The sequence below is a fragment of the Carettochelys insculpta genome, chromosome 27, assembly GCF_033958435.1.
Source record: "Carettochelys insculpta isolate YL-2023 chromosome 27, ASM3395843v1, whole genome shotgun sequence".
Classification (NCBI taxonomy): domain Eukaryota; kingdom Metazoa; phylum Chordata; order Testudines; family Carettochelyidae; genus Carettochelys; species Carettochelys insculpta.
This window is the reverse complement of record NC_134163.1, coordinates 16,823,802-16,967,632: the sequence shown is the minus strand read 5'-3', so window position 1 is coordinate 16,967,632 and position 143,831 is coordinate 16,823,802. Positions and strand designations below refer to the sequence as shown.

Below are 143,831 nucleotides of genomic sequence, written 5' to 3'. Positions count from 1 at the left end.
TGTAAGAGGAGTGCTTCAGTGGCCACGCAAGGGAGATTCTGGTGCCACCCAGCTGATTAGCAGAGCACCCACTACTGGCACGGTATGTTTCAATTGGTGGCGCACATTCACACATGCCTTGATGCATGTAACAACATTTATTTTGCCCATGAATGTCAAAAATAAGAGGGAACACTTGTAAGGAAGTACAGTAACTTAACATCTTTCCAGACTACATGCATCTCATTTTATCAAAAAATGGTTGAACAATTGGTTGTTTCCTTAAAATGGAGTATCTGCTACAAGAATACAGGCAGCCACATTCTGCTCCTGGCCACCATACAACCTCCAGCCACAACTGAGGCTTCAACACCCAGAAAGAAAAATATGTGGCTGGAGCTGCCCCTGGCCCATGTAGCTACAGGAAGCCCCAAGGTGCGCAGCTGGAGCTGCCCCGGCACCATGTGGCTGGAGCTTCCAGAGCCCACCAGCAGGTAAAGGAGAAGGCAAAACAGGATTCTTAAGTAAGAGGCTGTCTGGGTGAGTGTTGTGTCTGGTGCTTCTGGCCGTGGCTGTGGTGTTTTTCTGCTCTGTGGTGTGTGGTTGTTAGTTTTTTTTTTTCCTGCCGCCCCCCACACCCCAACGGAGGGTGGACTGGGACTGGCAGTTGGAATCTGTTGGCTTCTAAATAAGCTTGTTATCTAGAAGCCTCTGCTGATCGGCTGAACCTCAGTAAGGGGAGGGACTTTGAGGCAGTTCAAGGCGTTATAAAGCAGTGTCCAGGCAGGTGAGCTTGTGAACAGGGAGTTAGAGAGGAAGTTCTCCAGGTAGGAAAAGGAGAAGGCAAAACAGGATTCTTAAGTAAGAGGCTGTCTGGGATGGCAGGCATGGATAGTGACAGATCTGCTGCTGTCACCTGCTCGGGATGCGCCATGTTTGTCTTCCTCCCTGAGGAAAGAAGGGATTTCATCTGCACTAAGTGCAAGCTGGTCTCCATTTTAGAAGAAAAAATTAGAGGACTGGAGGCTCAAGTGTTGACCCTACTCTCAGTGAGGGAAGATGAAGATTTCCTTAACAGAAGGGAGCATTTAATCTTGCAAGCACGGCAGGCGGAAGAACCGGGGAAGGCGGTAAGGGATGAAGCGGAGAACTGGCAGCATGTGACTTCTAGAAGAAAAAGAAGGCCGGTACATGAGTCCCCCATTGATATAGAGATAAGTAATCGCTTTCAGGCACTCTCCACTGGTTCTGCGGTGCTGAATGCTTTGGAAGGTGCCTCACAGGAAGAAAATCGCAAGAGAACTTCTTCTACTGCAGAACAGGGGATGTGTAGTCCTAGGGGTGGGGGTACAATGACCACCACCCCCAGAAGAAGAAGGTGGGTGGTGGTGGTAGGGGACTCCCTCCTAAGAGGGACTGAACCATCCATCTGCGGACCAGACCTTCAGTCTCGTATTCAGGATGTGACTGAGAGCCTTACAAAACTGCTCAAGCCTTTGGAATACTACCCCTTCCTACTTCTGCACGTGGGAACTATTGATACAGCCAAGAATGACCTTGAGTGGGTTACTGCAGATTATGTGGCGCTGGGAAGAAGGGTCAAAGAATTTGGAGCATAAGTGGTGTTCTCGTCCATCCTGCCTGTCGAAGGGAAAGGGCTAGCTAGGGACTGACGAATTGAGGAAGTAAATGCATGGTTACACAGATAGTGTTGGAGAGAGGGCTTTGGATTCTTTGATCATGGGACGCTGTTCCGGGCACAAGGATTTTTGGGAAGAGATGGGGTACACCTAACCAAGAGAGGAAGGAGCATTTTCGCAAGTAGGCCTGCAAACTTAGTGAGGAGAGCTTTAAACTAGGTTCGCTGGGGGACAGTGACCGAAACTCTGTGGGTAGAAAGGAACTTGGAGGCCGGGAAGAAATGCAAAGAGGAATGTACAACAAAAGTGGACCCTTGGTTCAAGTAGTGAGGGTGGGGAGATCGACTGGTTATCTAAGCTGTTTGTACACCAATGCCAGAAGCCTGAGTAACAAGCAGGAGGAATTAGAAGCCCTGGCTCAGTCCAAGAACTATGACTTGATTGGAATAACAGAGACTTGGTGGGATGACTCGCATGACTGGAGCATTACCATGAAAGGGTATAAACTGTTCAGGAAGAACAGGCAAGGGAGAAAAGGAGGAGGGGTTGCACTGTATGTAAGAGAGCACTATGATTGCTTGGAACTCCAGTACATAGAGGGAGAAAAACCTGATGAGAATCTATGGGTCAAGCTTAGTGGTGTAGGCAGCACTGGAGATGTGGTGGTTGGTGTCTGCTACAGGCCACCAAATCAGGATGATGAGGTAGATGAGGCTTTTTTTAGACAACTGAGAGAAGTTTCCAGATAGCAGGCTCTTGTTATCGTGGGGGACTTCAATCACCCTGACATCTGTTGGGAGACCAATATGGTGGTACACAAGCAGTCCAGGAAATTTCTGGAGAATGTTGGGGATCACTTCTTGGTACAAGTGCTGAAGGACCCGACCAGAGGTCGTGCGCAGCTCAATCTGCTGCTTACAAACAGGGAGGAACTAATAGGGAAGGTAGAGGTGGGGGACAACCTGGGAAGCAGCGATCATGAGACGGTAGACTTCAGGATTCTGACCAAAGTAAGGAAAGAGAGCAGCAAATTACACATCTTGGACTTCAGAAAAGCATACTTTGACTCCTTCAGGAACCTGACGGGCAGAACCCGCTGGGATGCTATCGTGAAGGGAAAAGGAGTCCACGAAAACTGGCAGTATTTTAAGGAAGCCCTATTGAAGGCACAGAAAGAAACTGTCCCGATGCGCAGCAAGGGAAGTAAATATGGTACGAGACCAGACTGGCTTAATGGGGAAATCCCTGGAAAACTTAGGCACAAAAAGGGAGCTTACAAAAAGTGGAAACTGGGACAGATGTCTAGGGAGGGGTATAAACATATAGCTCAAGAATGTAGGGCAGTTATCAGGAAGGCAAAAGCGCAACTGGAATTGCAACTCGCGAGGAATGTGAAGGATAACAAGAAAAGCTTCTACAGGCATGTTAACAAGAAGAAGGTGATCAGAGAGGGTGTGGGGCCCCTACTGGATGAGAAGGTAACAGATAATGTAGGGAAAGCTGAAGTACTTAATACTTTCTTTGCCTCTGTCTTCACGGACAAAGACAGCTCCTGGACTAATGCGATAAGCGATGCAATGTGGGATGAAGGTGGACAGCCTTTGGTGGGGAAAGAACAGGTTAGAAGCTATCTAAAAAGGCTAAATGTACATAAATCGATGGGCCCGGACATAATTCATCCTAGGGTTCTGAGGGAGTTGGTGTATGTCGTTAATGAGCCCTTGGCCGTTATCTTTGAAAAGTCGTGGAGATCGGGAGAGAGCCCGGATGATTGGAAAAAGGGAAATGTAGTGCCCATCTTTAAAAAAGGGAAGAAGGATGAGCCAGGGAACTATAGGCTGGTCAGTCTCACAACAGTCCCTGGAAAAATCATGGAGGGGCTCCTCAAGGAAGTCATTTTGAGGCACTTGGAGGAGGGGAGAGTGATCAGGAATAGTCAGCATGGATTCATGAAGGGCAAGTCATGCCTGACCAATCTGATTAGTTTCTACAATGAGATAACTGGCTCTGTGGATAGGGGAAAATCAATGGATGTGATTTATCTGGACTTTAGCAAAGCTTTTGATACAGTCTCCCACAATATTCTTGTTGGCAAGTTAAAGGAACGTGGATTGGATAAATGGACGGTAAGATGGATAGAAAGCTGGCTAGAAGGCCAGGCCCAGAGGGTAGTGATCAACGGCTCGATGTCAGGATGGCGGTCGGTTTCTAGTGGAGTGCCCCAAGGTTCAGTTCTGGATCCTATTCTGTTCAACATATTTATCAATGACCTGGATGAGGGATTGGATTGCACCCTCAGCAAGTTTGCAGATGACACTAAGCTAGGGGGAGAGGTAGATATGCTGGAGGGTAGGGACAGGGTCCAGAGTGACTTAGACAAATTGGAAGACTGGGCTGCAAGAAATCTGATGAGGTTCAATAAGGGCAAGTGCAGAGTCCTGCACTTGGGCCGGAAGAATCCCAGGCATTGTTACAGGCTGGGGTCCAACTGACTCGGTAGTAGTTTTGCAGAAAAGGAGCTGGGAGTTGTAGTGGACGAGAAGCTGGACATGAGTCAACAGTGTGCCGTTGTAGCCAAGAAAGCTAATGGCATATTAGGTTGCATCAAGAGGAGCGTTGCCAGTAGATCCAGAGAAGTGATTATTCCTCTTTATACGGCTTTGGTGAGGCCACATCTGGAGTACTGTGTCCATTTCTGGGCCCCCAGTTATAGGAAGGATGTGGATACACTGGAAAGGGTTCAGCGGAGGGCAACCAAAATAATTAGGGGGCTGGAGCATATGACTTATGAAGAAAGGTTGAGGGAATTGGGACTGTTTAGTCTGCAGAAGAGAAGACTGAGGAGGGACTTGATAACAGCCTTCAACTTACTCAATGGAGGCTGCAAAGAGACTGGAGAGAGGCTGTTCACAGTGGTGATGTATGGCAGAACACAGAACAATGGTCTCAAGTTGTGGTTGGAAAGGTCCAGGTTGAACATTAGGAAAAACTTTTTCACTAGGAGGGTGGTGAAGCATTGGAATGGTCTACCCAGGGAAGTAGTGGAGTCTCCATCCCTGAAGGTGTTTAAGTCTCACCTTGACAAAGCCCTGGCGGGGCTGATGTGATGGGTTTGGTCCTGCTTAGGGCAGGGGGGGCTGGACTCGATGGCTTTTTTAGGGCTCTTCCAGCTCTATTATTCTATGATTCACCGTGCAGCTGCAGGAACCACCGCTGACACGCTTCTCCCACCAGGTGTTGGGGGGGCGTATGTGAGTGCCCTCCGCCAGGTACTTATCCCACCTCCGGTGGGAGGAGCACTTGGCAGCTCTGGCAGCGGTGGCTCCAGTGGTTAGTAAGTCCTTTACAATTTTTTTTTTGTGATGGGGTGATAATTTAGGATTTTAGGAACCTCGATTAGGCACACTTCAGGAACAACAGGGGTCTGGCGGATGTCCACTGTTCCCGAAGTCCTCTTAATCGGGTTCCATAAAATCATTTACTTCTTATTGTACTTACTCCGTCATAGACTACATACCTGTCACTATTCCGGAACAAATACCAAAATAGGTTTTTTAGGGTTTTAAGTAGTCTCTTGACCCTGGACTGCTCCAAGGAGTGAAGAGGTTCCTAGCAACTACCTATTGGAAATACTTTATTGCTGAAGTGCTGTCTTGAATATCTGCAGCACTGTGTGCTCTGTGGCCCTGTCCCTATCATACTCACTTCATCCAGGCTTTCAATGAACACCTCACAAATACCTTTATGACTGTCTCCCACCATATCTGCAGCACTAGAATCATTGCCTTGACCAGATATAGAGATTTTAGGAATCTTTTGCATTATTCTAGCCCTTTTGACTTTCAAATAGGAGCCAGAATGGAAAAAGGAAGAACTTACTCATTACCTTTGTTTCACCCCAGGTTTCATCTCCAAAGTCTTCTGCAAATTCTTCATTATCTGTGATCAAGAAGTTATCAAAAATTGTTCCAGCTCTCACCTGCAATGGAAAACAGAAATCACATTTTATTTCATTTATGTTCCCATTTAGTAGTATTGATTTTTCTCTTAATTGGCTGTGAATTAACCAGGATGCTATTAATGATTTTTTTCCCCTCTACTGGAGGCCCCATGTATCCCAGAGAGTGGCTGCAGAATTTGCTGAGAAGCTCATACTTTTAGCAGAACTATACCCCTGAATCCAAGGCCTTGCCTTATTTTAACAAACTTTGTTGATACAAACAGCAATTCCATTACTTGACCATGCTGTCTTAAGTCATGTTGAAGCATAGTTAATACAGTAGACAGATTGTATTATGTGCATAGAAGAGGTCCTCCTTGTTCCTGACTTGTCGTTTTGTCTTTGGCTCTTAATCTTTTTATACGGATGTCTTAATTTTCAAATGTGCATTGTATAGAAAGCATCAACAGCTTCTGTTGTATTTAGTGGGAACTGGGGTTGCTTAACACCTCTGAAAATCAGAGAAATCATTTATATATCTCATTTTGTTTTCCTTCTGGCTACGTCCACACTACAGCAATGTTTCAAAAGAAGTTATTCTGGAAGATCTCTTCAGAAAAAACGTCTTTTGAGAGAGCGTGTCTATACTCAAAAAAGTGAATCAAAAGATCAATCCATTTTTTTCGATAGAGAGCAAACACACAGCCTCCACTCTTTCGAAAGAATGGGCCAGGGATCAAAAAATCCAGTGCCATGAGGACTTTTTCAAAAAAAGGGCCCGTTGAGTATCTACACGTGCTTTCTTTTTCTTTTTTTTTTTTTAAAAAGAAGCTTTTGAAAGGAGGTACTCTTCCTGGTCCAGGAGTGGAAGACAGCTTCTGGAAGAACAGCCATGTTCTTTCAATTTCAGATGAAAAGAGTGCATTTTGTGTGTGGCTGCACCACAAGTTCTTTAGAAAAAGGGTTGGATTTTCCAAAATAACTTGCTAGTGTAGACATTGCCTGTTTGTTTATCCTCAGGAGTAAAGGGACTTCGAAGTTGTCCCGGCACTTCCAAGTACCGGCAGGTGAGCCACAGCAAGATGCATGCCAGTACTTTGAAGTTTAAAACTTTGACGTTGCCGTGTGGGTGGGGCGGGAATTTCCTTAATGAAGTTCTGGTTATGCACTGCAGCACTTCATTAGTAAACTCTCCACACCCTAATTAACATCCTTCCTTCGAAGGAAGGTGGTAGTGTAGACGAGCCCTTGTGTAATGTTTACTTTGTTAAAAATTTACATATCACATAAATAAAAAATTGGGCAGGTAAGTGCAATTAATTCACAAGATTAATTAAAAAAAAGTAGTCTTGGGGTAGCTGTGTTAGTCTGCAGATCCACAAAAAAAAGCAGGCCTGTAGTACCTTAAAGACTAACAATTTTATTTACTAGGCAATGAGCTTTCTTTTTTAAGAAGTCTTTCTTTAAAAAAAATCTGATAAAGTGGGTCTTACCCATGAAAGCTCATAGTCTAATACGTAGAATTTTTAGTCTTTAAATGTGCTATAGGATTGCTTGGTTTTATGGTTAAAAATAAAGTAATCATGATTAATCGTAATGTTAAATAGACTAGCACCTGAAATTTATTAAATGTTTGTAGATTTTTTCTACATTTTCAATATTAATTTAAATAACAAAGCAGAATATATAGTGTACAGTACTCACTCAATATTTTTACATTTATATGTACTAAAATGATGAACAAAAGAAATAGTATTTTTCAATCCAACTCGTGCAAATATTGAAATGCAATCTTACTGTGAAAGTGTAACTATATAGCAAACTATATAACAAAGTGTAACTAGTAACAAATATAGACTTTTGTTTGTTATACAATGTCATTCCATAAGACATGCGTTTGTTTTTTATTTGTGGTGTCACCAAAAAGTTCCCATGGCACATTTGTTGCCAGCATTGCACGGAGTTCACTTCCAAATATGCTGAACATTCATATGTTCCTTCATGCTTTAGCCATGAACCCCCTCCTGCACACTCTCAGACCATGCACCCTAATCCTCTGCACCAGCCCATAGCTTTGTGTGTGATGCAGCTCTCAAAATATTTGTGGCAAAGTCAAAAACAATTAAAAAAACCCCTCTTGTTTGAAAGGTTGCTGACATCTGTCCTACACATTCTTTGTCTGTAGTGGTAATACTGACAATTATGATCTTGAGGAATTGCAAGAGCCTGAAGTTCCTTCTGAATCAAAGAAAGATTGAATTATGATCAGTACGGTTTTAGTGTTAAGTGCACTTATAATGAGCTGGGGGTACACTAGGCACTACATGACAGCAGTTTTCAAATACCTCAAGGAGGGAGAAAAATTGTTCTCCTTGGCCTCTGAGGGTAGTACAAGGAGCAATGGGCTTAAACTGCAGCAAGGGAGGTTTAGATTAGATATTAGGAAAAACTTCCTGTCAGGGTGGCTAAACATTGGAATGAGGGAGGTTGTGGAATCTTCATTGCTGGAGATATTTAAGAGCAGGTTAGACAGACACCTCTGTAGATGGCGTTTGATCCTGCCAAGAGGGCAGGAAACTGAACTCAATGACCTCTTGAGGTCCCTTCCAATTCTAGTGTTTTATGATTCTATAGCGATAGCGTCACAAGATATTTACTATCTGCTGTATAAAAAACTTTACCTGTATGTACCTAAGTGCTGCAAGAAAACAACCATTCTGCAGTGTGGTATTGCTACTGGCTTGGTGAGCTCAAGTGTACTATTTTATACGTGATTCATTTTATTATATTCTAATTCTTTGAAAACTGGTATTCTGTGGGTAATGTCCAACACTCAGTTAGCCAGAACATTAAATAAACCACCATCCCTGGTTCCCCTAATATGTCAGATAACAGAGCTTTTCCTATACATAAATACCTGGCAGGCTAACCACAGCATCAAGGAGGTCCATGTTGGGGGAGCTGCTGGGGATCCATTGGCCTCTGCAAGGGGCTTGTGGTCCATTCACCGGGTCTGTGCACCTCAGCAGTGTGTGTAGGGAAGGGGTGTTTGGTAGGGGCCCTTTAAGGGAGCAGCTGGCCATGACTCACAGAAGTGCTTGGAGGCCTTGAGACCCCCATCTGCAGCATTTTCTGCCCCATTCTTTTGAAAGAGTAGCTGGGACCATCTATGTGGCCACTCTCTTTCAAAAGAGCAGATCAATCCTTTGATCTGCTTTTTGTGTGTGGATGTGATCTTTCGAAAGGCAATCCTCCAGAGGATAGCTTCCAGAAGATCTTCTTTTGGAAGAGCACTGTAGTGTAGATGTAGCCAGTGACACCAACACCTTCAGGGCTTTTTGCTCTTGCTATGGGGTGGAGTGGTTAAGATTTTCTGCCCATTGGGAGATACGTGCCAGGGCTCAAGATTTCATCAGGAACAGAGCAGAAGCCCCAGGTCATGGCAGGTGCCTACTGCAGGGCTGAAGCCCCAAAGTGCCCACTCCCCACAGGTCTGGACCCCTAGACAAGGAGTGGGCAAAATCAGGCCTGGGGGCCAGATCTAGCCCACCAAGCATTTCTGTCCCAGCTGATTAGCAGAGGACGCATCCTTAATAGCCAACAGCATGTTTTCGACTGTGCCACTCCCAACCTCGTTCTGCAGCCAGCTGCTCCTAGGATTCTCCTGCTAGCTGTGCAGAGGGGAGAGTGCTGACGTCAGGATGTTCCCCTGCCCGTTCGCCATCTCTATGGAGCAGGGATTGCAAGGGGGACGGACGGACACACACACACACACACACCCTCTCTCTCCCATCTGAAGCATGCATGTTAAGTGTGCATGAGCAGGATAGGGGGCAGAAAACCAAGCAGGACAAATTTCCCTGAAAGAGACAGAGGGTGGCTTGTCTCAGAAACTTAACCAGGATTGAGGACGTAAGGACTCAAACAATGCCAGGTAAATTTACTAATCTATAATAATTAGAATCTACTGACCTGCCAAAGTTCTAGTCCAATTATGCTAATATTCTCATAGCTATAGATACTGAAGTCTGGTGAGTAGTTTGGGTTTTCAATCTGTGGACAGGGCCAAACACCTTTATAATTTGGGTTATCAATCTTCCTTGGTTTCCATTCACCCTGTAACAAACCACATAGTCTGAATACCATTACCAAAAGTCAGCCTGAACAAGTGATACATAAATAGAATTATTTATACTCTGTATAATGGATTCTTGATCAGAGGATATTGCCATTCTCCATTCGTTGTACTATCCCAGTCTTGAGGTTTCTTGGTACTAGTGTCCATAATGTATTCAGGTTCATCCCAATCCTTTAAAAATAACCGAAAGATAATGGAAGTATAATGAGCTGGGCTTTATATACATTGATTTATACTATGAGGCAAGTTACCACATTCTTTCCTCAACCGGTTCATTTGTGAAAGATTATTTTTTAATCTTATAAATAGAGTAAACAGATGATCTCCTTTTTGGGAAGAGGAAACTCTTTGACATACTGAACAATTTGGTAGATCTCAAGGAGCTCTTCATGTATTCTGGACAAAAAGAGAAAACTGGAAAATGAATATTAAATTTACATTTAGAATCTTGATTTATCAAAACTTGGTGGTCTAGTGTAGTGTTAGGCACAGTTAAATCAGAGTACTGGGTTCAGGACAGGGTTCTTGTCCTGGACATTTGTGTACTGCACTTCCAGATGATGGATTTGCTGGAAGGGTCTTCTGATTAAATCCTAATCTTATTACACATTTACTTAATCTGAAACTAATAGAAAGATCATAGTTTTGGTCTGTAATTAACATGGTAGGGCAGCTCACTGTAGGTCTACTCCAAAACACATTAAAGACAGACAATTTGAGCATTTAAGCAACCATCATTACCTTTCCATTTTTAAAATTACATGACAAGAAAATTTCAGTTACTAACAGTATTTATATAAAATGAGGAATGGATGGGGATATTTTTGTTAGTTTTGGTACTAGGCCCTCTTTGGTACAGCAGTGTGAAGCAGGGGAGCTTCATATTGCCCAGTATCGGTTTCCTGAAATGGACTTGTAGCTGCTATGCACAGAGAATGCTCTGGTGGAGAGAAGTTTCTTCAGGTTCAATTTCACTGTGTACTTGAAGTAGCTCTACCTGATAATATGAACAGTAGTAACAAATCTGAGTTAAATTCTAGTAATCAGATGCTTCTGACAGGTATGTACATCCTCAAAAATACACAACAGAGGAATATGAAGGAAAAAGAAATCACCTCGGGCTTGACATCATTTGGATCATCAATCTGAGGTACATCAACCCAATCTGTGGGTTTTTCTGCTGAAGGATGATTTATTTTCTTTGGTGGCAAGAAATCCCAATCATCTTCTAAGTTGCCTGATTCAACTCTTTCATTATCAATTTTCACTTCGTAAGTCTGATCTGGTCTTAAAATCAGTGTGTATAAATGAGTGAATCCATCAACCTATCAATTTTAAAGAAAGGAAGTTAAACTTTTTTTGCTGCCCAAGAATTTTTATATTGGCTCAAACAGAAGAGATATTTACACAAAAAGCAATGTACTTTGGCAGTAATTTTGTTTGCTTCCCCTGCTATTTTTTGAATAACAGCTTTCTCCCTTTATAGCTATTTTTCCCTGCTTAGACCTGCAGCAAAGACATAACACTTTGTGAATGGCATCTTAAATCTTGCCTTTAAAATGATTTGCCATAAAATTTGGCATTAGGATTCTTTGCTGGATTATGCAAGCTCAAAAATATATCTGCATCATTTGAAAAAACAGCAAGAGGAAAGTAACAGTCTACATTTTAAATGTAAAATAGACATGTAGACAGGGTTCCTTTGAAAGGAAACCCTGATTTTGAAAGCACCCCTCTTCTCAAGTCTTTTTTGGGTAGAAGGGTGCTTTTGAAATCGGGTTTTCCTTTGAAAGAAACTACATCAACACTGCTATTTTACATTTCGAAAGCAGCATTTCTAAATCTCCGGGTGGCTGCCATTATGCAAATGAGGCTCTGAATATTCATATCATTAGCATTTTCAAACTGTTGAATTTACATATCCCTTCCAAAAGGGAGGGGTAGTGTAGATGTGGCCATAATCATGAAAGGGTATATCAGACAAACAAAAACCCCTCTCCAACCCAAAAATACCTTCCTAATTTATCTCACAGACAAAAACTGAGATGCATTAAGGATGAAAGTAGATCAGTAACTTATGGGTGAAAACCATTACAGGGATGTTGTAATTACACTAAAACATTACAAATCCAGGAAAAATTGTGGTTAAGGTCAAACTTAGAAACGCAAACACATTTATTTGTCCTTGGAGTACAAAGTTTCACTTCACTTAAAAACTACAGCGGGTCCCACAAAGTTAAGATACATGCTTCAGCACATAATGGAGCTTGGGCTGAAGGATGTCATTTAGCTTCACAGGGGTACCTGTGGCATTACACTGCTTGCCAAACCCTAAAGCCAGCCCTGTATTTGTAATTTCACCTCCCCCCCACAACCTGTCCCATGAACTCCCCTTGGGGATGACATCCTCAGGTTGAGAAACAATCATCTGGAAAGATGAGTTAATGTACCCCCTGTAAGACCTCTGCATACCCCCAGGGGTGCTACATAAGTGATGTAAGTGACCTAAGCTCAGAGGCAGATATGTTATATTTAGCTCAGTGGTCTGAGCACTGGTCTTGTAAACCCAGGGTTGTGAATTCAATCCTTGAGGAGGCCATTTAGGGGTCTGGGACAACAAGATTAAAACAAATCTGTCTGGGAGGGTGCTTGGTCCAGCCAAGAGGGGACAGGACTAAATGATAACCTCTCAAGGTCCCTTCCAGCTCTATGAGATATGTGTATCTCTATTTTTCAAACAAATGAATCCCTGCTTTGAAAGCAAAATAGTATTCAAGCTTAATTCTTGAGTTGCAACTAGTGCCTCGATAATGTTTTAGTATGACAAATTATTAAACTTTTTAGTGAGTGTCTATTTAAAGTTATCTAAATGAAGCTCTTAGGTGAATTTTAACATAACTAATTTCAATGATCTTTAAAAACCTTATATTCCAGCATTTACCTTGCATCTGATTTGTTTCTTGATTGGATGAGGTTTATTCTTATAATTTAAAATAACATGGACTTTCTTTGTTTCAGATCCACAAATATCTGGCCCTACAAAAAATTCATAGTCTTAATTTTTCTACACAGTTTATACTTTTAAACAAAATAGTAAATTCCATTTTAACATCAGGCATTTTTTAAGTGGTGGCAGCCTCCAGAACCATAAGTGGGGTCAGAGGTGGCAGCACTTGGAGTTGCAAGTGGCTCCTTAAAGAAATGCATACGGCTCTGGAGCTGCAGGTTACCGACCCCTGGTTTAGGTGGTGGTTGGTAGCATTAAATGATCTTTTGTTAATCCACAAGCCTCATGATTTTGAGCAACCACCTGACTTCATGGGGGAGAGGGGCAGGGCTGAGCCCCATCTTGCATGCCAATGAATATTGGCTCACGTGCCACTCTTGGCACCCATGCCAGGGGTTGCTGACCCCTAGTTGAGATCACCCTGAAGGCATTTCTCTAAAGCGCGTGCAACCTCTTTCAGCTTGGTATCATCTGCAGACTTTTATAAGTGTACTTTCTATGCCACTTACCGAAATTGTTGAAGACGACATGGAACAGAAAAATTCCCAAAAATCATGTGACAGACATAATTCTATAAACATCTATGTGCCACACTGGTTATTCAACTGAGAAGTCTTTGAACCAAAGGTTACTTTACAAGTGCAATTCCCAGTGACTTGGAAGTTACATGTGAATGTCTGAGGGTAAATTTTGGACCATCACTGAGATTATCAAAAGCCTTACACAGAAATAAATGTTTTATAAATAAACAAAATTGTAAAATGTACTTTGACAATTCATGCTTAAACATATTTGAACCACAGAGACGCTGAATTGCTGACAATATTTTAGCAATGCATGTGCACCTAAACTCACCAAACATAATGTAATACTGTGAATCTCCACTCATGTTTTTCTGATCCAAGTGTGAGGAAAAGATCTTAATATATCCACCACCACAATCTATCTTCTGCTCATGTTTTACGGTGTACTGGATGACCAGCGATCGTCCTTTATTGTTAAATGGTTTAAATTGTGATGAAATGGCATAAAATTTAGAATTTTCTGTAGTTTGTAGACCTACAAAAACATTATTATTTCCATATCGTAACTATACTCATATTTAGTATTCATCTGCTCTTGATAAAATCATAAAATTTTAATTACATTATAATAAAAATCCAGGATCCATCTGTAAAGAGAAAAATTAATATTCGTTCAAAACTGATCAACTGGAGGGTTGTAAAATTTGCTTTGTGAACTCATGGATTCAGCTCTCTTCATTTGAATCCAAAGTAGAGGATAAATACTCCTGTCATTTACACTTATAAATTCAAAACAAAAAAGCAGTCATGTAGCACTTTAAAGACTAACAGAATAATTTATTAGCTGATGAGCTTTCATGGGACAGATCCACCATGAAAGCTCATCATCTAATAAATTATTTTGTTAGTCTTTAAAGTGCTACATGACTGCTTATTGTTTTGATAGAATACGGACTAACATGGCTCTCTCTCCATCGCTGTTTTAAATTCAGTGTAACTCTGTGACACTAAACTTGCTCTGGCTTTATTACATAAGCATACTGAAAATTAGAGTTTAGCCTTATGATTTTCCTCACCGAACTACTGCTAGATGAATTAAAGTCAGACAGTTTTAAACACTGACAAAATATAATGTGAAAGAATGACTTAAGACACAGTTTTAAACTAAATCTTAATACATGATAAAATCTGTATAAAGAAGAAACATCAACACATTTAATGTGTATAATCAGTGATTCATAAACATGGGTATCATCTATTAACGTTGGAGTGGGGTCAGCAGAGAGGGGTTAAGGGTGATCAGGGGATATAGTGTACTCGAACTTTCAGAAAGCCTTTGACAAGATCCTTCACCAAAAGTTTTTAAGCAAACTAAGTAGTCATGAGCTAAGGAGGTTTGGTTCTCTCATAGCTCAGTAATTGGTTAAAATAAAAGGAGGGCAGGAAAGAGAGCCTGTTTCACAGTGAAATGAGGTTAGTAGCAATGTTCCCCAAGAACCCATACTGGGATTCGTGTTGTTCAATGTATTCATAAATGATCTGAGGAAATAGGCAAAGAGTGAGACTGCAAAATTTGCAGAGGAAACAAAATTGTTCAAGAGAGTTAGGTCCAGACCTGACTGAAGAATCACACAGAACACTCACAAAACTGAGTAACTGGGTCATAAAAATGGCAGATAAAATTCAATGTTGAAAAAGGCCAAGTAATGCACATGGGGAAAAAGAATCCTAACAATAAATGCAAATAATTATAATTGTACTGTATATCTCTAAATTAGCTGTGACTACTTAAGAAAGAGAGATCATGGAGTGATTGTTAGTGAACAATCCCTATCTGCTCAATGCACAGCAGCAAAAAACAAAACAACCCTAATAGGATGTTAGAAACCTTTAGAGAAAAGAAAGATATATTATTTGTTATTATTGTTATTTACCCCTTCACATAACACAAGAACCATGGGTCACTGTATTAAATTAACAGGCGGCAAGTTTAAAACAAACGTAAGGAAGTACTGCTTCACACAACACACAACCTGTGGAACTTATTATCAGTAGATATTGTGAAAGCCAAAATTATAACTGGATTCAAAAAGAATTCTATGTATTTATGAAAGATAGGTTCATTAATGGCAATTTGCCGAAATGGTCAGGGATATAATCCCATACTTGCATATTCTTAAACCTGCAACTGCCGGAAGCGTAGCCTGGATGACCAGGAATGGGCTATTCAGTAAAATGTCCTGTTCATTCCCTCTGAAGCATCTGGAATTGGCCACTGACAGAAAACAGGATACTGAGATAGGTGGACCATTGTTCTGAATCCTTATGGCCACTCTGTCTATGGTACCTATCTTAGATGTTTCTGTCATTTCAGCATGGAAGCACTTTATGGATTTCACATAGGACTTACAATGCCGGATATGAACCTCTTCCATTTTATTTATAAGCTCTCTAAATGAGCTGAGAATGTACATGGGTTTATACTAACAATTACTTTCATTTGATATCACCAGAGGACATACAAACCCTAGTCATAGAGTAGGGCCCATTATACTAGGTGCTGTACAAATACAGGGCAAACAAGATGGTCCATGTCCCCAAAAAGCTTACAATATAAATACAAGAGGAGATACAGATGGATTCAAATAGGGAAATATGAGGAAACAAGGAGACAATACCGATCAGTACGATAGGCAGTGGTAGCAGCACACCAACAAGCTACCTATTACCAAGTTATTTTGTATGCATCACAGCAAAGGAGAGTTTTTAGGGGAGTTTTTAAAGTGGATAATGAGATGGCTATGCAGATGTTTATACAAGTACCTCCCAAGTGAGGGAGAGCATGGGAAAAAAGACAAAAACACTTATTTAAAAATTTAACAAGAATGTGTTGGAAGCTGGAATCATTAGCCAATCAGTACTGAGTGTCAACAGCTTGACAGTAAATGAGATGATCTGTGGAGCCAATACAGAATTTGTAGGGCCTGCATAAAAGAATTAAATGAAAACAAGCAACTTATATTTGATGTGACTGAGATGAGGAGCCAGCGGAGGGAAGTGAAGAGATACATGACACGGTCAAAACAATGGGGTAGTAACATTCTCTTGATTGCATCTTTCTGAATGAATACAAGCAGGGCAAGAATGCATTTGTTAATAAAGTTGTAGTAATCAAGATGAGAGTTTAGATGAGTTTTAACTGTGTGGCTGTATCTTAGTTATATTTTGCAGGAAAAAAAAAATCAGTGAGATGTAAGTTAGATGTGAGAACCTACATAGAGATCGATCCCGAAGATGACATTGAGGTTAGGGGCCTGTGCGAGCTACGGGCAGGATGCTGTCACAGTTCACAAGTAATCAAGAAAGGAGGTAAAAACAACAGCCTGGGTGAAAGATTAGGAACTTTGCTATAGCCATATTGAGCTTAAAAGTTGAAATTTTAGTTTGGACAGAAGGAGATAAAGATGAAGCAGAAAGGTAAATCAGTAAGTTACCAGATATAGACGAATGTATGTTTGCAGATAAGATTACTTAAAGGTATGATGACGATGAGTCATTGCCAAGTATGAGCTTGTAATGGTGGAGAGTGCTGATCCCCAGGGTGATGCTGCCTGGAGTCATATATTCATTTAGGGCCATCAGTGGCAGAATGGTCAACATCAAGATTCTGGACAAAGTTTAATCCAAGAAGTCCTCAACAGCAAAGCAGACAGAGGATAACTGCACAATGGAGGTGAAACTGTTGCATACTATGTATCAGAGAAGTAGCCATGATAGTCTGTAGCTTTGAGGACAACAAGAAGTCTTGTGGTACTTTATAGACTAACAGATACTTTGGAGCATAAGCCTGTCGTGGGCAAAGACCCACTTCATCAGATGCATGAGTGGGGGGTGGTTTCAGAGAGGTATTTAAAGAGTGGGGTCCCAATAAGAGAGAGGGCCAGAGCTGACAAGGTCTATTCAGCAAGGTGGAAATGGCCCAGTATCAACAGTACTTAGCAAAAGGGGAAAAAACAAGTCAGATCAGACAGGGGGATGTGAGCCTTTGTCAGAGTCTATTGGGGAGATATTAGCACCCAGAGCAGAGAAACTGCCTTTGTAAGCTGCGAGCCACTCCCAGTCTCTGTTTAATCCATGATTAATGGAGTCAAATTTGCAACTAAATTGCAGCTCAGAGATTTCTCTCTACCTTTGATTTTTGAAATTTTTTTGTTTCAGGACTGTTACCCTTAAATCTGCCACTGAGTGTCCAGGGAGATTGACGTGTTCCCCCACAGGCTTCTGTACATTACCGTTCCTGATGTCAAACTCTTAAGTCATTAACAGAATGGCCCACTCCATTAAAATGTAGACTAACTGGTTTGTGGATCAGGAGTGTTTTGATGTCTGTTTTGTGCCCACTAACTCTGTCTGAGAGAGTATGAAGTCTGTCCAATATACAAAGCATCTGGGCATTGTTGGCACATGATGGCATATATGATGTTAGTTGAGGAACATGAGAATGTGCCCGTGATTCTGTGACTAACCTGGTTAGGTCCAGTAATGGTATCTCCAAAATAAATATGCAGACGAAGCTGGCAGTGGGCTTTGTTGCAAGGAAAAGTCCCAGGACTGATGTTCCTGCAGTACAGACTGTGGCTGTTGGTAAGAATCCTCATACCGTTGGGAGGTTGTCCATAGGAGAGAACAGGCCTGTCACCTAGGGCCTTCCACAAACCAGTTAGTCTACATTTTAATGGAGTGGGTCATTCTGTTAATGGCTTAAGAGTTTGTGTCTTATTGAAGAAGAATTTTCACACTGCTTTGGAAAGAGAGACTGCTAAACTCTCTTTTATATTCAAATTCGACACATTAACAGGTGGTTTGAACTGGGATGCAAATTTTCTGGGACACTCTAGGGGCTCTTTTGCGTACTTGGCTTAATCTAATTCTTGATTCCCCCCCCACCCACATGCTCTCTGATTTGCTCGCCTTGATAATTTTTTTTCTGATTTGTCAACCTTGATTACTATTTTTGGTTCTCTATGCCTTAAATATAGAGTCTGTTCTGGTATGGCTATGGTCTGAAGAAGTAGGTCTGTCCCACGAAAGCTCACCTAATAAAAGTTATTTTGTTAGTCTTTAAAGTGCTACTTTACTGTTTTTTTGTTTTGATAGTATATAGACTAGCACGGCTTTCTCTCTGTTTTTACTTGTGTGTCCCTTTAGTAATACCGGTATGAAAAAACACACAGGCAGAAATTAGAGGAATATGGCAACTATGTGTGTGTGTAGTGGTAAACAAAATGTCTTGTGGGCCACATATAGTACCCCAAAGGGCTTCATGCAGCCTACAGGCTGCAGATTGCCCACCACTGATACAGACAGAGAAGTGAAGAGATAAAGAGCGGAAAGCTGAAGAACTGAATGAGGAGGCTCATCTGAAGGATACAACTAAGAAAGAAATTAGAGAGGTAGGAAAAGAACAAGACGACAGTCATGGAAGCCAAGGGAGGACAAGATTTCAAGAACAGCATATAAATTATTAACAATGCATGCAGTCCTATTAACATTTTAAGTGAAATGCACAAACCTTTATCTCTGACTGCATTTCCATAAAACTTTCCAGCTGTTAATCTAAATTTTCCATAATCAGATTTATATTGAGAATTTATCCATCTATCTTTCCATTTAGCTGTTAAACAATGTTAGATATTATTATGATGTCAGTAGAAACATTTGGGCACTCAATATTAAAGTTAAACAGACAAGATCTTTTTTCAAATTTTAGAAGTATTTTGAAGCATATTCTTATATACTAGAATACCTCAGAAGCTTATAAATTAAATTTATTCCCTTACTTGTTATTATCTTTTTCCATTATAGAGGTAATGGAGAGCAGCACACTACTTAAATTGAATATTTTTTCCAAGGGAAAAAGAGAAAAACTACTCATAAAGAACTGAATAAAATTTTGACAGAAAAAAAAAGTGAGGTAAATGACTTCAGCAACTTCTCAAAAGGCCAGAGATGACAGATCTGGTCTCCCAGTGAAGTGGATCACAACCGTATGCTGCAGACCACCATGAGATAGATTAATCTCAGGAGGCTGCTTAATAGGGTAGTATGGGATAAATAGCCACAGCCAGTACAGATATCCCGTGCAATGACCCCCTCAGTAAGAATGTCCTGAGTTACCTACCTATACAGCATCTCTCAAAGCATCCCACATTTCTCCCACAGCCCTAGTGTTGGCACGGGAAACGTTATTATATTCTGATCTCATAGAGACATTGTTTTGTAAATGAATGCTTATTGATGTTCTCATAAGGTTCAATATTGAATTTAGCATTGTTAGTGAATCCTCCTTAATTTTCAGTATTGTTTTGTTAATGAGATCCTGTTCATGTTCTATATGACCAAATAACTCTACCTTCCTGTAATTTACTTTTTGTTAATAATCTATTGGTACTTGACCTCCTGCTCAATAGGGAATTACCAGAGCGGAATGGCATAAGACCAGTAAGAATTCATTTTGAGCTGGGGGAGTGGATAAGGGAATTATGAGAAACTCTCCCCTGGTTTGTTGGGAGGGGGTGAACAAAGGAGAAGAGAGGTATAAGTATTGCACACTGCTTGTTGCAAGGTGTGCAGGCTTTGAGGAGAGATCCCCCTGCACCTTACTTGGCATGCCAAATAAAGATTCTTCTTCCACTCTCGGTGTGTTATTGGGCCAGCGTTGCATACCGGGCACGAACTGCCACTGTGCCACCTTAAGAAGGAGGCAACACTAGGAATCACCTTTTTCTAAAGCCATCTCCCAATCCCAGGCTTTCCATTGCAAGCAGGAACTGCACCCTACTCTTAAAGCTTTAGATATTCTCCACCCACAGACACAAATGTTCCCTCTACTCTTTCCCCATCCGGATGCAGAATAAACGTTATGTGCACTGAGACCTGTGCAAACATGCACCACCAGAAGAAACGCTTACTACTGGCTGTGGGCATACTTCCGGCTGACTAGCAGAATTTGAAAGTCTCCTGGAAGGCCGACCAAGAGCTCATTTTACAGGGATTACTACCGGACACCCCCTTAATCTTTCTCACGCCGTCTTCCAGAAGGACTCAGATCCACGCTGAAGTGGGAACTTTTCCAGATCCTGTGCAGCTCCCGTTTTGTCTCCCTAGGCCCTTGAACAATCTCCGCTCCTTAGAGACTTCCCTCCATACTCTCTCCTTGCCCGCTCCTAGTCACCTCCATCCACAAACTGCTCCCGGAAATACACGGTGGCACGAGCGGCGCTGAGCGCAGCCCAGAGGAGCAGGACAACGACTAGAGACCCCATTTTTAGGCCGAAACCGCGAGGTTCCAGCAGGGGAGCTGACTTCCCTCGAGCAGCCTGGCGACAGCCCTCACGGAACCAAACGTCGTTGCCAACTTATTGGCCACCTGCCCTAGCGTCTCACGACGGAATCGCCGTTGACTGGTCCATATGTAAGCGCTTCAGTCGAATGTCGACGCTCGTTAGTCCAAAGCCTCATACCACATCGGGCGCTGTTTGGTTCATAATCTCCCGCCTCGTGATGGAGCGAGCTCTGATTGGTTTAGACCCGGCGCGGTCCGGCCCACCTACTCCAGGCGTCTTGCGCAGTGGCTCCTCACGCCTTGGAAGCGAGTAGAAGACTTTGTGATTGGTTCTAGCAGGACGATGACAAGAAGTTGTTAAGGGAGAGGCGCCTGTGGGCGGGCTGGCCGCGCAGAGCCAATCAGTGGGCGGTATGTTGGTGGGTCTGTGTTGCTGTGATGCTTGAGGCTGGAGCTCGTCCATTACCTGTGCTGCTGTGGCGAGAGACCTGGAGCCTAATCTGTTCGATCCAGGGCAGGGTGTATTCTGTTCGCCGCCGCCCAGGAGGAAGGTCTCGGCCTGAGCAGTGTTGCAGAGGGAAGTGCTGCGCTTCGTGGACATCAGCTGTGGGTTAACAGATAGTGAGATCTGCGTTCCAGTCACAGGCTTTGCTGTGGTGTCAGCCCCAGCGCTGGATGACCTGTGTAGGGGAGGGAGCGAGCGAGGGATTAAGCGCGGTGTCATTCTCAGTTCAGTCTTGCTGGTGCTCATTTTTGTACAACGGAAGAAGAGCCTGCATGTCCCACCGACGACAGGGAGGGACCCAGGACACCAGGTAGAGTTAGAGGCCCACATAGTAAGGGACAGGAGCTGCCTTGAAAAGCTGTCAGTTGAAATAGGGAAGACGGGCAACTGGCAGAGGAAGAAAACATAGCTGTCCTCATTTTTCTATTCGAGAAAGATTAAACACCTTGTCTAAGTCATGCAGGGACTCAGCAGTAGATCAATAGTCTAGTCTAATACCAACGGGGGATCATCATCCTTTTTGTAATTCTTCCACAGGGTCACGTGGATTCTCCCCATAAAAATCTCACCATGTCCAAACATAGTAGCACCCCTACTGGGTCTTCCAGTGATCTATCTATAGGCAACACAGATATGGGGGAAACTGAAAAAAACAAAGGCCTTAGAACAGAGACCCTCATGGAAACTCAGTTGCACCACAGCAGATTCCTAAAGAAAAAGCAGTGTGCACAAAGAAACCAGCTGAACCAGATGGCTACTGCTGCCATGCAGAAGGGAACTAAGCATGTTACAAAAATCCCTGTGGATACAGCCTCAAAGGTGAGGTCAAATGCCATTCTGAGAAAACTGGCACAGATAGAAAGCAAGATCATGACTAGAAAGGTGCAGATGGATTTGGCTGATACTGCATTAGCTCTGAAAACTTCTGACGAAAACTCAGTCAGTTCCAGCCTAGAACACACAACAAGAAGTAGCCGGTATCTGAAGAGAAATCACACAGTCAATGAAAATGTGACATCAAGTAAAGTCCATTTCAAGAAAAAAAACAGCCACCAGACAACAAAAAACAAAGTGCCAGTTAGACAACAACTTGGTCTAAATAGAGATGAAGAGGAAATGAGACAATTACTAGAGAGCTCTTTGGAGTTTTCCAGTGAAAATGTGAACTGGAAGGCTAACACCAATTATTCTAAACCTGATGAAAAGGTAACAAATTAACTTTATTGGGTTAGACATTGTTATTTATATTTTATGAACTTACACTTTAAATGGCAAATCACTTGACAGAAAATTTACACATTTTAACTTAATTCTGGTATTTGTAATGGCTTCTTACTCTGTAGCATTCTGAATGGTTGATTATTTGTTATCAGTATATTGCATTTTAACTTTTAGTGAAAGTAAAAGATAGTAAACCTTTCTGTGAATATTGAAAAAAGGTGACGTAAAGACATCTCTCTTTTTCAAGTCCTCCATAACTCCAAGATGAAGAGTCCACCATGAACGTCTTTTCCACACAGTAAACAGTCTTTGACAAACCTATTTAGTGCTCTTTCACTACTTAGCAATAGTTCTCAGAAAAGAATTTCCAGTAGAATCAATTCACAGACTCCTTCTTCACCAAGTAGAGACTTGCCAAAAATAATTAGTATATCTTGTCAGTCCCCAGGTTCAATAAAAGACAGTATTATAGAGACCACTTCACCCAGAACAAATCAGAGCAAACAAAGTCAGAAGTCCTTGTCTGAAAGAAGTGAAATCAAATCTTTGGATGAGTTGTTTTTGAAAGGAGCAAATACGGAGGAGGCAACCAGTGAAAGTTCCAATTGTGAGTTTTGCCAAGTTCATTTTATATTTCTGTTTATGTTCTAAACATACAATGTGACTTGTAGACACTAAAACTACTCCATTATCTACTTTTTCTAAACAAGTTATGATTTTATAGTTCTCTATAATATCCCCAGTCACCTCTTTTCCAATTCCTAGGCTTATTAATTTTTCATATGGCAGTCTTCCTATCTCCTTGTTGCCCTTTTCTGAACCTTTTCCAATTCTAACATCCTTTTTGAGAATAGGCAACCGCATCTACACTCAGTAGTGAAGATATGGGTGTACAATGAATTTATATAGAGGCAATGAGATTTTTGAGCCTATTCTATATCCCTTTCTTAATGATTCCCAACATTTTGTTTGCTTTTTAACTGCCACTGCACACTGTGTGGATGTTTTCAGAGAACTATCCACAATGACTCCAAGATCTTTCTCAGCTAAGATCTGGTAACAGGTCATTTTTTCCAATCATTTTATACATATATTTGGGATTGTTTTCCAATATGCATTACTTTGCATGTATCAGTATTCAAACTCATCTGCCCAGTCACCAAGTTTTGTGAGATCCTTTTGAAATTCATCACAGTCTGCTGTGGACGTACCTGTCTTGAGCAGTTTTGTGTCATCTGCAAATTTTGCCACCTTACTCTTTACCCCTTTCCCCAGATCATTAAGGAATATATTAAATCAGTTTGATCCCAGTATCCACCCCTTGGGAGACACCACTAGCTACCTCTCTCCATTTGAAAAACTGACCATTGATTCTTACCTTTTGTTTCCTATTTTAACCAGCTATTAGTCCATGAGAGGACCTTCCCTCTTAGCCCACGAGAGCTTATTTACTTAAGAGCATTTAAGGGACCTTGTCAAAGGCTTTCTGGAAGTCTATATCCAGTGGATTCCACTTGTCCACATGCTTGTTTACACCCTTAAAGATTTTGAGGAGATTGGTTTAAACTATAATAAAGAAGAGAATTGTCAGATACATAAATGAACATAAGTTGCTGAGGAAGAATGAACATCCTTTTTGTAAAGGGAAATCATGCTTCACGCGTTCACGTCTTATTGAAGTTAGACTTACCAGCTTCTAATGTCAGGATCATCTTTGGAGTCCTCTAGTCATTTGGTAGAGGAGCTGATTTAAAGGATATGTTACAAACAACAGTTCTGCGGTTTCACATAAGTGTTCTTTCAGAACTCTTAGGGCAAATACCATGTGTTCCTGGTGATTTATTACTGTTTAATTTATCAGTTTGTTCCAAAGCCACCTCTCATGACACCTCAGTCTGGGACAGTTCCTCAGATTTGTCACGTGAGGGTGAATCTATACTTACCGGAAGATGGATGTGAGAAGATCAATCTTTCGGAGTTCAATTTTGCATGTCTGGTATTGACGCATCTGGGGACCTCTATACTCCACACTGTTGTGTAGAGTAAGGGGCATTGACATGAGCCTAAAGAGGCTTGCTAATGGCATGGCTAGAATTGCATATCGGAAATTGACTTTCCACCCTAGTGTAGATCCAGTCTAAAAAGCAGGGTTCAGTTTGGGAATCTCCCTCATATCCTCAGCCATGAAGACTGATGCAAAGAATTCATTTAGTTTTTCCCCACTGGTTGTTTAGTGAGTTTTTTGCTTCTGATGTTTTTTTTTCCCTGGCTGTTAGTTTTTGTTTTTTCTTTTTTGGCCTTCCTAATTATTTTTACTCTTCATTTGCCAGAGTTTATGCTCCTTTCTGCTTTTGTCACTGGGATTTAACTTCTACTTTTTAAATTATGCCTTTTTATCTCCTTAATTTTTTTAGTTGGTTGTTAAGCCACAGTCCTCCCAGTACTCTTTTAAAATTTGACATCCTGAATGACTTATTTCCCAGCAGGGGGAACAAAAAAATAGAATGATAAGGAACAATAGGGTTGCAACCAAAGCCCCTGGCATAGACAGGGGGAATGAGAGACCAGGGCACTAGGAGGAATGGGGATGCACACAGAGACCTTGACAGGAGGGAAAATGGGGGATAATGGTATGGGGAGGTGGATCTGAGAGGCACACCGAATACCTGGCATGTAGCTGGGTGGAGTAGGGGGTTTGTGTAGAAGGGAGAAATGAGGGGCACACAGAGATTTGAAGAGGAAAGAATTCAAGACAGGAATGAGGGGACACAGCCTCTGGAATGGTAGGAAAGAGCACAAAGCATGAGAGAGAGGATTGCGGAATGTCCTTGAAACAAACGGCAATGAGGGAGAGAGGCATAGGAAGCTTTCAGGGGAGTGGAGGAATGCAAGAAGGCGTTGATGCATGGAATGACTTATGCCTACAGAAGAAATACAGTGTACAATTCACTAGCTTATTGATATGAACAGTGAGGAATGCTGGGTTATAACCACGGCAAAAAGCTAACAGCTCACAGACTCAGTGGAAGCCAATAGCATCCAGCTTAGGCCTTGTCTGCACTGCAGAATTAAATTGTTACAGGGAACAGTTGTCAGTGATTGGTGAAGATACAAGTCTAGACAAATATAAACACAGTTTGTCCATGTCTACATTTGCATCTTCACACTTAGCTCCAGTGCAGCTCAAATAATTGCTGACAATTACATTTAAGAAATTAGAATTATAGTTAAGCTTTTAATTCAAGCTACACCAACGCTATTGGCTGAAGTCCTAAAAGTGACTTACCTTGAACTTTGTTTCAGTGATATATTACTGATGGCAATACAGTAAAATATATATTCCCTTTCATTTGAAACTACACAGAAATCCTACAAGCATAAGTTAAGTCCTGTAAATTCATTGCCCCATCCAGCAAAAGGGTAAAATTATCTCATTGTTAAATGGACATAATTAGGGCACAATGTCTATGTCTACATGAGATGCCTCTGTAAACAAAAGTCACTGTTGGAAGGGATTTCCTGGACAAACTTCTGTCGACATGTTGTGTCTACACATAAAAGCAGATCGAAAGAGCAAACAGTTCTGTCGACAGAGAGCAGCCAGACTGCCCAGCCTTCTCTCAACGGAATGGCTGACCGGAAGCTCTGCAAACCGAGCTACCCAGTGATCTGGAACCCCTGTCTGTCAATAAAAGGACCTCAAAGCGTCTCCATATCTGTTTTATCAACACCACTGTTGAGAGATGCGTTATGCCTGAACATGGAGCAGTATAACACTGCTGATGGATGTGCTAGGTTTTGTCAAACTGTCAACAAAGTGCATTTTGCGTGGAGATGCTCCACGATTTTTCCCAGGAAAAGCCTCTCATGGAGACATACCCAATGGGGTCAACTGACTTGTCTGAACATTTACAAAGATTACAAGATTAGAGCCATGTAACTTTTAAAACAACTTTCACATACTGTCACTAGACAATATTAGACAAGAGAACCTGGATGCATTGAGAGTCCATCTGATTTAATTTACATCAATATTTGGATTTCTTCTTTAAAAAAATTCTCCAATTCAAGAAAATTGTATAATTACAAAAGATCTTAGTGGATAGGGCATGGAGGGTCTGAAGTAAACTGCATATAAAACTTTCTTTCTCTGTATGATTGAATAGTTAAATCAGGAAAACAGTACTGAACATGTGGCCTTTGCTCCTTTAAAGGCATATGTAAAGTAACTTTCTTGCTCTTATACCAGATGACCATTTATCATTCAATTGCAGACTTTAGATTAAATATTTTGAACATAGATGACTTGGATTCAAATGTCTCCAGTGATACAGAAGAATTAAAACAAGTGGTAAGTAGTAAATGGTTATGTTACTTAGCAGAGCTTGTATTCATGTGTTGAATGAAGATGAATGTTTTGAAGGGAACAGCTTCTGTTTTATTTTCTAATAATCTGTGCAGACATATTGGCTGCATATACACTAGCAAGAAGCGGGCTGTTTTGAAAGATCCCATGCTGCGTCTACATACAAAGTGTTCTTCCAAAAGTAAATGGAAAGAATGCGGTGCTTCTTTTGAAAGTGCCCTTCCACTCCTGTTTCAGGGAGAATGGCTTCTTTCGAAAGCTATTTTTGAAAGAAAAAATGTGTGGATGCTCCTCAGGCCCGTCTTTCAAAAGAGCAGCCCTCATGGCACCTGATTTTTCAATTCTTGGCCCATTATTTCAAATTGTGTGTGGACGCTCTTTCAAAAGAACAGATCTCTCTTTTGATCCGCTTTTTTGTATGTGGACACACACTTTCGAAAGAAGCTCTTTTGGAAGAGATATTCTGGAAGGGCTTCTTGTGAAAGATCTCTGTAGTGTAGATGTAGCCATTATGAAGAAAGCAAATTGACCAGATTTACACTGTCTGGCCATTTCTACACATGGCAGTTTTTCCGGAAGAAGATCTTCCAGAAGATCTTCTTCCGGAGGAGTGCTTCTACACATCAAATAGGACCCCGAAAGAGCCACCCCTTCTTCTAGAAGAGTGCATCTACACATGCGGTGGCACTCTTCCAGAAGAACACGGCAGGAAACAGCACGGATGGGGTCACGCTGCCAGGGAGTCCTTCTGAGGCCGCCAGCCACACGGCCCCTTAAAGGGCCCCACACAAACAGCCCATCTCTGCAAACGCTGCTGAAGCCAGCCAACTCTATGCCCGTCCAGCCAGCCAGACCCAGGTCCCTGCCCAGCACCTGCAGACCAGCAGGCATGGACCCCCCACCAGCAGCCACAGGACAGCAGGCTTGCCCTCATCCGCATGCTAGCCATCCTCTTGGCCATCCTCCTCAGCCTCCTGTGGAGGCAGAGGCCCAGGCCCATGGGTCCTGCACCCCACCACCCCTGCCGGGCCCCTCCAACTGCTCCAGTGTGTCTGGACCCACACCACCAGCATGGACATGTGGGACAGGGTCGTCATGGGGGAGTGGGACAACTAACCGCTGGCTGCAGAACCTGTGGATGAAGAAAGAGACCTTCCTCGAGATCTGCAGCTGGCTCTCCCCCATGCTACAATGCCAGGATACCTGGATGAGGCCTGCCATCTCCCCGGAGAAGCACATGGCTATCGCCATCTGGAAATTGGCTACCCCGGACAGCTACCAATCCATTGGGCAGCAGTTCAGGGTGGGCACATCCACAGTCAGGGCCATTGTCCTCCAGGTAAGCCCTGCCCCAGACTGTGCCCCACCAGTGGGAGGGAGGGCGGGGGCCAGTGGGCTCAGGGGACCCCAGGCACCAATTGGGAGGGAGCAGGGCTGGGGGGGGGTGGGCAGGCCTAGCCCAGAAGAGATACCACATGGCTGCTGCCGGAGGGGTCCTTCAGCGGGGGGGCCCGGTAGGGAGTGGAAGGGAGTGGGGCAGGGATCCTTCTGCATATGCCCACGAGCGTGCCCATTCCCCTGCAGATCATGAGGGCAGTCAACCTCACGCTAGTGCGGCAGCTGGTGAGCATGGGCGACCTGGACACAATTGTTGAGGGCTTCGCCGCACTCGGGTTCCCCCAGTGCTTCAGGGGGATCGATGGGACACATATCCCCATCAGGGCCCCAAGCCACAGTGGCAGCCGATACGTCAGCCGCAAGGGGTACCACTCCATCGTGCTTCAGGCTGTGGTGGATGCCTGTGGGAAGTTCACAGATATTTCTGTTGGCTGGCCAGGCAGGGCACATGATGCGTGGATCATGCAGAATTCTGCTCTGTTCCGCAGGATGGAGGCCGGGACATTTGTGCCCCGGCGGGAGTGCATCATCAGGGACATCATGATGCCTCTTTGCCTCATGAGCGACCCGGCCTACCCACTCCAGCCCTGGTTGATGCACCCATACACGGGCCACCCCACACCCTCCCAGGAGCTGTTTAACACCCAGTTTGCACGGGCCCGGTAGCCCGTTGAGTGTGCTTTCAGCCATCTGAAGGCGCCGTTCAGGTGTCTCCTCATGTGCCGCAATGTGGGGGTGGAGAACGTCCCACAGGTCGTGGGTGCCTGCTGCGTGCTCCACAACCTCATTGAGGCACATGAGGGGATCCTGCCCCAGGGCTGGATGGCGGAGCTGGCCCCCCGCTACAAGCAGCCCACTGCGGCCCCCAGCTGGCAGCTTGACCATGATGGGCTCCGGATTGGGGAGGTGCTTCGGGAGGCATTCAGCCAAGGGGACTATTAATCCCTGCACCCCTCCCCCACAGGCACCCCTACACACACACCCATGTGCACACCCCACACCTTCCCCCACAGTAATCGGGGACAGGGAGTGCTGAGTGCTACCATGTATTTAACCGTGAATCATTACCAATGTGAAAAATTTAAATAGTAAATAGTGAATAATAAAAGTAACAACCAAAACCTGATAGGGAGTGAACTATATACATGGGGGTAAGGGGGAAGGGCACCTACACCTGGATGGGGACTGGGGCAGGAATGTTGGGGGGCCCTAATCAAGGGATGGGGTGGAAGGCCACGGGTGCCCCCCCCCCGGGTGCACAGTCCCCTGCAGGGCACTGATAAGGCCAGAAGCACCAGCAGGTAGGGCCGGTCAGCATCCTGCTGGGCCTCAGCGGAGGGACCGGGGGCGGGTGGGTTGTGGCTTGGGCGACCCTCCACAGGGCCCACTGTGGCCACAAGCCATGCTGCGAGGTCCCTCAGCGCAGCATTGGGCCAGCCTGGGCGCCAAAGGGCGGCCAGGACCTCAGGGTCATGGGCTGGGGGCACAGGAGCATCTGAGGGGCCAGTGGGGGGGGCAGTAGCGGGGGCTTTGGGGGGGGGACTGCGGGGGCGGGGGGCGCTAGGGTGCTGCAGCTTTAAAGGCTGCAAGGACCTGAGGACCATAAAGACTCACTGGGGGTGTCTAGAGCAGCCCTGCTCTCCAGCAGGCTGCCACCATGGAGGACTGCTTCTTTTGGAAGAAGCAGTCCGGGAACATCTACACATGCCTTCTTCTGGAAGATTCTTCCAGAAGAAGGTCTTCTTCCTGATTCTGGAACAGAATACAGAATCCGGAAGAGGGGGCCACCTTCTTCTGGAAGAAATCCAAAAGAGTGTGTTACATGTGTAGAAGCTCCACAGATCTTCTGGAAGAAGGAACCGTTCTTTGGGAAGATCTTGCCTGTGTAGAAACGGCCTCTGAGATTATATTCACTTTGTTTTAAAAAATTTTTTATCAGATTACATATCTGTTAGTTACACTTACCTTTCTTGGTATTATTTCAAGGGAACGTCACGCATTCCCTATTGAAAAAACATAGGTTCAGTCAAAGGATGCAGCAGCCAATAAGACTAATATTTTATAAATGATTTACACTGTAGTACAACATTGTACAAATATATTTGAAACACTTTCAACATGTATTGCTGAGACTCCCCCATGGAATTTTTTTTTAACAGGAGACAGACATGCAAATGACTAAAAAATCAAGCAAAGACTTGGAACCAAATGTGTTTCATATGAGTAATAACCAAACCCCCCTTAAAGTGGCGAGTGCCTTAACTAGTACTAGTACTGCTTCTCACAATGATATGGAAGGGGCGAGCATAACTGAAGAAGAAATCTCTGAGGTTTTAAGTGGAATTGCTACAGACTATCTTAAGGTTAGACAAGTGTTTCCTGGACCTGAGGAGAGCACTGTTAATTCAGACTATTCTGAAGATTTTGAAAAATCTTTGTCTTTACCAGAACCTGAGACTACAGACCGAAGGTCCCTGTCTGAAATGTCAGTGGGGCACTCTAACAGCTCTGTGTGTTCTAGCAAGGACCTTTCTCCCTCAGTCTCATCATTTCAGCCTAAGGAAAAGGGAGACAAGACAGTAAACAGAGTAACTGTGAAGGAGATTGCTGTGCAAACAACTGAGTCACCATTCACCTATTACTGGTCAAATAGTAAGTTCACACTGATTTAAAATTTGTCATTTCTAGATTTTACATGATACTCATAAATAATTGTCTAAAATCTATTCATAGATTCCAAAGCCAGAAGGCATAATTGTGATCTGACGTGGTATAATACAAGGTATAGAACTTCCTGAGATAATTCCTAGAGCAGACCACTTACAAAAATAGCCCATCTTGATTTAAAGGTTTATACAGATGGAAAAAAATACAACCACCTCTGGTAGATTGTTCCAACAGTCACATACTTGCACTATTAAAAATGTGTCTTATTTTGCATTTACATTTGTTTGCTATAGCTCTTTTAGTTTAATCAAAAAGAGTAGGGGGTAGCCAACCAGTTAGGGACTAAGAGCCACAAAGAGAATGCAGAGAGCCATGTGGATAGAGTGAAAGAGCCACATAGTATATAGTTACTTTTATATACAGTAAACTGGGACTTGGAGGTTGCAGCCATTCAAATAGTGTGGATAATAGAGAGTTATACCTAGCAATGCATAACACTAAAGAAAAAGAAGATTGGCTATTAACAAACAAAACTATATGCAGAGCACTGTATTCACCAACAACAGTACTATTGTATGCCATAAACTTATACTGCAGGGTTTCCCCGAACTTTATATAGTTGGGAACCTGTTTTTTCAGTACCTTTTTTTTTTTTTTGCAGCCCAAAAATGTAAATGCATCTAAAAAAATGAAAAATGAATAAATTTTCACTGTTCATTATTTATTCAAACTAATAATAGTACATAGCAATACTTTGTATATTTTCTAAGGACCGGTATTTTTTTTCCCCCCAAGGACCAGTACTTGGCCTTGGACCACACTTTGGGCACCACTGTTATACTGTCTTGGTTTTATTTGTATTTACTTTCACTATACTGGAAACCATAACTAATATTTACTTATAGTTAAAATATCAGTTATTTGAGCAGTCTGGATAATAGACTGCTACCTATGAAAGAGTTTACTGTATTTATCTAGATATATACAAATAAATATATAATACATGGCTCAGTGCCCTCCCCTAGAAGCAGACACCCCCATCTCCCTGCTATAACCCACTCCTCTCCTAGAGCCAGACAACCCCAGGCTCCCTGCTCTAATCCAGTGCCTTCCCCAAAAGCAGGCACCCCCAGCCTCCCTTCCCCCCCACTCACCCCCCATTTGAACTCAGTGCCCTCTCCCTCCCCCAGAGCCAAGCAGCCCCCACCAGTCTTCTGTTTAAATTTGATGCTGGCAACTCATCTTAAGCTGCCGCAACAAGCTTCTTCCAGCAAACGCTGGGGCAGATGCACAGAGCAGCAGGTGGCACTCCCACTGCACAGCTCTAAGCAGGAGCCACATTTAATAGCCCAAAGAGCCACATGTGGCTTGAGAGCCAAGGGTTGGCTGCCACTGAAAAAGCACCTTACGCAATCTGTCACACTATTCATTCTGCTGGCTGTACAAAATACACTATCATTACTAGGCAGAACACGTTGTAACCGGCAACTGTGTCTGCTAAAAGGCAGGAGAGGTGGGTGGGACTGTGTCCTTGAGGGGCATTTGGACCAACACAAGTATTAGTAAGACAGTCGGATGGGACTACCCACATGACCTCAAATAGGATTTTTGCCAACTGAGGTATGAAACATAACTAAAGCGACTGTTCCAAAGTAGAATCCTTTATTTCTGCATTTATCTACTAATGAAACACCAGGCTCCAATTTACAAAGGTCAAGCAACTGAGTTTTTTTTCCTAAACTGCAGCTACAGGTACCTTTTTTTCAACCCATCACTGGCCTTTTCTTCAGCTGTAAAAGAGCACTAGTGGCTTTTGCCATTCAGGCAATGAACTGAAGGAGTCTGAGTCGCCGTATAATCATTGTCTAGCTCTGAAGTTATTCATAAATTAGACTGTCTGGGTCAGAGAATGTGTTGGTAACTTTTTTTTAAAAAAACTATATTTTTCTGTTTATATAGTTAGTGTTTGTGTCACCACTGATTGCTTTGCCCTCCAGTTCATACATTTTGTTGTGGAGCTCTTCAGAAAGCTTCTCAGCATATGGCGCTATTTTAAAGACTCAAGCAAATAAACCCTTACTCCAGCTTGAAGAAAGAGTCTAGGCCAGTTTTGCAAATGGCAGCTACAGTTTTAGCTAACAAAAATGGATTGGTTTGGATCACCATTAAGAGGTGTGTTAGGTGCATGGAAAAGCATGTACTGAAGTGCTGCAGTGGGCCAAGATCTCTGTCAGTTGCCACTTGTTGCCCCTTACTACATATTTATGATGCCCACTTTAACAGGTGGTCCCGATTGGATCAGGGTGGAACCTGCCTGTGAATGGTCAGAGTTAGCTAGGGTCCATAAGAAAAGCCTAGCTTTTGCTCTCATGTACAATTGAAAACAACTATGAAGTGCTTGAGCACTTCCCTATGCTGTTCATAGGATGTTTCCTATAAAATACTAGTTTCCACCACTGTGGCAAATAATGGGGGGGACCTTATGATCTCAAGTAAGACAAGCCTCACCACATGAGCAGTGGGCTTCAGCTTTTGTGTTAACTAGATGTCCCTAGTTAAACCTATGTAGTAACTCTACAGTCTTACAAAAATGGACTGCTGCATACTTCTAGTTCTGACATACTTCATCAGAGGAGTAATTCTAAGATTCTATCTTATGCATAGGTAATGGTACAGCAATCTTTGGCCCAGATGTAGGCTGTAGCTACATTGATCCAGTACCAATTGCCAGTCATGTTGTCACTGTGGATGCCATAGAAGGTACTGTAAAAACAATAAATTAATACTCATTTTGTGCTTGTACTTGTTCAAGATTCATTGTTTACAGTTCACATTACAATACTAAGGGCACATATTCTCTTCCCTCCTGCTTTTAGCATTGACCACATACAGTCCTGCAGCGTTTGCTTTGAATGACATGTTACAACAGCACTTGATACTGACCCAGCAGCTCGTGGAGACCATCCACCATCTTCATTTATCACTTGTGGAGTCGTTGGAGAGAGAGACATTTCAGTATCACACACTGGCAGAAGCTAAGGAGGTAACTAGGGCAGAGTACGAACTGTGTCATCTTCAGTGGCAGTTCTCAATAGGGGAGGAGATGGGAGTTGGTTTAATGGCCCAAAAGAAAATCAGAGCAGGGCTGGCTGTAGTTTCCAGTGCCCAAGGCAGAAAGCTAGAGTCTCTACCATGAGTGGCTGAAGCCCAAGTAATTTAGCTTTAGGGGGCCTGGGCAGTTGCTCTGTTTGATTCCCTAACACCAGCCTTGGCTTTCACGCTACTAGATATGCAGGAGGAACACCTTGAAAGAAGAGGTTGAGAACAACAGTGTAGACCTGATGTCATCTTACATGTTTTATAAACTGAGTCCAAACAAGACCATAACATGTATGGAAGAGATTTTCCCTCATCCCCTGCTCAAGAAATAGCAGTTTCCAACACCATTTATTCCCATTAGATTAAAAAGTAGAATTTACATAGCTGCTATACTATCTAGTTTATAAGAAGCTTACAGGAACTTCTAGTTGTAATATGCACGTATGAGAGCCTGCTCAGATTCTGGTAAAAGTAGCCAGGCAATTCTCTGCAGTATTCCAAGGGTCAAGGCTGCTTGCTATTTGAGAATTAGTACCATGCCTAAATTAGTGCAGGCAGGGTGGGGGGGCAGGGGGAGAGGAATTGGTTCTTCAAGAACACGTTATGTATACTCTAGGACTTTATAGTAAAGAGTGGGTTCTGAGTTGCTAGATAAACCATATGGCACTCAAATGTGTTTTAGCTTTCAATAACCAGTGTTACCATCACAGAGGTAGCCCTGTTAATCTGCATTTTCTTGTTGTTCTCAATGTTACTATGTAATCTGGTAAGAGCCTTATTCTTGCAAAGTGAAGCATGAAGGTTAGGAGTGCATAATTAAAGGTTATTGGTGTAACTTTGGTTTAGAACATTTATTCATATGCATTATGCTTTACTCCCTCCCCCCCCCATGAGACTTTTGGCTTCTGCAGTGCCCAGAATAGATAGTCCCCGCCAAAGTTTTTTTTAAATAATTATCAACTTTGCAGTTCTAGGATTTTCTTTACTACTTGCACTCCAAATGTTATGCTACAGTCAGAATAACTTTGGGATAAAGATGGTATTTATGTCCATTTTACACAGGGGGACTGGAGGAGATCAAAAATTTGAACTACCCACTAATTTTGGCTGTCAAAGTTACAAAACCAATACTCTTTCTTGTTTTGAGTACTTTGCATGTAATGTTCAGTACACACCTTCCACAGATGTAACTTGTTGCTTTGAATGCTCAGCACTCTGCATTCAGTAGTTTCCTGCCTCACTCAATGTACAGGCCAGGCAGCGCTCTGGGAATGAGCTAGATAGAGAACATTGTTGAAAAAAAGTGTATAATTACAATTCTTAAAGCATATGCATAAAGTGCTGTATGAACATTGCACAAACACCCCTGATTTAAGCTCTTCCAAGCATTTTGTAGTGTGCTTAGTTTAATAGGCTAGATTGTTTTTAAGTAAGTTCTTTGAAGCAGGAACTGTCATTTCCCACCCTCCAAAAATGCCACCTACACCCTCCTTTACCACAGCCCCCACTCTGCCCTGCCCCATCCTGGATAGAGGCCACAGCTTCTGTTGCTAGTATAGAAAGGAATGTGTTGTGAGGCAAACTACTCTTGTTTTCTATATTGATATAGCATTTGAGTATTAACCAACTTTGTTACTTTACAGTACATCAAGAGCCACAAATCCCCACCTCTGACAATTGAGCAAGCATTGAAGAAGATCAAAAAAAAATGAAAGAAGAGGAGCTGGTACTGCTTCTTACCATGAGTAACTAGATTTATTTTCACAAGAGGGATTTTCAAAGTGAAATAAAATTTTTCAAATTTTTGTAAAAAAGGGAGATACTGATACTGGAGTTAATTTTGTAGATGGTAAGAGTTCATGCCATCTGTATACCTGATCCTCATGTATAGGCTCCTTCGGAAACAGAAAAGTAGCTTATCACTACAGCAAAAGTATATAGTTAAAACTAAGACATGTCTTCAATGGTAAACTAGATTTTAATGTGCTAAGTAAAAAACAGCACACTAAACCTAGCAAGCAAAACACAAATATGCAGTATTGCATTATAAATCAGAACTTGATGTGCATATTTAACATCTTCCTGATATGGTTAAACCCCCGCCCCCCAACTCTCCAGTACTGTTCAAGTGCAGAGTCTGAAAGTTGAAGAATACTAAGTGTTTTAGTACACTGCTTAATTTTAAAAACGGTGTGTAAGTGTACACACACACACACACACACACACACACACACACTCCTGCTTAAGTTGTTTACATAAAGAACATTTTCTGAACACCTGTTCCATTAAAAGACATACTACATATTGAAAAATAAGCTAAAACCAGATTTATAAAAGTGTTTATTTGAAGGCAAAACAGTAAAATTCACAAGTTGATAACATATATATCTTTGCTGATTTACAGACTGTTACAGTTTCACAGCTACGGCAAATCTAAAACAAGCTGTTTACCTTATTGGACTGGATGATTTCGAAAAGGGTTTTTACTGTAAAAATGGCTCTGGATGAGGCTGCTGTCCAGCAGACCTCTGCAGTATAAGGACATACAACAGCTGTAGCTGGTGGTCTCTGGAAACAGAATTCAGTTACAAAAAAAGGGCATTTTGTAGGTAAAGTGGTTTCCAGGAATGCTTCATATGTAGAAATGTGGGATGGGAAAAATGGAGTCTTGTCTACTGAACTAGTTTTAGCTTTTATTCAAGGGTATATACAAAAATATAAAAAAGCTTAAAGAATGTCTCATTACAAAGCATTGAACATTTCTTAGAGCACTTGAGTAGCTAAAACAGTTAACACTCCACATTCTGAATAGAGCTGTGACTGCAACAGGTGGTGCTTAGGGGCCTTAAGTTGTGTAGTAGGTTCTAATAAGCTCATACAGTGCTCATAGGTCACCTGTATTGGAATTAGGTGCTTCATCCCCCATTTAGACATTAGGATACACTGCTCAGCATCAGTCTGACTTGCTCCCAAGGCAGCACCCTTCCACTTCAAATAGAATTAACCTTTGAGAGAAAAACATACATTATGGAACAAGAGACAAAGAACCATAACAAACAACATTTGTATGCCACAGAAACAAGTGGATCACAATCCTGGAGCAGGGACAAAGAGCTTGGCGGGGGTTTAATTCTAATATAAAATGGGCAACTAATTTTTAAAACTTTGCAAAATAAACGGGCATTTTTAAACTTGCTAGACATGTAACACAAATGACTGGCCTTTTTAAAGTACTAAACAAATGTTGGAGTACATGTCATAGCCTTCCATTTTCCATCATAGATTTAAATGTAATTCATTTAATGTCACTTCCTCCAGACATTAATCCTGATTTATACAAGATTAAGTTTAATCTTTTGTAGAAGATGCAAGACATCTTTCTTCTGATTTCAGGGAGTCTTATTCAGGTGGTGGAGGGTCTTGGGTTTCACGCTTCACTGAAACAATAGGGAGAAAAGTTCTTACACACTCTGTAGTTAGTCTCAGTTCTGTCTGAAGAGTAGTTCACCTTAGAATGTGGGCCTCATTCACAAGTTTTTTTTTGTGTGCACTGTTTTTTGGGCAGAGATTTTGCAGGCAGCCTTAAGAGCTATGGGCAGAAGTGACTGTGTATGCCCAAAGCTCCTCCCTTGTTTACCATTTTCCCCAGCACTATTTGTTAAGTACCCTTGCTGGGTAAAGATTATCATCGAGAATTCCATAAAGCTAATTCCTCATTTTCAAAATGAAGCTCTCCATTTCACAAGGTGCCACACATTGGCCAAGAACTGTAAGTTACACCTATATCATCTTTTTCCAAGTCTCTACTGCAGTCCTTTGTTGTGCATACCCACTGCTGATTCCAGTGCTTAGAAAAGGAGCACAGCTCAACAGCAAGGGTTAACAGCTCCTAGCTGGATCCAGCCAGACAGAAAAGCTGGCCTGCCTTCTAGTACCCACAAATCGATCTTTTCCTCCTGCTCACTAGCTATACACATCCCTTGGACATTAGTCATCCTCCACCAGTAGTGTACAGATTAAATCTGGTCGTCTGAAGATTAAAAATAAACTGGATGGCAACCACCTCAGAACAAAAACCTGGCTTGCAGAAGAGGGGAATAAATGGGGTTGACTTGGAAGAGAGAGTGTTAAATGCACTTGACTTTCTAAATTGCAAATAAAGTTCAACTTGGATTAAATTTAGAAAATGCATTCTTTCCTGATGCAATAGCCTTTGCAGTTCAAACCAAGTATTCTGGAATAGAGCAGCTGTAGTCTTCCTGGGGGAATTCTGTGCCACTGCACAATGCAGAATTTTTAGAAATTAATTTTGTACACAGAATTACCACTTCCCCCAAAGTGGGCTGTAGTGCTGCTGGGTGCCACTAGGGGTTGCTACACCTGGAAGAACACAGCTTTCACATATACTGGGAGGATGTGGGGGAGCTAAAGGGTCTCTAGCAGCAATAGTTCCCAGCATGCCCTGAGAAAACAGCTGGATGCAGGAAACTTCATGCACACCTGGGACCAAGTATCTGTGTTTCTCCCTCTGGATCTCTTGGATCTGGGAGGAGGCGTGCAGGTGTCTGGACTTGGGGAAGAGGTATAGCTTTTTGGGTGGTAGGGACATGACTGGATCTGGAGGGGAGATGGTAGTGGGTCTCTGTCCTCCAACTGGTCTGTGAGGGAAGGCAGAGAAATAGGAACTAGTTTGTCATAGGGACTGCTCTAACGGTCTACTCCTGGAGAAAATTTTGTATATATTGTTACATACTTGGACAGGTATTTTGAAATACATTACCAAAAATAATTTAAACTGATGTGATTATGCAGTGTTTGCCAAATAATTTGCAAAATACTGCAGTTTTAAAATAATGTGCAGCATTTAATTTGACAGAGAAGGCCGCAAGAGTAATATAGTGTGACAAAAGCACTTACCAAGGAAAAGTGTCGGGATATTCAGAGAGCAGCATTTACTTTTCCAGACATTTAAAAAGCAAATAATACAACAGTTTTAAGCTAATTTGTGTTCCTAATCTTTTGATTCCCTGTGCAACCTCTGTTGAATATTATAGTCTAAGGCAGGGGTTGACAACCTCCAACATGTATGCCAATCTCGGCATGCAAGCCAATTTAGAGTAGCATATGGGAGAGCTCGGGCCCTGTCTCTCCACCCCTATGCATCATGGGAGGGAGTGAGAGCAAAGGGCCGAAGCCCCACTGGAGCCCCAGACATGGGGCCAGGAGGCAGGGCACCACTGCAGAGTCCTGGCTCCCTCACTGCCTGGCCTGGGTCCCCATGGGGGCTGGAGGTGGGCTTGGAGCACATGGCCGGGGAGTCCCAGGCCCGCGCTGGCAGCCCTGCTTTGCGACCGCACAGGGCTGAAGCCCAGCATGCAGGGCTGGGGCCTCCACCAGAGGGCAGGGCTCCAGCTGGACTTCAAAAAGTATTAGTGGCCGTTGGACCATACATAGGTCAAAAGGTCAAATTTCAGCACTCCACCTTGGAAAGGTTGGTGACCCTGGTCTAGGAAAACCTTTGCCAAGTGGGCTAAAGAAGCTATTATGTTAACTACAGAGGACTCATAGGACCTTTTTAAAATGTCCATCATTCACTTACATTCATCTCTAGCCTTCATGCGTGCAATAAATGAGTAACTTTTATTTCTGCGATAGTTTTCATATGGGTCATCTAGTGCAACTCCTACTCCTTTATACTGATCCCATTTATCGCGGATGTCCCCTCCTTTAATCGGGTCTTGGATTCCTTGTTCCTTGGCTCCCAGTCCACCAGATCCACTCCATCCTATAAAAACAACATGGACCAGCATCTTATTTGCTATTAAAATTCTTATTAGTGTGAACTGTACAGGAGCACATTTTGGAAATAAAGCGAGGAAGTAGTGCACATAATGTTTGATAGAGCCTTGAAACAACAACACTGAAAAGGGTGAACTCTCTCAAGTATTAATTTCAAGACTTGCTGGTCTGTAGAGAATGAGCAGCATCAACACCACCCGAGAGAAGACACTTTGTGTGAGAGGAAGAATGCAGTATGCTCCACCTTCTCACTCCAAGCAGATGTATTTTGTCTATTAGAAAAAGGTACCTCATGTAGGGAGGAGTCCCTTTGCTGCTACTCATGGAAACCTCCCTGCTTCTCTGGAGTGGAATGAGCCCCGCTTCCACTACTACTACTACTCATATTAGTAGGACCGGGGTAAGGGATAAGACAAGGTGCCTATGGCCCTCTATTGCCTTAGGCTAGACCCATCATGAAAGTCTGCATAAAAACTAAACTTGGAACCTGTATGAGTGACTGATGAACAACTATCAAAGAGGTAGCCATGTTAGTTTGTAGCTTAGAGAACAAAAAGTCTTGTGGCACCTTATAGACTAACAGATATTTTGGAGCATAAGCTTTGGTGGGCAAAGACCTGCTTCATCAGATGCATTAGTCGGGGGGGGGGGGCGTGGTTTCAGAGGGGTATTTGAAGAATGGGGTCCCAGGAAAAGGGAGGGCCAGAGTTGACAAGGGCTCTGTTAGTCTGGGATGAAGGAAAGTAGATTATTAGGAGTGGTCTGTTTTGCCAGCTAAAAAGTGTTACTACATGCAGACAAGAGCAGGACTGCAAGATCTGGCATTTTAAATATTAAAAGGAAGAAGGATAGTCCCAACAGAGCATCAGCCTGGAATTCCAGCTTCAATTGTGTTCTCTGCCAGGCATCCTCTGATCTTCAACAAATCAGCCTCTCTGCCTCACTTTTCCAGCTGTAAAATGAGGATTAACAGTATATCTCTACGGCTACTTCTACGCTAGCCCAAAACTTCAAAATGGCCATGCAAATGGCCATTTCAAAGTTTACTAATGAAGCACTGAAATACATATTCAGCACCTCATTAGCCTGCTGGCAGCCGCAGCACTTCAAAATTGACGCGGCTCGCCACCACGCAGCTCATCCAGAGGGGGCTCCTTTTCAAAAGGACCCTGGCAACTTCGAAATCCCCTTATTCCTAACAGCAGATAGGAAAAGGAGCCCTGTCTGGACAAGCCGCGGCAATTTCGAAGTGCCGCAGCTGTCGGCAGGCTAAGGAGGCGCTCAACATGTATTTCAGCACTCCATTAGTAAACTTTGAAATTTCATGGCCATTTCGAAGTTTTGGGCTAGTGTAGACACAGCCTATAAGGTGTAAAGAAGACTAAACATTAGCATGAGTGCCTGTATCAATTACAATAGGGGCTATATAAATGCATGAAGTGATACAATAAAACAGTGATATTAATTACTATTTGAGACAAAACTGTGAAGTGAAACAGTTTACAATAGAAACCCAAGAACCATCTGCACACATCTAGGCTCTTTTTCCACCTAAAGCCACAAATAAGGTGAACAATTAAATGAATGGCTGGTTTCATTTACTATCATCAGAGGCAGAGGGAAACAACATGACTTCTCAGTTTCTTCCCTCAAGCACGCATGATTGCATGGGGTGCCAGTGATTTCCAGCATTCCTTGAGGACTAAGTCTACGCTCACACAATTCACATACACATTAACAGTTTTCATTTGAAATATGTTATGGGATGTCATAAAGAGGACAGTAATAATCTCAGTGAACACTTAAGGCAGGACAAGTAGTGATTTTGGAGAAAGAGATTTAAGTTATACATTAGGAAAAACTTCTGAACCATAAGGGTAGTTAAGCACTGAAAGAGGTTACTAAAGCAAGACGAAAAGTCCCCACCACTGAAGATTTTTAAGAAAAGGTTAAACAAAACACACACCTGTCGAGCTTGGTCTACATACACTGAGTCTTGCCCCAGCATGGTGAGAAGGGACTAAATGACCTCTTGAGTCCCTACATGATTCTATAAACATATTTGGTCATGGGTGCTTTTATATATGGCAGCCAGCCCACTCAGAAGAATGGATTAATCACAAGAGTAGCTCAGTTACTGTACTTCATGCTACAGAATTGTGTCTTAAATCTCTTCCACAAACAATGCAGACCTAAGACATGGGGCCAGAAAATTAAACCAGCACATCAGATCCGCTTGTCTTTCCTGTTCACTCTTTGCTTTCCCTCCGATGCTTCTTTTAAGTCTCCAACTTACAGGTGTACCACAGCCGTCCAAACGTAGCTGCTAGCTAATAGCTTCTTCAGCCTAGGCTGACTTCAGGGCCTTGGAGCATCCACTGTTCATACATTACAAATGATTAAGACAATGGAAAGGTCTGTATTTGAAACAAGTGATTAGACTAGGTAATTTTGATTTTTAAAAGTACTTTAGGGTCAGGAACTTTGGATTCCCACTGGATATTTAGAATCCAGTAAGGCTGTGATAGGTATTAGCCTTTTCTGATGCCTGCTGTCAGTGATCCAGGGCTCATTATCACGCGGCAGTCTGCTCAGACCACACATCTAGTAGACTGCATACCGGTGTTCAATAGTGTTTCCTTATCTCAAGTTATCTGTTCGCTGAATGTGGTAGCTGCCTTTTCTATACCGCTATTTTCATCTAGATAGGTTATTCAATACAGTTGACCTTAGACAGCAGAATGTATGCACAACTTTAACAAGATATCAGAACATGTTTGGCCTACATATATTTACGTGGCATGGCTTTATTTTTGAAGTCTACAGTCTGACCATGACTTCATTTATGTTTACATAGAAGAGTCCAAGCCAAGGGTCAAAATAAAATTTACAGCAGCCTCTCTCGCATACAGTATGTAAAACCCTGGAGAGCAAGGCCCTACTCAACTAAGAGGTAAATACACTGGGTTTTAAAAGTCAGAAGGCACCTTCCTCCCACCTACATTCCTTCTTTGTTAAAGGTTCTACTGGGGAGGAACCAGAATGATTGGTTTCAAAGACAATAAAACTTACCCATTTTCACTAACATTTGATGCCCCTTATTTTCTTCTCCAAGTCTTGAATCAGGTATAGGAGGTCCAGAGCTAGAGCCCAAACCAGCAGCAGAACTGAGACACAAATATACAAATTTATAATTAGAATTTTAACATTACATTGAATATGTAAGTTATTTTTATGCATATGTATTGTTTAAACTTCTATAACCAACATAACTCTCACGCATCTGATGAAGCAGGTCTTTTCCCACAAAAGCTTGTGCTCCAAAATATCTGTTAGGCTATAAAGGTAACACAGGATGACTTCTTGTTTTTGAAGATACAGACTAACACAGCTACCTCTCCGATACTTGTCAGCATAACTAGCAAGTTATAAACCTTTGGAAAGGCAGGACACAAAGGCTACGTCTACACGTGAAGCCAACATCGAAATAGGCTATTTCGATGAATAACGTCTACACATCCTCCAGGGCTGGCAACGTCGATGTTCAACTTCGACGTTGCGCGGCACCACATCGAAATAGGCGCTGCGAGGGTACGTCTACACGCCAAAGTAGCACACATCGAAATAAGGGTGCCAGGCACAGCTGCAGGCAGGGTCACAGGGCGGACTCAACAGCAAGCCGCTCCCTTAAAGGGCCCCTCCCAGACACAGTTGCACTAAACAACACAAGATACACAGAGCCGACAACTGGTTGCAGACCCTGTGCATGCAGCATGGATCCCCAGCTGCTGCAGCAGCAGCCAGAAACCCTGGGCTAAGGGCTGCTGCCCACGGTGACCATAGAGCCCCGCAGGGGCTGGAGAGACAGCATCTCTCAACCCCCCAGCTGATGGCCACCATGGAGGACCCGGCAATTTCGACGTTGCGGGACGCGGATCGTCTACACGGTCCCTACTTCGACGTTGAACGTCGAAGTAGGGCGCTATTCCGATCCCCTCATGAGGTTAGCGACTTCGACGTCTTGCCGCCTAACGTCGAAGTTAACTTCGAAATAGCGCCCGACGCGTGTAGCCGCGACGGGCGCTATGTCGAAGTTAGTGCCGCTACTTCAAAGTAGCATGCACGTGCAGACACAGCTAAAGAGTCCTGTTGCAGCACACTCTGTATCACCATTACCACCCCTGAAATTAGCACACATCAAGGATATCAGCTACTATGGTTTTCTCAATAGTAAACTGCAAATGTGCCTAGAGGACTCTTTTTCCTCTCCATGTTATTCATCTAAGGGTTTTTAATACACACAATTTAGTTATCACCAAGAACTATGAAGTAATTGTATAGTCTCTCTCCACGTATATACATGATTGTGCAGTTGTTCAAATTATGTTTTGATCAGCTTCAAATTCTGCCCTTTTCTACATAGTTCATTAAGCGTTTATTTATATAGAAGACTCGTAGGCTAGTTTCAGCACACATCACCACCTCAATCCAAAAACCACCAGCAACATACACAGCACCACCCAAAAGAAGTAATTTAAAGTACCACAGCAGTGAAGTAACATTGTATCTGGTTTAATAAGAGACAAGAGTCCATCTGTGTGTTTGTCCCAACACTGGCACACACCTGCGACTTGTTCACAGTACACAGTTTAAGAAACCCTGGAGCAGGTGGGCGGAATGGATTTGACATAGGGCATTAGTGAGACCATGGCTGCACACTGGACACTTGGGTTCTCACTTTGGATTAAGAAACACTGTTTCACCAGGAGGGTGCTGAAGGACTGGAATGTGTTACCAAGAGAGGTGGTGGAATCTCCATTCCTAGAGGTTTGTAAGTCCCGGCTTGACAAGGTCCTAGCTGGGATGATTTAGTTGGGGTTGATCCTACTTTGGGCAGGGGGCTGAACTAGATGACCTCCTAAGGTCCCTTCCAGCCCTAGAATTCTATGAAAAGCCTTACGGAGGAGTGGTACTGCGCGATCTGGACCGGTGCCGCCTTCCTGGGGAGTAAGATTTAGATCTTGATCTTGACCTTGACCGTGATCGACTACGAGAAGAATGGGATCTGCTCCTGCTTCTGTAAAGTAAGTGTATGTGAAGTCAGTTTTCTTTATATGATGCATTGGATTATAGCAATACATAGCTTTTTCCATGTGGTTCTCTAGGTTTTGTAATTCACCTGAGGTTACTAAAATAGTTTTTAAAAAGTAATTAAGATCTAGAGAGTTTATGAACAAAAATATTCAGAAACACTGATATACCATTTCATGTACCCAGCCTCCATTGTGACACATTCTATATATCTGAGAAACAGAATGGATGCACTGGATTTAACACATCTGGGTCTCCACCTTCATCTTACTGAACAAAACCTTGTGACCTATGGTACCTTAAAATAGGTAAGTAAGGTTTCCTGAAGAAAGTAAAAAAACGTAGCTTTAAGTTGCAGAATCTTCCATTTTCTGGGGAAAAACCCTGTATTCTTGACCAATGAGAGACGTGTTGAATGTGCAAAGGGAGCATGGTCTAAAGTAACAGGGTCAGAGTTAGAAACTCAAGTTCAAGTGACAGCTCTGCCATTAACTCACTGCACTGCATTGTACAACTCGCTTCACCTTTCATTTTCCTCATTGGTAATATTGGGAATATTCATGGCCATACCTTCAAAGAGCTGTTGTGAAGGTTCACGCTGGCACAAATCCAGCATCTAAGGAGGCAATTTAGCAAAGCATAGTTCCTAATGAGCTTTTGCGTCACCCTACCTGGACTGCGATCGTGAGTAGGATCGTGATCGGGAACAGGATCGTGATCGGGACCTTGAATAGGAGCCAGATGACTTTGAAGATCTTGAATTGGATCGTGAGGAGGAGCGACCTCTGCTTTTAGACCTACTGCGAGATCGAGACGGCCCACTGCACAGGGATAACAAAATACCAAGAAACCTGAGTAAGGTTCTTGTGAGCCACATAAAAGCAAATATGTAGTTTCACTTAAACTACAATTTCAACATGCTGAAGTTTTGCTGATAACCCAATGAAGCCAAAGCCTGCCAGAGTGTCAAGTATGCTATTTTTTGTGTCAAACTCCAGAAAAGGTAAGACCATTATTGCCTTGATATGCTGTAAAAAAAAAAAAAAATTTCAGTATATGACTGACTGAGGCAGCAGTAACGGTCTTAATGAATGGCAAACATCAGAGGGGCAGCTCAAGGGACATCTTACCTATTTCTCTTCTCCTGACCTTTCCTCCGTCTAGCTCTCATTTTAGCTCTGAAAAACTCATACAGTCCATTCTGCTCCCATCCTTCACTGTAAGATATCAACCACACAGAAAGCCAATATGTAGGAAAGTTATCTTTGCTAAATAGACAAGTTCAAAATTTCCCCTAAGGTTTTTAAGGAATAGGGAAGTTGTGGGTAAGCTGTGGCTTGTGAGGGTCTGTTTGTGGCCCACAAGACATTATGCACATGGTTGCACACCAAAAATTCCACTGGTTTCCAGATGTACTTTTTTTTTTTTTTTAAACTCTACTAGTATAACTAAAGTGACAAACTTGTAAAGCAGCAGCATAGGAAGTAAGATGCATGCTGACTGCATACAACATTAACTGTAAGAGCTGTGGACTTCCTCTGAATCCAATCAAAGCGCTGCACCAGTTCAACTAGCACACCCCAAAAATTCTAGTTATACAAGGGCAGTTAGCAAAACTACCCTATCCCAGGAGATAGTCCTGGTCAAGGTCAGCAACCAAAATAGCAAGAGGAAGCATTTTTTTAATTCAGGAAAAAAACCCAAGTCATGAGCTGCAATGCATGACGATGAGACGATCCTTAATAAATAACGTCAAACCATACTTTTTGTAACTCCTACTAAGAGCAGCTCAGACACAATTATTTGTAATGCGATACATGCTTACTGCAAGGTGTCTACCATAAGACTTTTTCCCTACTTTGCAATTATAGCATTAGGTGGTACAACAACAAAGTCTTTAAAGAGCTACAGATTGCAGACCCCTGGTCATGGTTATAAAAATCTTGCAGCCCACTGAGATGAAGGAAGGTAACTCATGCAGCCCACTCACTAGCTTATGCTACCCATCACAGAATAGGGGATTGGGGGAAAATGGGCTCATGGGCTCAGTATAAGACCAGATGACATTCAAAAATGTAACTTAAAAGTACTTATTTCAGCACTAGAAGAACCGAAGTTAAAAAGGTAGAGCATTTTCTTTACCATATTGCTCCTAAATGCATTCTTACCTGTTTCTCGGCCTGTCATGAGATGGTGGACTATAAAATGCTTCAACTGCAGCCAGCAACCTGTCACTCGGGGGCATTGGGGGTGGAAGACGTATATCTTTAGGATCCAGAGGTTTATATTCATGATCTTCAAGCTGCCAGAAACAAAACAAACGGTTTTCAAGTCATGGGGCGACTACCTAAAAGTGATAAATGTACCTAAAAATCTCACTTCTTTCAGTAGTGAATTAAACATGACCTAAAAATAAGATGCTGGCAGATACCACAAGCACTACAGGCGCATCTGATGAAGCAGGTCTTTGCCCATAAAAGCTTATGCTCCAAAATATCTGTTAGTTTATAAGGTGCCACAAGACTTCTTGTTGTTCTCAAAGCTACAGATTAACACAGCTACCTCTCTGATACAAGCAGAGCTGAATCATCTAGTAGAAAAAGACTCTAGTGTGACATTTTCAATTTTAAAAGGTGGGAGTACGTTAGCTGGCATTCCTAGAAGTACAAAATGCAGTTTTAATCTATACAAACCCACGACAGCCAAAGCTTTTGGCACAAGACTTGGGAAACCATGATGTGCACTGGTAATAAAAGAACTTAAGACAGAAGTTGATTAATTAATCTAGAACACTAAATTATACCAATTCAACTCATTTCACAGTAGTCAGTATACTCTCCACAGTCTGTTTTCTGGTGCTTTAGTCACTTGTATTAAATTAGAATTATAAAAGAACAGTTCACAGAACCATTTAAGATCAGAGGCTACCAACATGGCTTGGCAGTGACTGGGATTCTCGCCTTACTCTTACCACTATGTGCTACTGATTTTAAAATTATGGGTAAAATTTAGAACTAGTGGGACCTGTAACACTGAGAAACGTCTTCATATTCTAGCTGCTTTTCTGAAATGTCCTCTGTGTCAATCCTGGTGAAGTGGCACCATGTGGAAAGCACAATACTTTGAAGTAATAACTTACATTTTAAACTATCCCTAAAACCGATCATAGGAGTTTGATCTGTTAACCCTTCTGCTTAGCTTACATTTCAGCAACTTACTTTCACAAGTGGAGCCATAAGTCCAGCAGGAAGATCAAAGTAGGGGACATTTGGCACCAGGCTAGGATCATCATGGTTCACATGAGGGGGGCCTTGTCTCCGCATGTGAGGAGGCTGCCCATTAAATCCATGTGGAGGAGGTCCAAAATCAGGGTGCTGTGGCCCACCCCAAGGAGGGTGCTCACCAATTCCAGGATGAGGCAGCCTATGCCCAGGGTGATGATGAGGAGGTCCGATTTCTGAAAAGAATAAAACAATAAAGCCTTATTTTATAGGGATGAAGACAGGAAGAAGGACAACTAATTGAAATGCCCTGCACCAATAAATTTATTCCAAGGGGAGGGGGTGGGGAATCTTACTACAAGGAGCGCTCATTAATTACTAAATGGAAGAGAAAGCTCTGGTTACAGGTCTGTGGTCATGAAGCACCTAGAGCAGCATTTCCCAGCCTAATTTGGCCATGGAACACTTTTGGGCTTGCAATATATTGACAGAACTCATACATGCTAGTTGGGGGGTTTTGAACTGAAAAATTGCCAAACGTAATGTTCAAAAAAGTTGATTTAAATGTGTTTATTTTACAAAGACATCTTAAAAAACTAAGAACAAAAATAATGAGAAAAATCACTTCAGTGAACAACTGATGTCTTCCTGATATGAGGATGGTTAGGAACCTATAATTAAATTATCAAAATTAAATGCAAACTGAAAACAAAACATCAACATAACAGCCCAAAGAAAGATAGTTAACGTTGTTCTTTTGTATAAAAAAATAAAGTACAATATTGTTCAAAAAAGGACTGTCCTTCCTTAAAGAAAAGGAAATGCAAAAAATTCTGGAAAAATTTAAAAATTGTATTTTTATAAAATTTGTTATTTTTACAGAAAACTACTGGAAAATAAAAATAAGTAACATTTGAATTTTTTAAAATGGGAAGAGTTTCAGCATTTTTTGTTCACACATCTGCTTAATATTAGGAACAATGCTGGAGTGTTGAATCCCCATCACTAGTGAAGTGTCACATGACTTCTCTGAACACTAGCACAAGTCACGCATAACTACACTATAATGCATTATAAATATCAGTATACCTACAATCTAAATACTATTAAAATATCTTAGTATTTTGATACACACAATTTCGTAGTTTTTAGAAGGAAAAAAATCGCTAGCATCAATTTTTTTTTTTTTATTTTTTGCAAAACACCTGTTTACATTGCACGGAACACTAGTGTTCCGCAATGCATCTGATGAAGTGAGTCTGTGCTCATGCTCAAAACTTTTCTATTAGTCTATAAGGTGCCACAGGACCCTTCGTTGCTGTTAGTGTTCCACAGACAGTTTGAAACACTGGCTTATAAAAACATTAATTGTTGATTTAAAACTGAGAATTCACCAATGTTAAAATTTCTTTGGAATGAAGTCAATGGAGCTGATATGTATAAGACAGGAGAGTACCCAAGAATAAACAGGAGAGAACCAACAGTTAAACCCAGACAATTTGCTCCATATTCAGGATTCTAGCAGGCAACTGTAGAGACTTTTCTCTATTAAATGTAAGTGGAGTGGGAGACAGCCTAAAATGTTAGAGAAGTTTTTAGCTCGTGTTTGTAATCTGCTTCTAATGAAAGTGAGAGATAACTAGCAACATCTAGAACTGAGTAGTCATAGTACAAATTTCTTCCTCCAGCGCATGTCTGCTGTTTCTTCTTCTTGCCCTATAACCCAGCCCTGAACAGCAGGGAGTATCTCTGTGCAGCTCTGCCAGCATAGTTTACAATGGCTCAGTTGCATGCTGTACCAATTCTGGTACACAAAGCCAGTATTTGTTCACTATGAGTCATGCTCAGATCATTCATTACTTTATTTTAATTGGGCGGGGGGGAACAACACAAAACAAAACCAAAAAAACAACTTTCCTACCTTTTAGAGTGCCTTTCTAACAAGAACATAAGAACGGCCATACTGGGTCAGACCAAAGGTCCATCCAGCCCAGTATCCCGTCTGCCGACAGTGGCCAATGCCAGGTGCCCCAGAGAAGGAGAACAGAAGACAATGATCAAGTGATTTATCTCCTGCCATCCATCTCCTGCCCTTGTACTGAAGGCTAGGGCACCATACTTTACCCCTGGCTAATAGCCATTTATGGACCTAACCTGCAAAAATTTATCGAGCTTTTTTTAAACCCTAATAGAGTCCTGGCCTTCACAGCCTCCTCCGGCAAGGAGTTCCACAGGTTGACTGTGCGCTGTGTGAAGAAAAATTTCCTTTTATTAGTTTTGAACCTACTACCCATCAATTTCATTTGGTGTCCCCTAGTTCTTGTATTATGGGAAAAGGTAAATAATTTTTCTATATTCACTTTCTCCACACCATTCATGATTTTATATACCTCTATCATATCGCCCCTCAATCGCCTCTTTTCCAAACTGAAAAGTCCCAGTCTCTCTAGCCACTCCCCATATGGGACCCGTTCCAAGCCCCTAATCATCTTAGTCGCCCTTTTCTGAACCTTTTCTAATGCCAATATATCTTTTTTGAGGTGAGGAGACCACAACTGCACACAGTACTCAAGATGTGGGCGTACCATAGTTTTATATAGGGGAAGTATGATATTTTTTCGTCTTATTATCTATCCCTTTTTTAATAATTCCTAACATCCTATTTGCTTTACTAACTGCCGCTGCACACTGCATGGATGTCTTCAGAGAACTATCCACTATAACTCCAAGATCCCTTTCCTGATCTGTCGTAGCTAAATTTGACCCCATCATGTTGTACGTGTAATTTGGGTTATTTTTTCCAATGTGCGTTACCTTACACTTACCCACATTAAACATCATTTGCCATTTTGCTGCCCAATCACTCAGTTTGCTGAGATCTTTTTGTAGTTCTTCACAATCCCTTTTGGTTTTGACTGTCCTGAACAACTTGGTGTCATCTGCAAACTTTGCCACCTCACTGCTTACCTCATTTTCTAGATCATTGATGAAGAAGTTGAACAGGATCGGTCCCAGGACTGACCCCTGGGGAACACCACTAGTTACTCCCCTCCATTGTGAAAATTTACCATTTATTCCAACCCTTTGTTTTCTGTCTTTTAACCAATTCCCGATCCATGAAAGGATCTTTCCTCCTATCCCATGACCACCTAATTTACACAAAAGCCTTTGGTGTGGGACCATCTCAAAGGCTTTCTGGAAATCTAGGTATATTATGTCCACTGGGTGCCCTTTGTCCACATGTTTATTAACCCCTTCAAAGAATTCTAATAGATTAGACAGACATGACTTCCCTCTGCAGAAACCATGCTGACTTTTGCCCAACAATTCGTGCTCTTCTACGTGCCTTGCAATTTTATTCTTTACTATTGTTTCTACTAATTTGCCTGGTACTGATGTTAGACTTATCGGTCTATAATTGCCAGGGTCTCCTCTAGAGCCTTTTTTTAAATATTGGTGTTATATTGGCCGTCTTCCAGTCACTGGGTACCGAAGCGGATTTAAAGGATAGGTTACAAACCACTGTTGTTAACTCCGCAATTTCACATTTGAGTTCTTTCAGAACCCTTGGGTGAATACCATCTGGTCCTGGAGACTTGTTACTATTCAGCTTATCAATTAACTCCAAAACCTCCTCTAATGTCACTTCAATCTGGGAGAGTTCCTCAGATTCGTCACCTAAAAAGGCTGGCTCAGATTTAGGAACCTCTGTAACATCCTCAGCCGTGAAGACTGAAGCAAAGAAATCATTTAATCGCTCTGCAATGGCGCTGTCTTCCTTGATCGCTCCTTTTATATCTTTATCGTCCAAGGGCCCCACTGCTTTTTTAGCAGGCTTCCTGCTTCTAATGTATTTAAAAGACATTTTACTATCATTTTTTGAATTTTTGGCTAGCTGTTCCTCAAAATCGTTTTTGGCTTTTCTTACTACATTGTGACACTTAATTTGGGAGTGTTTGTGTTCCTTTCTATTTTCCTCACTAGGATTTGACTTCCACTTTTTAAAAGCTGCCCTTTTCCTCTCTCACTGCCTTTTTAACATGGCTGTTAAGCCATGGTGGTTCTTTGTTAGGTCTCTTACTGTGTTTTTTTTATTTGGGGTATACATTTAAGTTGGGCCTCTAGTATGGTGTCTTTAAACAGTTTCCATGCAGCTTCCAGGGATTTTAGTTTAGTTACTCTACCTTTTAGTTTCTGTTTAACTAGCTTCCTCATTTTAATGTAATTCCCCTTTTTGAAATTAAATGCTGGAGTGTTTGATCGCTGCGGTGTTCTTTCCAACACAGGAATATTAAAAGTTATTATATTGTTGTCACTATTTCCAAGCGGTCCAGTAACAGTTACCTCTTGGACCAGATCCTGCGTTCCAGTCAGGACTAGATTGAGAATTGACTCTCCCCTTGTGGGTTCCTGTACTAGCTGCTCCAAGAAGCAGTCATTTAAGGCATCAAGAAATTTAATCTCTGAATCCCGTCCTGAGGTGACATGTACCCAATCAATATGGGGATAATTGAAATCTCCTATTATTACTGTGTTTTTTATTTTGATAGCCTCTCTAATCTCCCTTAACATTTCAGCATCACTATCACTGTCCTGGTTAGGTGGTCGGTAATATATTCCTAATGCCATATTCATATTAGAGGAATGAATTGTTATCCATAATGATTCTATGGAACATTTTGATTCCTTTAGGATTTTTGCTTCATTTGATTCTATATTATCCTTCACATATAGTACCACTCTGCCACCCGCACAACCTGTTCTGTCTTTCCGATATAATATATACCCCGGTATGATAGTGTCCCACTGATTGTCCTCATTCCACCATGTTTCTGTGATGCCTATTATGTCAACTTCCTCCTTTGATATGAGGTACTCCAGTTCACCCATCTTATTAGACAGACTCCTAGCATTTGTGTAAAAGCACTTTAAAAAACTACCACAGAAGGATGGTTTCCACTGGCCTCTAGACAACTACACATGCTTGTAAGAGGCAAGTACATATTTTCGCTAACTGCAGTAATTATGGGTTGCAACTGTCCATTACATTGCAGAGAAGAAAATGCTAAGAAACAGAAAGCAAATGCCTTACACAATACAGTAAACTTTTACATCTAGCATTCTATCATATGGAACTCTCAAATATCCGTAAGTAAATTTTAGTTTCATTTTTCATAAGTACAGTATAGTGAAAGTAAATACAAATAAATACAGCAAACACAAGTTTACTGTGTACACTACTACTGTTGTTGGTAAATGAAGTACTCCGCATACATTGCTGTTTGTTTCTTACTATCTAATCTTGTTTTTCTTCAGGGTTACACCTTTCCATTTGCTAGATATTCAAATATTCTGGATACCTCCTAGTTCTGGGGAGCATGGATACAAGTTTACTGTATCTCTCAGTACAAGTAAACAGCAGCTATGCAACCCTTGAACTGAGAGTTTTCCAGGAAGGGCTATTCCATTTCTTAGCTGTCAAGAGCTCATCATAAGGAATTAATTTTAAAACAGTACTTATTATTAGCATCCTCAGCACCCACTTTACCTTGAGGAAAATCCCCTTGGGGATAGTCAAAACGATGAGGATAAGGTGGCCTTTCAAAGGGATGGCGCGGTGGGAAGTCATCCTGCATGAAGCGAGGTGGGAAGCGGTTGAAATTATGTGGATGTGGGGGCTGATTAAACTGGGGATGTTGCTGATGTGGAGGGAACGGGCCTCTGAAGTGGGGTGGACGCTGCATTCGAAATGGCGGTTCCCTTTGGCCCCCGCCCCAGGGAGGCTGCTCATGCTGGTTGTTCCATGGTGCTTCAAATTGGCTGTTCCAAGAAGGATCTGGCTGATTATTCCAAGGGGTCTCCCGCTGGTTATTCCATCCTGAGTCTCTCTGTTCATTCCACATCCCTTCGTGGTTATTATTCCATGGAGGACAGTGTGGGGGTCCCTGGCAGCGAGTGAAAGAAGACCAGTCATCTACTATATATTTGAGTGAGTCTGCAGTGCTGTTTGTTGAAGAACTCCTCTTAAATTATAAATACTATGACCATGAGATTTGGTATGCAGCTTCCTTTTATCCTAACGTAAACCAAGATCAGGGTTTTGTTGTGCCTGGAAAGTGGAAAATGCCTGATGTCCCAGGAACTTCCCAGAATGGGGAAAGGAACGGGCTTTGACAGGAGGGACAATTGTGGGCAGTGAGTGCAGGGAACAGTAATACCACAGAATGACCATTGAGGGCAAACACAGCAGGAAAAAACAGTGGCCTTGTGAAGATATGACTCTTGATCCTGCCTGCCTTCAGATGGGTATATGCCCCATCCTGCACCCCATGGGGGGAGCCATGCTGCCCCTCACCCCCATTTAACCTCCCCTAGATATTGGGGCCAGCAAATCTGGCCCTGCCCCCACAGCTTACGCTGGGGGAAGTGGGCCAGCCCAACTTCAGTCCAGCTGCTCTTGCTAGGGCCAAGTATAATGGCCCCCTCTCCCCCCAACCACCTACTGCTCTGGCCTTCCCTCCACTGCCGCTCTGTCTGGGACTAGAAGAAAGAGCCACAGCCACAGCCCTGTGCTGGCTCTCCCACTGCCACTCTGTCCGAGGCTAGGTAAGGGAGCCATGGCTTCAGCCTCCCCCCAACACTCAGGGCTGGCTATAAGACCTGTAGCTGTACCCACCGCCCCCAGGCTCAGGCCCCGGCCTAGTGCGGCAGCACAGGCCCAGCCTCCATAGCTCCCCTGCTCAGCCTCCTGAAGTACTGGCCCAGGCCCATTGCTGTCTGGCCCAGCTCCCATCCCCCCCTGCAAGATCACATCCCAGTTCAGGCTAGGGTCAGGCTCAGCACTGCAGCACAGCCCGAACACCCATGGCTCACCCAAGTCAAATACCTCTCCCCGACCCCCTGCAACTCAGGCTGGGCCCAGTGCCGTGATCCAGCTCCAGTCTCCACAGCCCCCTGTCCCCCAATTCCCTGAGCTCAAGACAGTGAAAGCAGCCCAGCTCCAGCCTCACCCCCTCAGATCTCTGGCCAAGGTTGGAAGCCAGGACCTGACCTATGCCATGCCCCACACACACACTGCCCAGGACAGAGAGGCCGGAAGCCATGGCCCAAACCCGCCCCATATCTAAGTGCAGGTGGGGGAGCTAGGAGTTGTGGCCCAAAGCAGTCTTCCAATCCAGGGACAGGAGCTGTGGCTCAAACCAGTGCCCCCCTCCTCCAAGCACAGGTGTAAAGGCCAGGAGCCAGAGCCCAAACCAGAGCCCCAACAGGTATGGGGAGCTGCAGCCCAAACTGGCCTCCCCTCCAGGACAGGAAGTGGGGCTGGGACCCACTCGCCAAACTGCTCCCCTCTAGGGACAGGTAAGGTGGGACCAGGAGCAGAAAGAAAAACTTCAATTAAGGACCAAAATAAAGCCAGGTACATCTTCTAGTAAGGTTATAAAAATAGAGACTAAAGGAAAAAAAGTCTACTTCTATTACTTAGCATGAGTGCTTCATGTGCACAGAGGGAACAAACATCTGATATGCAGAGTGCTTTGCAGAAGTCAGGGCAAACAGAGAATGATAATGTGAAGTAAGGCTTGAAGAAAAAAAAAAAAAAAAAAAAAAAAACACACAACACAAACCCCCACACACATTTGCCTCAATCATGTCATTAACTCTAAGGGACGATATGTCATTGGTCACTATATCTACCACCAGCACTTTTTTCCCCTTAAACTGAACAAAATTATAAGAGGAATGGCCCAAACACCTTTGGTCCCCACTGCCTGCTCACGAAGGAAAGTCAGTAGGACAGCTGTGAAAAAAAAAAAATTAATTATTTCTTATTTGACTTTGACAAAAAGAAAAAATTTCAGATACTTTAAAGTCTGGACTACAACAACATTTCCAGCTTTTCAACAAGCTCCTACCAGAATGATGGGTTTTACAATCTGACAATTATTAAACATCACAGACCAGTACTTTACCATAGCTATAAAGTTACAAGTTTGATACCTGTTGTTGACCCCAAGGTGCAACAGGATGAGGCTGGTCAAACCAAGGTGGTTTATTTGGAGGAATCTGATCATGAGGCCCAGGGCCACGTGGCCCAGCAGCTGCAGGATCTTGCCCCCCAGCTCCCGTGGCATCATAGTCTGAAGAACCAGCTAGGGAAAGCTGCGATTTTCCATCATCTGGAATAAATTGGAGACTCTTGTAAGAAGCACCCTTTGTTGCAGTGTTCCAAACACTGGTTTGATCTACAGACCTAGTCCATTTCAATAATACTGTGGAAGTCTCTGGACCTCCCCTTAAAATCCATCATTTAGTTTCCCATTTAAATTTATACCACCTTCCAAAGAAGCAATAAAATACTTCACATAGTACTTGTATTTCCATGTTATACATTAATAGTCTGCTATAAAATAATTTAATTATTCTCAGTCTCTCCTCCTTCAGTCCCACAAATCCTCCCCTTACTGAAAACAGCCAACCACGCTCTGGAACAAGAGGGTGCTCAGTCCCCTTTCATTAGGATCCCAGATAAGGGAGCAGCAATCAAGACACTCTGGAATCACCTAGTTCCCGATTCCCAACAGCAAGAAGGATTTAACAAAAATTTTCCAATGACTAGTCTGATCTTAAGTTGACTTACTTGCCATTCTTGTATGATTACCCCAACAGAAAAAAAAAAACAAAAAACAAAACAACTGTCCATTGGGCTGGGACCACCAATTATTGGTTTCTTTATTTCAGGATAGTTGAAAGCACTTACAAAGTGTGCAACGACCTCAGTATCTCATACACTTTTAAAATGGCACCAACAGCAAATCTAATCACATTTAGTGAAGGAATTTCAGATCTTATGTCCATCCCAAATGCCATTATCAATTTTGTGTGGCTTTATAAGTTGCATTTCTCCATTTTTTAAATTATGAAAACAGTTCTCTACATACACATAGTGGATGCACAAGGAACACAAGCTTTATTAAGAGCTTTCTCCAAGTAAGAAATCACAAATAACTAGATTCTTAGTGGAGTAGAAATAGCTATGTGTATTACTTTAATTTGGTAATTGTGTGATCTGCCTGTTTTCTTAGAACCACTAAAATCCTACAGTTTACGAAATAGCTTTTATTAAGCAAACTGTTATTTCATGGGGAGGGCTACTACTATCCATAATCGCCCTTTCATTGGTAACAGGGGACTTACCTAAACGAGCCTTCCCTGTGAAAATCTCTGGCACAAAAATGGATTCATCTGGGGTTTATCCTTTCTAGGGGGTGCATTTTCTGGGTGATGTGCCCTAGAGCTGCATCCACCCAGAGCTGTGGTTAAACAATAACCATTTTCCTTTTCTGTGGGCTATAACCACAACCCTGTGCCTTGGCTGGGTCAGCAGGACAAGGTGTTAGGGAGCCCACGAAACAGGTGGGTATCAGTGGCATGATCAGCACAGCAGGGAACAACCCAAAAGGTCTTCTGTGACTGCACCCCATCACAGACACACACATCAGTATCCCAATGCACCTGGTCTATTTTCAAAGGTGCTGAACTGAATTCAACAGGACAGAACAGCACTTTAAAGACGAACAATTATTTATTAGGTGATTAGCTTCCATGGGACAGACCCACTTCAATGGGATTTGTGGGTGCACAGCTTCCCTAAGAGGAATCAAGCTACATGTTTCACAAAAGGCAAAGAAGAATTACATGCTACCGTAGTTATACGGAAGGCCTAAGCCCATACAGCACAGGCCTGATTTGAGACCTAAGGCCTAACAAACATGGACAAAATATGGCTCAAAGCTAAACTGTGGGCAAGAGGCAGGCCTCTAACAGAACTTGGTACACACCAGGCTGAGTGTATAAAACACTAACTGGCAATTGCTCCAGGTGCAGAATGATAACTGGTACAATTCATAAGTTCAAATCACAAGGTCTCACCAGCTCATTGAAAAAAGACCTCGGTACCTACTCCTCACAGGTACAGATCTAGGTTCAAGAAGGGGTCTAAAATGACACAATGACCTAATCAAACCATGAAGTACAGGGAGATGGGTGGCAATGTCAAAAATAAAGTGTGCTCTATTTGTATGTGTATATAACATGATGCCTTGGGGGACTGCCTTTGTCTGACCTGGGGGGCAGGGGAACTCCCACTGGCTGTGACAGTCCACTGTGGCACATGCATATATACAGCAGGGTTTCACTCGAACTGTCGCAAATTCAAGTACTTGCGTGCGGCCGCTTCCCTGGGGCCACAAAGCACCGGCTGCTGCTGCTACCCGAGTCCCCTGGCAGGGAGTGCCAGTAGACCCCCTGCCCAACTTCCCCTGGGCTCCAAGTACAAGCCCCAGCAGCTGGGCTCCAGGCGGGAGTGGCACTCACGAAATTCAACATCCGTGAGGGTTCCCCACACAGAACCATCACAAATGTCGAGACCCTACTGTACACGCTTTTATTTGTACCTTGCTTGACAATAAAACCTGGCTGGGTTTCCCCCCGCCCCACCCACCCACACTTCCGATTATCATCATTGATGGAACCAGGGACTCATGAGGATAGTGTGGCAATAAATCCACCAAACTAAAGCTACCAAGAACAGCCTCATGAACACTTTGGCAGACACACTGGTGGTTCCCCAGCATAAAAGATTTTGGTTATAGAATGAAACAACACCACAAGGCTAAAAGAGGCAAGTTTCTTCATGTCAATAATAAAGGTATACACCCTAATAATTTTTTTATATTGCAGTTGTGCATAAAACTGCCAATAGAATTAGCCCTGTAAAGATAAACACTGAAAACAAAACAAAAAAAAAAAAAGAGATAGTATATGCACAAATAATTTATAAATGATTGGGGGGGTGGGGGGAAAAAAAATCAGTCTAAATAGCAGCATAATGTCAAGACATGGGATAAACTAGCAGCTCTCCTGAGAGCCATTATCTTGTAACACACAAGCTTGGAGTATGTAATCATACCTGCTTGACTGACAGGAGCAGCAGGTGGTGCTGGAGCAGGTGGCGGAGCTGGGGGTGTTGATTTTACCTCACTCTCCAGTGGTGGTATTTGTAGTTGTTGCTGTTGCTGTGGCTGCTGTGTTAAGCTACTGACAAACTCTTCATGCTGCGTTTTCAGGTTTTGTATCTGCTGCTGGAAGGCTACCTGCACAGGCTGCACTACTGATGCATATTCTGTGATCAAAGTTGCCTGATAGGACAAGACACATATTAAGATTAGCATTTCCGAGAACTTACTGTGCAGCTGTAAGTGTCCCACCCCTCACCCACACCCAGATAACATATACCCTCTTCCTAGAGGGATTCAAATATTGCAACTACTCATATGACAAACCCCTCATTACTATTTACTAGATGCTACCTGGAAAAGTCCTTTTGTATTTCCCCTTTGTCTTATTAGAAGCTGGGAGTTAGCAACATTCATTCTGGGTGCCTTAACAAAGGGTTAAACCAGTGGTACATATGGTACTATACAGAATGTTACTAACCAGAGAAAGAATGAAAATAAGCAGTAAACAAGCAAAGGTTGGGAGGGCGTAAAGAAAACAAACATACTACGAGAACACAAATAAGGGCCAGGAATGAGGGAGCTCATGGGGTGAAGAAACTAGGCCTAATCAGAACAGTAGAATTTTATGGTATATTTTAAAAACAGCCCACCTTAGTAACTTTAGAGTAGAGTAATGTAATACATTACTTTTGTAATCCAGTAGAATAACACAGAGACAGCTACTATTCATACCTCACAAAAGAGGAATTACTGCATTTGGGGCTTTTAAAAAAACACTACACAAATCACCATCTATTACACAATTATAGAGGGCCCAACTTTCTCTTGACTAACCTGGTACTGGCCAAGTCCAAGAGCTGGGCTCTGTAATTGCTGAATAATTGATTCATCAAAGTAGCCATTTTTCTCCCACAGCTGAAGGAGCTATATAAATCCAGAGAGAAAGAGGAAAAACAAAAACACACACCTAAAGCTCATGACAGGAGTAACAGAACGAAAATAGCACACAGTAGACTATATCTTTATAAACTAGTCACAAAGGCTTCTCCAGCACTGAAAATAAAAACATAAGGCTCAGCCTAAGCTAAAAAACAGCTACTCACTCTGGCAATTTTCTGTTGCTTATCCTCTTCCACAGCTAAAAAGCTAGTACAATATATAGGGACAACCACCTTCTGTAAAGCAGCCAGAAGGTCCCGTGCTTGCTTCCGTTGACTAGCCAAGGACAAAAAAAAAGGCAGTATTTTACTAAATTGTTAATTAAATGAGCTGTAGTACCTACCCACATATGTATCTCTTCCAAATACAAACGTATGGTTAGTAACTCATTTGTATATAATGATTAGGATACTTTAAATTTTTAATCATGCAGCCTCAGCTGAAAACAATGTACAGCAATGACTTTAAAAGTTAATTCAGTTCTTCATTATATCAATACGATGTTTGCACCAATTATATGCATCATGTTACAGTCAAGTAAACATGATAGAACTACAAAGTTTAAACTATATTTAAAAAAGTACCAGACCAAACCAAGTACAAGTTTTCTAGTAGTGACCTCTGACTATTCATTAAGCCAATGAAAATTACAAGTGGAAATGCATTTTAATCCTTACCAGTGATGCAATACATCATTGATTAGGTAGATTAAGTGTAAACGAAGCTCAAAGTGAGCCCCTTCAGCCGTTATGCGATTTCGCAGATGTCCCGCCATCAGCTCACAGTGTTGAGGAGACTTTGCATTACTAAACATCCAGTTTTTGCCAGCCTTTGAAAACCAATTTAAAATATTTTACATTAATCTGACCTATCACATCAGATATATTTTTACAGATCAACAGATCATTACTGTGCAAAGAAAAGAATTCCCATGTAAGTACGGTTACTAAGTAATATTGTACAATCAAAACTATATACAATACTATTAGAGGTCAAACCATATTTGAACTAATAATGACAGTTAATGACTGCATTAAGATGTGGGTCACAATTTCATCTAGCAGACTAAATTCCTCTCACCCATTTTTCTCCGCTTTGTAGATCCCATTTTGCTTTTGCTCACTGCCTGAGACTCAATGATTTGTAGCTTTAGGCTTCTCTCTTCCCTCTGTGGGAATCTTTATCAGACTGCCAAATCATCAGAGTTTTAAATGAACTGCCACAATGGTACTGTAAATTGGAAATAATCTAGTTTCCCTGTGTAAAGTGATTCAGCCCCCCATCTCTTACCCCAACACTTGAACCAGAATCCTACTTTTTCCTTGGCCGTCAACAGTCTTTCTGTACTGAATACCAGTCAGCAAACTCTGAAGTGTTTTTAGTAAGAAAACCAGGAAACATGTACAAACATTCACAGTTAACAGAGACACTGGCACTCACAGCTGAAAGAGCACCAGACTTATTTACATACAAAAACACACTCTTAAAACTGCATGTCATGGTATGTTACCATACCAGCATATCACCTGCAAAAGATGAATGAACTCAGACATTCACTTACTGAAATTGCATCTTTTGTACATGTGTCAATTATCGGCTGCAGCAAGTTATCAAATTCATTCATGTCTAGCTGGGTTTCCTCCAAGACTTTCTGCATTTGTTGTTCAACAGCAAGGGCTACTGCTGATGTAACCTGTTCCTGAGAGAGAGAGAGAGAGACTGAGACTGTTTTAGAATAGCCAACATCCTTTTAATACTAAACGCAGCAAATAGGTCTGCCATATTCCTAAGCACATAAAGCTCTCTTCAAAGACCAAGATGCTCTGCTCCCACAGGTGCACATTGCTATTCTTCACCTGGTTGTCACTAAACCCTTGCCTAGCTACTTCCCTATGAGAAATCTTTTATCCATTAGTATCTTAAAAACCTTACTCTAGCAGAAACCAAGCAAAGACTGCAAAGAGCTAAATGCTCAGAGCATAATCCAGGTCCACACCACAGACCTATACAGTGTGATGCAACATATCTTCAATAGTGAGCTGTGGTCCAAGAAAACCACTGGTTCCAGCAAGCAATGGCTCACCCTGATCCAAGAAATCACCATTAAGATCAAAATGAACCATTGCATGCTGAAAGTCTCTACAAGTCACAACAGATACCAAAAAGAGTAGGGCATCTGCCAACTTATTTTACACAAGCTGTATCCTCTTTACTCTCCTGATAGGTTATAAACATGGTCTGGCTGAACAAAGGTTGGGTGTGTTTCTGCTTCAAACAGGTTATCATTTCTGTTCTGCAGTACACACTATATACAAAGTCATGCCAGTTTATGTCTCCTCCCAGGCTACAATTCTAAATTACCACTAGCGAGAAGCAAGATGCTCCAGATTCCCTTCAATTCAAATCCTTGTATGTAAAGCAAACACATAACCTTGAGCCTACCTGGCGCATAGCAAGCAGATGCTGTTCCTGTTGCTGAAGATTCCACTGGCTTTGTTGGATAAGTTCCTCCACAGAGGGAGCACCTTGAGGAGCTGGGATAGCTGCAGCTGGTGGAAGAGAGGGCTGTGACAGCGGCTGGATCTGTGCAGTTGCCTCTAGGTCTTGAGTTTGTTTGCAGAGCACTAGCCATAAAAGAAGCAGTAATCCACTTATTTACTCCAATATCCTAAACCATCTACCCGCCCTGTTACCTCCAAAAACCTCCCACTCTCTCTCACACAATTTTGTAATGTAAAATTAATATAAATTAAACTGAGGCACATTTCTAGACATTTAGCCAAAATCTGAAGCTCCAGCACATCCAACATGATTTTTAACACATATTTAACAATTGGACCCTGGACAGTGCATCTGTTGCAAATGCTTAGTTTATATTGACTTTCTAAGGATACCATTAAAGTATGTCAGATCAGCTCTTCCATAATGACTGGTTTACTTTTTCTACAATTACAGTGTAGAGAGAATGAGTGGCTACATGCCCAGATCTAAGTCAACCGCTTGCACATCTTTAAAAAAGTTAGGAAAAAACCCTTCTTGCCAGTTTTTGTCTAGGTCAGGATAAAACACTAGACCAGAGAGTCTGGGCTAACCAACAAAAATATAAAATTCACATTTTTCTCCTCCAAAAAATCAAGTTTCCTTTCACAGCAGTTTGAAATATACTGTTTTGCACTAGAAGCATGGAAGTCAAGACTCCAAGATTCCAGTCCCAGGAATACAAGTAAAGTGATTAAATAGGGGTCTAGTTGCAGTTCTGTCACAGACCAGCTGCTAAGTCTTTAATAGTCACTCCCTCAAGAGCTTCACACTCACACTGCTGCTGCTCCAGAGCCAGTTTGTACTTGTAGTAGCCATAAAACTCTCCCCCAAAGAGAAACGAGAATTTGGGGTTCTCTTTCTGCTTCTCCATTGTCATCTTCTCGAACTCGGGCCCATTCCGCGCCACAAACTGCGCCAACTTATCAATAACATTCCGCAGCTCCTGGTCTGGAGGGAGAAGAGGCAACAGAAACATGACAGCTGTACCACCAAGCTAGTCACTGCTAGCTCCCTCCCTCCCTCCCTCCCTCCAGCCGAGCCGAGCCGAGCCGAGCCGGCCCCCACCTCCTTACAAGGCCATACACATCCCTCCGCTCCCGCACTAGGGCCCTTACAACTCCACACTCCCTTACTACTACCGTCTCCATACTCATACTCCTGCCTCTCCCCCTCGTCTCTAGGGCCATGTGGTCCCCAACCGGTCTCACCATCAGGCGGCAACGGCATCTCCATAGCTGCAGTCAAACGAAGCCCTGTTCCTGCTCCAAACCCAACACTAGGCCGCCTAAGACCCCGCCAGGCGGAAGTGCTGCAAAAAGCCTTTACGGCACTGGCGCAGCCATGCTTTACGGGTCCGTCACCATAGAAACAGTAGGGCGAAGGGGGCGTCTCTCTTCGAGGCTGCTGTCTCTGACTGGTAGCATTTGCTCTAATTCGCCTTCGCGCCACTTGCTGAAAGCCGGGGTTGAGGTAGGGCTGCCTGTCCCGCCAGCGGTGTCGCTCATCATGGCCTAGGCCGCTGGTGGATGGGACACCTATCCCGGTCAGGGATTAATTCTAGCTATCCCCGAGCCTTCTCCATCTCTCTCAGCTACGGCGGACCCTGGGCCGGGCAGGTTCCTTGTGGGAAGTTTCCGCTGGAAGGCGGACCCGTGTGGGGTACAGTGGGAGGCGGTCTGTTCAGGGGGCGCTGGATAGAGGCGTGCTGTGAAAGGGCCCTGGGACAGCATGTCTTGGGCACTGAAAGCCCTTGGGCCAAATCTGAGCTAACAGAACCGTATGAGACAGCCCTTTCAGTCCAGTCCCCTTGTCCCTGTAGCAAAATCTGATGTATCCTGTCCCCGAGCCAAGCGTTGCTGACAGAGCAGCGGGTGACCTGATCAGGCCTGAGGCTGCATCAGCTGGGTGGGGAGCAAGGGTGCCTGAGTGCTGGAGCCACAGGAGGTCTTAGGCCTCATTTTTAGCTGTATTCAGGAAATACACCAGCATAAATACTTTAAACCGGCATAATATTTCACAGTTTTCAGTGTTTCCTGTACACTGAGCACTGGGCAGCCACATTGGAGAGATTCAGATCTTTTTCAGCAGATGACTATAGCCTGCAGTACGTGTCTCTCTTTACTGGTGGTATACGTTCGCAGACGCCTTGGTGCAAATAATTTATTTGGCACCTGGAGAAAAATAGAGGGACCGTTGCTTTGGATTTGTCCCACTTTAACTATAATCTGTTTCTGAACAGACATTTATAGTGTTATAAAACAGCCTGTGTGACAGTCTTTACTCTTCCTTAAGCTTACTGCATGGCATTGGACAACTCATTTCAATTTGTTTTTATAAATTGGGTCTGTCTGTACTAGAAGCATCTGTCGACAGAAGTTACTTTTAACAGAGAAATCTTGACAGAACCTCTGTCAACAGATTGCATCTACACAATTTGCTCTTTGAAACAAAGAAATTTCAAAAATCAAATGGAGGGAGAAATCTCTGAGCTGCAATTTGTTTGCAAATTTGACTCCATTAACCAAGGATTAAACAGAGACTGGGAGTGGCTCGCACCTTACAAAAGCAGCTTCTCTGCCCTAGGTGTTAATATCTCCCCGTTAGACTCTGGCAATGGCTCATATCGGCTACGTCTACACATGAACGCTACATCGAAATAGCTTAGGCTATTTCGATGAGTAATGTCTACATGTCCTCCAGGGCTGGCAACGTCGATGTTCAACTTCGACGTTGCGCAGCACCACATCGAAATAGGCGCTGCGAGGGAACGTCTACACGCCAAAGTTGCACACATCAAAATAAGGGTGCCAGGCACAGCTACAGACAGGGTCACAGGGCGGACTCGACAGCAAGCCGCTCCCTTAAAGGGCCCCTCCCAGACACAGTTGCACTAAACAACATAAGATACACAGAGCCTACAACTGGTTGCAGACCCTGTGCCTGCAGCATGGATCCCCAGCTGCAGCAGCAGCAGCCAGAAGGCCTGGGCTAAGGGCTGCTGCCCACGGTGACCATAGAGCCCCGCAGGGGCTGGAGAGAGAGCGTCTCTCAACCCCTCAGCTGATGGCCGCCATGGCGGACCCCGCTATTTCGAAGTTGCGGGATGCGCAATGACTACACGGTCCCTACTTCGACGTTGAACGTCGAAGTAGGGCGCTATTCCTATCCCCTCATGGGGTTAGCGACTTCGACGTCTCGCCGCCTAACGTCAAAGTTAACTTTGAAATAGCGCCCGACACGTGTAGCCGTGACGGGCGCTATTTCGAAGTTAGTGCCGCTACTTCAAAGTAGCGTGCACGTGTAGACACGGCTATCCCCATCTGATCTGACTCGTTTTTTCGTCTTTTGATATGTACTATTGATAATCGGCCATTTCTACCTTGCTGAATAGACCTTGTCAGCTCTGGCCCTCCCTTTTACTGGGACCCCATTCTTTAAATATCCCTCTGAAATCACCACCACTGCTCATGCATCTGATGAAGTGGATCTTTGCCCATGAAAGCTTATGCTCCAAAATATCTGCTAGTCTATAAGGTGCTACAAGACTTCTTGTTGTTCTCAAAGGTACAGACTAACAAGGCTACCTCTCTGATACAATTTGCTCGGTGGACAGAGAACTGCCAGACTGCACTGCCCTCTCGTGCCAGAAAGTGACTGCTCTGTCACAATGGCAGCTCTGCAAAGAGGGTGGCCCGGCAACCAGAAGTCCTCTTTGTTGACAGAAGTGTCTACACTACGCTTTTATCAACAGTACTCTGTCCAGAGATTATGCCTCAAATTTTTGAGAGATAATACTGTCAAGGAAAATGCAGAGTTCTATCAAGATTTTGTTGACAGAATGCTTTAAGTGTGTGGATGCTCCCTGGACACGTTTTGTGATTTACAGAGCATCAGTTGGCAATATTTGTATGAACTGTGTCAGTACTGTGTAATTACTGTGTAATCAATGAAGAACTGGATATCTTACAATTATAAAATAGAATGTGCAGCATTGATGTGAAAGAAACACCACTGGAAGCATTTGTAAAAACAAATCTGCATTTATTGAAACTTGCAGCTGGAGGTGCAAAAAATACCTAAAAAGAACCCATCTACTGACATTCTTTTAAGACTGGCTGTGCTTATGCTTAAATTTGCTTCACGTTGAATTCAAACGTCTGCTCTCAAGTAAGAGGCGTTAGTGTGGGAAGATGATTTTTCAGTAGTTTTCTGGCAATAAACCCAATAGCTTCTTGAGGTATATTTGACATTTTTGGAGTTGCAACTTGCTCTCATGAAGATCTCTACAAATTTATTTGGTCATTCTCTCAGTTCCACCCAGCCTTAGAACCCTTTGGAATGAATGTTACCCTTACGCATCTTCTGGAACAAAAATCTGAAATAACTTGTTTGTCAATGCAGCACTTCAACAGTTGAGAAAATGCAGTTGCCTGAAATGTCCTGTAATAGGTTTCACTATTTTGTGTATTATATCTATATAGATATGTAAAAATAAATATACCTAGCTCTTTATACTTTATCCATAGCTATTTTGGCTCTTAGTTTAACTGGTTGGCCATCTCTGCCTTAAAAGGAAAATATAACACTTCAGCAGCATGATAGGTGGGGAAGGTAGGTTTTTCTGCAATACAAATTAAATGGGATCTGGATTTGATTATTAGAGTAGAGCTGCATGAGACTGATCAGCTGTCTAACAGGCAGAGCCTTCCAGTCCATAGGATGAGGTCAGGCCCCACACTTTAGGTAAATGTGCACTTCAGGTGTACTGAAGGGGCAGGGAGAGCCTGGTACTTGCAGCAGGGGTTGGTTCTGAAACCCCTCACTCCCCCCCACCCCCGTTTTTTTTAAACCCACAACTTCCTACTCCCTTTCCTTTTTAACTGCTCTGTCACAATCCTTGTTGGTCTCTACTGGTGGGGTTGGCTGTTGCAGTGTCTAAGAGCTCCTCCATCTCATTACTGCATCTCCATTGGGCAGACTTGGCCTGACCCTGACCATCCAGGCTTGTGCCTGGAAGCAATGGACCCTTCCCTTTTCCAGTAGTGTGGGCAGGGGGCCCTCTCATAGGACAGGGGGCTTCCTTGTAGCATAGTTGAATGCCAATATGCAGTCTCAGCCTTTTGCCCATAGCCTAAAATGGGTGTCCCCCTGTGCCCTAAAACTCCCCCCTTCCATTGCCCTTTTTTGCTCTTACATGGGTTGTGTAGCCCTTATCCCCTGCCTCTGGGTTCTCTTTGCCTTTTCTTAGCTCTCCAGCAGCAGGCTTCAACCTTGGGGTTCCCTTCTCCACAGTGCTGGGACCTACAGCTCCACCTCCAGTCCTTGGGCCTAGCAAATTATGGAAGAAATAGGAGAGGGGTTCCACTGTCATCTTTGTATGACCTTTAAATCTCAATCTTTCCAAGTACTCTTAAATTTGAATAGTTACTGAATGCTTGGATATCTGCTTTCTGGGCACAAAAGTAGCACTGGTGATCCAAATTTGGGTTATTTGACGAAGCCTGAGTCACAGGCTACTTCCCAAACCTGTTTCTTTCTGTTCTATGAAACAGAGCAATGTCTGGATGATCACAGATAGACTTAATTGAGACAGATGATGTTAACTAAGGATAATCAATCTTATTAGGCAAAAGGAGTTTGGAATAGATGCCCATACTATGCCACAATTTGTCTCATCAATGTGATTTTGATGAGAATAATTAGTCTTTGGTTGGGGAGGACTGAAGGCAAATTAGACATGTGAACACTTCCTGGGCAGGGACCAGTATTAGGAGTCAGAAGTGGAGTGAGAATGGCATGGTGAGAGGGGATTGTAGGCATAGGTGTGAGGGGAGAAAGATTAGGGGTTCAGCTGAGGAAGGTGTAGCACCATCCCAGGTCTTTCAGTGCACCCAAGCCACTACAACGCATCTGTCCCAGCTAGTGTACAATGACTAGCGAAGCAGACAGGGAGCTGCAGAGGGAGTTTGAGAGGGAGAGCAAGTGATCCTGCCACTGCAGCAGCTACCAGGTGAGAGCGCTGGCTTTTGGGGTGAGTTTGCTTAACTGTTTAAATCTGTTTGAATTTGAGCTGCCATTTTGATTTCAGGTGGGTCGGTTTCAGTGGCAGCTGGGACTGCCTGCCTGACCTTTGTTCCCTTGATTGGCCTTCCCCTGTGTGACTCACAGGGGGAAGGTCTGACTCAGGCGAGGAGGCTTGAAAAGCCAGAGGCAAGGACAACCAGGGGAGCGAAGTGGACAGGGAGCTGCAGACAGGGGAGTTTAAGAGCGAGTTTGACAGAGGGAGGCCTACAATGGTTAGGAAGACCCGCAATACCTGTGCCACCACTCCTGCTGTCTCCTCCACCTGTGCCTGTAGCCAGACAGACTGCCTCACATTGGATGCCTCTACCCAGATCCTGGTGGGGCTTTGCAGGGACTGCAGCTTGCAATTCCCACTCACTGATATCGAGGCTGGGGGGACCATCCAGTGTGAAAGGTGCCTGCTGGTGGAATCTCTCAGGCAACAGGTGGAGGAGCTACAGGAGAAGGTGGCCAGGTTGAGGAGTATCCGACTCCATGAGCAATTCCTGGATAGTATTTCATGTGGAGACAGCTGAGGTAACTGTCCCAGTACACAGGACAGCTGATAAACCACTGGTGGAGGAGATAGATCAGGGTGGACACTGGCAGCTTGTTATTTCTGGCAGTAGGAAGTGTTTCACCCCTGCTCAGAACCCTCCCACTATGGTACTAGGAAACCGGTATGCTGTACCTGATACAGGAGACAAAGAATCGCCCCATACAGCAGAGGAGAAGCCCTGTACCCCCAAGGCTGGGAAGTCTGCTGCCACCACTGCAAGGAGGAAACGTAGAGTAGTGGTGGTCGGGGACTCTCTTCTGAAGGGGACGGAGGCACCCATATGTCGCCCTGACATTTCATCTCGGGAGGTATGCTGCCTACCTGGGGCCCGTATCCGAGACATTACGAAGGCGTTGTCAAGGATTATCAGGCCCTCTGACTACTATCCCATGCTTCTCATCCATGTGGGCACTAATGATGCTGTGAGGTATGATGCCGAGCAGGTCAAGAGTGACTTCAGGGCTCTGGGGGCACAGGTGAAGGAGTTTGGGACGCAGGTGGTATTCTCCTCAATCCTGCCTGTCAGTAGGAGGGGCCTAGGCAGAGACAGGTGCATCCTAGAGGTGAATGCCTGGCTTCAAAGATGGTGTCGCCAGGAAGGCTTTGGCTTCCTTGACCATGGGATGCTATTCCAGGAAGGACTGCTAGGCAGAGATGGTGTTCACCTTTCAAGGAGGGGAAAGACCATATTTGGACACAGACTGGCTAACCTAGTGAGGAGGGCTTTAAACTAGGTTCGATGGGGGCAGGGGAGCAAAGCCCACAGGTAAGTGGAGAACATGGAAACCTGGGTGATGGGTCAGAAATGGGAGGCAGCATGGGCAACAATGTCAGAGTAAAAAGAGGGTCAGGGCAAAACAGGGAGGCAAGATCAAATCAATATCTTAGATGCCTATATACAAATGCAAGAAGTATGGGTAATAAGCAGGAAGAACTGGAAGTGCTAATAAATAAATACAACTATGACATCGTTGGCATCACAGAAACTTGGTGGGATAATACACGATTGGAATGTTGGTATTGAAGGGTACAGCCTGCTTAGGAAGGATAGACAGGGAAGAAAGGGGGGAGGTGTTGCTTTATACATTAAAAATGTACACACTTGGACTGAGGTGGAGATGGACATGTTGAGAGTCTCTGGGTTAGATAAAGGGGTAAAAAAAAAAGGGTGATTTCCTGCGAGGTGTTTACTACAGGCCGCCTAGCTAGGTGGAAGAGGTAGATGAGGCTTTTTTTAAACAACTAACAAAGTCAAGCAGGGCCCCAGATTTGGTGGTGATGGGGGACTTCAACTATCCATATATATGTTGGGAAACTAATGCAGCGGGGCACAGACTATCCAGTAAGTTCTTGGATTGTATTGGAGACAATTTTTTATTCCAAAAGGTTGAAAAAGCTACCGGTGGGAAGCTGTTTTAGATTTGATTTTAACAAATAGGGAGGAATTGGTAGAGAACTTGAAAGTGGAAGGCAGCTTGCATGAAAGTGATCATGAAATCATAGAGTTCACAATCCTTAGGAAGGGTAGAACAGAAAACAGCAAAATAGAGATAATGGATTTCAAGGAGGGCAGATTTTGGTAAACTCAGAGAGCTGGAAGGTAAGGTCCCATGGGAAGCAAAACTGAGGGGAAAAACAGCTGAGGAGATTTGGCAGTTTTTCAAAGGGACATTATTAAGGGCCCAAAAGCAAACTATCCCTCTGCACAGGAAAGAGAGAAAATATGGAAAAAGACCACCTTGGCTTAACCAGGAGATCTTGCATGATCTCAAAATAAAAAAGGAATCGTATAAAAAAATGGAAACAAGGAAAAATTACAAAGGATGAATATAGGCAAACACCACAAGAATGCAGGAGAAAGATTAGAAAGGCTAAGGGACAAAATGAGCTCAAACTAGCTACAGGCATAAAGGGAAACAAGAAGGCTTTTTATAAATATATGAGAAACAAGAGGAAGATGAGGGACGGGGTAGGGCCATTGCTCAGTGAGGAGGGAGAAACAGTAACAGGGAACTTGGAAATGGCAGAGATGCTTAATGACTTCTTTGTTTCAGTCTTCACTGAGAAGTCTGATGAAGGAATGCCCAACATAGTGAATGCTAGTGGGAAAGGGGTAGGGTTAGAAGTTGAAATAAAAAAAGAACAAGTTAAAAATCACTTAGGAAAATTAGATGTCTGCAAGTCACCAGGGCCAGATGAAATGCACCCTAGAATACTCAAGGAGCTGATAGAGGAGGTATCTGAGCCTTTATCTGTCATCTTTGGAAAATCATGGGAGACAGGAGAGATTCCAGAAGACTGGAAAAGGGCAAATATAGTGCCCATCTATAAAAAGGGGAATAAGAATAACCCAGGAAACCACAGGCCAGTCAGCTTAACTTCAGTACCAGGAAAGATAATGGAGCAGGTAATTAAAGAAATCATCTGCAAGCGCTTGGAAGGTGGTAAGGTAATAGGAAACAGCCAGCATGGGTTTGTAAAGAATAAATCTTATCAAACTAATTTGATAGCTTTCTTTGATAGGATAACAAGCCTTGTGGATAGGGGAGAAGCAGTAGATGTGGCATACCTAGAATTTAGTAAAGCATTTGATACGGTCTCTCATGATATTCTTATCAAAAAACTAGGCAAATACAATTTAGATGTGGCTGCTATAAGATGGGTGCATAACTGGCTGGATAACCGTACCCAGAGAATAGTTCTTAATGGTTCTCAATCCTGCTGGAAAAGTCTAACAAGTGGGGTTCTGCAGGGGTCTGTGTTAGGACCAGTTCTGTTCAATGCCTTCATCAATGATTTAGACATTGCCATAGAAAGTACGTTTATTAAGTTTGCAGATGATACCAAGTTGGGAGGGGTTGCAACTGCTTTGGAGGATAGGGTCATAATTCAAAATGATCTGGATAAATTGGAGAAATGGTCTGAGGTAAACAGGATGAAGTTTAACAAGGACAAATGCAAAGTGCTCCACTTGGGAAGGAATAATCAGTTTCACACATACGGAATGGGGAGGGACTGTCTAGGAACGGCTACAGCAGAAAGGGATCTAGGGGTTATAGTGGACCACAAGCTAAATATGAGTCAACAGTGTGATGCTGTTGCAAAAAAAAAAGCAAACATGATTCTGGGATGCATTAACAGGCATGTTGTGAACAAGACAGGAGAAGTCATTCTTGCACTCTACTCTGCGCTGGTTGGGCCTCAGCTGGAGTATTGTGTCCAGTTCTGGGCACCGCAGTTCAAAAAAGATGTGGAGAAACTAGAGAGGGTCCAGAAAAGAGCAACAAGAATGACTAAAAGTCTAGAGAACGTGACCTATGAAAAAAAGTTGGAAGAACTGGGCTTGTTTAGTTTGGAAAAGAGAAGATTGAGGGGAGACACGATAGCGGTTTTCAGGTATCTAAAAGGGAGTCATAAGGAGGAGGGAGAAAACTTGTTCTTTTTGACCTCTGAGGATAGGACAAGAGACAACAGGCTTAAACTGCAGCAAGGGAGGTTTAGGTTGGCCATTAGGAAAAAGTTCCTAACTGTCAGGGCGGTCAAACAGTGGAATAAATTGCCAAGGGAGGTTGTGGAATCTCCATCACTGGAGATATTCAAGAACAGGTTAGATAGATGTCTATCAGGGATGGTTTAGATAGTACTTGGTCCTGCCATTGGGGCAGGGGGCTGGACTTGATGGCCTCTCGAGGTCCCTTCCAGTCCTAGTGTTCTACGATTCTGTGACTAGAAGTAGCCCGTACAGAGATGTGTGGGAAAAAAAGGCCAAAAAAGCCCCAAGACATGGCCCTGAAAGGTTCTTTGGAAAAATTGACAGTTTCTAGAAGTGTTTTGGCTAGCAACAAAAATGCTGAATTAAAGTAGTCTAGCAAATGTACCAAGGCTGAGGAATGTGCACAGCCTCCTGAAATAGAAAATCAGATGCTATTTTTTGTTGAAGTTACATATGACAAGTATGATCCAGCAAACTGGCCAGATTTACTCAACCAGAGATACTTAGGAACATAAGAGGCCTGATCAAGACTAGGTATAATTCTTTGTGATCATAGCCATCCCTTGGGTACAGTGAATCAGCCTGACCATCTGGTCCCTACTTTCATAAACTAGACACGTCCATGAGGGAAAAAAAAACGGCGGATGCCGAGCACCAACTGGCAGCTTCTGTAGCAGACTCTCCAATACCTCCTGCTCAGCCAGCAGTCAGTGCTTACCATGTGCTGCATATCAGGAAGCACTGCAGGGAGAGATATGGAGACTGGGTACAGCATCCTCGTGGGAGGAGGTGGAACCGGCCACAAAAGAGACAGGGTGGAGGTGGAGAGGGGCAGGATTGAAGTGGGGACATGGTATAGCGAAGGGGAGACCCCCTGGGCAAATTAGAAACTCAGCACCTGCCTGGGCCCTGCACTAACTCAGCCACTGCCCTCTCCCATTACTCCCTCCAAGGTCTGGCTCTCTGGGAGACAGCTGATTCAGCAAGCACTGATTTGAGTATACCCACTTTTCACTACTTGCTGCCCTAAGGAACACTAGCATTGTCCATTTGTATGTTTTAAACCAGAAGGTGTCATTTTTGTCCTCCAGGGAAGAAGTACAGACGGTCTCTAGGTTTCCTTGTTCATCCCTAGAAGAAACTGAAAACGGCATGAAGCACTGTATCAGCCACGGAGACGTGGAGAGACTGCTTTTTGGTCTCACTTTTCCATGCAGCAACAACAAAGTCTATGTGAATATGCAGTAAATAAGTCCCTCTATTTAAAGCAGAAATAATTCATTTGCAGCTTGAACTAATAGTAAAGGAAACTTCCTGTTCCTATTCATATAATAAACACAGACAAGGGGACAATTCTGGAAAACAGTGCAATTTTAAGATCCATCTTCCATTAATTTTAGTGGAGAATGTTTAAGTGAGTTCAGTACTTAAACCGCACTTTCTGCCTTTGGAAGAGTCCCCTACACTTGGGGAAGAGTCAGCTACAGTTGTTGGAGAGACTGCAAATAGGAGTCTACTAGCTGATAATTTAATACATATTGCACCTCCCTCTTTATCTGGCATGCTCGGGCCCTGAGTGGTCCCACAGAAGAGAATTTGCTGGATGAGGGGAGATGTAGGGCTTCTGCATGTACACAGCCCTGCAATCAGGAACTGCTGCAGCCACAGACTGCAGTTTCTGTCACCAGCTGCCATTCAGCTTCAGCCAGCTCCTGCTCTCTTGGCTGACAGAGCAGAAAGGGGCTCCAGCTCCCAACATGGTGGTAACCTCCAGGTCCCCGCTGCTGCGGGACAAACATGACCTTCTGGCCTTGGCACACTGTCATGGGACTAGCAGGAACTCTGGCTCCTAGTTGTGGGGGCTCCTGCAACATCCATGGTCATACCAGACAGCATAAGTTGCTGGATGAGAGAATACTTGATTTCAGTGGTGCAACCTGTACAGCCTTTCCAGATGGAAAGCATGGGATAATGTAGAACAAGCCACTGGACCCAAACATCAAAATGCTTTATGAGGAGGTTTTATAGTGCCTGCGATATAGTTAATTTTATATACCCAGTATTAGACGAAACTGCAAAAGCTCACAGGCGTTTACTGGGATAAAAATACTGATACTACTCAGTCACATGCAACCCATCCACCTTCATCAGTGTGCTATCAGAGTATCAGGAACATCTGTAACTAGAAGGATAAGAAAAACACCTTATATCCATGGTTAAACAGGTAATAATGTTAGAGAAGCTGCTTTCTGCAACATGTTACAAATTTAACTGACCGAGTCTTTTGGTCATTAAATACATTATCCTATAGCCCAACTACAGACTAGCCAATCTCACTGAAACCCAAAGGTGGCAAGAAGTAGCCATTTTCTCCATAATTCTAACCATAAATAAACTTCAGTAAGCAGGATCTGGCTTTGCAGAATTCATCTTTATTTACATTTTAAATATTTAAAAAGTTAACAGCTTTTCCACTTCAAAGTTTATAAGCTAAAAATTCATGATTACTCTACATTAAAAATGAAACCCGAAATAAATTCACTCTAGATTTGGAAGAGGTACATATCAAATACACCTTCCCAAGAAATACTATGTTTGCATTGTATTAACACAGATGAACCAATTCAACTGGATGTACAACTAAAATGTCCACATTTATGAAGTAATTGGAACATATTTAAGTCCTCTACCACAGAGTTCAGATACTAAGTTCCACCATTTAAAGCCGTGTTTCCCAATTTTATTTGGCCATAGAACTTTTCTAAATTGAATTTTGCAGAACCCCCGCTCCAGGCTTTACCTGCTCCAGCATCCAAATCTGCCCTCTGTCCGCAAGGTTTACCCCCTCACATCCAGAAAACCTGCCCTCCCATCCCTGCCCCCACTGAAATAATAGAACTAAATTCAGTTGGTTTAATGAACAGATCCCTCCCACTGCCCAGCTGGTGGTTAAACCAATTAAATTTAGTTCCACTGTTTCAGTGGTGGCAGGGCAGGGCACCACAGAGGAGTCAGCTATTGTAATGGAATTCTTCTCACTGAACCCCAGTGTTCTGCAGAACACCATTTGGGAAACACTGATTTAAAGTGTGTCATGAAGTTGTCTTTTCAAGCTGAGGCCTTCTCCACAAATCAGAAAAACTTTATGTTCCTATCTCTAAAAACAACCTGTTTTAACATTTATCGGGCAATAAACACTGTGCTGTTTCCCCTCTCTATCCTAAACCTTTATAAATCTTTTTGGACTAATCCCATTTCAAGCTCCTCACAAATGCCTCATTAGGAACATGTAACCACAGCATTTGGACCTTGGCTTAGCTCTTACAGAAATGCTCTAATTTGAAATATAGGGGAAGCAGAAGGAAGCTTTTGTGACTCAAGAGCCCATGCCAGCAGCATTATATTACACAAGAATTTTACTACAGAGAATGTCAGATGTCAAGAAGCTGGGCATTCAGGAAACCTAGTACAGAGTAAACAAGTACATGTATAATATTGTTGTAAAGAAAGAAAATTCAGCTTCTCTAAAGGGATACTATCATGCCATATTTAAGAAGCTTTCTGTTACTTTTAATTAATTCATTTAAAATATAGTTTATCACCGTTTACACTGTTCAGCTTTTGCAGTTCAGCTTGTACAGTGAACCATAAAATGAAACAGTCTAGTTTATGTTAACACATGGAAACAATTCATTAAATACAGGTTGCTATATACTGCTCCGAGGGAGAGAGAGAGTGCCCACATCTACCTCTCACAAAACACCCCAAAACCCAGCCACTCCACGTAATAGTGAGCAACAGTGACAAATTCTCTCACATGCACAAATCTCCCTCCCCTACTCACCAGTGATATGCCTCTACCAGTTGCTCTGAGCATGTGAACTGAGCTGCGAAGGAGGTGCACATGACTGCTCATGGCTCCCCTTTAGTTCCATATAATTTTTCTGGGGGGAAGCAAAGAAGTCTGTGGGGAACATATAAATTCTCTCTATGCAGAGACACACACAGTTCTCCCAAGTGTTCTGTGTAATTCCCAGGAATTCAGACTGATAGAAAAGGGCGACCAGATTCTTCGTATTTGGTGTAAAGTCAGTTTCAATTGTGCACAATTATATCCAGACACACTGGAAAACTACCATATCCTCAGCATGCAGCTATATTATTCAACCTTCTTGGTAACCTAACCATAATGTGCCCAGAGGGCTATGGCCACCATCTCTGGGTATTCAAGTAAGAAACTCGAGGGCAGGCCTCAGAGTCCATCTAATATAATTAACAAGATAGCAGATAAATCCCCACAAATTCCCTGACACTCAAAAGCCACCAGTACAATTTCTCCATCTCCTTATCCGCATCACACCTAATACAGACCACCAGCACACCACCAAGGATGGCACAGGCAGAGTATCAAAGGAAGTGAATCCTCCATGAGGCACAGACAAACAGTTGTACTAAGTTGTATGTTGAGCTGTAACAAATAAGAACTATAAACTTTTTAGAGCAATTTATACTCTATGCTTTTAAATACCAGATTCCATAAATGTCACATTTTATCCCATGATTCATAAAAACACTATACACTAAAATTCATAAAGTAACAGTATATGGAAAGCACAGTAAGGGGAAGGTTTATGTGCCACCCATACAGCTGATCAAATATTTAAATATAAATACCTGTATGTAAATAACATCACAAACATTTACCTTAAAAACCTCTCTTACCATCACCAAGTTAGCCTACCAAAAAACCCTCAGCTTATAACATTGTTAAAAACTGGAAGCTCTGGAAAATTAACGGCTCTATTTGTAAATAAAGGGCAACATAAACAACTTTATAGTAGAAACTTCTACTGTTACACTGAAGACAGAGGGGTGTGTTAGGACATTACTGGGACCCTGTCTGACCATTAACTCTCCCAGCAGTGACCCAAGGCTATTAATATTTTCACAAGTCTTGACGCTTAATCCATTGAACTGTCACTGAACTTCATTCATGTATGTCTGGTTATTTCAGATAACCGTGCAAGACACCCGTTTACATTGACAGAAATAGAGACTCAGCTAGTCATTTAGTTCATAAGGAAAAGGTTTTCACAAGATCTTCCAGTAGCACCAAGGTATCTATCAAACTCTCTCAATGTAAAATTCAAGGGATGGAGTGGCTAGAAGAAGTGTCCAGTTTCTTAACGCATGTTTATTTTTAGTAATACCAATACTGGGGTAGAGTATGGGATTCCTCAGGTTTGCATCAGTGTAATGTACACTACACACAGACTATAGAACACAGACATTTAAAAAAAATCTGCAGTAGCTAATATCTGAATCTCAAACGTTAATTACAAAGTCACAGTTTTCTTAATATTGCAAAAAAATTAGTCTAGTCCTCCAAATGGCTAACATTCTTACTGTAAGCAAAAGTAAATTCTTCACTTTGTTTTAATAGCAGGGTCATTATATGATTGTCTAGATATGCCCTTTTTATTCTTGTTTTCATATTTTCTACAGATTTATGTACAGTTAAATATGCCATTAATTTACAATGTTAAAATTAGACAAATATTTCACTTCAAACAAAAATCTCACAAATACAAGTTCCAACAATATCACGAACTTCTTTTACCTGAATCCAGGTAATAACTAACTGTTTTGGAACTTAGGTGCGGGTAGTCAAAGAAATTATTTACTAGAACATGATTCACCTAATGATTCTATTGTACAAAATAATTCACACTGACTATATCACCTGAAATAGCGAAGCATGACCACAGGCCTTGTAACCTCCAGGAGAATAAGCCTAAAAAGTTATCTGCAGAGCCCTAAGTGGACTATGGCTTACCTCTCAGAGCAATCCCCTATTGCATTGCACTGCTTTACAGCAATTGTATTCACAGGGAACTCTGAAGCTGACAGAGCCCAGATTAAAAAACTTGAGAAACAGAGACAAGGCATTCTCAGCAGCGGGCCCCACTTGTGACTACAATCCTGACAGATCACACTGAGTCCATGTCCTGGTAGCTTAGGAGGGTGCAATGCAAGCCTTCTAAGGAAAGAGTTGTGAACAGACCTGGCTCCAGTCTTCAGGAAACAATACACCAAAATATGATTAAGCAAGCATTTACTTAGGAGAAGGGAGCTTTGATCCCCTTCCTTGAAGGGATTATTTAAATAGTACCAAGATATTATGGTAATAGGCACACTAAAAAAGCACAGGTGAAAGGGATTTATGCCTTTTTATGGCTTTCCTCACCAAAGTACCCCAAAACAGCATCTCTATGAGGTATGGAAGAATTACCCCATTTTACAGATAGGAAATTGAGGCACAAAGATCATGATTGAGATTTTCGGACAGGTTTATGGGAGTTAAGAACTCATCTCCCACTGAATATAACGGAGTTGGGCATCAAACTCCCTTACCCTCTTCTGAAAATTTCACACTATGGCTGAGTCTACACTAGCACCCTCCTTTCAAAAGGGGGATGCTAATGAGACACTTTGGGATATGCTAATGAGGTGCGGCAATGAATATGCAGCACCTCATTAGCACAATGGCAGCCACAGCACTTCAAAAGTGCTGCTTTTGATCATGCGCAGCTCGTCTACACGGGGTCCTTTTCGAAAGGACCCCGCACATTTCAAAATCCCCTTATTCCTATTTGGTTATAGGAATAAGGGAATTCCGAAATGTGCAGGGTCCTTTTGAAAAGGACCCCGTGTAGACGAGCCACACATCATTGAAAGCAGCACTTTTGAAGAGCCGCGGCTGCCATTATGCTAATGTGGCGCTGCATATTCATTGCAGTGTCTCATTAGCATCCCCCTTGCAAAAGGGGGGTGCTAGTGTAGACATAGCCTAAGTGACTTGTCCATGTTCACACAAGCAGTCTATGGTAGAACCAGGTACTGAATTACAAGCCCAGTCCAGAGTCTTTAAACTGCAAGATCATATTTCCTTCTGCATTTATGCAATGTCACTCGTGTTAAAAAGATTGCTTAGAAATACACTATGTGTTAGTCTTTTCACTGGCTGTGTTTTTCCCTTTTGGATGTTAATATGAAATAGTTATGTAGAAATGAATCCCAGAGCCTGTGAAAGCAATTGCAGCTTAACAGTTTTAGGGGAAGGGTATCCAGAATGATTGCTGAACTGTGAGTTTTCCAAACCCAAATTTCCTTCTAGCATGAACACACTCACCTCCACTGACATGAGTGGAATTCTGGTCATACACAATGACTGAATTTGGCCCAGCCTCCAGAGATCCACCTTCATCTGCTTTGAGACACACAAAGGAAGTGACATTGGGAATTTCTACAAGAAGTTAGACTGTGAATAAATTTAGTGGTGTACTTACAGAAAAAAAGCTAAGGAGCCACAAACGTATCTTGCTTCTAAAAGGCAATTCTCTTTCATTAAGAGAATACATAGAGAAGAGATTATTTTATATAATACACACCCACTACTGAAGTGGGTCACTGATGCTTGTCCAATGACAAGCAAGAATGCACCCAGTATTTCTCCATCCAGAATCTCAGCCCTATTTATAGGATGTGGTTCTCCTTCCAGAGACACAGCCTGAAGAACATCATCTTTGCCAAAATTATTTTCTATTCACCAAAGCGCATGTGGCTTCTCTTATCTCACAGAAACTCAGTATCTGACATAAGTGATTGATAAAACTTCATTTTTTGTCACAGCACCTTCACTGATGCTAAAAATATAAAACAGGAAATCCAAGCACACGTTCCTGATAATTTTACATATTCGCTCTCAATTCAAGAAAAACATCTCATGATAATTCATTAGTCAAGTGACAGACCCTAAAGGAGGAAAAAAAGGGTATAAACATTAACTTCCATAAATTTGAACAAACAAATCAGGCAGAACATACACAATAGCTCTAGTGTTACTAAGTAAGCAAAACATATAAAGTGTAATAGGGGGCCAAGAAATAGATTTCAGACAGTTAGGTTGTCATACATTCATAAAACAGATCGTATGATAGAGCATAGCTCTTACAATTAAAAAGGGAGAAAGAAAAACAAATCCTGAAGTATCTCCCAACTCAACATGATAAGCTAGCTTTACAAAAACAAGTGCAGAGCAGTCACAGGAAAACAGCCTTGTTCCAAATATTAATTTTTTATTTGGCAAGGTGTTTTCTATTCTCAGATAAAGAACAACTACTGAAACAATTGCACAACTTCATTAATCAAAAAATGTGAAAATTGTCACATTGATACTGATAAGATGGCTAATGTCACTTTATTTCAGAGCCAAATTTGTTGCATATACTAAACAAAGTTTTACCACAAGATTATTGAAGGGATCAAGAACTTAGTACTACTTTAGAAACCCTACTGTTTAATGATCATTGTAAACAGTAGTTAGAGGCACATGGGAATTTAGCATTGACATGAAGTTTTAAACCTGTGCAACTGAAATTCAAATCTACATTTGATTTTAGACGTATAAATCAACTGTCCTCCAACTGACAAGCCCTGCTAACACCCATTAGGAACATACAGTTTCACTTCTCCAAAAGTTTCATAAATTATACTTGGAAAGTAATGAGTCACTTAGCATTAAAATAAAATTAAAACAAAAGGTTAAAGATCAAATTGTTAGCATGAAAAGGAAGTACTGGCCACATTTTAACTGCCAAAAGGGCAGTCAATTGACAGATCTGAAAAATACTACAGCAAATATTTATGCTGGAGTTTTACACTTGCATTCCAAAAGAACCTCTGTACAAGAATTATACTGTACACTACTTTCCAGTGTCTGATTTAATTGCTTCATGTTTAGAGACCTGCTTCACTGAAGATGAAAATCGGTACCACTTTTGATTCACGTGCATCTTCCCCTCAGCAGAACCTATACAACCTACGGCTTTAAATCCAAAGACATGCCAGAAGTTTCTGTTAATGCTGGAGAAACTGTTACAGTCTGTACCTGCTAATCTGAATCCTATATATCATATCGATTTAAGTTATATGCCATTGGATAGTTTTGCCTGTTATATTGGAAGTGGTCTGTTAAGACATTGGCTCGGCCATACTGATAGTCTCCATGTTGTACAAATGTCGTGAGTCCATTCTGAGATTTTTCAGGAGTGTTCCGGTGATGTTCAAGATTCACAAGGTCTCCAGTAGTAACTGGAAGTAGATGCTTCTTTGCTTCCTGACTGGCATCATATTTTGTCTGTGGAATAAAGAATTAATTAACTACTTCTCCCAGACAACAGCATGCAGCATGCCTAGAAAGAGCAAACATCCTGTTCGATGCCAATTAGTCATATTAGAGACTATATTCTGCAATACTAATCCTAAATCTGCAAACACTCCTAATGCAAATCCTTCTCCTTCAGTATTCCTAGTTAACAAGAGTCCTGGTTTTACCCATATGCCTTGAACCACTACTGAAACATTCCATCTAGGTTAGAACAATAAAAACAAGAAAAAGACAGTTACCTGTTCTGTAACTGGTGTTCTTTGAGATGTGCTGCTCATGTCCATTACAAGTTGGGTGTGCGCTGGTGCATACCCAGTTGCCAGAAGCTTCTGGCCCTAGCCAGTAGCCATAGGGTCGGTGCAGCGCCCCCTAGAGTGGCGCTTGTATGGCGGCCCATATATGCACCACCCGACCCGCCCTCTCGCTCAGTTCCTTCTTGCTGGCTACTCTGACTGTGGGGAAGGCAGGAGGGTTTTGGAGTAGACATGAGCAACACATCGCGAAGAACACCAGTTACAGAAGAGATAACTGTCTTTTCTTCTCGAATGATTACTCATGTGCATTCCAAGTTGGGTGGATAGAATCCAAAGTCTAGGAGGTGGGGTCAGAGCCCCAAAAGGAAATGAGGACGGCCCTGCCTACCACAGCATCTTCCCATGCGTGCCGTGTCAAAGCGCAATGCACTGTAAAGGTGTGAATTGAGGACCAGGTGGCCACCCTGCAGATGTCCTGAATAGGGACTCTGGCTAAGTACACCATTGCGAATGCCTGCCTTTGGTCGAGTGAGACCTGATCAGGAGAGGGGGGACCCCTGCCAGTCTGTAACACTCTCTAAACTATTTACACTAATTACTAACTAATTTACCAGTAGTAGCTACCAGCCGACTACACAAGTGAGAGAGCTCCAGCAACCGACTGCATGGCAAGAAGGAACTTAGTGGGGGGCGGGGCGGGTGGTGCACATATGGATCACCATACAGGCACCACTCCAGGGAGTGTCGCATCAACCCTGTAGCTACTGACTAGGGCAAAAAGCTGCTGGCAACTGGGCATGCACCAGTGCATGCCGAACTTGCAATGCACATGAACAATCACTTGAAGAATCTTTTGTTGTGTTCACCAGACACCCAACCCAACACACAAGCTAATGGCACACATTTGTGTGCTTTTAAACGCTGAAGAAGAGCTGGAGCAGTTCTATATTATACATTTTAAGACTGAATTTGGAGATAAGTCCACTGAACCCACAACTGTCACAGTAAGGCAACAAAGTAAAGCAACAACAAAGGAAGCTCCCCACTTCCAATGTCAGCATGTCTCATCTCATTTCACCCAAGGTCCATTCATTTCTTGGTCTTCCCAAGGCTGTCAACTTGGGCCATTTTATTTATTTGTTTTGATTACACAATTAACAGTTTTTATCTGCTAACGGACAGCTCATTTTACAAAAGCTATTTCACAGTCAATAGACAGTTTCCAACCACTAGACTAGTGTAGGTTTCACAAGACAAACTTACCTTGTTATACAAGAATACCCCTAAGATTGCTGTGAGCATCCCAAGAACATTGGTGCTGGTGACTGGATTTCGAAGCATTATAAGGGAAACTGTAATGACCATGATCCTTTTTGTGGCATTTGCAACAGAGTAACTTAAGGGGCTGATTAAATTAAGAATACTGAAGGCAATAACATTCTGGGCAAAGTTACAAAATCCACTTATTATGAGCAGCATTAAGGTCCAGGACCAATGGGACACTGTACTCTATGGGGAAAAAAAAGAAAATGTTAATCTTCAGTTTCGGAGAAGAGAGAGAGAATTCATAAGGAGAAGAGGATTACTATTTTGTAGTGCTTGGTGGCAATTACAATGCCTCTGGCATGAGATACGGGTACATCTTCAAAAAGCAGGAGAGATGTCCAAGCAAATGCCCTATCTTGAAGCTTAACAAAGACTTACCAACTCATTCTCTACTAGAAAAGAAGAAAGATCCACCAAAACCCATGTTGGGATCATGAAGAACACAGCATGACATCCAAGTATGTTCAGCAGCCGAAGATGATGTATTCGGGAATCTCTCAACACCTGATAAAGACAGCAGAAATCATCCCTTTCTTCAAGTACTGACCACCTTCGCTCAAAGGATAGGGAATCGTTTCAGAAAGCACAACTCCAAACATTTGACTCACTTGTATAATGTTATATCAAACAATTACAACAGTTCTCGTTCACAGAACCTAAACCTCACTTTGTATCATGTGATGAAGGATAACTATCAACCTACCTAAAGACAGTGATGTTCTGCCTAGGGGGCTTGAATGCTGGAAGGGTCAATATCAAAGTATTTATTCTACATAACGGCATCAGTCACATACTAATAAATGCTAAATATTCTGTTTGGTTTAAGAAATTTGACTTTTGTTGACAAGTTTAATTTACATGTTTTACATCTGGATTGCAGTTCCAGCCAGTGCAGGACTTGGAGTAACGTAGTTCAGTCTAGAGCTGCAGCGTCCAATACACTTCCCATTCACCACACTGCAGCATGGCAAAATGGAGCCTACTCCACACACATTGGCATTGGTGAAGGCGGCTCCTCCTGCGGCCCACCACAAGGCTCACTCTCGCGTGCACAGCAGCAACTCCAGCTGTGGCTCAGTCATGCGTGTGGCTCTGGTGAGTAATCTCGGGGAATGGGGAGGGGCAGCACTGTGGCGATTGTGAATTTCTTTTGGACACCACTGGTCTAGAGTAAGGGTCTGACTCAGGGTTAAAGGTGCTATCCTTTAAATATGTTATTGTACGTGAGGTTCTCTCAGTCATTGCTGATAGAAACTGAAGATTCCCTGTAACAAAAGAAAAACAAGGATAAATTCTGGGTCATGGCCAACTTTCCTCCACTAAACAGCTAGCTTCCAAGGCTTTGTGAGCTATTGTTAGGCATATAACAGATGCATAAATCACCATATAAAAATACAAATGCAAACCTATACTGGCAAAACATTACTGCCATCTTCAAGTTAATGCCAATAGTTAAAAGTGTTCCATCCACCAGGATGAATAACAGAACTATTACCTTTTTGGAGAAGATGTTCTGAAGTGAAAAACAGAGTGTAGCAGCAAGAGCGCTGATGAGTCCCCACATATCAAAAGAAAGTTCAGTGACTGTGGCCAGCAGAACACCACTGATTATAGGGATCAGTGATAAATACACCTGGAAGAGGGAGCAGATGATAGCAGCATTCATTTTCTAGGAACTTTCATGTCAACAATGTTCCAGGACATTTTTAGGACACCAAGATCCCTGGGATTCACTTTTCATCTTGCTGCAGTTGGACAAAACTAAGCCATACTGGATACACTGGAGCAGTCTGCCTACAGTTAGCACAGAGTCAGCTCACACTTCATATCTGGAAGGGCTTTTCTACAATCATAAGCACGAGAAGCTTTAAGCTGGAAAATGAATGGTTATTCTCTGCAGTCTTACAGTACTCACTTGGGAAAGGTTTTCACTTGCCCCATGTGAGTAAATTTTTCAATCCCTGTTAATTAAATTCAGCAAAGATTAACAATGGAGAAGATGATGAGGATTAACCAGTAATTTCCTTACCTTTGTAGTCTGTTTTTCTTTCATTATAATTCTTGACAGTAGAACCACCCATATAGGCATTGTTGCCTTTACTGAAAATGGAAGTGTAAATAAGGATGTTAAAATCAAACTTATACTAACAGAAAAACATAAATGGGGAACGTGCACAAACACCTGGGGAAAAAAATCACATACCCAGACCCCACCACTAAGCAATTGATCAAAAGCACATCTGCAATTACAAAAAATGACAATTAATATTATCAGGGTATGCTAAGAGAAAAAAAAGTTAGAAATAGCAAGTTAAGTTTTTTCTTTGAAAAGTCACTTATTTAGACTGGGAGTGTCTACAGTGTTTAAGGTACCCACCAAATTCAGAGAATGATGTTCCCTGCATCAGTTGTATTGGCCTTTAAAAATCTTCTGTGAGAGCACAACAGCTGCAAATAGTACAGAACCGGGAGATCTTATTTCAACACCTAAACCGCTCTTTTTTACTGGCGGCCTACGTTGTTGGCTGATCATCCCTTTCGGGGCGGGACGGGTCCAACCAAAGAGACAGACTAAGACTCTATGGAAGACAGCATACGACAGGATGGGAAGCTCAAAATGGGAAACAGCAGGAGTATAACGAGTTGCAAAGGGCAAACGTTACCAATACGTGAGCTAGGACTGACTCCGCAGGAGATGGGGTAAATCAGTTTCAAGGGAAAGGCGGCGGCAGCAGGGGCTGAGCCGGGCCAGATCAGAGAAAAGGCCTTGCTCCCACCGGAGCAGGCAGAGGTGCTGAAGTGGGCACAACGCTGCTGCGGACACAGTCGCTCACCTGTGTGCGCGTAGGAGACCGGCACCCTCCAGAGCGAGATGTGCGCAGAGACGGAGGCGAAGTACTTGCCGAAGGCGAGCGGCAGGATGTAGCGTGGGTAGGCGCGTGGCGGCAGCTGCGCGGGCCCGGCCGGGGGCACGCGCCAGGCTCGCAGCAGCGGTGGCAGGAGGCCGCACAGCCCTAGGATGTGGAACAGCGATACGGTGACGGGCCGCGGGAAGCTGCCCAGCAGCAGCTTGTTCACCACGTTCCCGCCCGCGCTCAGCCCATACCAGGCTAGGCACAGCGCGGATACGCGGGCGCCTTCCCTCAGCGCCGGCCTGCGAGCCGCGCCCGCTGTCACCGAGCCGCCTGGAGCAGCCAGCACGGCCGCCATTGTTGCTTACGGGTCCCCGTAGACCGGGGCGCAACGTCAGCGCAGCCAACGCGTCGCTCCCAGGGGGTGGGACGCCCATAGCCCTACCACGAAGCTCCAGGAAGCGGTATTGCATATGATGTCACTTCCGTTCATCAGTCTCAGCCACGGCAAGGAAGAGCCGGTCACGTATGGTTCGGCTCGCTCGGAGTGGCGGTGCGAGCGACCCCCTGCTCCGTGCCCGTGCGGTGCTACGGAGCGGTACGAGGCACTAAGACACAGTAAGCGCCACAACTGGGCTTGCTTGAAGTGAGGCACCGAGAGCGACCCTGCATTCACTCTGCGAGCCTCGGAGCTGCCTCTGGGTAACCGCCCCTCGGCATCCCCGGGGTTTGCAATTGGAGTCCCAGTGGCTCTGCCCGAGTCTCCCCCTTCAGCACAGTAGCAGATCCCCGCTGGCTGGCAGCAAGAGGGGCCCTAGGTTGGTCATCAGCTGCTGCCACTGGGAATCCAGTGCTCGGGGGCGCAAACGCCCGTTCAACTCGCTGTCAGCACTAACCGCTTCCAGCGCCTCCCCAGTAGTGTAGTTAGCTCAGAAGCACTATACACAAGCATGGCCACATCTCTATTACAGCCAGCTCTCAACAGATGTTACTAACAGATGATTATCTGCCAGCAAAACTTCTGGGGCCAAAGCATGTGCAGGCACAAAGGCAGATCGAAAGAACAAGCTGCTTAGCAAACAGGGTTGTCCTGTGAATTGGAGGACCTGTCTGTCAACAGAGGCACCCCCACCCCCCCACAGCTTTTTCATAGACAGGAATCTGGCAACAAAGGCATGATTCCTGAACATGGCAAGGCACAACACTGCTGCCAGCAGCGGTGCCAGTTTCTGTCAGCAGTCTATTGCCAAAATGCATTTTACATGTGGATAGCTGCTCCATGGGGTTCTTTTGACAAAAGCCCTGTTTTGTCAGTAAATGCTTTTGATGGACACAGAGGTCATATGTTTGATGGATTGGTAGGGGGAGGGCACTGTACAAGTTGTCAGTAGAGGCTCTTTGCCTACATTTCACACTAGTGACAAAAGGCTTTTTTGCAAATGACCTAACAACCAGTCATGGGAAATGTGCTCCCTGCAGCCAAATACCTATTCATAAACATCAGGAAGACTCAAGGAAGTATCCAAGCTCTTACCTCACCTCCTGAAAATGACCAAATCCTACTCCCTCGCTGTAGCAAAAATGACTGTCCTAACCGCCATAAGAACGTAATACATAGCTGTATATTTTGCCACTTAGTAAACTCAGTACATCACATCTGACCATTGTTATCAACGATGCTGTCTCCCACTGCTTTTTTTCCTCCCTACTCCTGTAGCTTTTGGCCATTGTTAAGAATGTGAACTCTTTAGAGGTAAGGAGTGTGATTTTGTTCTGTAGAGTTCCTAGGTGCTATCACAAATTAATAAAACCAAGGGGGTGTGCTCTGGAGGTACAAAAAGCACCTTTCCCCTCATTAGCACAGTTTCAAAGAAAGTATTTCATTTACTTAAAAGAATAAGAACTTGTTTACAGGACAACAGGTTGCTATTTGTGCTTTTTTTTTTTTGTTTGTTTTTGTTTTTAAGTTTTGGTTCAGACTAGATGGACAGGAGTCTTGAGACCTCCTGTATATGAGTTGTAAAGCTGTTTTAATTGAAGGCCTGAGTCCAGCACTGCCAGGGCATCACTTTCTTGGTGACTTGCAATCTGTGGTAAACAAAGGAGGTGTCTCTCCTCTCTCCCCTTCAGGCTTCAGCTGCTCAGAGTGAGATGAGGGCCGTTCTCTGTGTGCACCACTGTTTCCTTCCCTGTAAATGGGAAAAAAAAAAAAAAAAAAATCAAGACTTCATTTCACATTTGCCATTTCATGTCAAACTCTTAAGTTTCCAAAGTGACGAGGTTTTTGTTTGGGTTTTTTTTGCTATTTATAACGTGACAGCTACCCACCTCCCCTCTATCCCATTCACTAATTTTAAATTTAATTGGGAAATGGCTAACACTACAGCTACCTACACCACACTTAAAGGAGCACTGATTTTAGTATTAGTGCAAGACATTGCAACCCTGAGTCCTGGAAAATGAAGTTCACAAAACAGCTCAGGAAGTAGTTTCCTCCCTTACACCATTAATTCATGAACTAGTGAGGTTATCTGAAGGACATCACACACAAAACTATTGTCCTTCCTCTTATGCCATCAGTAAAGATGCCAAGTGGGACTTTAAGGGCTTGTCTACACTACTCCCTACTTCGAAGGGAGGATGGTAAGTAGGGTGTCAGGAGATTATTAATGAAGTGCTGCGCTGCATAAGCAGCACTTCATTAAGCTAATTCTCCCCCACAGCAACTCCAAAGTGTCAAAACTTCGAAGTGGTGGCTCGCATATAGCCATGGCTAAGCTGCCACTACTTCAAAGTGGCTGGACAACTTCGAAGTCCCTTTACTGGAGGAGTAAAGGGACTTCAAAGTTGCCCAGCCACTTTGAAGTACCGGTGGGTTAGCCACGGCTACACGTGAGCCAGCACTTTGAAGTTTTAGCACTTTGGAGTTGCTGTGGGGGAGAATTAGCTTAATGAAGTGCTGCTTATGCAGCACAGCACTTCTTTAATAATCACCCGGCACCCTACCTACCATCCTCCCTTCAAAGGAGGGAGGTAGTGTAGACAAGCACTAAGTGTGCTATAATTAGACCAATTAATTTTGTAGTTAGCTTCTTGGGGTGGGGGTTCACTCAAAATTAAGGAGCATCAGATTTGGATCAGGGAGCAAGAACAGCTGTATAGACTGTCAGTCCTCCACATTAGTCACTTTTGATCACTAATGCTAACAGCAAATGCTTCAGTAATGTTTAAACTTCTAGATAGTGATGATAACAGATTTAATTGCTTTGAGACAAGGCATAATTATTGTCACAAAGGGCTCACCTCATCAGCAAAAGGAAAAACAGTTAAAGTTATATTTGTACTGCCAGTGGTAGTCAGAGGCTACATGACCACAGCTACTCAAGGGGGGGAATTATATTCCTGAAAAGTTTTTGTTAGTAAAACACGGTCTAGCAAAAATGTTGTTTGGTATTGGGCACAAAAGGAAAATATCATTACTATTGTTACTGTTACTAACAGCCAGCCTGCAGGGAACCTCCTCTTTAATGCTTCATATAACTGTTACAATAAAGCTGCAGATACTGCCTTCTCCTAGGGAGGGGAGCTCCCAGTCAATGTTTCCACCAATTATGATAAAGCTCCTCTTTGTCCTGTTCAATCTATGACTATTTAAAAGGAAACTATTATTGAACATTTGAGCATCACAAAAAGCGTTTGTACAGTAAAAACCCAGTTATCTGGCATTCTGATAACCAGCCCGCCCAGCTCGGACTGGGTGCTGTGGAGCCAGCTTCCCACTGCTCAGCTAGGGGATATAGAGCAGGGCCAGCTGCCAGCCTTAGCTCTAAGGACCAGCATGTTTTATTATCCAGCATCCCCAGTTCCCTGGGCATGCTGGATAATAAAGCTTGTACTGTAGTAAGTTAAAAATTAAACTAAGGCTCACTGAAGAAATAAAAAATGGTTCCTGGATAGGTAAATATCAATTGTTTGTTCAGATTATTCTATGCATTCTTTAGGGAATGTATGCAATACCATCTCCACACATGTAATATATAAGTTCCCATACAGGAATGAAGCCATACCAGAACCTAGATTCTCAGATGGGAGCCTTTTTCTTGCTAGGAATAGAAGGAGACGTCTGTTTTACATTTGTTAGACTGTAAGCAGCTTTAGCACAAGGACAGTGCATTTTGGAAAGCACCTCGAGTACAAGCAACTGGCAAAGAAACAGCCCATGCAAAAATAGGAAAATTCACAACAAGTAAACATGTACAAGGTAAACTTCATTTGAACTGGTTTACAGAATTGAAAAGACCACCTTGTTAACATCTGCAATATTGTGGGGCTGAGAGAACATCACTGTTTACACTGAGAGAACATGCTGAAATACAATGTCTTTGAACCTATTTCTGACCCTGGATCACTTCCAATTGGATTGCATACCTAATCCACAACTGTGAAAGCTAGTCACATGATTTAAAGTGCACAGTAATCAGTAGAATGTATGGTCACTTTGTACTGCAGTGGGCAAGAGCTGGGTCTGATGCCCTAGACTTCTCCCCTACAAAGAAAATTACTAGTGGTTAGCCAGCCTCCAGACACAGTGGCAGGTTGCTTGCAAATGCCAGTGACAATTTAGGGTATCATCCTCCTCTACAGGCCTCTTTAGTGCAACCAGAATTTCAGAAGAAATAGAGTGAACTGGGAAGAGGGGGAAAAAGTGCCCAAAAATTATGTGGTGGACCAGCGCCCCACCATTCCCTTATGAGAGTAGCCCTAAATTCAGAGGGCCCAAAATGGCCAGGTTAATGAACACAATATTGAACACACCTCCTAGGTGCAGAAATAGGGAGATCAATGTAGAAAGGTTGGGGGGGCGAGATCACTGCAGAAGGGTAAAAATGCAAGTAAACTGAAAATATACTTGGAAACATTTTTATGGTGGCTGTTTTTTTCCAGCTGAGAAGCCTTTCTAATTCTGAAGTCCTAGAGAAAAGGGAGCAACTAGGCTGCGAGAAGAGATTTTGTAATATCCATATACAGCAGGGTTCAATATTTCACCAGCTAGGAAAACCACAGAAACAATTCAGTCTCAATGTAAAAGGTTAGATTTTAAAAGCTTTTCATTTTGTACTCCTTGGAACAAGCCAACGCTCACCTGGTGAGTAACATCCATTATAAAAAGTAGATTGTTTGAGAACTAAGAGCCCAATCCTATTTTCACTAAAATCAGTGGGACTTCTGCTAGGCATCTTAGTGGAAGCAGGATCCGTTCCTTAATAGTGTATCAAAGGTTACTGCAGTGACAGCAATCCAACTTAGGAGTTCTCTTTTTAAAAAGCACCAGTGGGAAAGAACCCCAATATCAGATGCTGTAAAATAAATTGTTTCAGTTAATGCATTAATAGTAGTGGGAAATGTTTTGCCTATACTGAATATAATAAAAGTATTATGAATCAGGTTGTGATCAGAGATGAAAAACAGCCATTTTACAATTATTTTACCACAAAAGCAGAACAAATAGTTCAACTTGTGAGGTACAGAACAGTAACTTGGAGGACTTTCTCCAAACCAAATATTCTCCCTGGATTTAACCACAGTTAAAATTATCCAGTAAATATTACTAAAAATTTACAACACATTTGGAAGACTAAGAAAAGCTAGATAGTACATCATATATGACTAACCACCTTTAATTGGTTTAGAAGGAAACAGGATGCAGCTTTAATCGCAGTGCTGCAATAGGTACTCTAACCAAACTTTGAAAATAACCAGTTTAAATATAAATCATTCACAAACTTTTTTGTGCAAATTTTTTTTATTTCCACATTTATATCACAATGTGTCCACTTAAAGGACCAAATAGCAAAGTTGCTTCCTTCTGCATCCCAAGAATACAGAAGTCTAGTTACTGTACATTCACTAAGGCTCTTTGTTTTTTGCAAATTGCGTTTATGACGGATATCCATAAGGCAAACAATATCTAAAGGAATGGTAACAAGTATATTTCCAGCATACAAAACAGGCTTCCTTTTTCCCTCACAGTACAGTTACAAACTTGTAGCACCCTCATTACTTTTGGATTCTAGAAAAGGTTCCTTTTTCTAGAAGTTTGCAGGAAGGGAAAAGGAAAAAAATGATTTGGCTGGTGGAAGAAAAAAAGTTTTTTTTTTTGTTTGTTTTAAACTACTTTTTGCAGCATTTCTCAGAGACTAGATTTTAACTGAAACCAGACTAAAATACGTGGATGCCTATGGAATGTTGAGCTGAAGCTGGATCACCAACCTGCAGCATAACACCTTCTGTTTAAAATCCAATCTTTGCATGGATGACTTGAAAAGAATACAATATTCAGAGATCTGATTCAAATAAAAAATAGGTTTTTTGCACATTATCTCAGAAATCTCACTGCCAAATAAACCCAAATCAAGTCAAATAAATAGATGCATATTTTGTTATGGTAATTTTTACAATTTTATCTGTACCTGCCTGTAATAAGATTCCGGCATTCACAAAGTGCTGGAAATCATCTTCACTTCTTGGGGCTAACACTTTTTTTTTTTTTTTTTTAAATAGCTGGCTTGCTAGAGAGTTTTTAACTCTATTTAATCAACCTTCGCATGCCTTCCTCTGCAATTTTGTTAGTAAACTGGTAGCAGCATTTCACAAAAAGGAGAATTTAAATGAAAGAGCTGTAAACAACCAGCTCCTTCACTCTCTCTGCTCGTTGGCCCTGTTTGTCCAGGACAGGAGGCTGTCTCCATGTTAAGTGGCATAGTGTCTGCTATTTTTGCTAACTGCCAATGTGAGAGCATTTTAGCAAAGCTTTACTCAGTCTAGGCAGACGTAAGGCAGGATGTTCAATCTACCATCATCCCCATGTGGGTCTAAAGATATGCACTGCGTCCAATTATACCAGTTACCCTGTGTATCATAACAGCCATTCACGCCTGGCCAGTGTTGTTCACGTATTCTGTCGAGGTCCTCACTTGTGACCTCTCTTGTGATCCCAGGCAAGTCTGTGGGTTTGCTGTTAGGAGCTAGAACGTGAGTCTTTCTAGCTTCTCTTCTAGTGCTTTCCTCCTGCTTTAAATATTCAGACATGAAGTAGTGAGCTCCTGGGGTTTGTACTCCTGATGAAGACAGCAAGCTACTTTGTCTGTTTAAATACGATTGAATTATTTCATTTCTGGATAACTCTTTCCAGTTCGTTTGTTCAAAAGGACTTTGCAGGTTGGGTTTTTGATCCTGCATGTCTGTTTCTGTCCTGTGCTGTTCAGTGACTGCAGGGATTTCTACCTGCAAAGAATCTTTTTGTGTTAAAGGTTTTATCTGTCCTGTCATGGGATCAAATGTGAGTTTTCTTTCTTTTAATCTCACTGATTTAACACCCCCTTCTATGAGCTGCCCATCCAAATTGACTGTATGGTCTCTGGTTTTGTACCTTTTCTTCTTCTTACTATCTGAACCTGAAGCAGCGTCATCACTGTCCATTTTTGAAGTGTCTGGCGAAAAGCCAACATGTGGAGTCAGAGATTCCCCAGAGTGCAAGCTGGTTTTGCAGCTAGGAGATGTGTGCTGAAGTGTCCCTGCTGTGTGCCTGTGCTGGCTTTCAGAAGATGCCTGCTCCTGCCAGTGCTGAGATACCTCAGTTCCTGATTGTTGAGAAACTTCCAGTCTTTTTGCTGGCATTGGAGGTGTTGAGGGTTGCATCAAGGAAGGGGGTGGTGGTGATGGCACTTGTACAGTGTCCAAGAACTGTGACCTTTGAGATGGACTCGGTACTGAACCCTTTGGTGAGTATGTGATATGCTGTCGAGGAAATGTATCATGCCTAACATTCCCAGGACTAAACGAGGAACAGCGGGGACTCCTAGGTTGGTGCTGTCCGGTGGTTTCTTCCAATTTATCATGCTGCTGAAGCACCGCAGTCTTTAATAACGAGGAAGTGCTTGAAGGTTTTACAAGTCCTGGAGGACTGGTGTGAGGTTTTACAGCATTTACTGGGATCTTATTGTGTTTGTCATTTTCACTATGTTCTGTCCTGCTGCTCTCAGGCCCTGTGTGCATGTTTACATCTACAGGACTGGGAAAATTTTCAGGGCTCCCTGCAATCCCATTAGTTGGTGGAGAAGAGTTCTGTAATACTTCATGACTAGCTTTGGAAACTTTAGAAGGCAGGGGACCCTGATGCCCATCCCGATGTTCGCCCTTCCTTTTCCGATTTCCTAGTTTTTCTGGTTTTGGGGAGTTTAACTTTTGGATATCGTTCCTGCTTTTTAATTCATTGATGGGCTTTGATCCAGTTACTATAGCAGGTGGCACTTCTGGCTTACAGTTGTGTGCACCACCATTTGCTGATCCAGGTGGATTCGGTAATCCTCTGGGAACAGATTCATTCTGGGTTACAGGTTCTATCAGTTTTTGCCAATTCCGTAGCAATTTCTTGGCACGTTTGGCAAGTTCCTCATTGGACGTCTTCTTTCTCACATCATTGATGAGTTTCCCTAATCTTGTTTCCTATAAAAAAGTGAGAAGAGATGTTTTACAAATTTTAATTCGGAACAGACAGAAATTAGGTCAAATGGTAAGCACTTTCACTTGTCAACACGTAGGGTGGGTCTACACTTGCATGCCTCTTTCGAAACAGGTATGCAAATGACAAATCAAAAATACAAATGAGGTGCACATTTGCATATTTGGCACCTCATTTGCCTATTCTTATTTTGAAAGCGCTTTTTTCGAAAGAAGAGAACCAGTGTAGACGCTTCTCTTTCGAAAGTAAACCCCCTCTTTGAAAGAATCCTTCTTCACATTAAATAAAGGGAAGGATTCTTTCGAAGCGGGGGTTTACTTTCAAAAGAGCAGCGTCTACGCTGGTTTCTTCTTTCGAAAAAAGCTCTTCTGAAATATGCAAATGAGGTGCCAAATATGCAAATGTACACCTCGTTTGCATTTTGTTTCCCTCATTTGCATGCCTCTTTCGAAAGAGGAATACAAGTGTAGACGCACCCATACTATTCTGCCAAATATCACACCCGAAATTCACAAAGAATGTAGGAGCTAAAGAATATATTGATTCACTAGTCTTTTGGAAGTGACCGAGTCAGTTGACCTGATGATCCAATATGCAAGCAGCCGACTGTCAATCTGAATATTCATGGCTTCTCTTTCTCTGCTGGTGAAAGTGCCATCAGCGCTATGTGGGGAAGGAGTGCCTCGCTCAATAGGAACCTCTTGCAAGTGACCAAGGAGCATACTTAAGTAATGGGGAAAGATGTGCACCGCCCCAGCCAGACAGTGTGTGTTCACCCACAACAGACATGTAAAAAGAGGAACAAGAGACCCTCAGAGACACTCTGGTCTTACTGACAGATCTTACTCCACCCTTGAGAGTCAGATGGAATTTTCCCTAAGTTTTGCACGAAAGATGCATGGAGCCAACTTAATTTAAGTTCTCAGGTGCCTAAATAAGAATTATCTAAATTTGTATGGGAAATATCTGGGCCTCTCTTTTGTGGTTATACCCAAAACATCTCTCTGGAAATATTAGGCATCTGCCCCAGAAATCAAAGTAAAGAAAAGTGTAGTAAAGAAAAGTACAGATTGTGAAGAGAAGCAGAAACTCCTTTTGCATATTAGAAGGAATGGAACGTGAAGGCTGATCCCTCCTACATACAAAAGTCACTTATGTTTCGCATTATGGATCTGGGAGAAGCTGAGAAGGAATGGCCTTTGCAGTTGCTGTCCTGCAAGCAGAGAGAGGCGCCAGGATCTGTCATTCTGTTGTTACCTCAGTTGACCCTTTTGCATAACCAAATACTGGAGGGTATCTTGCATAAGAATATTTCAGAGAGTGAAAAGTAAACGAACAATGAATTACCAGATAGCCGAATCCATGTTCTCTAGCTATACAGTATTCTCCCAAGGGGAGCTAACCTCACAGCCAGTCTGGGATTGTTATTCTTGGTAGGTTACCAAAGAATTCATATCTGAGCAAGAATAAGAACATGACCAGTCATAAGATTCAGAAACAATGCTTCCTGACTCAGACAGGGACGTAACCGGTGGAAGTATTGCTCCGATGCCTTTTGTGAACAGAAATTGGACTGCACGGTACACCAGTAGAGTTACCCTTCTACTATTACATGATTCCAGAAACAATTCATTCTGTCATGTATTGAAGTGCCACAGGAAGCAGTGAGGTCCTGATTACTGTTATCTTTACTTTAAATTTGTAATCTTTTGTGATTGCATTAAAGGGGGTTCAAAAGATAAAGAGGCCATCTCTTTTCATACGTAAATGTCTTTGGAATTTCATATGTAAAGTGACATACCTCAAGTGCCTCTTTGGTTATGGGATATTTCTCCAAGCTGGAGATCACGTCCAGCACAGCCACCATATTATGGATCTGTAACAAAGCAGAGTAAGTGATTTAAATGTTCATGTGTACATTTTTGTTCTCTAATAATGTTGAAACATGCTGTGTAATTACAAGAAGAATTAAGCACAAAACCTGCATTCTTCGAGCTTTAGGGAGCTGCCTGTCTGCAGTAAGAGGAAAATGGACAGCTTTGGCCCCCTTGGAAGTTGAAGGAGCTATTACAATCTTACTCCTACACAAAACTAAATTCAGTGCATATGGTCAGAAGCTGTTGCCAGCTGCAGTCCTCGATTTCAAGTGCACATTCATGATGGTACACACTTATTTTCATTTATAAAGATATGACCAGTGTAATCTCCAGGTACATTCACTGTATGTTAAAATAATGTGAGATTGGTAAGTGTAAAGACACAAATACGCAGTTTCTAATCCTCCAGGTAAAACCCTGAATCAGAAGACTGTGCTGTGTACCAAGTTCAAGGCTGGTTCTGTCAGACCAACACAAAGGCAAACTGCAAGACAGAATGTCCTATCATCAGCTCCCAAAGTTCAACTTTTCTGTCTGTTAACTAGGATGACCACACTAAACAACTGTCATCTTAGCGCTAAGCAGAAAAAAGAACTTTTCCATCAGTGCAGCTGCCACCTAGAGGGGACGTATATTAATTACAGCAATGGGAGAATCCCTTCCATTCATGTAATTAGTGTCCACACCGAAGCACCACAATGGTGGAGTGCAGCTGTGCTGTTCAGGCATAGACAAGACAATATTTGAACTTCAGGTCTTGTTTACCCTGGAAGTCTATGGACACACAGAAGGATGCCATTGGATCCTATAAAAATAATCCAATTGCTAGAGATTGAAATTTTTTTCAGACAAATTATCAACCCCTCTTTCAACTCAAGACACTTAAGAGAAGAGCTCTTTCCTAAGTCATTTTAGTAAGTACTGAAACATGTCAGTCACAGAAAACACCCTTAATCAAAATCAAGTAAGATAGAAGACAAGCAAGATTTTTAACAATAAAAAGATTCGGGTCTTTAAGGCAGCAAAAAGGCACCTTCCCTTCTCAGAGATGGGGCCTGTAAGAGTCCCGAGATGCCCAGCACTTGGCCTAGGGCGGGCGGCACCCAAAAAGGGATTAGAACACCAGCCCCTCACTCAGTTCGGGGCGGTCAGCAGTTCACCGTTACAATACAATACAGGCCCCAGCCCTCAGTCTAGGGCGGGGCAGCAGTTCTCAATAGCAATACAGTACCGGCCCAGCCCTCAGTTCAGGGCGGGCAGCCGTTCACAATAGTAGTACAGTACAGGCCCAGCCCTCAGTTCAGGGCGGGCAGCAGTTCACAGTTGCAACAAAATCCCGGCCCAGCCCTCAGTCCAGGGTGGGGCAGCAACACAAGGGTTTGAGCACAGGCCCCAGCCCTCAGTTTGGGGCGGGGCAACAGCACAAGGGTTTGAGCACAGGCCCAGCCCTCAGTTGGGGCCAGGGCAACAGCACAAAGGTTTGAGCACAGGCCCAGCACGGGCTGGCCCTGTCAAGGAGGGGGTAGGGGGTCGCAGGCCCTCCCACTCCACTGCAACGGACCCGGGGCCCTGGGGGTCACTCACACACCATCACGGCAGTGGGGATCCAGGCCGCAACACACTGCCATGGGTTCGGGAGCGTTGTTCCCCGGGCCACTTCCTACCTCTTCCTCCACTGGCGGAAGGTCCCAGTCCATCTGGTCAGGGGGTCCCACAGGGTCGGTCTCCTCCAAATCGTCCACCTTCGGGGGCTCCAGCCAGTCGCTCATGTCAATGTCATTGGGATAGTCAGGCGGCGGTAGCATGGTGGACCCGAGGCGATCCTGGGCCTGAGGGCTGCAGGGACCCGCTGCCGGGACTCTGGGGCAGGCCACTCCTGGGGCTTCTTCCGAGGTGGGGGGTCTCTGCCGGCGTGAGGGTCCTGGCAGGTCTGGGAAGTCTGGGTAGTCCCCCTGGGGCATCTGGATCCGGGGTTGTTCGGAGCCGCTGGGGGCTTGCTCCTCCGGCCCGGCTGGGCGGCGACAGGCCCTCCGTCCTTGGCGCTGGGGAGCTCGTGCAGGCGCGTCCTCCCTGCCCGGAGGCCCAGGCTTTAATGGGTCCCGAGCCCTGCCCTTGGCCTTTCTAGCCCTGGGCCCCGCCCTCTGAGGGGCAGGCCTCTGGTGTTCTGGCTCCGGGCCCGCCCACCAGGGCCTCTGTGCAGCCTTCTCTGCCTCTGAGTCAGCAGGAGGCCATACTCACTACACTCCCCCCCACCCTCCTTAAGTCCGTCTCCCGTGCCATGGGGGCAGACTCCTCCATCTCCCCCAGGGGGGAAAGGAAGTCGGCATTTGTATGGTCCTTACCTGCCCAATGACGCACGTCGAAAGCATACGGCTGTAACGCCAAATACCAGCGCACAATTCGGGTGTTGGTACCCTTCATTTGGGACAGCCACTGTAACGGTGCATGGTCCGTAACTAGGGTGAAGGGGGCGCCCAACAGGTAACACCTAAGGGTGTCGCACGCCCACTTCACCGCCAGGGCCTCCTCTTCTATTACAGCGTAGCGCTGTTCCCTCGGGAAAAGCTTCCGGCTGATGTAGACCACCGGATGATCTTCTCCGTCAATCTCCTGGGATAGGACAGCCCCTAGGCCTACCCCGAGACATCGGTTTGCAGAATAAACGGATGACTGAAGTCGGGACTATAGAGGACAGGTTCCTGCATTAGGCACTGTTTCAGGGTTCGGAAGGTCTTGTCTGTGGCTGCGGTCCATACCACCCTTTGCGGCTGGGCTTTTGTCAAAAGCTGCGTCAGGGGGGCGGCAATTGAAGCAAACTTCGGGATGAAGCGTCGATAGTACCCTGCCAGTCCCAAGAACCGTCGTACCTGCCATTTGGTACTGGGGGGAGGGCAGGCCGCTAGGGCCTGCACCTTGTCCACGAGGGGCTTTACCTGGCCCCCTCCTATAGTGTACCCGAGATACGTCGTCTCCTGCCATCCAATGCGGCACTTCTTCGGGTTCATCGTTAGGCCTGCTGCCCTCAGGGACCTAAGGGCCGCTGCCACCCAGTCCAGGTGTTCCTCCCAGTGGCAACTATATACGACGATGTCGTCGAGGTAGGCCGTGGCGTAGTCCCGGTGGGGCTGAAGCAGACAGTCCATCAGCCGCTGGAAGGTCGCCGGGGCGCTGTGGAGACCAAAAGGCATTTGGGTGAACTGGTATAGGCCTGATGGAGTTGCAAAGGCCGTTTTCTCCCGTGAAGAAGGTGCCAAGGGGATCTGCCAGTACCCCTTACTGAGATCAAGGGTACTGAAATAGCGGGCCGCCCCCAGACGTCCCAACAATTCATCGACCCGGGGCATTGGATACGCATCGAATTTGGAGATCGCGTTCACCCACCTAAAGTCGATGCAAAATCTCCGAGTGCCGTTGGGCTTCGGGACGAGTACCACAGGGCTGTGCCACTCACTTTGGGACGGTTCTATCACTCCCAGGGCCAGCATCGCCCGTACCTCCTCTTCCACTACTTCCCGCATCCGGAAGGGTAGTGGGCGCGTGGCATCGCGAACCACCGTCCCAGGTTCCGTACAGATGACATGGCAGACCAGAGAGGTGTGTCCGGGGAGGGCGGTGAAGTTATCCTGGAACACTTGGAGGAGGCACTGGGCCTGCTTCCGTTGCTCTTCTGTCAGCGTTGCACCGAGGGCTGGTTGTGCCGGTTCCTCCCCGTGAGGCACCTGGGGCCCTAGTTCGGGGTCTGGGGGGCAGGGGTTTATCATGAAGCCCTCCCGGTCCTGCCATGGTTTTAGGAGGTTGATGTGATATCGCTGAGTCTTCTTACAGCGGTCGGGTTGGTCAACTTCATAGGTGACAGGCCCCACGGCTCGAATAATCTCGTAAGGTCCCTGCCACCTAGCCAACAACTTAGATTCGCTGGAGGGTAGCAGGACCAGGACCCGATCACTTGGCTCGAAACTACGGCTCCGCACCTCCTGGTTGTAGGTTCGGGCTTGGGACGCTTGTGCAGCTCTCAGGTTTTCCTCTGCGAGGGTCCCTACCTGTTCCAGGCGCTTCTGGAGCTGGAAGACGTATTGCAGCAGTCCTTTTGAGGGGGACACGGTTTGCTCCCAGACCTCCCGCATAAGGTCAAGTACTCCCCGGGGACGGCGTCCGTACAGTAGCTCGAACGGCGAGAAATGCGTGGAGGACTGGGGGACCTCCCAGATGGCCAAAAGCAAGGGAGGTAGCAACTGATCCCACCGGCACAGGTCTTCTGGGGGGAATTTGCGCATCATCTCCTTCAGCATGCAGTTGAAGTGCTCTACCAGGCCATCTGTCTGGGGGTGGTACACAGAGGTGCATAGCTGTTTAATCCCCAGGAGCGCACAGACCTGCTTCATCAGGCGGGATGTAAAATTGGTTCTCTGATCGGTGAGAAGTTCCCGTGGCAGCCCTACTTGGGCGAAGATCTTCATTAGCTCTCCCGCAATGGTGCGGGCCGTGATGTTGCACAGTGGGATCGCCTCTGGGAAGCGGGTGGCATAGTCCACGAGGACCAACACAAACTTGTACCCGACTACGCTCTTAGGGAGCGGGCCCACCAGATCCATGGCCACCCGCTCGAACGCGGTCCCCACCACTGGCATCGGGATCAACGGGGCCCTAGGGACCCGCGGGGGAGCAGCAAGCTGGCACGCAGGGCAGGAGCTACAATAGTTCTTAACCTCCTGGTGGACCCCTGGCCAGAAGAATTGGGACAGTATCCGGGCCAAGGTCTTTTCTTGGCCCAAGTGGCCGGCAGCAGGGATATCATGGGCCAGCTTCATTACGGCCCATCGGTGGCATTTCGGCACCAGTAGCTGTGCTCGTTGTTCCTGGGTCTGGGGGTCCTGGTCCACCCGGTATAGTCGTTCCTGGCACAGCTCTAAGTGGGGCCACTGTGCCACGAGCTGGGGGTCTGTTGCCACCCCGTCGACTGCCGCCACCTGGGCATAGGCCTGGCTTAGCGTGGGGTCGTCTTTCTGGTCCCGGCACAAATAAGAAGTTGCCCCGTCGTCGGGGCTGGTCCCCTTTGAGCCTTCGGCGGGTCCTTCAGTTAGGGGTCCCAGGTCCGGCCCCACCCTCTCCTCGGGTGGATCCTCTGGCGTATTCCCCTCCAGAACAGGGGCCGCCTCCCCCTTGAGTCCGGTGGCCGGGCGGAAGATACCCACGAAGCCTGGCCAGTCCTGGCCTAACACCACTGGGTACGCCAGTTGGGGCACTAGGCCGACGACCAAATGATGGGTCACCCCTGCCACCGTCAGGGGCACCCGTGCGCTGGGGTATGGACGCACGTCGCCATGAATGCACTGCAGCCGAATGGTCCCTAGAGTGGGGTCAGCCTCCAGGCCGGCCTGTTGGCAGACCAAGGTCTGGCTGCACCCCGAGTCCACTAAGGCGACCGTGGCTTCAGTTCCCACGAGGACCAGGACCGTAATTGTGGGCGCCTGTGGGGGGTCGCGCCCTCTTTTCGGCTGCCCATACTCGGCCAAAACTACAGAAATGTTCCAAGCAGTCCCGTTGGAGGTGTCCCCGTTGACCACAGATGAAGCAGGGTCCTAGCGCTGGTTGGGGCCCCCCGTGGGTCTGGAGCCCCTCTGGACCTGGTGGCCGCGGGTTGGTGGCCCCCTCAGGTCCCCCCTGGGGGTTATTGGGGCCTGGCTTCCGTGGTGGCCTCCAACGAAGACTGAGTGATCCCTGCAGCTGGCGGGGCAGTTCGGAGCAGGGCTCCCCTGGCTTCTCGGCTCCCCGGCATGGGGGCCGTGACGATGGGGCCGAGTACGTGGGTGCTTCCGGCTCCTCCACGGCGAGGAAGTCCTCCATGAGTTCGACAGCAGCTTGAACGGTGGCCGGTTGGTGGCGCCACACCCAAGCCTGCCCTCTGGGTCGGAGGATGCAGAGGAGTTGTTCTAAGACGACATGCTCCATGAGCTCTGCGGGGGTCCTCACCTCCGGTTGCAGCCACCGCTGGCACGCGTCCCTCAGCTCCTGTGCCACGCACCGTGGCCGAGCCCCCGCGGGGTAGGTCAGGGTCCGGAACCGCTGGCGGAAGGTCTCATGGCTAACGTCCAGGGCATCGAGGACGGCTGCCTTCACCCAGTCATAATCTTGGGCGTCCTCAACAGATAATGCCCGGTAAGCTCTCTGGGCCCCCCCCCGGTCAAATAAGGGGCCAGCAATGTAGCCCACTGGTTCCAAGGCCACCCAGCCACAACCGCTACCCATTCAAAGGTGACCAGGAAGGCCTCCGGATCATCCGCTGGACCCATCTTTGTCAGCCGTACCGGCAGGACTGATGCGGGGCCTCCCCCTTGGGCTCCCTGCTGCGGCTCGGCTGGCAACAGCACCAGGGCTGCCAGTTGCTGCAGACATTGTTGCTGGTGCTCCTGGTTCTGGGCCATCAGTTCAGTCAGCAGCTGTGTCTGCTGGGCTCCCAGCTGCTGGAGCAGCTACTGTAGCTGGGCAGTCTGCTGCTTCTGCTGACTTTCGGCCAAATATTTCAACAGCTTGTCCATCTCCATCACTGGAGCGGGGATAGCAGCAATACACAAAAAAAAAAAAAAAAAAAAAGCGGATAGTTGCCCGCACTCTTCAGGGGCTTCTTCCTCTCTGTGGGTCCACGCCCACTCCCTCACCCCTTATGTCAGGGGTGGGGACTGAGTACCCACATTCTCCACCACGTGTAAGAGTCCCGAGATGCCCAGCCCTTGGCCTAGGGCGGGCGGCACCCAAAAAGGGGTTAGAACACCAGCCCCTCACTCAGTTCGGGGCGGTCAGCAGTTCACCGTTACAATACAATACAGGCCCCAGCCCTCAGTCTAGGGCGGGGCAGCAGTTCTCAATAGCAATACAGTACCGGCCCAGCCCTCAGTTCAGGGCGGGCAGCAGTTCACAGTTGCAACAAAATCCCGGCCCAGCCCTCAGTCCAGGGCGGGGCAGCAACACAAGGGTTTCAGCACAGGCCCCAGCCCTCAGTTTGGCGCGGGGCAACAGCACAAGGGTTTGAGCACAGGCCCAGCCCTCAGTTGGGGCCGGGGCAACAGCACAAAGGTTTGAGCACAGGCCCAGCACAGGCTGGCCCTGTCAAGGAGGGGGTAGGGGGTCGCAGGCCCTCCCACTCCACTGCAACGGGCCCGGGGGGTCGCTCACACACGACCACGGCAGTGGGGATCCAGGCCGCAACACACTGCCATGGGTTGGGGAGCGTCGTTCCCTGGGCCACTTCCTACCTCTACCTCCACTGGCGGAAGGTCCCAGTCCAGGTCAGGGGGTCCCACAGGGTCGGTCTCCTCCAAATCGTCCACCTTCGGGGGCTCCGGCCAGTCGCTCATGTCAATGTCATTGGGATAGTCGGGCGGCGATAGCACAGTGGACCCGAGGCGATCCTGGGCCTGAGGGCTGCAGGGACCCGCCGGGACTCTGGGGCAGGCTGCTCCTGGGGCTTCTTCCGAAGTGGGGGGTCTCTGCCGGCGTGAGGGTCCTGGCAGGTCTGGGAAGTCCGGGTAGTCCCCCTGGGGCATCTGGATCCGGGGTTGTTCGGAGCCGCTGGGGGCTTGCTTCTCCAGCCCGGCCGGGCGGCGACAAGCCCTCCGCCCTTGGCGCTGGGGAGCTCGTGCAGGCGCGTCCTCCCTGCCCAGAGGCCCAGGCTTTAACGGGTCCCGAGCCCTGCCCTTGGCCTTTCTAGCCCTGGGCTCCGCCCTCTGAGGGGCGGGCCTCTGGTGTTCTGGCTCCGGGCCCGCCCACCAGGGCCTCTGTGCAGCCTTCTCTGCCTCTGAGTCAGCAGGAGGCCATACTGACTCACAACAGGGCCATTTTCCAAGATATTCTCCAACAAAAACATGAGAGAGGGATGTTGTATAGCAAAGGATTATACTCAATATGCAAGGCATGGAAGTCCTGTAGACTGCACCCACTACAAAGCATGGATACCGACAAAAATGGAGAATGTGTGTTGCTAGCAGGAAATAGAATATAACGCTCTCTGCTACTCAGCTAGACATCCACACTCTCACAAGTATAATCCCAAACAGCACTACATTGGACAGCTCCAAGAACAAGTTAGCTATGGGAAAGAACCCAGAATTCAAATGACAGACAGCTTGATGTTTGAATTAGATAATATCATTAGGTATAGTCAATGGTCATGACATAGATTAAATGTTCAATTAAAATATTTAGTCTTGTTCAGTCGATTAATGTACTGTAATATCAAGAATTACTCAAATTGCTCACATGGTGGCATGTAACAAATGCTTGCACACTGAACTAGCCCAATATTTTATAGCTCCCTTTGGGGGGGTGGCAGGGGGGAGTCTGTGGTAAAGCCAGACTGATAAAAGCTATGGTCTAGATCAGGGGTGCACAAAGTGGGGGACACACCCCCTCAGGAGGGTGTGAAGTTTCTAAGGGGGGGCACAGTGTGATCAGCCTCCCTTCACACCCCCGTGTAGTTGCATCACTTATGGGAGTCTAGCGGCATGCAAAGCCAGTCCCCATGCCCCTTAAATCAGGTATCTTCCTCCATCTCTCCTATAAAGTAAGAAGTGGGGCTGGGTGGGGGGATTTAGGAAACAAACAAGCAAGGAGGAAGAGAAAAAAGCTAAATATCTCCTGGGTCAAGGGCTGGAGGAGGGGGAGGGGGTTGTTCCTCTCCCCTTCTAACACAAAGCCAGAGCGGGGGCTGTTTTCCCTGCACACCTCTCCTCTCTTTCTCTGAGGCTGCTGCTCCACTTCCCAAACCTTTGCAAAGGAGCAAGCTGCCTAAGACGGCTGCCTGCTCCTCCCCTGCCACTGAGGTTGGGAGGGAGAGGGGGCAGAGACTGACAGCAGCCAGATCCTCAAAGCTCCCCAGCAGTCCAGCTCACACCAAAGAAACAGGCTTTTTAAAGGGGCAGGGACCAGAGACTTAAGGTGACTATCCATCTCATTTTCACTGGGACAGTCCCTTATTTTAGGCAGGCATTCCACATTTAAAAAATAAAAAAAAGCGAATTGTCCCATGAATTCACTCCCGCTGCTGAGCTTCCCTTTCCCCAAGTCTACGCAGCTGCAGGTAAAATCAATCAGGATCTGGCCTGACAGCACATGCAGCACTTATGAACGACCAACCAGTACAGCCAGCAGCAGGGGAGGGAGCCAGGGACCTGTCACAGAGGTAAGGCCAAGTATGTTGGGGGATAGGGTAGTATGTTTTATCCTCTCCTCTAAGAATTTTAGGAGGACCTGGTGCCCCAGCACTGCTGGGCAGCCCTCCATGGGGCGGTTGCACCTGCAGCGAGGGACACCACTACAGGGAGGGAGCCCAATCCCTGCTGCAGGATGCACCCCTCACCTGTGTAGCCACCTGTAGCCAGACAGCCAGCCCCCTCTCAGACCAGCATTGCTGGGAAAACAAGGGAGCCAAAACAACAGGGCACTTAACGTAAATTCCAGCACAGCCTTTGAAGCTGTGAGAAAGCACAGGTGTGCTGCTACAATGTGCCTCTGGGAACACATACAACTATTAGGCTCACAGCAGACAGAGAAGCTGTGACAGACATGGCTCTTAGCCCCTACTAATAACTTGATGCACACACACTAACATCCTAGGTAGGAAAATATTTACCCTAATAAAAGGAATGTCCAGTAGTCGAAACTTATTGTTTCTCTCCCTTGCAAGTGTAAATTAAGTTCACACTACTCTTGCGAGAGCTGGCGTCACCCAGACAGACCAGCCCCAATTTGGCATAAGAAAGGAGAAAGAGAATAAAGGATTACAGAGGTATAAGTATGGGACCAAGAGCACCATGATTTTTGAGTGCTTTTCACTATCTATCTGCTGGTCAGATAAGTGACAGCCTCCCAAGGCTTCTGCAGCAAAAGGGGTCCCTAAGCCTTGTCCCTTATTCGTCTTTCCGCGGAACTGAGTGACCGATCCTGGCTTGGCACCGCTGGAATCGAGAGATGCAAGGAGGGTAAGAAGCACCCACACCTGATCTCCTATCTTTAGTGTACACATATTTTGAAATAGAGCTCTATACTTTGTCTTCTTTCTTTGGGATCGTGGCTTCAGTTTTGTAACTTGTTTTTGTGTGTAACATCTATACATTTGAATAAGTAGGCACTAGCAATTTTGTAACCACATGATTAGAATCTAGTTTAATAAATTTTGGTAACCGTTTGTGCATAAGCCTGACTTGTTTCCCTGGGTTACTGTAAAGCAGCCAACACAATCAAAGAACCTCAGCCGTTTTTGGCTATAAAGCCTGGCCATTAGGTGAGAGTCTGGCACCTCACCAAACATCCTTGGCCATCGGCTAACACCACCCCACCCCCAGCAGGGAAGCCACCTCTGCTGCTAGGGACCTCCTCCAGCTAGTGAGCTCTCCTGTGGGGAAGAAGCCCCACTGCCAGTGCCCTGAGGTGCGGGGCAGCCACCCTTCATGCCAAGAAGACCTGTACCTGGCAGGGCAGCAATCCCATTCCCAGCACCCAGAGGTGCAGGGGAGCCAGGGAACTCCCCTACCCAGGCAGCAGTCCCATTCCCAGCACCCAGGGGTGTGGAGCATCTGGGGAGGTCCCTGGCAGGGCGGCAGTTCCATTCCTGGCACCCAGGGGCATGAAGCAGCCATGAACTGCAGGTGCCCCCCTCTGGCCAGGGAACCCTCCCTCCCTCCACAGGGCAGCCACTGCTGGAGCCAGGGAGCATCCCTGCAGCATTCCTGGAGCCCAGCAGTGGGGGGCAGCTCGCAATGTCCCCCACTTCCATAGGGCAACTGCTCCTGCAACTGGGGAACTCCCCTGTGGGACAACAGCCCTATTTGGGTACCCCAAGACATGGGGCAGTCAGGGAGCTGCACTTGTTTGGCTGACGCAGCCAGGGAACTATCCGTCCTTCCCTGAGTGTCTCATATTTGCCACTAGACTGACCTTAGCAGGGGCAGGGTACCTATGACACACCTCCTGCCTTGATGTGGCTCATGATGCTCTGAGTTCCCTCTTCCCTCTGCCCACAGTTTATTAATCGGTATATAAATGTGAATATGCATACATAAAAACAGCAACCTATTCCAACCCTTTTAATGAGATGGATGAGATGGAGACCACCCAGGAGCCAATCATGCTGTGCCCCCCTTATGAAATTTCACACCCCCTGCAGGAGCCCACCCTCGATTTCTACACTATGAAATAGCTTGAGAGCACTTAGTGTAGGAAGACTTCTAATAGCGAAGACATAATTTCAGAGTAACTTCTAGGTACATTCAGTAAATTCTTCACAACTGTATTGGTTACACATTTGTAAACCAGTAACCTTCCCTGTGTGCTTCCTGAATTAAATTTTAGTCAAATATTTTGAGAAAAATCTACAGAACAGTGACTCATGTTCACTTAAGAGTAGGTCCTCAGCAAAGTCCAAAAAATCTCACCATAGACCACAGTAAGTTTAAACCTAGAAAGAAGAGAAGAAACTCTGTGCCCACTGGGTGTCCTTCGATTGTCAGAGCAAGCAACAAATTTCTGCTTTATTAGCCCTAAACTCAGTCTCAAAACACCTGCACCACAACAGCAAAAATACAGTTGATATACATCAATATTTTTGACCTCTGGACTATAAAATTCACAAAGAATTCCCTCACCCTCTACCTACCCACTGCACTCACTTCAGAATACTCCCACACAAGAGACAGTCCCAAACCAAACTGTGAAGAACTTCAAAAGGGTCTCACAAACCTGAGTGACTGGGCAACAAAATGGCAAATGAAATTTAATGTGGCTAAATGTAAAGTAATGCACACTGGAAAAAATAACCCCAACTACATATATGCACTATGATGGGGCTACTTTAACTACAACTAATCAGAACAAAACAGCAGTCATGTAGCACTTTAAAAGACTAACAAAATAATTTATTAGGTGATGAGCTTTCATGGGACAGACTCACTTCTTTAAAGTGCTATGTGACTGCTGTTTTGTTTTGTGTGAATACAGACAAACACGGCTACCTCTCTATTACTATACAACTAATTAGGAAAGATCTTGGAGCCACTGTGGATAGTTCACTGAAAACATCCATGCAGTGTGCAGCAGGAGTCAAAAAAGCAAACAGGATGTGAGAAATCATTAAAAAAAGGAATAAAGAATAAGACAGATAATATCTTATTACCCTTGTATAAAACCATGATACACCCACATCTTGAATACTGCGTACAGATATGGTCACCTCATCAAAGAAGATATACTGGCATCAGAAAAGGGCAACTAAAATGATTAGGGGTTTGGAACAGGTTTCCTATGAAGAGAGATTAAAGAGACTAGGACTTTTCAGTTTAGAAAAGAGGAGACACTAAAGCGGAAATATGATAGAAATATATAAAATTATGAGTGGTGTGGAGAAAGTGAACAAAGAAGAATTATTTACTTGTTCCAATAATATAAGAACTAGGGGACTCCAAATGAAATTGCTTCTTCACACAGCACACAGTCAAAATGTGAAAGTCCCTTCAAGAGGAAGCTGTAAAGACTTCTACTATAACAGGGTATAAAAAAAGAGCTAGATAAATTCATGGAGGTTAGGTCCATTAATGGCTATTAGCCAGGACGGGTAAGGAATGGTGTCCCTAGCCTCTTTGTCAGAAGCTGGAGATGGATGGCAGGAGAGAGATTGTTACCCATTCGGTTCACTCCATCTGGGGCACCTGGCATTGGCCACTGTCGGCAGGCAGGATATTGGGCTAGATGGACCTTTGGTCTGACCCAGTATGGCCATTCTTATGTTCACCAGCAAAGTAGATCACATCATGGAATGGGCCACCAAATACCCTGAGAGAACCTGTTGTAATACAGAAATATCCTCTCCGACTGCGTACCACAATTGTCATCTGCCATTCGACATTGTAACTTAGACCAATATCAAACAAACCAAGAGGCATCTACTCACCTGTAACTGGCAATTGAGCTGCGTGGTCCCTATTCTGTATTCCACTGAGGAATTATACACACACACACCATGCTCCCAGTGTCAGAGAGAGTTTAAAAGTAGTGTATTGTTTTGAGCAAATGCTTTGGTTCATCTCATACTTCCTCCCAAGGCGACAAAGGGCAGGACATACTGACCACATCTCCAGTTCCTTCTCCACTGTCAATCACACAGATCCATAGCTACAGTGAAGGAGAAAGGGCAGAAACTGAAATACAGGTGGCATTTGAGAGTTAAAGGCAAGACCAGTTGCCTTCAGGAATAAAAAAAGATTGTCTAGGAGAAAGGGGATCCCAATGATTGCATCCAAACACCCTTCTGTTGGGCCCAAAAAGAAAAACATTTCCAATTAGCCTAACAATAGTGTGTAGTGGATTCCTTCGTGCTGCTGGAGAGGATGTTCTGCTGCTGCACAAGACAGGTCCATTCGAAATCTGATGTCCATCCAAATACCACACTTGTGGTGGAGCACCAGTGGATTGGGATATTTGCTCTAAATGCTAAACTGTGTCACCAGTTTGGGGAAGGTAGAAATACGCATTGGTGGACAGGTTGACATATGAAGGAGACTGGGGACCCAGAATTGCCTGGGCCATGACTCTCACTGTCTCCTCAGATCTTGTAAACTACTCAAGATAGGAGCAGTAAAGGTGGGAAGCCAGAGCTGATTTGGATAGACCCTGAGTAGGGTAGCAGAGATCTCCTCAGAGCAGTATGTGGTGCATTTGAGGCTTATATTGGAGATGAAGAGGAGTGTGGTCACAAACACCTACTGAGTGAAGATGTCTTGGACTACTGAATTGTGGAGTGCCCATTTCTGATCAGTCACAAAATGATGCTAAGAGAGAGTCCATGAGTACATTCTATGTCCCCAGAAGGTAGGTTGTGGACAGGAAGATCTGGGAAGTAATACATCAGTTCCAGAGACTGGCTGCTTCTGCACCCAGAGCAGTCCATCTCATACCTCAGTGTGCTGATATAGAAAATAACAGTTGTGTCATGGTGCTTGTGAGAATAAAAAATTTGTATGCATATCTGAATCTGTATCCGCAAAATTGAGCAACAGATATCCAAATTGACATGCACAAATGCGAATACCCATGGCTATAAAGCAGATATCTGCCAATTTGAGGGCCTCTATCCATGTGCTCTCCCCAACCTATGAGGGATGCCTCCATGGAGTATCATCTTGTCTGAGGAGTAGGAAGGAGGGGTGGGAACCCCTATGCATATATGATGTGGATCTGTCCACTAATAAATGGATGAGAGCACCCTAATGAGGCCTGTCAGCATGAGGTCTATAGTATGACATTTTGGTGAATAAATCACCTGCAGCACATATCGAGGCAGTTAAGATGGAATGGAGCAAAGGCAATTACAATGAGCCATATGGAGAAGGAGGAATAAGCTGTTCTGGCTGTCATATGAGTGCTTCCTGCTGCTGTCAAGCTTTCTAAAGTACGGCTTCATGAGCCACAAATAATATCTGCAAAGAGGAAACTGCGGCTCTTCAAACACAAATGTGAAGAGTGTGCTCTTGTATGGATGTGAGACCTGGCATACTAAAAAGTCTTCAAATCACAAGCTATAGACAGTCATAAACAGATGCCTGAGATACATCCTTTACATCAAATGGCAAGACTTTCTCACAAATTAGGAGCTTTGGAATATAGCAGGACAAGACCCACTTGATGTTCAAATCAAGAGAAGAAAGTGGGCATGGCTAGGTCACACTCTCAGAAAACCATCAACCAACATAGTCCATCAAGCTCTCATATGGAACCCACAAGGAAAACAAGGGTACTCCTAGAGTCAGCTACAAGTTTTGTCCCAAGATGGAGTGAAATGGAGGAGACTTGTAGATGGCCTATGCACCACTCAGAGTACAAAGGGTTTAAGTCCACTGTCATTGCCCCGATGCAGTTAGGGAATCCCACTGCCATATTTCTTCAAGGCCCAAGTCCATCCACTGTTTCCTGCACATTGCCCAGAGTCAATCTTTCAAAGCAGGAGGTGATTAATGGTCCTGCATGCTTACATTACCAAAACCCCTACTGTGGACTTCCCAGTTCCAAATACATTTGTGATTGATTGGTCATGGTCTGCAGCTGCCATACAGCGACTGCCGCTCACACTTCCACCATGATGGAAGCTCTCATTCTGGTGTCCTTGCTCTGCATACCATTTCACGAAGGTGACTTTGTACAGCCAAGTATTTTGCAGCCACTGCCTGTCATACATACATCACACTGTGATCCTATGACTCACTGCTTGTTTCCCAGGCCCACTAACAGCAGTCCACCACATGCAGCTGCTTCATCAACACCAACATGAATCCTGAATTGTTTCTTTCCATGGCACACAGCACAGGTGGTATAACAGCTCCATTATCAGATTTACAGCTCATGACATACTGCAAGATTAACCGTGTTGTATTTACAATTCTCATCACAAAACTGGGGGACAATGTAAGATCCATGCTTTCAGGCAAAAAGTTGGAAGGTTCAGAGTTTACAGTGGCTTCTGAAAAATGGCTCAGTAGGAAGCCCATGGCACAACAGAACAGAGAGAACTGCATCAGCAGACAGTGAAGTCCCACCAACATGCACTGCAAGCTATTCTCAGAATTTCAAGAAGCAGAAGGTGGCAAGTTGCACAGGGACAGCTGCCCACAGTGCACTGTTTGGGCTATTGATACTAGAGCACAAACTGCAGATATGCTCTACTGACACAAGGAGCATTGTCTGAACATACACAAGCAATACAATTACAGAGGTTTATAATTGTTGACTTAACTTTGCAATACAGGCGTACCCTAAGCACCATTAATCACTGCTCCAGCTCTTCATTAGGTTTCAGCAATGCCTTAGCAGACACCTTGTGCATAGCTAGCTCTGCTTTCCAGGTGTAACCATGCAAACTTTTGTGCCTGCAGTTTAAGAAACGTTGGTACCCAGTTCCCCTCAGTGCTTCAGTGTCTGTCCTCCACATAGACTCACCTGCAGTTTCTTGATGCTCTGACACCTGGATTGCTCAGTGCCCATGTGCCTGACACACAGTAGTTAAGCACCAGGGATGTAAAAGGTTAACTGTTTGCCCAGTGAGCATCAGCCTTACTGGCATGATTACCATGCCAGTTAGCCAGAGGGCTGATCCTGGCAGGAGCAGATCTTCATCCATATCACAGTGTGACAGGCTGGAGGAGCCTCCTGCCCCCAGCAGGACCCCAGCCATAGTAACCCATGCCTGGAGAAGCTCCCCCCACCAGTTCTGAACCGCACTCAATTAACTGGTAAAATAATATAATTTGAATCATTTAGCCAGTTAGCTCTTTTCATTGATATTTATATTCCTATTCAGCATCATACAATAATTTAGACAGCCTTAGCGCTACTTAGTAAAGGGATGAGCAAACTTTTTATATCAGGCTGCGCTTTTGATCCCTGTAACTAACAGAGCACCCCCAACTTATCTGGAAGCAAGCAGTAGTCTCCCAGAAGTGACACACCATGCTCCCTCTGTGACAGTGGGTGGGGTGTTGAAGGATGCTATGGAGGAGACAGTGGAGGCCCTGGATAGGGGAGGCTGATAAGTTGTGCCCCCCTTATGACATTTCACATGCCCCCCCACTCTGAGCACCCCTGATTTAAGGTGCCATGGGACTCTTCATTGTTTCTGTAGATACAAAGTAACATGGCAGCCGCTTAGACTAAAAAAAGTATTTAAAAATGATTCTCTGACTTCCCAGCTTTTAGCATACACTTAGATAATATTTTCTAGAAATATACTCGGGGAAAAAATACATTGAGAATCTCATGAAATCACTTGACTACAGGAACTGGGCCTTTAAGAGAAACAGTAAATATCATGAAATAGGCAGTAAGAATCAGGAGACCTGGCAATGCCAAACTAAAGTTAACGCAAGCTAGTCAGGGCCCTAACTTTGTTATTCCCCTTTGTAATTAACCTGTGTTAATGCAGCATTTTGGACATGTTGAAGTTCTAGGTTTTGAACACTACTGAATGTATATACAGGAATCCCTCTCAGTATGAGATGTGTGCTTAACTTGTATTATCGCACATTAAATACAAATTGGACAGACAGCTGCTGCGGCAGGGCTTCTCCCCTGCTTGCCCCAGCTTGGGAGAAGCTGCACCACAGTAGCTGGGGGAGCCCAGCGGGTAGACAGCTGCTGCAGCTGTCTGTCCCGACTTTTCCCAGCTGAGGGAAATGGGGGTGGTGAAGGGAACCATGACTGAGGAGGGGCAGACAGCCATGCTGATGAGAATGTCTGTCCCCTGGCTTCCCCCAGCTGGCAGACTGTGGTGGCTTCTCCCTGGCTTTCCCTGGCTGGGTGCCAGGAAACTGACCAACACTGGTGCTGGTCAGTTTCCTGGATCCGCCAGTGGAGGGGATCTGGGAGCAAGGCTGCTGCCTGCTCCCTCCACTCACTGGAGCCAGGGCTTCTGCCCTCATCAGTTTCCCGCTCCGCCCCCCCGCATTATGTGGGAAATTTTATATACACGGGGGTTGCAAGAAGTCAGGGGAGTGGGAAGGGCCTACTCTATAGCCTTTTTCACAGGGGACCTTGAGGGCAGTTGTCTCAGTGCCAAGATAAAAAGTAAAAACCTATGATTTGGCAAAAATGCAGGAACGTAGGGTGTTGCAGAACCCCCTGGCTTGAAATGGTTTGGACTGAGGTGGAGACAGAGGTAGGAGATGGACGTGTTGAGTGTCTCTGGGTTAAGAGGGGTAAAAAACAAGGGTGATGTCCTGCTAGGAGTCTACTACAGGCCGCCTACCCAGGTGGAGGAGGTGGATGAGGCTTTTTTTAAACAACTAACAAAGTCATGCAGGGCCCCGGATTTGGTGGTGATGGGGAACTTCAACGACCCAGATACATTCCCTGTGCCTCATTAGCATAACATCACATGATTTGGAGTCCAGAAGACCATTCTTCTGGACTTCAAAACACTGTGTAGAAGTATGGTCCCAGGGGGGCTTCTGGAAGGAAGTCCTCCTTCTGGAGGCCCCTTCTTCCCAAAAATTTTCAGGAAGAAGGGGCCTCCGGAAGAGGACTTCCTTCTGGAAGCCCCCCCAGGGCTGCACTTTTACATGGTGTTTTGGAGTCCAGAAGAACGGTCTCCTGGACTCCAAATCATGTGACATTATGCTAATGAGGTGCAGGTAATTTGCATCCATGCCTCATTAGCATCTTTCGCTTGGTTTATTAGCATACCACTTGCAAAGGAAGTGGTCTGTGCAGAAACGGCCAGAGAGAGGAGCGTTTCCAGGAAAAACAGCTGCCTGGCTCTGGATTTATAAACACAGCAGCAAAGGGAAGGGGAGAGGCACAGAGCAGCACATCTCTCCTTCCTGCCCTTGATCCAAGGGATATTTGTTTTTTTTTTTTCTCCTCCCCAAACTCTCCCCCAACCCACTTTACAGAAGAGGAGGAGGAAGATACCTGATTTAAGGGGCAGAGGGGCTGGCTTTGCATGCAGCTGGTCCCCTGGAAATGAGGAGGCTGCACAGCAAAGGAGGAAGGGGAAGGGGCTGGCCAATCCGACTGTGTCTCCCTTTAGAAATCTCATGTCCCCCACTCTACACAACACTGACTTAGTGTACTGGCACCTGCTCTATTATTTGAGCACCACTTTTGTTAAGGTTTTTATAAAATAAAAATTGTGTAATAGCTATTCCAAATCCACAATTCCAGGTTCCTGTTGACAGAATATTTCTGATAAATTCTGGGATATCAAAATACACAAAGCATTGTTACTTTTTGGAAAACTTGGTACCGTCTCTCCTAATAAGTTTCATAGCTGAAACAAGTCAGGATGAGTAATTATGCTCCATCTGCCCTCCAAACCAATAATCTGAGAGATTTATTACACTTACTGGTAATCCCCAAACATTACAAGATTTAAGTGACTGTCAAATTGACAGGGAGCTAGGCCAAACATCTGTTAAAAAGCAAACAAGAGCTGTGTCTACATGGCCCCTCCCTTTCGGAAGGGTCATGCAAATACGGCTAATCAGAGATGCAAATGAGGCATGGGTTTAAATATCATGTTTCATTTGATTATTCCCATGTGATCTGGCTTCCGGAAGAGCCATTTCCTGAAAAAATATATAGGAAGGAGGGTGCTTTCGAAGGCGGGCGGCAGGGTTGGGGGGAGCTTTCCTTTAGAAGGAACCATGGCTGCTTTGGTTTCCGAAAATGGCTCTTCCAGAAGCCAGATCATGAGGGAATATGCAAATACAGCACAAGATATTTAAATCACCACCTCATTTGCATTTCTGATTGGGTGCATTTGCATGCTCCTTCCGAAAGGGAGGGGCCGTGTAGATGCAGCTAAGGAGTCTAATAATGCATGGGTGCACATTAAAACTCACAGAAAAGGGCACTTTGACAGAACCTCCAGCAGCAACTTGATTAGAAAAAAAAAAAACCAAAGATAAAACACTGGAAACCTAGGGGATTCCACCTACACTTATGTCCACCACTTCTGAGAAAATAAAAGAATAATTTCCCCTATCATCCTCCAGAGAGAGAGAGAAGATTCAGAAGTGAAAGTTAGGAAGACAGTGGTACAAACACATATGTAAAGTGTGAGGAAATACAATACACTCATCCCTCGTGTAACGAGTACTTTACCTATAAGTACTTGCTAAATCAAGGACATACATACTTTTGTTCCCTAAAAGAGCGAACTTCCCCCGCTTATGAGAGCCAGCCACAGGGTCCCTGGCCACGGGGTGGGGAGACCCACAGCCCCAGCCTGAGCCGCTCCCAACGCCCCTGGCCTGGAACTCCCCGCACATTCCCCCTGGCCCCTCCTGCTCCCAACACCCCCGCCCCCCAGCCCCCCACACCCCCCACAGGTACCGCTACTGCAACCACAGGAGCCAGCTGCCACCTCCTCCATCAGAGCTGCCACTAGGTTTTAATCCTCCCCACTGCTCATAGCCCCAAAGTGCCCCTAGCCTATTGCCTTTTCCAACCCCCACTGCCACCCCCACACCCAAGGTTCACTTACTTTTCAAAAGCAGGTCTGCATGCTGCCACTCCTTCCCCCAGTTAGGAGCACTAGGAACCAATCAAACGCTAACATGTATTTAACGGGAATTTAGTGTCCCTCTTACGAGTTTTCACCTACCAGCAGAAAGTTTGGAACCAATTGTGCCCATATAGCGAGGGATGAGTGTACATAAAAAGTTTGCAAATGTCCTGCAGTAAGCCCATGTATCACATTACAAATCATTGTGCGCGCACTGGTCTTAAAATAAAGGTTACAAAAAGTATGGTTTGATGTTCTTTATTAAGAATTATTTCTTATTCACATGCATTGTGACTCTTGAATTGAGTTTTTTTACCAAATTGGGAAAAAATGGCTTTTCTTGCCATTTTGGTTGCAGATCCTTAATCCAGATCATCCCTAGCAGGTGTTTGTTTAACATCCTTTCAAAACTCTCCAATGATGGATACACCTAGGCAATTTATTCCAGTGGCTAACCACCCTAACAGGAAGCTTTTCCTAATGCCCAACCTAACTCCCTTGCTGCAATTTAAGACCATTCCTTCTCATTTTATAAGAGGTTAAGAGAATATGTTCCCCCTCCTCCTTGTTGCAACCTTTTAGATACCTGAAAGCAGATCCATTCTCACTCTTCTCTTTTCCAGACTAAACAACCCCAGTTCCATGAATCTTTCCTGACAGATGATGTTTTCTAGACCTTTAATCATTTAATTTTCGAGCACATAAAGTTTATATGGTAAGATTTTTCCAAAAAAATATTGTGAACAATATTTAATGACTACTAATTTCCAGTTAGGAGAATTCTGATTTGTTTTAAAATTCCAAATGCACTATTAATGCACTCTGAAATTTCACCATTTGCCAAATTTACATTAAAGCAAATCATGTTTCTGTAACTTCTTAAAGACTAAACCAAAACTGTAGAAATCAGAAATTCACATTTAAAACAGAATTACATTCTTCTTCCAAAAACTATATTCCAAGGCTTAGTCAAATGTACACCCAATTGTTAAATCCCTGAACACCAGATTCCTGCTAGACACAAAAACACCAAGGCTACCACAATACATTGGCCTAAGAGTTCATATTAGTCTCCCATTTTTAAATACTCGTTCAGCTAGTTAGACAAAAAAGGTTTTGCTAATGTCAGCCAGTGGAAACTCTTCTAGTCTGACAAACACTGTCCAGATAAGTCTGCTCTTCAGAACGCTATAGTACTGTCTATATACCAAATATGACAAAATAAAATGAAATGGACTGGAAAGGGACTGTAGCAATCTGGGTCTCTGTAGAAACCTAAAGAGTACCCGACTGCATAATTCAGCTGCCAAGAATTTACAGTGGTTTCATTGACTATTTGCCTCAATCTGTGACTGCAATCCCCCATAAAACTTCTCCTGTTTACATAACCCATTTTGCTAGCTCCTCTTCTGCAAGGCTAGAAGCTTATACTGTGTTTTGAAGCTTGACAGCCATATGTAGTCAGCACACAAAAGTTTACTGGATGAGGTGAACCTCTGTGTTGAACAAGTTTTTGTGGGGAAGGATAGCTCAGTGGTTTGAGCACTGGCCTACCAAACCTAGGATTGTGAGTTCAATCCTTGAGGAGGCCATTTAAGGATTGGGGCAAATAAATGTCAGGGTGGTGACTGGTCCTGCCAAGAGAGCAGGGGACTAGACTAGATGACCTCCTGAGGTCCCTTCCAGTTCTGGGAGATGTGTATCATAGAATACTAGGACTGGAAGGGACCTTGAGAGGCCATCAAGTCCAGGCCCCTGCCCTCATGGCAGGACCAGGTCCTGTCTAAACCATCCCTTATAGACAGCTAAGCAACCTGTTAGATTCCACAGCCTCCCTTGGCAATTTATTCCACTGTTTGACCACCTGACAGTTAGGAACTTTTTCCTAATGTCCAGCCTAAACCTCCCTTGCTGCAGTTTAAATCCATTGCTTCTTGTTCTATCCTCAGAGGCCAAGAAAAACAAGTTCTCTCCCTCCTCCTCATGACACCCTTTTAGATACTTGAAAACTATCATGTCCCCCCTCAATCTTGTCTCTTCCAAACTGAACAAGCCCAATTCTTTCAGCCTTTCTCCAGACTTCTAATCATTCTTGTTGCTCTTTTCTGGACCCTCTCTATCATCTCCACATCTTTCTTGAACTGCGGTGCCCAGAACTGGACACAATACTCCAGCTGAGGTCTAACCAGAGCAAAGTACAGCAGAAGAATGACTTCTCCTGTCTTGTTCACAACACACCTGTTAATGCATCCCAGAATCATGTCTGCTTTTTTTGCAACAGCATCACACTGTTACTCATATTTAGCTTGTGGTCCACTAAAACCCCTAGATCCCTTTCTGCTGTAGTTACTCCTAGACAGTCTCTTCCCATTCTGTATGTGTGACACTGATTGTTCCTTCCCAAGTGGAGCACTTTGCATTTGTCCTTATTAAACTTCATCCTGTTTACCTCAGTCCATTTCTCCAATTTATTGAGATCACTTTGAATTATGACCCTGTCTTCCAAACCAGTTGCAACCCCTCCCAGCTTGGTACTTTCTGTGCGTACTTTCTGTGCCAGTATCTAAATCGTTGATGAAGATATTGAACAGAACCGGCCCTAAAACAGACCCCTGCGGAACCCTACTTGTTACACTTTTCCAGCAGGATTGAGAACCATTTACAACAACTCTCTGAGTACGGTTAACCAGTCAGTTACACACCCACCTTATAGTAGCCTCATCTAAGTTGTATCTGCCTAGTTTATTAAGAATATCATGCAAGACTGTATCAAACGCTTTACTAAAGTCTAGGTATACCACATCCACCACTTCTCTCCATCCACAAGGCTTGTTATGCTATTGTATCTCCAATTATATCTTATATCCCACTTTCAACAAACTTTTCAACACCCACTCATGCCCTATGATATAATGCAAATCCTATCTATTTAGTTCATACCATGAACTGCCTCTGGCAGTTGAAGATATTAATCATACTTCTGAATTTGATATTGGTTTCTAGGGTCCTTCACAACTAAGTAACATCTCTTTCCAGTCTATTTTTAAACTCAAGTATGACAGTTACTCAACCCTGTAGGACTAAACCTCAAGCAGCTCAGTTTCTCAAAGATTTTTTGTTTGTTAAACAGTATTTTACTTTTATAAAGTAAAAGTCCAACGGAACCTGTAATTTAGGGATGGTCTGTAAACATGTCAATTATTCCAGACGGGGGGGAAAAAGTCTCTGTACTCCTGCAAGCTTTTGTCCAGCAACATCTGTAATCCAGCATGATTTTAGCTAGTCAGATGACCACTTACAGGTGTGGCCAAGTTTCCCCATAGTCCCACAAAGTTTGTTTACAGCTAACAGTCCTGGGTCTCAGTGTTCTGTGCTGTTAATTAGCTGGAGCCACAAGTGGAGGGTTTGCACCAGGGTGGAGGGGAGAGTTGAGCTGGAGCCATGCACGGAAGGTTTGAACCAGAGCCGGTGGGCAGGCGTTGAGCCAGAGCCACACGCCGGGGGGCGGGGTTTGAACCGGGGCTGGGGGAGATGAGCTGGAGCTCTGCTTGGGTGGTGGGCTGGCAGGTGGTTTGAACTGGGGAGAGGGGAGATGAGCCAGAGCCACGCACGAAGGGTGGTGAGCCAGAGCCAGGCATGGGGGGTGAGCTGGAGCCGTGCACAGGTGTTGAATGGGGCTAGAGGGTTTGAACCAGGACCATGGAGAGCAGGATTCTGAGTTGCATTTAACTCGCATTAATGAAATGCAGAAATACAAGAAACCTCCAAATGGCAGCCTTAGCTCTTGCTCCCAAATACATCCCTTTCAATTTGCTCTGGTGTCAGTCCTCTTCACAGTATAAGGAAATTACCTGTCATGTGTGGATATTCTATCAGAAGTTTGGGATCTTATTTGGGAATCACTACCATGAGTAAACGTAATCTGTTTCAATCTCCAACTTCAACATTTGATGCTCATCTGACAAGCACCGTTCACTGCATTGAGAGCAAACTATCCCAAGCGACAGCATTCCATTTCATCAGATCAGCAGAGAAATCACTGACACTTGTCATTTTTAGCCTCCACTACTATAAAAACAAAGCCATACAATGCAGCCTGGCTGAGATATGACAACGACAAGCAAGAAACATCAACTAGAGAGAGAGTATTTTGGAATCATTTTAGCCCCTGCAAATTGCCCCCCGCCACCCTTAAACCCCAGGACTTACCTTTCCAAAGGAGCTCCAGGTGCTCCTGCTGCTTTCTGGCTGCAGTATGTGCGTTCTGCTGGGAGCAAAAAAAGCCGCCGCCCTCCCCCCCCCCCCAACTTACGCGAAAGTCGAGTTATGTGAGGGTGTGTGGGATGGCAACCCTCACATAACTCCAGGGACTACTGTACTGCTGCAGCATTTTGTGTTCACAGTACATATTACAACACTGCACAATTATTGTAACTGTTTTAAACAACTGCAATATATTAACAGTATGACTATACATATTAGCCAAGCACCTAATACTTTTCATCCCTAACCCACACAGAGTAGATTTCTTATTTCTATCCCTATTAACCAAATGGTACAGAACCTGTGAGCAGTTACACAGAGAGCTTACTTGTTCCAAGACAAACTGGGCTATTCCAGACCGTCCCTTTCCTCTATTGCTTAAGTGCATCTCTCACTAATGCCACACAATGACAAAGCCTGTTATCCTGGCATAGCAAGTTATCTGCTTTTTGGATATTCTATTTTCAAATTAGTTCCTTAAGAACATCAAGACTAGGAATATTTTAAGTTTCAAGAGACTTGATAAGCAAGTGGGGCTACACTATTGACTTATACTGATTATATACTATCACTGATAATGACTACAGTAAAGAGCCTCAAAATATGAAACATGTCCTGCGTTGCCAGCTGTTTGAATGTGAATGCTGTTCCAGTTACCTGCCAGAGTGCAATGATTACAGCCAATTACATGTGCATAAATGTCATGTTCTCCTACTGTTTCCCACCACATGAACTATAAAATTTTTAAAATCTTTATGAAAGAGTAACAGGAAAGAAGTTTATTCTATACTACTCCTGGCACCCTATCATATCAGAGCCAACAGGTAGAACCATGCTGTGACATGTTATCCTGGCTCTTTAGAAGGGATTAGCCTCTTGTCTGGAAGAAAGGAAGATGTATTTGTTTATAAGACAGACATGAAAGAGATAACATAAGTAAGGTAATATCTTCTATTGAACCAGCTTCTGTTGGTGCGATCATGTCCAAGCATCGAATGACTCCTCCAATGCATATTTGCAATAAAATGTTTGCATGTGAGTATAAGTAATCTGACATCAAAAATACACTTTGGAAACCATGCACAAATGCTTTCAATTGGTATTTTGTGGCACTGCAATGAACTGAATGTGATTAATCAATAGTTAAGCACAAGAACAGATAACCATATACCATTACAAAATTATCTCAGATCTTGAGCATGCTAGTAAGACAGGGTAATACTGAGCAACCATGTTCCCCTACTCTTTTCCATCCATGGGCAGAACAGATTTTTTGTGCGCGCACGCATGCACCAAGGCATGCGCAAATGTAAAAACACAAACCTATCTGTAGGCACTCTGGCAATCAGGTGGGCAGCACTTGAATCTCTTCTGAATGGCTGCACAAGTACACAGCTTACAGGGAACACCACTGAGCAATGGCAATGATACTCAAACAGTACGATTCTGTGTCACAAGCCTCCATATATAGCAGGGCAATTTTCAGACTATCCTATAACATGAAACACAGATATCAACAGAGCATCTACATACCATTGACAGAACTTGGGTATCGAATGGTTAAAGGACTGAACAGTAGTTATGTACAGACTCTTACTGCAAAGTCCCCGGCTCACTTTACTGACATCACCGTCTAATAGCAGTTCAGTAACGTTTTATGAAATAAATTTGTGATCCCTCAATACAGCTGGTGGTGTCACTTGACTATGTCCTTCATTCCACTAATGAACATCTGACAGAAATGGAGAATGGAAAGCTCCTCTGTTAAAACTAGTGTATTAGTGTAAGAACATTTGTAGGCAAATATGTGCCCAAAGGATGAAGACACTAGTTTAGGACTTGGGAGATCCAAGTTCAATTGCCCAATCCACCAGACTTCCTGTGAGACTCTGAATAGGTCACATATGATAAGAGTCCTGCCTCACATGGTTGCTGCGAGGATAAATGCATGAAAGATTGAGACACTCCAATAATGCAACCATATGCAAATACATAAAATAGATTAACCTGGCATTATGAGCAAGAGAAGCTGCTTGACAACCAGAATTAGGAAAAACATTCCAAGCTCGTGCAACTCCTGAGAGAAGAAAACAAAGAGTGTTTTAAAAAAGGTAAAACTGGTGTGCTACAGGAGTTTGAAAGAGGAAAGAAATGAGATAATGAGATGCAGAACTATGGAGGCAAGGACAAGTCTGAATTTAACAATATTCAGTTATACCTCATTTTCAAGCAAATGGAGACTGAGCAAGGCAACAAACAAAATCTTCAATCCACATTATCTTACCACATTCACACTGGTGAATCTGGCCACTTTGTGTACCAGGTTATTTTGACAGACACTGACTGAATGAAAAAGCTACATTCAATAAGAGACAACCACAAAATTATAAAGTCAAGATACACACCAGAGAGTTGTAGGAAAAAATGAATTATGTCAAATGTATTCCCTCTCAGAGATCAATGTTCTTTTAACAGTTATTTGTGCATTTTTTTCCTGAAATGATTAATGAATAGAAAGATATTAGGAGATATGAGCATCATTTAGGTGGTGGGGGAAAAGAGACAATTGTATCCAGTCACTCAAACTCGCTCCATTTCCCCAACCTCAGGAAACCTCCACCAGGGCAAGCTCCTTGCTCCCTCAACATCTCCCGACCATGCTGCAGGTAATTGTTTTCTCCATCCACCAACTCTCTGCTTGAGTCTGCTGCACAACAAGCCAAGTCAGAAATGGGGGATGGAACTAGAGTGAGAAAAATCAGACTCAGAACTAGAAGGGAACTCCAGATACATCCTAATTCAGATGCTGCACTCAAGGCAGAGCTAAGTATTAGAACAGGGATTAGCAAACCCCAGCACGCATGCCATTGTTGGCATGCAAGCTGATTTAGAGTGGTATGTGGCAGGGGCTCCAGCCCTGCCCCTTCTCCCCAATATAGCATAGGGGGTGGGAGCACAGGCCCGGGGTTAAAGCCCCAGTCAGAGCCCCCACCACAGAGTGTCTATTGCGGAGCTGTGGAGTGGGGCTGGGCCACAGCCAAGACCACAGCGCTGTGTCAAGATCGAATTTCGAGCCCCCAGCAGAGCATGGGGCTGGAATGCAGGACCCCTGCCTCAGCTCAGGGCTAAAGACCCTGTGGCAGGTGTGGCTCCTCCTGTCCTTCCCTCCCACTCCCCAGGGAATAGGGCCCCTGTCAACACCAGGCTCCCACTGTGTTGTGGGGCCAGAGCCAGGAGTCCTGCCACAGTGTGGGGTGGAAACCCCTCCCAGGTGGCCCTCCCTGGAATATGGACAGGACCCTATGCCACAGGGCTCCTGCTGGAGTACAGGCCAGGGCCAGTGCTCCAGCCACAACACTAAAGCCAAAACTCAGTTTCAGGGTCCACGCTGGAGCCAGAGCAAAGAGTAGGGGCTGCAGCGGAAGCCAGCCACCCCACAAGCAGCCTTGCGGTAGCAGACCAAAGGCCCCCTGGCTGCCTTAGCCAATCCCTTCCGTCCACTGCACTGAATAGTAAAACTCTGTAACTTTATTAATGAACTTATTGTAACTAAGACTATTAATGACTTTAAAAGTAGAGTACAAGGAGGTCAAAAGGTCAAATTTCAGAATTCTGCCTTGCAAAGTTTGTTGACCCTGTATTAGACCATCCTGACAGAAGAGAGACTTTTAGCACATATGTAGCTAGCATACAAGCTTTTTTCTTCCTTTTTGAGAAGTTACCTTCATCCACACTGAAGTATGAGCTGTTTATTCCTCACTATCCCACCTACTCAAGTGTCTCATTATTTTAAACTGTTCCATGAGATTTGGATTATTTATCCCTCTGGAAAAAACAAGCACAATTTACCCTCAGTCCACGGATAGCCAGCTTTTCTCAACCCCATTCAGGAGCATAGCCATTAACAGGTTCTTAAGAGAAAAATGAGCTCTCATTTCCCCACAACCTCTTTACCAGGAAAAAAAATCATCCCTTGAAGGGTTGTAAATCCAACCCTTACCCTCAGCAGTGTACAGCCACCAGGCTGGTTTACTTTATTTACTAGCAAGTTTCCCTACAGCAAATCTGTCATCCAGTGCAATTACAACAGGACAGAGCCATAAAAGAGCTCTAGATATTGGTCTGCTTTATGTAAAATGTAATTAAAAAAATGTACACCAAAGTTGGGGGGTTGTTTACACCAGGTTACAGAATAACTATTCTGTGCCAAACACAAAACAACTCCTCTCACTTTGTTCCTAGTATCAGGAAATAAAGAGATGAACACCACATCACTTTCACATAATTCTCTTCATCAGCAGATCTCAAAATGCTTTACCAAGGAGGTCAGCATCAACCCATTTTGAGCTGGGGGAACCAAGGTGCAGGGAGAGGTTTAATGACTGGGCCATATTCACTCATTAAAACCAGCAGCAGAGCTGGGAACACATCCCATGTCCAAAGCCATCCTTATGAATTTTAGTGCCCTATACAATCCCAGCACCTGCACCCCCAAATCCCCACTGAGGAGAGGGCAGTTGTAATCACAGCTGTGGGAGCAGGAACAGGCAGGGTGGGGAGCTGTGCAGCTCACAGATTCAGGGAATGGGAATGGGCTACTGGGGCAGGGTCTGCATATGCCTAAGGATGGTCCTGCCCACATCTCTGAAAACTTGTGTGTCTGTGGAATATACCAATTCAAAATACAAGTCAGAATATAAAATATAATGTGAAAATATCTTTATTTACATGAATTATCCTCCCTACAGGAAAAGCCATACAACCTAAAAGTACTTTTTCTAACTAATTTTTCCTGCCTATTCCAACTTCATTTGAAAGGGCACCTCTCTGTCCCCCATTTTTATTTTTCACCAACCTTTCTACAGAGTGCATTCCATACTGTAGTTTGCCCAAGCAAGGGTACAGGGACAAGCTATGACGATTACCAGGACATCTAGCACAGTGACTACACAGGAAGATGCATGTGACAAAATCCTTAACAGCAAACATATTTTTACATACACATATTCCCAGCCAACCTAGAATTATTTCATAGCACATAGAATCTTATATTCGACTATGCCAGACACCTCGCTACTATGCCCCTTGTACAAGAGCTCTCTGGTCAAGCAAGTGCTCAGTTAGACTACGTCTACACTGCGTTCCCCTTTCGGAGGAGGAATGCAAATGAGGGAGATCAAAAATGCAAATCAAGCACATTTACAAATCTCATGCTTCAAATTGTATAATCTTGTGTGATCATGTTTCTGGAAGACTTTTCTGAAAATAAAACCAGCCATGCAGACGAGGTTCCCTGGGGGGGGACATTTTTGAAAGAAGTCTTCTTTCTGAAACAAAACAGAAAGAATGGTTCTTTTGAAAACTAGGTTTTTTTTCTGAAGGAACCCCATCTAAATGGCTGTTATTGTTTTTGGAAAAGTCTCTTCCGAAAACACAATCGCGCAAGATTTGTAAATCAGCACTTCATTTGCATTTTCGATCTCCCTCGTTTGCATTCCTCCTTGGACACTGTAGATGCAGCCTTAAAGATTAGTTATGGTGGCTTGAAAGTGCATGTAGAGAGTTTACTTCCTGCAGGAAGTAAAGTTAACATGATGTTTGTTACTTTCAGCAAATGACACTGGTGAGAGTGAGATATCAGGAGCACTTATGATACAATCAATACCGTCGCTACTTTAGGAGTAGTAATAAAATTTCACCATTTTCGCTACTTTAGGAGTAGTAATAAAATTTCACCATTTTAGAACTTGTACTCATTCACAGAATGAAATTAGTCCTACAATATAATCACAATCTTTTGCTAGTTTCAATTCTAGATAGATTTCTTAATATGCTAAAGGACTTCTACAAAAGCATTAGCTGTACCACCCACAGGGCAAGAGATTTTACTTACAAGAACCTTCAACCCTACAAAACCTCAAAAAAACCCAAATAGAACTGAATTTGTTGCTGAGAATTATGCAAATAGATTTATACCCCATTAGTCCTAAATCAAATCCATTCCAAATGGAATGTAAACGAAAAGAAGTCTGTTTGATAGGACATATGTACAAGTTACCAGAAGAATATCAATTCTAAAATAAGCCTATGTAAGATACATGAGAAGTGGCACTATTTAATCATGTTTGGTGAAAGCAACAAAAATGTGTTAGAGCAGAAACACTCAGAGATGAAACCTCACACTCAAACTGTTTCTGCATTCAGATATTTAGATGTCAGACATGGTGCTAATCATACTTCCCAAAAGTAGTATGATTAACTTACTACATGAACAACTTTTTCTAGCGAAACGTTTGTTTCAGTTCACAAAAGCCACTGCTGTGGACCAAACCTTCAGCACTCACTTTGTAAGAACCACCTGGAAAAAACTAGTCTTCAGCCATTAACTTCTTCAAAGAACAAAATATAAACTCACTAAGTTTTGCTACCACAGACTCCTTGGTGGAAAAGTCTATGATGGTTTTGTGCATGCTAAAACCGAATAATTTGAAACTAAAACCCATCAAGCAATTCTTTCAGTTTTAAGCACACTATTTTTTTTGTCACAACCAATTCACAGAAACCGATGAAATTCTGTGGAATTAAATAGACTATACCTCAAATGAGCAATTTTCTACTACAATAAAGGTGTAAGTACATCAGGTTCCATTTAAGGCCTGGTCAACACTAGGGATCAAAGTCGATCCCAGATAAGTAATTCTAGCCATGTCATTTGCACAGCTAGAATCGACATTATCAAGACTGACTTTCTTCCCTGGTGTAGATCAGGCCTCTTCAGGCTCACGTCGATGTCCCTTACTCTACACATCTGCATGGAGTATCAGGGTCAAAGGACGAACTCAGAGATTGATTTTTGCCACGTCTTCACACACACAGCAAAAAAAAAAAAAAAAAAAAAAAATCAATCCCTGGACCATTGATCACAGTGCACCAGTCACCCGGTAAGTATAGACATACTTTCAGTACAACCAGCAGGGCCCACCTCTTTGCCGGGGCTACAGCCAAAGAACTTATTTGCACAAGCAGGATTGATTGTTTATTAACATGTAAACCAATGTATATCCTGATGGTTTTTCAATCAAAGCTTATTTTGTCCCTTTCCTACAAACACTTGTTACATCTGTATTACCTCTGTACGCACATCATTTCGGATAAGCACGTGCTTACACCTAACTTGTATGTTCCCCCTGGTGTCCTATGGAAAGATTACTGATCTGCATATATCTTGACATTTCTGGGGTTACTTATCCGACTCATAGCCACATATAACTGGCAGGAGTGAAAACTAGTGCAGTTAAACGTATCCCACATTTCTCTAGACTCTGTCCCTGACTTTTGTTTATAGTCATCACAAATGCTGGCTTGATGAGAAATTGTCAGTGCTGCATGACAAATGAAAAAGCTAATTCAGACTGTAACATAGTTAAGAACGTAAGAACGGCCATACTGGGTCAGACCAAAGGTCCATCTAGCCCAGTATCCTGTCTGCCGACAGTAGCCAATGCCAGGTACCACAGAGGAGGTAAACTGAAGACAATGACCAAGCGATTTATCTCCTGCCATCCATCTCCCGCCTTCGACAAAAGGCTAGGCACCATACCTTACCCCTTACTAATAGCCATCTATGGACCTAACCTCCAAATATTTATCGAGCTCTTTTTTTAAACTCTGTTAGAGTCCTGGCCTTCACAGCATCCTCTGGTAAGGAGCTCCACAGGTTGACTATGCGCTGTGTGAAGAAAAAGAAAACTTTCTTTTATTAGTTTTGAACCTGCTACCCATTAATTTCATTTGTTGTCCTCTAGTTCTTATATTATGGGAACAAGTAAGTAACTTTTCTGTATTCACTTTCTCCACACCATTCATGATTTTATATACCTCTATCATATTGCCCTTCAGTCTCCTCTTTTCTAGACTGAAAAGTCCCAGTCTCTCTAGCCTCTCCTCATAAGGGACCCGCTCCAAAGCCTTAATCATTTTAGTTGCCCTTGTCTGAACCTTTCCCAACGCCAATGTGTCTTTTTTGAGGTGAGTTTACACAGTTAGTTAACTGAGGAATGAGGACTGTTCTCTTCCTTGATTCTTCTCCAGGCATTTTTGCTTCTATAAGACAGTGATATGTTCCTCACAATATACCATGTACCATTAAAATGGCCAAGACATGGATTTAAGTTCTGCAGGAGCATAATTAGGCATCCTCTTTTTAGTTTTACCTTATGCAGTGGGAGGCCAATGGGGTTCAAAGAATTTAGGAACTCAGGGGGATAAAGAGCTTCGTGATCTCTCTCCTGAAGAGTGTCTAAACTCTGCAGTAAGGTGCTCTCTCAGGAGTTTTCCATGACTACAGTGGGTCAGATGGACGGACGGACAGACAGCTCTCTTTTTATATAGTAATATAGATTTTTTTTATTCAAAAAGGATTTTATTATTTATACTGTAATAGTGTCTAGCGATCCAACTGAGGGTCTGAAGTCCTAGCACTCCAGATGCTATGCAGAGTAAGAAGAGCCTCTACCCCACAGAGCTCATTGTGTCATGACGGTTCAAAAAAGGTGGATGAAAGCAAATGCAGCAGGGGTTAGAGGGGACAAGAAAGTGAGTTACTGCACAATAACCTGAAGTTTCCATTTTACAATATGCTTAAACTCCCCATCATTTTCAAATTCCTAGTCTGAGATTTCTGAATAGTTGTGTCCTAAAGAAACGCATCTGCATGAAGTTTAATATTGACAAACAGTATACAGAGATGTTATTACATAAAAAATACATTAGAAGAATGCATAAGGTTGCAAAGTAAAGCATTCTTAACTTAAAAAATGATAGGATCAAGACAGCCCATTCATCCTCAACTCAGCCCCACTGTCTGTACACATTAAGAGCCTTTAATCACACGCTAACATATTTTTCTACAAAATATGCCAATAAGTCTTTGAAGAGGTATGCACCCAGGTGCAAAAGCCTTACAAAAAATCATTTAACCTATTCTCTGTGGCTCACTCTCTGAAGAAACCCCCACCACCATCACCACCACACACATGACATTTAGCCAATCTTGAAAACAATGTAAATGCAGTTCTGGGCACAGTTTTAGGAAAGTGTGAGTTGCACAGCAGGGATTCAACAACACTTTCCTCTTCTAGGCCTTGAAAATATTCTGGTAAAAGACAGGCTGGCAGTGTAGAAATGTCTCATGGAAGAGCTCTTGGGAGATAAAAGAGCTGCTGGTTATATGGCAGGCCCATAGAGGTGGTAGAGGAAGGTATGCACTAGCACACCCCATGCCAGGAACATCCACAAGGCCTGAAAGTGGACCATAATTACCTGGCTGTGACCCACTAACATTTACAGAGCTTTGGTTTTTTTCTGCATGGGCTCTTCCCATAAATAAGAATAAATTTTATTATCTTGATGATAGGTATCCAGTTCCTTGCATACAAATGACACTAAGCATTTCACTTTCCAGTTCCCCTTACTCATCTGTAAGAATCTGTTACACAAAAGCCTCTTCATTATTTTAAGGTTGTAGTCTAGACCATCTGCATTAAGTAGTTTTATAGTTCTAGTGTTCATGTTGGTGACACAGTCAGACTATCACCCTTCATGGTACTTAGATAGAAATTTCCTTCTGTATGCTTTCCTTTCCTTGAGATTCTCAAGAGCAGCCAGGATGCTGGTTCCTCACTACGGATTCTTCTAATGGAGAGTGGTGACAATTTATTCATTGCTGAATTTTGCTTTAACTTTCTTTCCCAATGGGTGAAAGATGCACCATTTAGATTAGGGAATCATTTACAAACAAAAGGAAAAAAACTCCATGGAATAGTACCAAGAGCATCGGGGATATCTTGCTTTCGCTGCAAAGGCAACTCAGTTATGACTCAAGTTCTGCCCTAATTTGAATCTCATAAACACACATATACAAAACAACACTAAATGCAACTGTGATGATGCTTTTAACTTAAGTTTGCTGGCCCATCAGTGAGCAGAGGCTTTTGCATTGTAGATACATGACAGCTCCACTTGATTGCCACTAGTTCATTATTTGTATGACCACAGTGTCTAGAAGGCCTATCGATAGACCAGGACCCTCCTGTACAAAGCAATGTACAAATATTACAAAATAACAGGCCATGCTCCCAAAGAGTTTACAACCTCCAATGCCGTAACAAAATTCCTTCCATATATCCAGAATACATGTACAAATTCTCTCCCAAATCACTAGGAAAGAACTAATAGTTTTAGTGACAGACAGAAGCAAATGCAACACAAGTATACACACAACCTTGAGTACTAGTTGGCTGTGTGGGCACTCTCACTCACGAACAAGTGTAGAACACTTGAGTTGAGTCAATAATGAAGACCTATCTGGAATAAGTCACCTTCCCTTCCCAATGAACACCAAGGGGGTCTGAAATGGCTAGTAGTAGGCATCCTTCAGTCTACGTAGACTGTGGATCACGCCCTTTATAGTTTCGATTTAGGACTTCATTTACAGCGTTGACTGTGACTATGAAGACCCACACGAGAGTGACAGTCCTTGCTGCATCTCTTGCAGATGTGGTGGGTGTCTGGCAAGTCCTTAGTGTGCTTTCTGTGCGCTCGCTTCTCCTCTGCTAGCTGTCTGATCCTCATCTCGCCCTTCTGAAGGCCCTTGTGTAACCCCTGCCTCCATCTGCTGCGGTCGTCTGCTAGTTCTTCCCAGTTGGCCAGCTCGATGTCTACCTCTCTGAGGTCTCTCTTGCAGACATCTTTGTAGCGCAACTGGGGACGTCCGGGGGGTCTTTTGCCAGAGGCTAGCTCACCATACAGGATGTCTTTTGGAATCCTTCCATCATTCATCCTGTGGACGTGGCCAAGCCAGCGGAGCCGACGCTGTCTGAGGAGGGTGTGTATAGTTGGGATTCCAACTTGCTCTAGGACGGCGGTGTTGGTCACTCTGTCCTTCCATGATATTCCAAGGATGCGCCCGAGGCAGCGCAAGTGGAAGACGTTCAGCCTCTTTTTCTGGCGGGCATACAGGGTCCAAGTCTCGCTGCCATAAAGGAGGGTGCTGAGGATGCAGGCTCTGTAGACTTGCATTTTGGTGTGAGTGCACAACTTGTTATTCCACACTCTCTTGCTGAGTCTGGACAGAGTTGTGGCCGCTTTTCCGATCCTCCTATTTAGCTCAGTGTCCAACGACAGGGTGTCAGTGATGGTGGACACAAGGTAAACGAACTCGTGGACGACCTCTAACGTACAGTTGTCAAGCAGATTGATGAGGATTCAGCAACATCCTGACCGAGTACGTTTGTCTTCTTTAGGTTGATGGTAAGCCCCAAGTCCTTGCATGCTTTGGAGAACTGATCCAGCAGTTTTTGAAGCTGGTCTTCTGTGCGAGACACTACAGCAGCAGCATCTGCGAACAGCATGTCTCTGATGAGGACTTTCCGCACCTTAGACTTAGCTTTCAGCCTTGCAAGGTTAAACAGTTTCCCATCAGATCTTGTGTGCAGCAAGATGCCCCTCTGTTGAAGATCCAAAGGCATGCTTCAGGAGGAGTGCGAAGAAGATCCCGAACAATGTCAGAACAAGCACGCATCCTTGTTTGACGCCGCTCCTGATTCTGAAAGCATCCGATAATGTGCCGTCATATTGGATGGTTCCTCTCATGTCTTCGTGGAATGACTGGATCATCTTGAGTAACTGTGGAGGACAGCCTATCTTGTGGAGCAGTTTGAACGGACCATCCCTGCTGACCAAGTCAAAGGCCTTGGTCAGGTCGATGAAGGCTATGTACAGTGGCTTCCTCTGCTCTCTGCACGTCTCCTGCAGCTGCCTTAGAGAGAAGACCATGTCAACGGTAGACCTCTCTGCGCGGAATCCGCACTGTGATTCGGGGTACACCCTCTCAGCAATCTTCTGGAGTCTGCTGAGGATGACGCAAGCGAACAGTTTACCAGTGACGCTTAGGAGGGAGATTCCACGGTAGTTGTTGCAGTCGCTTCTGTCTTTGTTCTTATACAAGGTTACAATGTTGGCATCATGCATATCCTGTGGAACCTCACCCTCTTTCCAGCACAGGCACAGTAGCTCATGTAGGGATTCCAGGAGTGTGTCCGCGGCACACTTGACTACCTCTGGTGGTATACCGTCCTGGCCAGGGGCCTTTCCCGCTGCAGTGCTGTCGATGGCTCTCTTCAGTTCATCCACAGTCGGTTCCTGATCCAGTTCGTCCATTACTGGTAGGAGCTCAACGGCATTGAGGGCTGCGTCAACCACAATGTTCTCGCATGAGTACAGCTCGGAGTAGTGCTCAACCCAGCACTTAGCTGAAATGGCTAAGCACAAGTGATACCACCACAACCTTTTTCTCTTCTGGGTCACAGCGAATAATGATGATGATGTCCTGCCACAAGCAATGTGGTCTCTCGACCAACGGAGCACCATAGTAAAGTGGAGAGAGCTCTATTTTTCCTAGCAAAGATTCAAACAACTACAACATAAGTGATCCTATTTTTCCCATTTAAAATTTCATCCAATATGGCCTCACAAAATGTACTGTATCAACGTATGCCATAACATGCTCCAGACTAGCAAAGAAGATGTTTCCAGATAGTACTAGCTCACATTAGTTACAGCCTGGTACCTCTGCAAGTTTTACTGTGCCAGCCACAGGCACCTCTTGGAAACCAGCGAAGCAAGACAACAGCTACACAAATTCACCAAGCTATTTTGAACTGAGGTGTGAACTGACTAACTGTGGCCTTTCACAGGCAAGACAACAGTTGGTCCACTGGGTTAGTGCTCTCATTTGACACAGGTGACTTAAAAAGAAATCAATTCCAATTAGTTCAGTCATGTTATTTTAAAGGTATTAAACCATTAAATGCAATCCTCTCCATCTATTAGTGTCTTTGAAAATTAAATTATTTCAGATGAGACCAACTAAAGTGGAACAAACATGCACATATCAACACATGAACTCCTCTGCCGCAACTGAGATTTTAATGTGCTGATTCAAACTCTACATGAAAGACTACCTTATTCCAGCTACTCTGCAACCCCTACAAAGCATGCAGTGACATAAATAAAACCTCATCTGAAAAAGAAAACTAAAGTGCAAATTTTAAATTTAATTCTTTAGAGTAACAAGTAAAATACATACTAGCTTCTATACACTCAAAACATCATCCTTCAACTAGATAAGCTTCTTAGTTCCTTGAAGGAAAGAATAAAACCAAAGGAAAAAGGACAAGGCTATTCTACCTTCACCTGCCCCATAGACACTATCCTGCACCTAAAACAAGTCAATAAGAAGGGAAGTGAAGGGGAAAACATTGTACTGTTTTCGCTACATTTAAAAAAAAAAAAAAAAAAAAAAAGGTTTAGGAAAAAAAAGTGTGAAATTCACTTTATCACACAAAGCCATGGAAGGTTAGCTGCACAATTCAAATGCCAATTGATGCAAACTCCCCAGGCCAATACAGGTTGTTTTAATCTTTTACTTCCTTTAGGGAGTCTAAGCACCATCATATGGTGGTCCATAGCAACTTGACTGCAAGTCAAGTCATTTCACAAAGTATCTGATGGGCAGTTAGTCTTGGAGGGGTGGCCATGTTAATCTATAGCTTCATGAACAACAAGGAGTCCTGTAGCACCCTAAAGACCAACATCTAGATCACATTTTAACAAATGACAGAGGTGGCAAAAGCAAAGAGACTTTTAACCCTTCCAGTCAGACTCTGTTTTACTAGTTCATTTCTAGTGCTAAAACTCAGGGAGAGGATGTTACATATTTACTCATTTTAGGACTAGGAATCCATCATAAGTCTGGAATATTAACTAATAGAAGGCCAGTGATGGGGAAACAGCAGATTAAAAATTAGACTTTCTCTGACAGGATTTGTCAAACAGGATTAAGAAATCTCACCATTCTTGTGGTGGAATAGCACCAATCCTGAAAAGCTTACAAGTAAAACATGTTACATTCCATGTTAGTCTGTAGCTTCACAAAAGACAAGCAGTCCTGTAGCACCTTAAAGACTAACAAATTACCTATTAAATACATGTGTTAGTCTTTAAGGTGCTACAGGACTGCTTAGTTTTTGTAAAGTGAAACACTGTTTATGTTTAGGATTGAGGGGCAGAGTTATCTGGCTTCTTTGGGCAGTGAGAACAAAAGGGAAATGCTATAAATACACAAACCTTCTCACCATATTTCACACAACTGTTACAATAGAAGTGACACTTTTCTTTTTGACCCGTTTCCATACAATCCTTCTCTTAGGGACAAGAGTTTCTACATCATGTTATCACCTGAACTGATAAAGCAACATACCTTGCTCTCGCTAAGCCTGAATCCCACATTGCAGATGTTAAAATCTACAGACATTGAAGGAAAATTAATAATGTTTGAGCTCCTGAAACCATCTATATCAAAGTTGTTTACACAACCTACTATTTTTATGTGCATTCTTTGAAAAATAAGGGATTTTATGCACACCTAGAATCACAGAACACTAGAATGACAAGGGATCTTGAGAAGTCATCAAGTCCAGTCCTCTGCCTCACGGCAGGATCAAGTGGCATCTAGATCATCCCCGATAGATGTGTCTCTAAGCTGTTCTTTATCATCTCCAGTGATGGAGATTCCACAACCTCCCTAGTTAATTTATTCCAGTGCTTAACCACCCTGACAAAGTTTTTCCTAATGTCCAACCTAAACCTCCCTTGCTGTTCAGAGGCTTAAAAGAACAATTTTTCTCCCACCTCCTTGTAACCCTCTTTTAGATATTAGTAAACTGCTATCATGTCCCCTCTCCGTCTTCTCTTTTCTACACTAACGAAGCCCATTTCTTTCAGTCTTTCATTATAGCTCACGTTTTCTAGACCTTTAATCGTTCTTGTTGCTCTTTTCTGGACCTTCTCCAATTTCTCTATATCCCTCTTGAAATGTGGTGCCCAAAACTGGACACAATACTCCCACTGAGGCCTAAACAGGGCAGAGTACAGCATAAGAATGACTTCTCATGTCTTGCTCAGAACACTCCTGTTAACGCAGAGGTTCCCAACCTTTTCTGGATGCAGATCCATTTTGACAATTCAGGATGACCTAGTGATCACCCAAGACAATTCAAAAACGGGGGTTGGGGAGGCAGTGCTGTAACCAGCTAACTTTGTTCTTGAGGCAAGAATATAAAATTGTGCCCCTCATGTTTATATATCCATAGCAGTTATTTCACAGAAAAAGGGAAATATATTAATAATAAAACTACATAGTTTATTATTTTATTATTATAGCTGATCTGAGTTGTGGTAGGGGAAAGACCCTCATCCCCAAACCACTCCCCCTGGCTTCCCCAATTTAGGGAGTTTCTTGCTAAACAACATTCAGTATATGATTAATTAAACTCTCACATCAGATTAATCCAACAGGCGATAGCCTGGTCTGTGAAAGAAAGTGACTAAGATTTTCTAATTATGAGCATCAGTTGATTTCAATTAATGGAGACAGTGCTGCAGTTCACAGCTTCCTTAGTTTACACAGTGATTTCCCTGTGTCACTCTAAGCCATGGTTTCCCAAACTGGGGGGAGGGGCACGCTGAAATTCCAGGAGGGCACAAGGTGACCTAGACCACCTCCCGTCATTCCACCCACCCCAAGAAAGAGCCAACCCTGGCCTCTGGCTCTCAGTCCCTGCCATTTCACATGGGCGACCCAGAGCAGATGCTATAAAAAGCAGGCAGCTGGCAAAGGCCCACATGGAGCTAGCTGCCTCCTGCAAAGATGAGTGAGTGTAGGTTGTGGGGAAGGAGGAGCATGGGGTTAGATGGCGGGGGGGGGCTGGCGGTGCCTGCCTTTGGGGAAGGGGTAGCATGGGGCTCAGGCAGGCAGCTTGGGTGGCTGACCTGGGAGCATGGGGGCTTGGGCAGCTGACCTCAGCAGCACGGGGTTTGGGTTGGCGGCTCTGCAGCAGGCCCATGGCTGACAGGTGGGCAGTTTCGGTAGCTGGTGGATGGGCGGCTGGCCCTGGCAACACAGGGGCTCAGGCGAGCAGGTTGGGCAGCTGGAAGGCTGGCCTCGGTGGCGTGGGGGTTCGGATAGGAAGATCAGGTGGCTTGCCCGCAGCTTGGGCAGGTAGCCCCAGCAGCACAGGACTCAGACGGGTGGCCAGCTTGGGCTATACCAGGCACCCACAATGCGGGGCCTGTGCCGTTAGCCCGCATGATCCATAGTCAGTCTCCTAGGATTTCCCAACTGAAGAAGAAAAGGCAGCAGCCATCATTCACATTAAATTCATTTGTTTCTGCTGCTTCTGATGTTAAATTATGTTTTTATTACATTTTTGGGCCAAGAAAAATCATTTGTGCTTATTTTTAATTTTAAATAACATTTTTATATCAAGATTTTGTATTTTTGTTACATTACCAATTGAATTTTTTTAAAAGGGGGTTGGATGATGGTAAAGAAGAGGTGGGGGAGTGAGGGTTTCGCCAAAAAAAAAAAAAATCAAAAGGAGGGCGTGATGCCAAAAAGTTTGGGAACCACTACTTTAAGCAACTGTTTATAACGTACACTGGGATTCAAATCTGTCGTACATCATCCAGGTTTAGGGAGGCAAGTGGAGAGAGTGGGGAGGAGATAACAGTGTTTTCAAAACTCAGACTAAGACCTACAGGGACCATCATGATCACATGACCTCCTACAGCAGGCCACACAACCTCATCCTTCTATTTCTATAACATACCCATTAACTCTGGCTGTGTTACTGAAGTTCTCAAAATCACAATTTAAAGAATTCAAAGTTACAGAAAATTCACTGTTTACAGTAGTTTAAAACTGCAAGTGATCCAGTCTCATGGACAGTGGAAATACTCCAAGTGTCCCTTGCCAATCAGATCTGCAGGAAAATTCTTTCCTAACCCCAGTATGGTAATCATTTAGCTCCTGAGAATTTAGGCATGACCCACTAGCCAGATACCTGGGAAAGAATTCCCTGTGGTAACAGAACCTCCCCCATCTAGTGCCTATCACCAGCCTCTAGCTGATGTAATTGCTAGCAGTAAATATTGCTAGAGACCACTGAAGTTCTGTTTAATTAAAACACCTAACCACACAGCATTCACAAAGCTTCTGTTGCCTGTCTTATAGGCTTTGATGTCTCAAACATTCAAGGTCTAGTACCAATTTACTGGGTTGATCTCTTGAGTATGGTAGCTTTGGTATTGGTTAAAAAAGCTAAGATGGAAGACACTCCCTTCATAGAGACACTTTTAAACACTGGACTTACTCTTACAATGTTATTGACCAGGCTAAGTCTATCAAAATATGCAGAATAAGAAGCTTCTGATTAATGTATGATAAATTATGTGAGCAACTAATCTGTCACACGCTCAGAACAAGAGCACGTAACTACTAATCTAATTCTCTCTGCATATACCTGTCTAGTTACTTATATGCCCCTCATCCCCATATTCCAACGTATTACCACAACTAAACTAAAAAACAGCAGTAGTTGTGCTGAAAATACACACTTATGTTAACTGTCACTGCACGATTGGTGAAGAATGGTAATATTTGCTTCCTGGTTACATATTGTCACAGAACTATGTTACAGAAAGCATTAATTCAACACAACCTGTTGATAATGTCATAATAATGGCATAACCTGTGCTAAGTTTACAATTTAAAAAGACAAACGAATTCTTTTAAATGGGAAGCTAATTAAATTACACTTACTCAAATACAAGTTAAATAATTCTGAATTCAAAGCACTAGACAGATCTCCAGAGCAAAGAATATAGCCAAACGAAAGCAGTCGGTACTAAATATTTTATCTTGACTGACATTTTCCCCACTAAACAGTTATTTATGCACCCATTAAAACCTTGAAAGTAACACTGTATTACTCAAGCCAGGAAAGACTCGAGGTGAGCAATCCAGGAATGGCCAGAATTTAACACAATCTTGGAAACCAAATGTGATTTTTTTTGAAGTTGTATTATACATTAATATCTACCACCTACAAAGTCAAGATTTTGATCTGTTCAAAATTTTCAAGTCTCAAGTACACTGACGGATGATTTAGCCTATTTGATGGCAAAAATGAAAATTAACTTCCCGACACAGTTTCCTTATAAACAAGCACCTTCACACACTTTAGCTACTGTACTCATCCAAAAATTCAATATGAAACAAGTTGATGAGCAATGTGGGACAAGAAATCTATCCATCTTCCAGATGCTTGAAAATACCTTTACATGGAAACTTAGGCCACAACTGCATGACTTCAGCCTCATGACCTATAACTGACTCAACCAGCAAATCCAAGATTTTTACACATGGACTGGCAGGTTGTCCATCACGAGGTAAGAAACCACATTTCACTTCATATAGTTTTTGTTTTCTCAATTGCCAGACAATAAGATTATAGCCTTGCATCACTGCTGCCTCAAACACTCCTTAAGCTACAGCATTCATAGCAACAAAGGGTCCTGTGGCACCTTATAGACTAACAGAAAAGTTTTGAGCGTGAGCACAGACTCACTTCATCAGATGCACCTGCATCTGATGAAGTGAGTCTGTGCTCACAAAAGCTCATGCTCAAAACTTTTCTGTTAGTCTATAAGGTGCCACAGGACCCTTCGTTGCTATTACAGATCCAGACTAACATGGCTACCCCTCCGATACTTGACACCATGCAGAGCATTCATAGCATGATTCTACTAGATGGTCTCTATTTAAATTTTAAAAAATGCCTGTGGATTAATTTACTATGTAAAAATCCATTACATGAAGCTTTACCATTTTGATTAGTTGCCCTATTTTGGGATCATTAACTGTCAATCTTCAGCACTACCGAAGGTCAGTTTACAGTACACTTTAAGTGACCACAGGTTATAAAGAATCCGTAGTTCATAAGACTAAAGAAGATAAATTGCTTTAAAATAACAAGAAGTCCTGTAGCACCTTAAAGGGGATCAACAAATGTATTTAATAATGAGCTTTCATATGTCAGATCCTTTAAAATAGTATGTACTTTCCCATGGCCTACTAAACTAAAAGATCCAGGTGTTTTCAGTTTGTGAAGAGCGCACTATGTCAGATCTCATTTAAACAATGCTTTAATAACTGCACTGAGTCACAACTAGGATCAAGTACTGCATTCTTGGACAGCTTTATTTTTAGCATTTAAAAAGCCTAGACAGGTAATATTTTATTATTCAAACCAAGAGGATCTCTCAATCCAAGATCAAATGTGCAGGATTATAACGTATTTGAGACACAAAATAAACATGATTACTTTTTATTTAGTTTTCGAATTACATGTATATTACTTCCTGCAGCATCTTCAGAGTACCTTCACTTCATTATCAACTTTATTACTGTGACACACACACCCGCTCCTAATAAAAGGCGAGCTTCTTTAAGAAAATGGGCATGTCAACTTAAATATCAAATTCCATTTGCCCTATGGCAAGTGCAACAGACACCTGCACATCATTAGGGTGGCATGAAACATTTGATTTGGCACACACTTAAGATGCATCATAGCTGGTCTCATATGCTACATGAACTGCACTCTGCTTTGCAACACACCAACTCTAATTTGCTGGCAGCTGATCCAGACTAGTCCTACGGCCCTATACATCACTAATTTGAAACAGAAAATTAAGTACAAAATGTAAGTTTAATTATTCATAGTAACAGGTAAAATGTACACCAGCTTCCCTGTGCTTATGTTGCATCCTTAAACTAGCGGAGAAGCTTATTGTGTAGTAAAGGATAAAGCCAAAGAAAAAGCCAAAAAAAAAAAAAAATTCCCACGCTTTTAAAGAACTCAGGAACCCACAGCCTGCTTGTGCCCTAGCCACAGAAATGGTCCCAAAAGTTACAAGGAGCCCAGTCCTGTTCTTCCAATCCAGTATCTTATTTGAGATGCTAACCTGCATCAAATGAAGTCCCTAAGCACAAGAGCTTGTAGGTCAGGGTAGAGAATGAGAAACAGAGTGGTTCCCTCTGGAGTATGCTACCTACAGTGCAGTGGGGTTCCCCCCCGCAGGTGTCCATGTTACAGAGAAACAAAGAGAGGCTGTAATAAGAATATTCTGTAAACAGAATGAGTAAGGAGAAAGAGCCCTGTAGAGAGTCCACTCATAGCAGGCATCCTGAAACTATAGGAAGGATCCTTCAGGAGCTTTTATAGTTGACGGGGGGGGATCGCGGGGAGGCCGCCTTAGAGTGCAGTCCCCGAGTAACATCGGGACGGACACTGGTTGCTCCAGCACCCCCTTTTAGCAGTTCCTGTCCGGAAAGGTCCGTGTCGCGCCGTTTTCCCCAACAAGCCAAATAGGAAAACCCATGTACAGACACAGAGCCCAGAGCCCCCTGCAGGCCGCGCCAGAGCCTCGGTCTCGAGTACAGAGCGCAGTCCAGCAGAGCACCGCATGGCCGGCTACTATCTGCCCTTCCACCCTCCCCCACCATGCCCGCGGGAGTGCACTCACTGGGCAAACTCGGCCCCCGCACGAAGGGTAGCGGCCCTCAGAGGACCCCCGGCAGGGGGGTGCTAGGATCCCGGACACCACCGCCCGCCCCGCACAGGGAGACGAAACACCTCGGACCCAAAACATCCCAAGAAGGCAGCCTAGAAACCCCGCCACCCCCTTGCACCACCCGCCGCAGAGGTTTGCGGTCCTGAGCTGCTTCTCGAGTGGGAGACGCCACAGTAGGCAGGGATCCGGGAACCGGCACCTCCCGGCAGGCAAAAAAGCAGGAACTCTAAGCAAATCCCCGACTCTCCGACAGCGCAGTCTACGGGGCATGCCGTACACCGCCAACCACGGACAGCCCGCCGGGCATGACAGGGAGCACCCTCTGAGGCGGCGGCACGGGGCCGCCGGGCGGGGGCAACGCCGCCGCTGGGAGTCGGGGGTGCCAGGCACCGTGGGTGGCAGCCTCACAGGGGGAAGGCAGCCTCTCGTTGGAAGTCGGGCACCGCAGGTGGCAGCCCCTACCACGGCGAAGACGAGGGGCGGCGGACACCGCGGGGGTCGGCACGGCCTGTACTCACATTACTCTGCGGGTCGATGGCCTGCAGCAGCCGGTCCCTGATCTGCTGCGGGGAGGGGGCCGGAGCCGCTGTCATTGCCTGGGCGAAGCGGGGCGGCTGCGGCCGGGGCGGGCAGGCGGCGGGGCCGGGCCGGGCCGGGGCGGCGGCTCCTCACTCGCCGGCGGCAGCCTCCTCAGGGAGCAGCAGCCGCATGTTCGCTCCCCGCGCGGCGGGGGAACGGTGCTCGGAGCCAGGCGCGACCGCGAGGGGAGGCTGGAGGCGGCAAGGCTAGGCCAGACCCGTCCGCTTCGCTCAGGGCCGAACTCAACTGTGGGCAGGACTCAGAGAGCCAGCCCCGCGCAAGGAACCATGGGACACACACGACGCCGTCACGCATGGCGCGTCTGTGACGTCTGAACGCACGCACAGGCCCGCTGAAGGCGAGCTCAAGCTCGGGAAAAGGGGACTGATACGCAACACGCATGCGGCAAAGGCAGGCGAGGCACTGTAGCTCCACAGAGCCAACTGGCTGGGGCATGGCTAAGGTGCCTGGGCACCTTATAGACTAACAGATATTTTGGAGCATGTCTATAAGGTGCCACAGGGCTTCTTGCTGTTCTCGAAGATAAAAACTAACACGGCTACCTCTCTGATACTATCCTGGACAGAAAATTGCACTATGCTAATCCTTCCACAGAACCAATATAACACCTCAAAGTGTAGCAGGATGCTGCCAAAGAACCGAAGTTCTGGATATGGGAAGGAAAAAAACCCTTTGCCAAGCAGAAACTGCAATTTTTAAAAACCTCGTAAGAGTCCATTTATGTTATGGCCTCTACTGGACAAAGGAAACTTACCAATGCTACATACAATTATAGAACATCTGAGTATGAATTACATTTTGGCATATCTGTATAATCATTACCTCACCCTACTCCTATTAATTTGCCTTTTGTGTGGTTATACTTGACCTGCCACACCTGACAGATAGATGTATACCACAAAGCAAATGATTTCTTTTAAAATTCCATATCAGCACAGAGAATGTTTAAATTTTGCAATAAAAGGAAACTGTATTTAAAGTTTTTTTAAAAGACCCCTTGCTTCAGGATTTCCACTAATTTTTCATTGTAACCATTAAAATGATCAATTAAACAACTGCTAAAGCCAGCATAGTTTAAGCCTCCTGGAAAGGAAAGTTTACAAAATCTGAAGAAAACTGTTCTCTGAAGATATAACAAGAAGTCCTTATAGAGTAACAGATATCTTGAAGCATAAGCTTTTGTGGGCATCTGATGAAGCGGGTCTTTGCCCATGAAAGCTTATGCTCCAAAATACCTGTTAGTCTATAAGGTGCCACAGGACTTCCTGTTGTTTTTGAAGATACAGAGTAAGTCGGCTACCCCTCTGATACTCTAAAGATATAGTTAGCTCATGTGTTATTGTAGTAGATAACCTGATACATAGGGCCTTGTATAAGGCCTAAGGAATAGTCAAAGTTTTGCTAATGTAAGGCAGTCAGGTTGTGAACTAGAGGCAGAATCTGACAATAACAGAGCAGATATTGCAGAAACACATTCCTAAGTAGTACTGGTTACAAGAAACACATTTCCCAAGTATAATACTTGAATACCCTGATATCAAAGCATCCCCTCAAAGTAACAGGAACATGCTGGTCCCTAAAATAAGGTCAGGATGACAGCATGATGGATAGAGATGTTTTGATCAAACCAAGAGGCACAAGACAATGGGTGGTGTCCAGATACATCAAGGGCTATATGTAACTTGTTTGTATCAGTGTATAAAGAGATATCTCAGAGGACTTGTCTTTGGCCAGGTTTTGGGGGAATGGAAAGGTCTGCCATTCACTTAGCTGCATC

General features: G+C 44.1%; 5 protein-coding genes across 10 annotated transcripts in view; 1 reads left to right on the top strand and 4 right to left on the bottom strand.

Moving 5' to 3' along the window:
* CALR3 (calreticulin 3) overlaps window positions 1–20,553 on the bottom strand; it is a 21,082-nt gene extending 529 nt beyond the window's left edge. The window contains exons 1-8 of the mRNA XM_074978005.1: window positions 20,463–20,553; window positions 18,801–18,902; window positions 13,560–13,763; window positions 12,639–12,733; window positions 10,813–11,022; window positions 9,755–9,868; window positions 9,532–9,675; window positions 5,506–5,598 (exon numbers count right to left, since the gene is read on the bottom strand). Coding sequence (XP_074834106.1) covers window positions 5,506–5,598; window positions 9,532–9,675; window positions 9,755–9,868; window positions 10,813–11,022; window positions 12,639–12,733; window positions 13,560–13,763; window positions 18,801–18,902; window positions 20,463–20,553 — 1,053 coding nt within the window. The remainder of the gene's footprint in view (window positions 1–5,505; window positions 5,599–9,531; window positions 9,676–9,754; window positions 9,869–10,812; window positions 11,023–12,638; window positions 12,734–13,559; window positions 13,764–18,800; window positions 18,903–20,462) is intronic.
* Window positions 20,554–21,031: 478 nt separating this feature from the next.
* Window positions 21,032–36,001, top strand: C27H19orf44 (chromosome 27 C19orf44 homolog). The gene is made up of 7 exons (XM_074978000.1): window positions 21,032–22,284; window positions 22,741–22,906; window positions 26,574–26,650; window positions 30,223–30,715; window positions 33,395–33,490; window positions 33,607–33,773; window positions 35,473–36,001. Exons 1-7 carry the CDS (start codon window positions 21,649–21,651, stop codon window positions 35,539–35,541), a joined length of 1,704 nt encoding a protein of 567 aa, XP_074834101.1. The 5' UTR covers window positions 21,032–21,648; the 3' UTR covers window positions 35,542–36,001.
* A 150-nt stretch (window positions 36,002–36,151) lies between these two features.
* CHERP (calcium homeostasis endoplasmic reticulum protein) lies at window positions 36,152–63,716 on the bottom strand. 3 transcript variants are annotated; one of them, XM_074977995.1, is made up of 18 exons: window positions 63,647–63,702; window positions 63,213–63,419; window positions 62,340–62,521; window positions 61,459–61,596; window positions 60,575–60,726; window positions 60,062–60,173; window positions 59,793–59,882; window positions 58,910–59,138; window positions 55,939–56,117; window positions 53,489–53,885; window positions 47,938–48,176; window positions 46,888–47,021; window positions 45,850–45,936; window positions 45,391–45,540; window positions 44,589–44,705; window positions 42,701–42,795; window positions 39,429–39,614; window positions 36,152–36,834 (listed from the first exon to the last, which is right to left on the bottom strand). In XM_074977995.1, exons 1-18 carry the CDS (start codon window positions 63,669–63,671, stop codon window positions 36,830–36,832), a joined length of 2,724 nt encoding a protein of 907 aa, XP_074834096.1. In that variant the 5' UTR covers window positions 63,672–63,702; the 3' UTR covers window positions 36,152–36,829. The 3 variants fall into 3 exon arrangements, with proteins under 3 accessions (XP_074834096.1, XP_074834097.1, XP_074834095.1); XM_074977996.1 differs by lacking the exon at window positions 36,152–36,834 and having other exon boundaries at window positions 39,421–39,614; window positions 63,213–63,386; window positions 63,647–63,716; XM_074977994.1 differs by lacking the exon at window positions 36,152–36,834 and having other exon boundaries at window positions 39,421–39,614.
* A 15,576-nt stretch (window positions 63,717–79,292) lies between these two features.
* Window positions 79,293–86,582, bottom strand: SLC35E1 (solute carrier family 35 member E1). Its single transcript, XM_074978004.1, has 6 exons — window positions 86,197–86,582; window positions 85,392–85,462; window positions 84,858–84,995; window positions 83,741–83,866; window positions 83,300–83,545; window positions 79,293–81,752 (listed from the first exon to the last, which is right to left on the bottom strand). Exons 1-6 carry the CDS (start codon window positions 86,570–86,572, stop codon window positions 81,519–81,521), a joined length of 1,191 nt encoding a protein of 396 aa, XP_074834105.1. The 5' UTR covers window positions 86,573–86,582; the 3' UTR covers window positions 79,293–81,518.
* Window positions 86,583–88,073: 1,491 nt separating this feature from the next.
* MED26 (mediator complex subunit 26) lies at window positions 88,074–142,299 on the bottom strand. Of its 4 annotated transcripts, XR_012642619.1 has the most exons (5): window positions 141,973–142,299; window positions 96,537–96,611; window positions 93,123–94,719; window positions 91,358–91,571; window positions 88,295–88,403 (listed from the first exon to the last, which is right to left on the bottom strand). XR_012642619.1 is itself a non-coding variant. In XM_074977998.1 (4 exons), the coding sequence occupies exons 1-4, from the start codon at window positions 142,045–142,047 to the stop codon at window positions 88,348–88,350; spliced, it is 1,803 nt and encodes a 600-aa protein (XP_074834099.1). In that variant the 5' UTR covers window positions 142,048–142,299; the 3' UTR covers window positions 88,074–88,347. The 4 variants fall into 4 exon arrangements, 3 of the variants coding, with proteins under 3 accessions (XP_074834099.1, XP_074834100.1, XP_074834098.1); XM_074977998.1 differs by lacking the exon at window positions 91,358–91,571 and having other exon boundaries at window positions 88,074–88,403; XM_074977999.1 differs by lacking the exon at window positions 91,358–91,571 and having other exon boundaries at window positions 88,074–88,403; window positions 93,644–94,719.
* Between the last annotated feature and the right edge of the window lie 1,532 nt (window positions 142,300–143,831).

Coding starts and splice junctions, on each gene's coding strand:
- SLC35E1 (XM_074978004.1), bottom strand. CDS start 86,572: ATGGCGGCCGTGCTGGCTGCTCCAGGCGGCTCGGTGACAGCGGGCGCG. Junction 84,996..85,391: donor AAGAAAAACAGACTACAAAG/GTAAGGAAATTA, acceptor TCCCTCTTCCAG/GTGTATTTATCACTGATCCC. Junction 83,546..83,740: donor TTCTAGTAGAGAATGAGTTG/GTAAGTCTTTGT, acceptor TTTTCCCCATAG/AGTACAGTGTCCCATTGGTC.
- MED26 (XM_074977997.1), bottom strand. CDS start 142,047: ATGACAGCGGCTCCGGCCCCCTCCCCGCAGCAGATCAGGGACCGGCTG. Junction 96,612..141,972: donor CCATCGACCCGCAGAGTAAT/GTGAGTACAGGC, acceptor GCTTTGTTACAG/ATCCATAATATGGTGGCTGT. Junction 94,720..96,536: donor TAACCAAAGAGGCACTTGAG/GTATGTCACTTT, acceptor ACTTTTTTATAG/GAAACAAGATTAGGGAAACT.
- C27H19orf44 (XM_074978000.1), top strand. CDS start 21,649: ATGTCCAAACATAGTAGCACCCCTACTGGGTCTTCCAGTGATCTATCT. Junction 33,491..33,606: donor CACTGTGGATGCCATAGAAG/GTACTGTAAAAA, acceptor TCCTGCTTTTAG/CATTGACCACATACAGTCCT. Junction 33,774..35,472: donor CACTGGCAGAAGCTAAGGAG/GTAACTAGGGCA, acceptor GTTACTTTACAG/TACATCAAGAGCCACAAATC.
- CHERP (XM_074977994.1), bottom strand. CDS start 63,671: ATGGAGATGCCGTTGCCGCCTGATG. Junction 56,118..58,909: donor TGCTCCTGTCAGTCAAGCAG/GTATGATTACAT, acceptor AATTTATTCCAG/ATGATGGAAAATCGCAGCTT. Junction 39,615..42,700: donor TCAAATGTTAGTGAAAATGG/GTAAGTTTTATT, acceptor TTGTTTTTATAG/GATGGAGTGGATCTGGTGGA.